General features: G+C 36.9%; 5 protein-coding genes across 10 annotated transcripts in view; 2 read left to right on the top strand and 3 right to left on the bottom strand.

Moving 5' to 3' along the window:
• Positions 1-26,294: 26,294 nt before the first annotated feature.
• On the top strand, positions 26,295-75,994 carry lef1 (lymphoid enhancer-binding factor 1). Of its 3 annotated transcripts, none has more exons than XM_067403860.1 (11): positions 26,295-26,766; positions 28,301-28,367; positions 29,090-29,217; positions 54,532-54,664; positions 57,040-57,130; positions 58,368-58,487; positions 60,267-60,429; positions 61,150-61,257; positions 62,649-62,697; positions 63,720-63,760; positions 74,872-75,994. In XM_067403860.1, the coding sequence occupies exons 1-10, from the start codon at positions 26,560-26,562 to the stop codon at positions 63,752-63,754; spliced, it is 1,101 nt and encodes a 366-aa protein (XP_067259961.1). In that variant the 5' UTR covers positions 26,295-26,559; the 3' UTR covers positions 63,755-63,760; positions 74,872-75,994. The 3 variants fall into 3 exon arrangements, with proteins under 3 accessions (XP_067259961.1, XP_067259960.1, XP_067259962.1); XM_067403859.1 differs by having other exon boundaries at positions 57,037-57,130; XM_067403861.1 differs by lacking the exon at positions 63,720-63,760.
• A 3,379-nt stretch (positions 75,995-79,373) lies between these two features.
• On the bottom strand, positions 79,374-86,736 carry hadh (hydroxyacyl-CoA dehydrogenase). Its single transcript, XM_067403523.1, has 8 exons — positions 86,605-86,736; positions 83,960-84,088; positions 83,459-83,616; positions 81,570-81,696; positions 81,368-81,457; positions 80,061-80,133; positions 79,864-79,980; positions 79,374-79,785 (listed from the first exon to the last, which is right to left on the bottom strand). The coding sequence occupies exons 1-8, from the start codon at positions 86,719-86,721 to the stop codon at positions 79,667-79,669; spliced, it is 930 nt and encodes a 309-aa protein (XP_067259624.1). The 5' UTR covers positions 86,722-86,736; the 3' UTR covers positions 79,374-79,666.
• Positions 86,737-87,637: 901 nt separating this feature from the next.
• Positions 87,638-97,748, bottom strand: cyp2u1 (cytochrome P450, family 2, subfamily U, polypeptide 1). Its single transcript, XM_067403521.1, has 5 exons — positions 97,055-97,748; positions 92,987-93,640; positions 92,745-92,906; positions 90,444-90,611; positions 87,638-88,566 (listed from the first exon to the last, which is right to left on the bottom strand). The coding sequence occupies exons 1-5, from the start codon at positions 97,491-97,493 to the stop codon at positions 88,388-88,390; spliced, it is 1,602 nt and encodes a 533-aa protein (XP_067259622.1). The 5' UTR covers positions 97,494-97,748; the 3' UTR covers positions 87,638-88,387.
• Positions 97,749-98,578: 830 nt separating this feature from the next.
• On the bottom strand, positions 98,579-107,290 carry sgms2a (sphingomyelin synthase 2a). The gene is made up of 5 exons (XM_067404869.1): positions 106,854-107,290; positions 105,029-105,146; positions 104,592-104,745; positions 104,231-104,397; positions 98,579-98,764 (listed from the first exon to the last, which is right to left on the bottom strand). The coding sequence occupies exons 1-5, from the start codon at positions 107,288-107,290 to the stop codon at positions 98,579-98,581; spliced, it is 1,062 nt and encodes a 353-aa protein (XP_067260970.1).
• Positions 107,291-112,160: 4,870 nt separating this feature from the next.
• gstcd (glutathione S-transferase, C-terminal domain containing) overlaps positions 112,161-144,179 on the top strand; it is a 60,239-nt gene continuing 28,220 nt past the window's right edge. For 2 of the 4 annotated variants that reach the window (XR_010896650.1, XM_067403524.1), the window contains exons 1-5: positions 112,161-112,207; positions 112,534-112,994; positions 115,437-115,877; positions 120,086-120,343; positions 125,734-125,827. Coding sequence is in view for 3 of the 4 variants with exons in the window: in XM_067403524.1 (XP_067259625.1) it covers positions 112,578-112,994; positions 115,437-115,877; positions 120,086-120,343; positions 125,734-125,827 (1,210 nt within the window). In the remaining variant the exon portion in view is untranslated. The other 2 variants (XM_067403525.1, XM_067403526.1) reach the window with 2 other exon arrangements.

Raw genomic sequence — 144,179 nt, 5'->3', positions numbered from 1 at the left:
TTCCCTGATGTTTGCCTGTATTCTGGACTGTGTTTCCCTGCCGCCTGCCTCGACCATTGCCTGTCCCAGTTTATGTCTTTGCCTTTGCCCCTGTCTGCATTGTTCATTATTTTGAATAAAAGCTGCAAATGGATCTCCATTCTTTCGACCCATCTGTAACAAGGTTAGTAGATATGGGAAGAAGGAGGCGGGAACCGGCGAACGTTCAACAAAACTTTAATGTAAAATAAACAAAGAACAAAACGAAAGTAATGCCGGCAGACCCTCGCGGACGTCTGCCGGCCACACAAACATAATAAAACATAAAATAAAGTCCAGGCCTGGTCCTCTCTCGTCCTCCACGGTAGTCGCTCCTCCTTTTATGCTCCCGGAGCTCCTCCGTGAGGGACTCAAGGCCGGTGCGCCTCCCAGGTGAAGCTCATTAACACTCGCGCCACCGGCCTCGCGCCGTTCCCTCACGGCTCTCGCCCGCCCTGGTCGCCACATACCCCCATCGCCCCTCGCAGGCCGGGGGGTACTCCCGAGACTGCGCTCTACTCCCCCCCCCGGGGCCTGTCTCGGCGGCCGCAGCACCTGGGGGTAAGGACAGACGAGACGAGAGAAAGGAGACGGAAGCAAGGGGAGCGACAGGACGAGAGAGGGGAGAGAGGAAAAAGAAAAAAAAATTCTTGGTCTGGTTCCCCGATACACTGCCGCTTGGTCCTCAGCCTGCCGAGAGGCTCTTCTTCGCGGTGCCATGCGGTGGCACTAGACCCTCGCGGACGTCTGCCGGCCACACAAACATAATAAAACATAAAATAAAGTCCAGGCCTGGTCCTCTCTCGTCCTCCACGGTAGTCGCTCCTCCTTTTATGCTCCCGGAGCTCCTCCGTGAGGGACTCAAGGCCGGTGCGCCTCCCAGGTGAAGCTCATTAACACTCACGCCACCGGCCTCGCGCCGTTCCCTCATGGCTCTCGCCCGCCCTGGTCGCCACACCATCATTACACAATCAAAGCTTCTGGTAACATCCGTCTGCACGTTCACAAGACATTCGAGTTCTGGCGTATGATGTAGGAGTAGCGTCAGCTTGACACCTCTCACGGGTCAAACAAATAGGGTTGGGCAACAAACTCAAGCTCCTCTGACATTTCTCTGTAAAAATTCTCATTTTAGACTTCTAATTCGTGACTGGAGTTCTGTTTTGTTCTAACCTCTGCGCTTCTGTGTTTGTCAATACGTCATACGTCAGGTCAGAGGTTACTCTTCTGCTGGAATCGACTCGCGTACGGAAGCCAGTGATTTATAAAGTTTTAATATGGATATTTTACTTTAAAAAAAAAAAAAAAAACATTGCTTCACTTCAGACGGCCTTTATTAACCCCCTGGAGTCGTGTGGATTACTTTTATGATGGACGGATGTGCTTTTTTGGGCTTAAATATCAGTCACTATTCACTCCCATTATAAAGCTGGGAAGAGATAGGATATTATATAACTATGATTGTGTTTGTCTGAAAGAAGAAAGTCATGAGGATGGCTAGAGGGTGAGTAAATTATAAGATAATTTTCATTTTTGGGTGAACTAACCATTTTAAATGGGATTTTTGCAAGGGTAAACGTGCCAATTTTCAGTTCTGTTTACAACATGCTTGTGCTTTTATATAAAGATTATAGAGCTATAAAATCCAAGTTTAATTACATTTTAAAATTATTTATTGCCAATGTGTGAACAGCTTGTAACATAACTTAAAAAAACGAGACCTTCCCCGACTTTGTCTATGAAAGCCTGTAGGTTTCCCACTTGGTTTCCCCGGGAAAATCTAAAGGATGTGATTTTAAGCCCACTCCCCAAGTCGCTCTTCCGTTACAATGACATATGAAACAAATGCTTATACAATGTTCAGGGTAATGCCGAAAGAGCCGTTCTGTACTGTAATGTCAATGAGTCATGCAAGAAAAAGGGATTCATTCAAAATGTACACTGCAAAAAATGCTGTTCTTACTTAGACTTTTTGTCTTGTTTCAAGTCCAAATATCAAAAAATTCTTAGATCAAGAAGAATTTTATTGACAAGTGAAAATTATTTTCTTTTCTTTTTTAGGAAAAGTAAGTCAAAATTAAGTGAGTTTTTCCTTAAAACAAGCAAAATAATCTGCCAATGGGGTAAGCAAAATAATACTAATCCAAACTGAAAACAAGTTTATATATATGTTATTTTTGGTTTGAAATAAGACTATTTTGCTTACCCCATTGGCAGATTATTTTGCTTGTTTTAAGGAAAAACTCACTTAATTTTTACTTATTTTTCCTGAAAACAAGAAAATAATTTTTACTTGTCAAGAAAATGCTTCTAGATTTAAGAACTTTAAGATATTTTGACTAGAAACAAGACAAAAACTCTAAGTAAGAACAGCATTTTTTGTAGTGTAGTCTCACATAGCCAGATCTATATAGTCTCAAATATACTTTATAATCAAACTATCATGATATTGTCTTTTTAATTACCTCATCTGTCAACATGATGCCAATTAACTGCAGAGCTGGTTCAAAATTAAAGTGGATAGCGGTTCAGATTATTTGATCTTTGTGAAATATTTGATGGTCAATTAGTTTGTATTTTAAAGTTTGATTGCAATCTTGTGCATGCTTGCAAATCTGAGGCATATTTTCTTTACTGAGAAAGTTAAGCAAAAGTTTCTCTCCATTTAATGTCATTGCTGTCTGGGAGACTGAGAAAGAAATCTCATTTGTGAATTATCTTTCCTGAAGGATGCAGGCCCTGCTAAGCAAGAGGTGGTTATACAAGGCAGATAAGTCATCTTTAATAATCTTTAAGACATCCCACATTGAGTTTATATAACAGTTTGGACACTTGAAATATGTAGACAGCTTTCAGCACACTAGTACAACCCAATCTGACCACTTCTCATTCAGATAAACCATGACACCTTTTGCACTGCATCGTTGGGTTTATCATGAGCAAGCAAATAATGAGAGAGATGGAAGTCCTGTATCTCTCTCTGTCTGTCTCCCTCTCTCTGTCTCACACCTCTCTCAGTCTCCAGGGATGCAAATCCGAGTTGGCACATCTCCCACCCTCACCGTAGCAGTTCACCTCCTCCCTTCTCCGCTGCTCCATGCCTTTGATCTGAGTCCAGTGCTCACACAACCCATGGGGGTCAACCGCACTCAACCCTTTCACAGGCTGGCACACTCCTCCCTGTTGGCACCGCCATGGCCTGGCTGCCAGAGCGCGTGGTGAGTTTCACAAGAGATGAAGATGATAAACGCAGCCATTGCATTGTGGGGTAATTAACCTAAAGCTGTGGGTTTCCTTCTTAATGGGGGAAATGTATGTTTGGCCCATGCTGTTTGATCAAAAACAATGTTGATATAAATTCTTCAAGCGAAGGGATGATGTGGTACAATCACACAGAGGGACGTGGCTTTAAATGTGGATATTTGCAAGGCTAAACATGCCATTTTCAGTTCTGTTTATGACATACGTATTCATTGCGCTGTAGCAGATGGGATTCCTTTTCCAATGGCGTTCTGTTTTTTGCCCAGTAGTTTAATTTGAGTAGTTCACACAACATTTTTTGTCTTTATTTTTTTCACCTTCATATTCTAAACCCATATGTCACTGTTTTCTTCCCTTATGGAACACAAAATGAGAATATGTGTTTCTATAAGGAGAGTTCATAGTGACCATGTCTGTCTAGCTCTAAAAAGTAACAGTGATTTCTCATCAATGAAGTTAAACCATGCACAACATGTGCAAAGGTTTAATTTTTGAATCATAATGCAGTTGGGAATGGAATTTTTTAAGAGTTTTAAGAGAACATTACAAGTAAATTGTTGTCTGTTCCTTGCACAAAATACTTCAGAAGACTCTATAGAGTGCATTCGTTCCCGCCCAACCGCTGGTTTTATTTTATTTTTTTCCATTCATTTTCCCATAGGGATTTTAAAATAGACTTTGTTAAAGAGTTATAAGCCATGAACCAAGACAATGAGCTATAAGGTGAATCATAAACATTACAAACTTTGATTTGAAGCAAAAATGTTTTTGAAATCTGACAAAACACTGTGTATTCGATGGATTTATTGAGGGAAAGAATCGAATTAAAAATGTAAAACTACTCATTAACAAAATATTGATTATATACTATTTAAGTTTATTGCAAAATATGCATATATATATATATACAAAACATTTCAGTATTTTGAGAGCATAGTGAGACTGTCTCGGAGTGGGCGGGGCTAAATTGCTATTTTGAAGCGTGTTGCTTTTTGACTCTCTGATTGGTCTAATTTTCTGTATAGCATCATGGGTAATGTAGTTTTTCACCAGGAATTCCACCGTGAAACACGATTATTTTAAAAATAAGCTGAAATAATGCAGGCTGACCATCAATTAACAACCTTGTCGTAGCTCACAGTAGGTCTGTTTATATGTTATCATTTAAAATTTTTACTTCCGGAACCTGTCTACTCTATTGAATATTGAAGAATATATTCAGAAAAAAAATAGCGCTCATGTTTGTTTGTATGTTTTTTTTTTTTTTTAAAGCTTTACAGATTATTATGATCTCATTCATTAAAATGAATTCAAACTTAATCAAATTACTAGGTTTCATTTGTTGTTTTTAATGAGCAAAGTCAAGAGAAACCTTGAATGATAGCTTGACCTTTCATTTTTTTGGACCAGTGTGGAAAAAACACTTAATTTCCCAGAATGCATTACCGGTGTTGAATTACTTTGAATAAGTGTGCCCTTCAAGTGCAGTCAGAAATATCATTATTACAAGTTCCGAGCACATGAATGACCGAGCACATCATACTTACGAGTGGGAAACTAGGAATTCTAGATGATACACGAGTTGTGACGCTGTAAGAGATGTGTCGATTTGAAACATTGTGGAAATCTATAGTATCAATGATATCATGTAATGTGTATAACAGATCGGTGAGAGAAAAGTAAAGGGCCATTTACACAACACGGTTTTAAACTAAAAACGGAAAACTGTTTTACATGAACAGCATTTTGGGGGCCTGAAAACGCAAACATTTGAAAACGGGTTTTAAAGTGCAAGTGTTTGAAAACAATATCATTATCGTCCCTATGTAAACTACAAAAACATGAATTTGTGAAAATGATGACATCATGCGCGTGCGTATTACATGTTCAATCTGTAGGCGCGTAATGTTTCTTTACAAAGTGACATCGCCAACTACTGGCCTGGCATGAATAATACAGCGTTTTTAATTGGGTTTTTTTTTTCGCAGATCTGTTTGAATGGGGATCGTTTTGACAACGTTGTCGTATACGCGAAAAACGTGGACGAAAAATGTTTCCCTTATACATGGTAATACATTGTTGTCGTGTAAATGTACACTAAATCTGTAGTGAATTATAATAAATTATTTGGTAAGTTATTTTAATGTTACATGCTGTATTTCAATAATTCATTTAATTTCAATAGCAAAAAGTGTCCCAATCAACCTGAATTCACTATACATAAATTTTATATGTATATATATATATGTTAATAAAGTCAAATAATTGTATGTGAGAGAGTCAGCTGTGATATCATTGCTTTCTTTTGGTCAGTGTTAGAGGAGCTCAGCTTAGCCTGACAGTTAGCCTGCCCCGGTCCAGGCTAGTTTCCCAGCATAAGTTGCCAGAGTAACTGAGTTTGAACTAATTTCAGTTTGTTTGTTTTAAGTCTGACTAACTAAAATAAGCCTGGCTTGTTTTCTAATCTTGTTTTATGAAACAGACCTCGGATGTAGTTATTTTGGCTGTTTACAATATTATTATTTTGTTTTCTTTAGACTCCTACCGTGTTGTTTCCGACTTGAATGTATGCCGTAATAATGAATATCCGACTTGAAGGTACGAGTTTCCCAGGTGTTCTTGAAGGCAGCATTAAATTTAATAAATTACTTTTTAAGTCATTCAATTTAAATTCAATGTGGGGTCAATTGAATTCGAATTTCAACTCATGAATGAAAAGGGAACAATTCCTCAGCTCTGAATTTTCCCCAACCCTCTTCAGAATTTCTCCTTTTGTGTTCCACAGAAGCAGAATGCAGGAAATGACGTGAGAGTGAGTAAATAAAGACAGAATTTTCCTTTAATGAACGCCGGCTGGAATGATGTATGAGCTCTGTTGTCTCACACACCTCCTCTTCAGCGCTATACATGTTCTTGTCTTCTCCGCTAGAGTCTTTTCTCTCTGATATTGCTCATCGGCAATTACTCCGAGCTTCTGCCGGCGTCTGTTCTTCAGTGACGGCGTATTCAAGCGAGCTCCATTCACATGCAGATGTTTCCAAATCCCTGTCTTGTTTTTGTTTCCCGTGACCCATCAATCAGCACTCCTCCCATCTGTTTGTCACTCGCTGCTTACTGGCACCCTTTTAGCTTACAAACAAATGAAAACATCATAATATCCCTCTCTTTACCTCTCATTCTCTCACTGTCACACCCTCAGGCTTTTTGTATCTATAAGACTTTTAGGGGTGAAAAAGGATGCTGATCCTGTACTATAAATCCAACACTACATTTTTTGGGGGGTTTTTTTCTGGACATACTGTAATTGATCACATCATACCACTTTTTCCCCATGGTTAATGTAGGCCTGTTAAAAAAAAAAAAAAAATGGGAAAAAGTTGTGGTAACTTAGACGTGATCTCTAATTATGTCATGCCCCTCAGTTCTGCGGTACAGACAGAGTTGGTGGGAGATGAAAAAAGGGAACGCTGGATGATTGACAGCACCCCTTCCCTCAGGAACTCATTAGGCTACGGACTAAAAGCTAGTGGGCACACACAAGCTGGTCTCGCTTCCTCTAGTCCTCTTTTAGTCTTACACTCAATCAGATGGAAAAAAGAAATGCCTTATTTCAGTAAGCTGCAAGAAAAGGGAAAGGAAAGGGTGGGGGGAAACAGTCAAGCGCTTGTGCGCTTATTTCATCTGATCAGACGCTGCTTTAAAACCCAGAGTTTTTGGCCTTTTCTTTCAATTATAGTTTCTTAGAGATTCTTTTGCTCTTCCAGATCTTGCTTTTTTCTTTCCTCTCTCTTTCTCCTTCTCTTTTCTGTGTGCACTCTCTAAGGCTGGTTTGGGTCTGTTACAAGGCTTCTGAGGAGAGTTTTGAAGTGCTCGGCCCTTGGAGAGAGACTTGCAAAGATGTTGTACAGTTCACATAGAATTCGAGAAGTTTTCCTCCCTTGGAAAAAAAAGTTTGGTTGCAACATTTTATATAAGTTGTACTGCTAGGACTGTTTAAAAGGGAACATCAGCTGGAATATCACAGATTTCTCCATGACCATGCTGGCCTTTGATTTGTCAAAGTCTAATCAGTACCATATTTTAAGACACCATCCATAACCAATGGTCCAGACCGACTTGTGACAGTTGTACTTCAAAGAATAATGATGTAAATAAACTTTGAGCTCATTTTGAAATTTTTATGATCTCTTTTAATTTGCTCTCACTGTTGTTTATTAAACTTTTTTTTTTTTCGGTTTATAGTTTGGGAAGTAATCAAAACTAAGCTGATGAATCAAAAAAATAAACAGATTTTAAAAATGTACGTCTTATAATTTAATTGTAATATAATTTTAACCTTTTGGAAATATGTTATATCACCATAACTAGTTTGACTTTTTTGTTTTTGGCATTTTGTTTTTGGTAGTCTATATATATATATATATCTCTCTCTCTCTCTATATATATATATATATATATATATATATATATTACATATTCTATTTATTTAGTTATTTATTTTTATTTAAATAAACAATATATTAAATTAAATGTAAAAAAATAAATATATTTTATTTTATAACTATTTATTATATTAGATTATTTAGATAAATATATATTTCAGTTTAAAATACATATTTTTCTCATTTTATATTACATTTGTTATTTATATTACATGTTTATTTTACTTTTAATTTGATCTTTTTAGTATAGTTGCTCTCTAAATTAAGATTGCTTAAGCACCAAAATATTAATGTATTGTAGTTTATTTCAACAATAATTAATATTTAAATTGAAATGTTGTGCCATAAAGCATGAAGTTTCATGGGTCGCAATAAAAAACTGTTAAATTAAGCAGGACGGACAGGTTGCGTAACATGGCCTCATCTCCAAAACCATGAAAAAAAAAAAAAAAAAAACACCAAAATGTATAGGACAATATGACCCAGTCTACATTAAATACAGGTTTTTGCATGGTTTAAGGTGACCAATATGTTTTATGCTGTAAAACATAGGTAATAATTATTATTATTCTGGCGGGACCAATGCAGTCCATATTAAAAAACTTTACATGTTCATATTATGGACATTTTTGTAAGAGTATAAAAGTAAAATTCAGCTCCTGAAACAGATCAGTTGAGAATCGCTGCCATAAAGCCAATTATGATGCGTGCTGGTGACATCACAGTGGCCCCATCGGGTCTTTGACATCATCACGAGTCAATGTGCATTCAAACCAATTCAGCGAGAAGCTACGCCGGGTGCTTAGGAGCTCAGCCAGCGAGATCATGTGTGATGCTCAGATGGATATATTGTAATTCTTTCTATGTTTTAAGTCCATTTCAGCTTGGGAAGATAAAAGGCTCAGTTTTCAAGGAGTCCAGCTATTAGCCGTCTCCAATTAGAGAGGGAGGGTGTAGTGTTCTTCCACAAGCCTAATCCCCTCTTAAATTAAGAGAGCCTGAGCCAGAGCCACTCAGGGCAAAGGATATGGTCCACTCACTAACTGCTTTTCATTATACATGTGCAAAACACACACATACGCACACAGAGAAGAATGAGTCTCATTTCAAAGCTACTGTTGCCCCTTCAGTGGGATTTGTACACTCAAGCAAGACATCTCTCAACCCTTATTTTCTTTCTCTCTGGCCAATTTATTCAACAGGCAATAGATTCATACCCCAAAACAGCTATTCATGACTCGGACGGTCTGTTGCGGCACACACAATATGCAGATTCTTTCTGATTTGGCGAGATTATGTTAAAACTCATGCATGTGTTGACGTTTTGTACACATTTTCGATGAAAAAGTGAGTATTAGCGTTCATTTTGAGCTTCTTTGTTTGTGTGTTTGATTCTAAATATATAATCATTCCCATCTGCCATTTGAGCAAACGATTAGCTCGCTCGTGTAGCTAAATGTTTTGGAAAATTATGTTTGAATTGAGGGGATTCCGCGCGCTTTCAATAGCATTCGGCACAGGAACTGGATTTACCGAGCTGGAATTAATGACTGTTTTGAAGGCTTTCGAAAAGTTTTTTGGTGCTAATCCAACAGTTTCGTCAAAAATTAAGAAGAAAGCTAGAAGATCAATGGAGTTTGTTTCACATCAAATCCCTTTGCTTAATGTCTCATTTGAAGTTTGGAGTGAGGAGGCTCATTCACTGGAAATCAAAGAGCTGCCATCTACATTTTTGGTTTCAGGGGATCATAATATGTTTTAGGAGTTTTAGGGGTTTCAGTTGCAGTCTAAATATGAACATCAAGATAGATTGCTTGCCATGCACAAACAATGGTGATCCCAAATATTCCTCAGATCTAATGGCGCCCGAAACCACCAACAGAATGCGCAATTGCCGTTGCGTCACTGCCGAAGAGTCATCTTTGACATTTTCGAGCCGTAACTGCACAGCCTGCTGGGAAGGAACCACATCACATGGCACAGCCAAACACAATTGGAGGGAATCCATGTCAACCGAACTAAAAGAGAACAACTCTTATATAACTCTTGTAAAACACACTTGTATATCATTCTGAGGCCTGCAGCATAAATAAATAAAGTGTGTTGGATGGTCTGAGTTACCGCAGGTTTACTAAAGGCCGCTTCTCCGAGCTGAGCCCACAAAGAGACACGCTCCAATCAAAGGGCTCTCTGGCACGCTTCGGGCCGGCCGCACTGACTATGCCACTGCCGTAACCCGACCAAAGACTTCGAGGGCCGCACCACTCGACAACCAAACCTAAGATAAGCTAAATGTGGTCTGGCCTGAAGGCTTTTGTGTGGCTTTGAATACTTTCTGTCCCTCGCTCGCTCTGTGATTCCATCTGGCTGGTCTGAAGCGATGGGGCACACTCGTAGAGCCCCTCAGAGGGTACAAAGGGAGGATTATTCCAGCTGCCAGTCACACTAAGACCCTCAGCCGCCCGCTCCCTTACCACGGGCAACGTCTTCAGCCCTCATCCCCGTCTCTCACAAAGGGACATCATTAACACGGGACAATGGAGCCTTCCAACAAATCACCACCATCAGCCAGACACTCATCCTCCCAGAATACACACTGTACCCTCGTTAAAAATGGGGGAAAGAAAGTCCTGGAATATTCAGATTAGAGGAAGATTCCCCGTAATGTGATTTCTGATTCTATCACTTACCGTGAAAAATGCTTTTCAGACTTAGCTTAGCTGTGTGCTGTTTTTGACAGGGTCGTAAGGTGCAATGCATTTGGGTAGAGGTGAGCTCAGCACACTGAGTATGTTTACATGCACCGATTATGCCATTTAATAACCATTTAGGGTCATGTAAACGCCTTAAACTGTGTTTACTTATCCGGTGAAGATCATAAACTGTTTAAGCAAAACCAGATTGGCCTAAGTTTTTTTTTTCCATTACTCCAGTTTTGCTTTGCATATAAGCACCTTTACCTACTTTCTGGTGGCTTAAGCTGTGATCTACAGCAATGTGACGTCACATTTTGCGGCATCTTTTTTAAAAACATAACTCAATACATGGCTTGACATTAAAGGGATAGTTGACCCAAAAATGAAAATTTGATGTTTATCTGCTTACCCTCAGGGCATCCAAGATGTAGGTGACTTTGTTTCTTCAGTAGAACACAAATGATGATTTTTAACTCCAACCGTTGCCGTCTGTCAGTCGTAAAATGCATGTCAATGGGAACTTTGTCTATAATAGTAAAAAAAAAACATGCACAGACAAATCCAAATTAAACCCTGCGGCTCGTGACGACACATTGATGTCCTAAGACACGAAACGATCGGTTTGTGTGAGAAACTGAACAGTATTTATATAATTTTTTACCTCTAATACACCACTATGTCTGACTGCCTTGAGCATTTTTGAGTGAACTATCCCTTTAACACCCACCAAATGTGGGTGGATTTCAGCAGTGGTATGTAACACATTCACTCCTACTAGCCACTTTGGTGGGTTGAATTTTATATATATATATATATATATATATATATATATATATATATATATATATATATATATATATATATATATATATATATATATATATATACATATATATATTTTCAATTGTAATCTTTTAAAAATGGCATCTGAAAAAAAATTAACTAAGTTTAATGTAGTGTTGTAAAAAATATAGATTTTTCGATACACATCGATACTGAAATATCTGAAAAGCTTCCAATACTCATTTTCCGCAGAACAGATATACAATACCAGCTGCTCTTTCTCGCTCTCTCATCTCTCCGACAGCGAGTTAACACACAAACCCGCCTCCCCTCACTCACTTGTTTCATTTGCTCCAGATGAATATTGTTGGTGTTACAGGGCTTGAATTTCAGCGTGGGATTGCGCATATTGCACATAATTTTACTCATTCCTTCAGATTTTGTTCTCACTCCCAAAGTGCACACACATAAAGCCACCTCTCAGTACTAAATTATTTTTTTCTGATTATTGTGCTTAAACAGTCAAATACACACAAAATAATGTCAAAATGCCGGTCTTGGCGAGTATTCACGTAAACGCAATCATTTATGTTTTAAGCGACCGTAAACAGTTGAGAAAGAAAACGCATGTGTAACAGTATACTGGATCCGTGCGTCAGGTCTTAAAGTGACAGCAGCCTATATATCTGCAGCCAAATTAGGAGATTATATCAAAAATATCTATATGTCAGTTTTCCCCTTGGTATCTACATCAAAACTGTTGCCAGTGAAAATGCTGAGTTGCTAGTAACTTTAGCAAACCACTAGCCACAGTGGCTGGTGAGCAAATAAGTTAATGTCATGTTATGTTCAACATATAATATATTTAACCCTTAAATGCATGACTGTTTCGCCAATCATTCTTACATATTTGGATCTTTATCGACCCGGATCTATATCTAACAAGGAAGGATCTATACCTGTCTCGATAATATAAAACTCATCTGATATTAGAGTAACTGTAGTAATTGCAGAAGAATAAAATAAATCATATTTTGTTACCTTTTGGAGCTTGAAAGGGCTCCGTTTGAGCAGATGTTTTTTGCCATCATCACTGTCCTCGTCAGAGCTCATTTCCCAGTAAATTCAGCAAATAATGGGCTAGTTTTATGTTTGAGTTCACGAATATAAGCCCATTCGCGATCTCAAACGTATTCTCAAAACTATATAATTTTAACAGCTTCATCAGATTCATCCAGTAACGGTTACAGTCATATCTGATTGCGTTCAGTACTTGCTCTGCAGTAAATCGCTGAGCCATTTCATGTTTTTCTTATTATTTCGTTTTCTGTCTAAACGAGTCGTCACTTCAGCATTGTGTATCAGACATTGCCACCTTGTGGAATAAAGGTGAATTGCACTTATTCCGTAATCTAAGATTCAATTATTGTTGTGCAGAAAAAAATATACGAACACACATACACACCTAGGGTCGTTTGCGACCCTATACAAATTTTACAAAAAAAGAATACAAAAATAAGAGTTCTTTTATAATTTTATGATTTTTTTCCTTGTTATATTCTTTATAATGGATTGATTGAGGAATACCAAGAAGGTTAATGTCTAACTTTAAAAAATGAACAAAGAGGAGGGTAGTTGAATGACGTCCCGGGTCACTAAAGACCCGAGGTATGCATTTAAGGGTTAAAATGTAAAAATTTGCAATCTAGTCATTCTTTTAAAGGGTTAGAAAACCCAAAAAATGAAAATGCACTTTGGAGATTAATATTTTGTAAATAAAGTGCTAAATTATGTTTTTTTGTTTGTTTGTTTTTTGCGCAAACAAAATATTCATGTCACTTCATAGAATTGACGTTTAATCACTGAATTACTTTAATTATGTCTTTAAAACTTTTCTGGGGCTTGAAAGTGGTAGTTGCATAGACTGTCAATAGAGGGACAGAAATCTCTCAGATTTCATGAAAAATATTTTCATTTGTGTCCCGAAGATGAACGAAGGTCTTGTGGGTTTGGAACAACATGAGGGTGAGTAATTAATGACAGAATTTTCATTTTGGGGTGAACTAACACTTTCATTCATGTAAGATGTCACTCCGTGATGAAAATTCTATTGGTCACACGTCTTTATGTGATACAAATTCACAGGAAAGAGTTAATCGACTTGAACTTTGGAACCAGATGAAAATGACATGATCTTGCGTTCCCTGTCTCCCATGTTCGCATTCATATGAATGGAATTCAGTGGAATGAAAAGTGAAGTGTGACAGCTAGAGAAGGATGGGTTGACACTGACCACAAGGCTATGGCTATTCATTTACTAATCCACAAAGAATTTGCTTGCATTTCAGCCCTTCCAGTGCCCACCTTGTCCAGGCTTTTGCTTCTTTTTAATTAATTACAATCATCTTTTTATTACAGTCGTTTTTCTTTTGTTTGACGCAGCTTTTTGAACTAATACCAAAGTCATTGTATGGGATATAAAATTCATAGAAAAAAAATTGTCTTTCATGGATGACCCTCTGCTTCATAAAGGAAAGAAAGCGAGTTTTGGTCCATTTCAAAACAGCACAGTGGAGCTGAATAGACAGCAAAATTGCACTGCGTGTGGATGGGGTTGGATTAGGGGTTCATTGTGGTCACCCCTGGGATCCAATCCACTAGCTCTCCACGATCCCCTCAGGGGCCCTCTGTATCAGAGGCGATGATCCTGTGTCAGATGGCGATGGAGTCTGATGTGCACAGGGGTATAGAGTCTCCTCCGATGGGTCTATTGGTTTCTCCAGTGGTCTGTTAGCAATGGGGCCCTTAAGAACCTCTTTTGTTAAGACTTTGAATCAGAATCCAGGTGAATTGACAACACCCAAATATAGCTCAATATTAGCTTTGATATTGACCTAAATTTCAACAGCCTACCATTATTCATCTGAAACTTAAGATTAAAAATGTAAGCTATATTTAGAGCTATGATAATTATCATATTTTGAAGACAATCATGCAGACAGATTTTAGACCACACTCTTTTCTTTATTTATATTTTTATAAATGTATTCTGTTCATTTATTCATTATACATTTATAATTATTATTATTATAATTTAACACAGAAAATAAATATCTGTGTATTTCAGGTGTTTCTTTCGGGCAAAACATATGATACTTCCATGTCGGATGAACATCGTCAACAAACACCGATGCTAAATCGGTATCTTGGGATAAACCGAATGTTTGCGTGTTTGTAAGGGTGCAAATATTTTCCAACCCAGCGCTGTCTGAGGTTGAATCAGTTCTCTCCAGACACGCTTTATCAAAGTCATGCCGTTTACTAAATGCTCAAAAGATGAAGAAATTGTAGGAGACCACTGGGGAGGAATGTTTATGGCAGTGAGGCGAGAAATCAAAGGAAGGACACGGCACATGGGAGATCCGAGAGGTGGTGAGATGGGATGGGAGGAAGGACGATGGGTCGATGAGGAGTAGATAGAGAAAGAGGAAGGCCGAACGATGAGATAGAACAGAGGCCCATGGGAAACAGGAAGGACATCGGAGTGCATGAACGGCAGCAGAAACACTGTAAACAAACTCATTGGGGCCACGGGGTCCTCCAGAAATGCTCACTGTTTACCCACGAATCCTCTTGTTGAAGGAACGATTCATCGTCAAATGAAAGGCAGCAAATATTTACAGAACCCCGCTCAGCCGATGCTGTGGTGTTGTGTGAAATCATGAAAGGACCCTTTGATTTCTGTATTCCCTTGGCCATTGATGATAGGGATTAAACAGACAGATGGTTAGGTAAGTAATGACTAGACAGGGAGTGTAAAGGGGAGGGGCCTAATAGAAGAGGTGGGGCTGGGCGTTTGGAGGGTGGGGTCAAACACTAGCAAGCAGGCTGTACATTTGCACAGAATTTCACCATGACAAACAAGATTATAATTTCACAGTTATGAAAAATGGTAATTTGGCACAGCATATAGGACGTGCAGCTTTAAGAAACATTTGCACTTTCTGGTACATGCTGAGGTCTAGGGGTTTTGATCATTAGTCCAGTAATTGGCTTCTTTGCTTTTCAGAAATGTGGCACTGGGTTTTTAAAAATAACTAAAGTAAATATAAACTCCAATTATTCCAACTAGTTGTACTACCATTCAAAGGATTGTGAGATTTTTTTTATGTTTTTTTTTTTTTAAAAAGAAGTCTCTTATGCTCCCCAAGGCTGTATGTATTTGAAATAAAAATACAGTAATATGTTACCCTGGACCACAAAACCAGTCATAAGTCACACAGGTATATTTGTAGCAATAGCCAACAATATATTGTATGGGTCAAAATTATCGATTTTACTTTTATGGCAAAAATCATTAGGATATTAAATAATAATCATGTTCCATGAAGTTATTTTGTAAATTTCCTACCCTAAATATATAAAAAATGTATTTGTGTAAGTAATATGCATTACTAAGGACTTCATTTGGACAACTTTTTTTGCCTCCTCAGATTCCGTATTTTTAAATAGTTGTATCTCTGACAAATTTTGTCCTGTCCTAACAAACCATACATCAATGGAAAGCTTATTTCAGATGATGTATAAATATCAATTTCAAACTCAAATTGAGTCTTATGACTAGTTTTGTGGTCCAGGATCACATATTGTGAACTCTCATTACATAAATATAAAATAACTTTTCTATTTGAATTTATATTAAAATATCATGTATTCCTGTGATCAAAGCTGAGTTTACTCCAGTGTTCATAGTCACTTGATCCTTCAGAAATCATTCTAATATGATGATTTGATGCTTATGAAACAGTTGTGCTGCTTAATATTTTTTTGTGGAAACCATGATGCATTTCTTCCAGGATTCTTTGATGAATAGAAAGCATTTATTTGAAATATGAAACTTTTGTTACATTTACTGTGACTTTTGATCTATTTAATGCATCCTTGCTGAATGAATTGATTTCTTAAATAAAATAATTTTACTTACCCCAAATTTTTGAATGGTAGTGTAAATCAGGCCAATATGACCCATTCACTGGTACTATTGTCAGACAGTTTCCCTACCAAATCGGTTTAAATAATGATTATTTAATCAGCATTGAACTTTCAACAGCATTTGTCTGTAGAGAACAAGATAGAAAAAGGTGAGTAACCTCTTTCCCTACTTCAAACAATGAACAGTACATTTACATTATTATATCTCTCTGCTATGACTTCAGCGCTTTGGATTGAGGTGTTTTACGAGTGTCTTCTACACCAGACACTTGCTGGCAGAGATTATCATGTTTTTAATTCCTGCAGTTGTTTGAACAGGCACTTTTAACCCAAAAAACACTCAGAACTGAACTGACTGAGTTTGTCTGGGAAATCCCTCTGAGACAAAGGTAGGGTTAGTCTCATGTAGGCAGACTTTTGACTATCGGCATAAGGCTTACACCACTTAGAATATTCATATGAAACTGAAACTCTTTTTTTCCTTCACTAATCCAGTAAACAACTAAATCTAGCCATTAGCCCCTCAGAAGCTCTTATTGTAGCAACATGGTTCCTTATAAACACAAATTTGTTTCCAGGTTGATCTTTGCACTTTTTCAGTTTCATGTTGCATGTGGAGGATGGTGTATGGAATTTTTTGTTTTGCTTTACGCTATTGCTAGAACATTTTAGCACTCTGGGTTTTATTTTAAATAACTTAAAGGTACAATTTGTGATATTTTTTTCCGCTAGAGGTCGCTAGAAGCCTATTCAAAACAAAGGCGTAGTTTGATGACGCCAAGTTTTAGAGCGGAAACTTGGGACACGTGGTCTCCATCTCAATGGACGGTGCAAAAGAATAGGGATTGGAGTCTGGAAGAACTCATGTTCGTGGATGCGATTATTAACGTTACTGTAGTATAAAGCAGAGCAGGACCGAGTGTTGCGGGAGCTGAACGAGGAGCTGGAGCGATTGATCAACACACGCCTCACGAGCAGCGGGACTTTTATTATGACACAGCCGCTGGCGCCGCTTCCGCTTTTCCGGTCATGAGTTTACGGGAGCTGTCCTTGTCAACAGAACCAGCGGCAGATGGTAAACAGTAATTATGTTCCATAAATAAGTAACACAATCCACCATAAAACGTGCAAGAAGTAAATAAGGAACTGCTTGAAGCAAGCTAGTGGTTTGCTGGATGCTAGACACTACTTCCGCATTTGTCCACGACACTGTTGTCATGTGGTTTCTACGTCAGTAAAGGCGGTATCATTCGACGTCATTGACAGGCGACTGCACTGCCCCGTGTCACTGTTTAGAATGGGAATTTTCTCATGATTTACAAGTAGTTGAAAACATTAGAGATATTGTTAGTAATCAGCTGGACAAAATATATAACACTAGCCTAGTGGTTTTTGGATATTTTACTGCAAAAATTTTACATATTGTACCTTTAAGAAAAAGGTATTTTGAAGAATGTTCCATTTTTTTTTTTTTTTTTTTTTTTGTCCATACAATGAAAGTCAATGGGCTTCAGTACAACAATAGACCCCAATGGCTTTCAATTATGTTCTGTAGATGAAGGAAAGTCATGCAGGTTAGACCAAAATGAGGTTAGGTATAAAATAACAGAATTTTTATTTTTGGGTGAACACATTAATATTGATATTTGCTTATGTGAGCATGTTATAGTATTGCATGCCATGTCTCTTTATGGTTTCCTGCTCCTTGTAAAAGTGAGGAGAAATTGAGTGATGGTTCTTGTTTAAATGGCAGTAGAGATGACCTGTCTGAGAGATGTGTGTGTGTGTGTGTGTGTGTGTGTGTGTGTGTGTGTGTGTGTGTGTGTGTGTGTGTGTGTGTGTGTGTGTGTGTGTGTGTGTGTGTGTGTGTGTGTGTGTGTGTGTGTGTGTGTGTGTGTGTGTGTGTGTGTGTTTGATTACAGACAGGACTTGGGCTCTGTGACTCCTCAGTAGGGCAGCCATGACCTTTGACACCTACCCAGCAGGACTTGACGCAAACTCAATGTGTTCTTCAATAACGCGGCAGGATGAAAAGACAGATACAGCATTCTGGGCTGCTGGTGGACTTCCTGTCTGAAGCCAAACACAGGCTGTGGAAATTGCACAGGGGTTGCCTCTACGTGTCAGCTGCACAATAAGTCTTTTATGCACACCATTTAAAATAACTGCTGTCTGTTTTATTGTGTTTTAAACTGTAATGTATTCCTGTGATCAAAGCTGAATTTTCAGCTTCATTACTCCAGTGTCACATGATCCTTCAGAAATCATTCTAGTATTATGATTTGCTGCTCAAGAAGCATTTCTGATTATTATCAATGTTGAAAACAGTTGTGCTGCTTAATATTTTTGTGGAAACCGAGATACATTATTTTCAGGAATCTTTGATAAATAGAAAGAACAGCATTTATTTGAATTTATTTTGTAACATTATAAATGTATTTACTGTCACTTTTGATCAATTTAATGCATCATTGCTGAATAAAAGTATTAACATCTTTCAAAAAAATTATATATATATATATATATATATATTGCCTGACATTTATGAAAAATACCCCTATATAGGCTACAAACATGCACACACCAATGGAGATATTCTGCATGTATCCCTGACAAGTCATACATATTGTTTGTAAGTCTTTTATTATGTTTTTTGACAGGCTTTAGTGTATTACGCTTGCCAAGAGTGAATCTGTGTAGGTGCAGAAGGCACCAGACTCAATAACCCAGCATAACAAATTTCCCCTGTTGGGTCTTTTCCCCTCCCCAGCTCCATCCAGAATATGATTTTATTTTAATAACAGTATGTCTGCTTCTTGCCGTGTTATAAATCAGCAGATCACAGGACAGAAGTGGGGCTGAACGCTCAGCTCATCCCCTCCAGACACTTTCCCTTCCTCTGAACATCACCTGTGTTCCCACCAATAAAAGAGTAGCAAAAATCATCTCTCGCCTTAAACCTCACCCACCTCTAACTCATCTTCTTTTGACTGATAAATGGCTTTCTTTCCCCCTCTCAACTTTAATTGTATGCTCTTTTCATCTTAATGTGATGTTTGTTTCCTGTCGTTTATTAGGCGGTGACTGGGAGCTTCACAGCTATAATTTTCGATTCAGGAGGGTTGTCAGAACTGAAGCAGGTGGAAGAACCACTGGATCGTCTGCCAGCTTTATCATGGAGAGCGCAGGGTGAGGTTTCACTCTGCTGTACTGTACTATTCTGTAATTGTCTCTGTCATTCTTGAAATTGTGGTTCTGTATCAAGGTAAATGCACTTGAAATTTCTCAACATGAAATCAAAATTTATCCTATTTACTTTTTGTACTGCATGTTCCTGATGTTATTGTGAATGATTCATCAGTGTGCGTCATTCCAAAGATAAAAATACTTGTCTGATCTTTCATTGGAATAACAACATCCACCTCTGACGCAAAAATGTCAATAATACCTGCGCTCTTGAAGTGACCACTTGCATTCTGCTATCTTTCTTATGGGCGCTCAGATTCACTTTTATTTTTCAGCCACCTGAACCATAAATGACGTCATGACAAGGCAGATTGACTGATGCCACACCAAAAACACACTATTGACTGTTCTGAACTCTATATCAGTGTACACTGTTTCTGAACTCCCTGAAACACCTCCATTGTAGTCTTGAGTTTTCTTCCGGGAATGAACACGTCACAATATTCCTAATTTAAATAATTCCCACCCAAGGCATATGCAAAAACAGGGGTGAGGCCCAGTTTAACCGCGATAGAAACTCATGGTAAAGGGGCGTGACATTTTCAAAACACGCTCAAAGCATTGACCAATCACAACACACTGGTCCAGCCGACCAATCAAAGCACATTGTGCTTTTCAGAAAGAGGGGCTTCATATAGACAGGAACCAAACAGAGCGTTACTGCTGAAACAATGCCAAATATGTGAAAAATAAGGTGTTTTTGAACATTCAAGCATGAAAACCCATTCCAGTAGACCCTAAAAACAAAACCAAGATAATATGGCCTCTTTAAGATTTTAAAGGGGACCTATTATGCCCCTTTACACAAGATGTAATATAAGTCTCTGGTGTCCCCAGAATGCGTCTGTGAAGTTTCAGCTCAAAATACCCGACAGATCATTTATTATAGCTTGTCAAATTTGCCCCTATTTGGGTGTCAAGAAAAACACGTCATTTTTGCGTCCCTTTAAATGCAAATGAGCTGCTGCTCCCTGCCCCCTTTCCAAAAGAGGGCGGAGCTTTAACAGCTCGTGCTTCGGTTGCTCAACAACAACAAAACTGGAGAATCTCACGCAGCTAAAATGAGGATTGTCAGTAACAGTGTTCAGACTTACATTGTTCAAACCGGAGTCAGACACTGATGGAGAGACTCAGGAAGAAGTTACAACTTTTAGAACGCATCTGGATATTTCTGAATGGTTAGTGGATAAATTTGTGTAAATGCGGTGGAGTTGATTCAACTCATCGACTAGCGTGTGCCATCATGTTAATCTTTTGTGCAAATCTAGCATTGAATTGACCCTTATTTGTGAAGCAGTCCGGCGTAAAACGATGACATGGCAACAATACTCTACGAAAACAACTCTTCCTCTTCTCTAAAGCAGCCCAACATGGCCTCACCCCCTTTGTTGCGCATTCTCAGAGGTGGGGTTTATGTCAATTTTGGGGTTTGTGATGTCACCAATCCGGGAAGAAGCTCGTTGTAGTCCATATACAAGCCATTTGTTGTAGTCCTTAAAAAGCAATTTCTGTAAAAGAAAATAGCTCCCTTTGCATTGGACATGTTGTAACTTTGCAGATGTTGTTTATGCTCTAAAAGCAACATTAAACACTAACTGATGTTATAAAAGTGAAACAACAATCAAGGACCCTTTTAAGATTACAGACTAAATAACATGATTAAATGCATAAAGTAGCCTACTTTTTTGAATGATCTACATTCAATATCGTATTGAAACAATTTTAATAATTTAAAAGCCAAATCAGCGAATTTTCCTCCCACTATATAGGTCATTCCCACCTTCAGATTACAGTTAAACCAAATTATTAATCCACATATCCTGATCAATAGCAATACATGCATGAGCATCACAGCAAGAGGGCAATATTTTCTGAGTTCCTCTTCTGAACCTAACAGTCTAATTCCCATCTAGATTAGCTGCGCTCTGATAAATTATGCTGTGTTATGGATACATTCCTGGTCCTTCAAGGTTATATAACATTCAATATGCAGTAGAAGAGTGAGAGACAACTAAATTCAGGTCAGGACACAGCAGGACGCTTTCCTTTTCATGTTTGATCCAGAGGGTCACTTCTGCAAACTCATTAAGACAGAAATGCAAATGATCTTCTCTTTCACGATATTTCTCTTTTTTGAAGAAAAAAGGCAATTATTGTGCCTACAGTTTACTGTAAAAGAAATGCAAGAGCTGTGCATTCATGTAGCTAAGCAGGCTACATTTAGATGTGTATGTTAATATGTTTGCTGACAGTCGAAGGTCCAGTGATGACACAATGTTCGGCTTTTAAATGATGTATAAGCAGTGTACGTTTTCCTTTGAAGTCTCACTAAAATGTGGATAGTTGTCTGTTGTTGTCCTCACTATGAGGTCAGATATCCTCATGTTGGGAAATAGGGTAAATTATTGAGCTGTATTATTCTAGACACACAGAGCTGGCTTCCCATACAGAGAATGATCTTTGACTAAATTGCATTAAAACTTTGTGCTTCATGAAACTGGAAAATGCACTTCATTTCATTAATTAACATTTATTCATTTGCCAGATACTGTACTTTTATTAAAAGTACTAATGTATTTATTGTATACATTTCATCAGCATGTGTACGTCCTGGAAATAGGCTATCAGTTTTTAAGAGAATTTTTCTGGCCATCAATCTGTGATTTGTCAATTTTGATGACAGAATTACAGCATGTTGTTTCTATATGCACAAATGTAATTAGACCTACATTTTACTAAAAATACATCAATAATTTCTATATTTGAAGTTAAAAATCCTATTAATGTCTAGGCTTTTTGGTGACTGTCCAAGAGTTTTACTCCACCTTGATCCTACGCATCATGACGCGAATTATGGGTGTAACTTCCGTTAAACTGTAAACAATCAGTGAAAGGCTCACTCTATGAACGCAATAATGCGTTTTTTTAAAACTGGGTACAATGAGATGAGATTATTCTACTCACCCTTCAACCACCGAACATTAAAAGGACATTTAAAACTGTAAAACTATCAACAAGGCTACTTTCAACAGAACACGAATAATCCCAAAAGCACGATTCTTTCCACAGCAATAACGGACGGGTTTAATATCACTCTAGTAATCAAAATATTAACTTAAGCATTGCATGATACTATTTCCAAGTGATTTCTGTCATTTTTACAGATAAAAAAATTGTATTTACCTGTGAAAACAAACCTGGAAAGAGATTTCAGGATTTGAGGTGAAAAACGAGAATGCATTCCAGTAAATTATTAATGGGATATATTGTAAATTAAATCGGGAAGAACAGACCACAAATGTGCAGTAGGCCTATATGTTGTTCTTTTTCATACCATTATAGCAGAATGCAAAGAGAAAAAAGAAAATAGGCTAATCATGAGGAATAGAATCAAAGACTTTATAAAGAAATACTGTGCACATTTATTTTTATGAATGGGAGAAAATGGCGGAATATGTCCCGCCTTCTAAATAACAGCCAATCGCCGATTGTTAAAGTCATCGCGACGCGCGCTTTTTTTAAAGACGCGACATAGGAGGACTGTGCATGCGCATTAATTGATCCCTTAAAAATGCCCTTTTTTTGTCATGATGCAAGCGTTTAGAAACAAAACTTATGAGACAGTTGTTGTCAGAGTCCATTGGTGATTTCAAATATGAAATTTAATCTAAAGCTTGGATTATTTGATGTTTCCCCATTCAAAGAGATAGAATCCGCACTTGCATGCCAGAGAGTCGTTTCAAAGATGGCCGCCGAGTAAAATAACTTGTTTTAAAGGGACTTTGAATGCAGTGACTGAAACGAGCTCTTGCCATAGATATTCTTATTATAATATGTCACGTTAAAATACCAGGGTTATTCTCATGATGTCTGAAAATAAAACATGAAGGAAAACTGACAGTACATTCAGTAAATCTGACAGATACGCTTTATTTGTAGCCTATATGGAAACCTTATGATTTGAAATTATTCATTTCAGTCTTTTAAAGGAAGTTCCCCAAACCGGAAATGCCACCCATAATTCAAAACGCAGTATGCTCGTCAGGAATAAGGTGGTTAAGTGCCTGTTTTGATATTTCTGGCAGTTTTAATGCATTTCATATGCAGCCTTACATTAAAACAAATGTATTAAAATAAATCAACTTTACAATAAGGTTAGATTGTCTTATAGAAACCAGCCTGTCAGGTTAATGTGCGTTTCGTGTATGTAATTGTCCTTTTGTTTTCAAGCAGCTATTCATTCACATTTATTCATTTGGCATCATTTTTTTAAAGCAACTTACTGTGCATTCATGTTAGGTCTATATGTGCCTGAATATATAATCAATCTATAGATTAATACTGAGGACAGAATTCTAACATGCATTATATAAAAATTATTTAGCTCTATTGTTTTTTTATACTAAAAACAAGTTTGTTTGACTTAATTAAAAATCTTGTCAGTGTAGACACATTTAATAATTGTCAAGAATCTGTGATTTTAAAATAATAAATGTTTTGCTGGCTCCGGGCTATGGAATTACAGCCTTACATTTAAATAACCGTGCATTAAAATAAATCCACACAGTTTACAATAACAACACATCTGTCCTGCTATGCATACATTACATTTAAAAACTGAAAGGTTCGATTGTTATCCCAGGAGCCAGTCTCAGTAAGTGAATGCGCGAGTGTGTGTGTGTTTAAGGCTCAGTTTTCCGCTACACTCTGGAATGCGGCCAGTCCCGTCTCTCCCTCCCTTCTCTCTCTCTCTCTCTCTCTTGATTCCACATTCGGGTTCCAAATCCAAAGCCTTTGATCTTTCTCGCTGTGTCTCCTTTACCCGGAAGAGAACCGTCGCTTTCCCTCTCAGCTGGGATGAAGGCGCGCGTGGAAATGTTGGCCCGTCTCCATCCTCACACCATATATGGTCATACAAAGGCTGGGGATGAAAGAGGCCGCCGCCGCCAGATCAAAGGCAGCCACGGCTCCGCCCACTGACCCCACCTCCGCCTGCTTTATAAAGATCTGCCTCCTACTCCAAACTTATTCTCACGCAAGCCGCAGAAACACTTCCCAATGTTTTTCTTCCCCTTTCTTGTTTTCTGCTACACTGAGGGAGGGCTCCTTGAATTTATCTGTTTTATATATTTAAATCTCGCTAGCAGTAATTTTGTAGCTGTTCACATTTATGCTTTATTCATCATAACTAATTCATAAAATCTGCTTAATATGATCATTTGACTAAAATTGTTAAATTAATCTAACTTGTGTTTTCAAATAAAATCTGCTGATAATAAGATTTGGGAAGACTTTTTTTTTTTTTAAACAGTTTGCGGGAGGTATTGTATAATTTAGGCTATTATAAGGCTATGTCATTGATTAATTAAATGTATTTCAATCAAATGTTCCTCATGAAATTTTAGAGCATGATACACAATATGCATTTTTGGCAAAGGTTACTCGTATGGAATAGAAATAATTCGTTATGTATGCTCGAAAGTGACACCTAAGATCAAGTGAAATTACAAAAACGTGGCATATCAAACATAGGATGATTATACAGTGTATGTTTTATAAATGAAAAATGTAAATTTAGATTACCTTGAGAACAAAAGAAGTCAGGTCAACTTCAAGTATTCATTAAATTAAGCAATATGCATGAGAAAATTGATTTCACAATATGACTAAGAGATAAAAACAACTTCCTAGATTTTTTTTAAACACAATCTCATCCTCGATTATACTGTTGCTTTAAAAAAAAATTAATGTATTTACATTTTTGCATCTTTGATTTCACCCTTTGCAAGCCAGTGCAGATAATTGATTATAAGCTCATAGCCTATTCCATGAGGTGTTTTTCTCTATTTTTATGTTGTTTTTTAGCATTTATGTTTTTTATTCAAATGATAATTTATTATGATCATTTTAAAAATGCAAAAACATGTTTTAAATATTGATATAATCTAATATTTCTCTGCTATTATTTTCTACTGATTAGTTCATAAATCTAAAAGAAGCACAAATGTGCTGTTGAAACACTAAACAAATTAAATGTACTTATTATGTACTTATCATTAAATATGCACTTAATTAATAATTATATATTAGCCTATGTTATCAGCCATTCCACACATTTAATTTTAATCATTTCAATTCAAACATGGTACATAAAACGTGGAAACAAAAATATAAATACATATTTAATACCATAAGATGCCTATACAATGTTGTGCATCCTTGTGGGTTCAATATAAGTATGGAAAATGTTTCAAACATGAAAAGCTCGTCTCGATATTATCGAATTAAACAAAAGGACCTGCTGATTCGCATGAAACCATTCTGTCATTTAACATTCATTAACATGTTCACAAATCACTTCAGATGTTTCCTGTAAATCCTAAATATTTTATATCGCTTATGATCCAGCAGCTCCTTTCTAATTGGTTAAACTGACGTTGTTACGACACTGTTTTCGTTTCCAACCGCTCCAAAATGAATCTGAAACATGAACCTACACATTTTTTCTCTCTCTCTGTCCATTTTTGTTGGATGAAACGTATAAAATCCCCCTTTACTTTCCTCAGGAGTGTCAAGTCAATGTATGTGCGTGTGTGTGCGCGCGCGCGCGTGTGTGAGGTGTCAATCAAAGCGGCGGCTTGCCTTTCATCTCTATAGTCAGTCAGAGATCAGGGGGAGGAGTACAGCACTACACTCTCTCCAGCCCAACATTACTCTCAGTCTCTGCTGAGCTCATTTCTGAAGAGGGACACCTTTTTACCCAAGAAACCAAACGGGAATGACACACAGCATCTGAACTCCAGCACTTTTTTTTTTTTGAGTCGGTTTTTTTTTTAAACAGTCAGAATTGTCCTGCGTTCATCTGAACTTTAACTTCTGACTCTTGCTTTTAAAATCACCCAAGGAACTGTACTTTAACTTTTTAAAACATTCAGCGCCGCTACATTCATTTCCCCTCTGGATTCTCGAGTGTTTCGCCGGTCGCGCGCTCTTGCTGCAGTTGACCAAACACTCTCGCGCGTGTTTGGAGTGCGCGAGCTGAAAGTATACGGGGGTTTCTGTCTCACGCGTTCGCTTTCCGGGCGTTTGTAGGGTGAGGAGGACTTTCAATCACCCGAGAAATGCCGCAGTTGTCAGGTGGAGGAGGCGGCGGGGACCCGGAGCTCTGCGCCACCGATGAAATGATCCCGTTCAAAGACGAGGGAGACCCTCAGAAGGAGCAGATCTTCGCGGAGATCAGCCACTCCGAGGAGGAGGGAGACTTAGCGGAGATCAAGTCATCTCTGGTCAACGAGACAGAAATCAGTCCCAACAGTAACAATCACGACGTGAGTACACCTCAAACGCACGTGAAGGTCCTGAACAATCTCAGTGAAACTTCATGGGTCCAGCTGTTGGGAAGTTGGGATTTGTTTTCAACATTAAGTGTCATGTTGATATTTTAACCTCTGTTCTGTTAGAGTGTGTGTGGATGGTTTAAATGGTAGTGCTACACGTGTTAAAGTCAACAAACTTATTTTGACCTACAGAGTCCTTATTTAAGCGAGACAAAAACACTAAAAGGGCCTCTATTATCATAATTTTCTTTATTGATCACAAAGAAAATTAATGCTTTTTTATTTGTTTCGATTTTTATGACAGTATTCATTTTTTTTAACCCACTGTCATTTTTTTTTTCAAAGAAGGCATTTTTGATCAATATTTCCTTTTACTGATCACAAAAAATAGTAGCTATTCAACAGATTTATTTGAAATTTTAATAAGAGATATTTATTCAGTTTATTCAACAATTGTTAAACCTATTGTAAATATAATATTGCAATACTACTAGGCTACATCTACTATAACAATGGTAAATATTGTTGTTGTTATTGCAATTTTTGTGATTATTAATAATTATTCAGGAAATTATGCCAGATAGGCTGCAATATGCAGATATTTTAATATTTCTGAAACAGCTCTGATTGTTTTTTTTTTGTGATACTCTTTTACAAATAGCCACAAAACTGCAATATGCTTATTTTTTTTAATATGGTATTTGTTTTTAATGTTTATTTTATTAATATTTATTTTTAATATGTATTAAAAATCAGTGTACCCCATTTATAATGGCGACAAATGAATTTGCCTGTCCTTGTTCAATTACATATTGCATTTTCACACAAAGGAAATAGTAAATAATTATCCAAATGAAACAAAATGGCTCTGTATATCCATCTGAATTTTGTGAAGCAGTTGTCAGATTAGTATGCTGGTGTAATCTCGTTTCAGTTTATTTTTGTTTCTCTCTTTTTGCTTTTTTTTAAATTTCCCATTACTTGGTCATGTGCATCAAGTAAAATGAACTGAAGAATAATAAGATGCTTGGCTTTATTAATGAAATGTATTTCCTCCTGGCATCAACAGCATGAAGGGTTACAGCATGACATGAGAAAGAACAAACTGACGGGCTGAATGTTAATTGGGAAAGCAGTGCAGATCCTCACTCCGCTGGAAGGCACCCAGAGGGAGCTGAACTCCAAATGGAGTTTATTTCCCGGCACTTCTGATTCATAATGCGGAGTGAACGAGAATAGTAGCGAAGCCTTTCTTTTTCCTTCCTCAAGATACCGACCGCATTTGTGGTCAGACTCCACAGCAGAGAGAAAATGACTGAGTTAATCAATGTACAAAAAAACTCAAGTTATCTTTTCCTTATGTATGCCTTCTGCTAAAAATATGATCAAAGCATGCTTTATTTTGTCAGCTTTTGTTTTAGGGTTGAGCAGTTTTACTTCAGATAAAGCCTTGAATTCCACATCAAAAATACGTTGCACATCAGAAATTAAGCTGTTAATATCTCTCTCCTGCATTTTTGAACAGGCAGCTAGACAGTCCCAAATAACACCAGACTCTTACCACGACAAGCACAGGGAACATCCGGACGATGGTAAGTCTGGCTTGGGAAAAATTGTGTATTATTATTAATTCTTTGATTCAGTGATGCACTTTTTTTTTTTTCTTAAAGCATGCTTTTACAAAATCATGGCATTTTCATTCTGTTATGTAAAAACATTTGCAAAGAAATTCTAATGAATACAAGATGCTATTTTTAATAAATATGCTGGTATTCATTCTTTTCATTGATCATGCTGGCTTTGTGAAGGGAATTTCACAGCCCACAGTGTGTTTGTTGTCGACACGTAATGACACGTGCCAGGGAAGTGCCCCATCTTCCTGTGACACGCTGGCCTCCAAACACACCGTCTGAGACTCTATTGTCAAGAGCAGCATGTTGCTGTGATTGCCCGGAGTTCATTTGATCTCTGTTTGCACCCGGGTCTTTTTTACGCCGAGCAGGGCGCTGGGGTCACAGTGAAGTGACTTGATTGTCTTTTGCCCTTTGTTCTCTGCTTGCTGTGAATTAGGATGCAAATTTTCAGCTAAACACTTCAGTGGCCTCAAAACGGCTGCCCCATTTTAAGATACCTTCTTGGTTTCCTGTTTAGCTAGAATTTCATGCATTTTTACAAATTTGGTTATTCATTGTAAATTGGCACTGAAAGTTTTTTTTTTTTTTTTAATAGTGACTGGACCACATAAAATATTACTTAAAATAAATTTTAAATCTTGCCTCTTATTAATTCAAGTTGAATTGTATTCTCTTAACAGGCAAGCACCAAGACATGTACAGTAAAGGCCACCCGTACCCCAGTTACCCAGGATACATCATGATGACCAATATGAACAATGAACCCTACATGAACAACGGCTCTCTCTCGCCTCCCATTCCCAGAACGGTGAGTGTTTTCCTGTGCCGATCCCTCGCCGTCCAACCAGTGACATTTTTCACAACTTCATTTTATCTTCCCTCACGCAGTTCGGGGTTATGATGTTAGTTGCCGATTGGCGGCGTGTCTGTGACTAATGCTGTGACCCATATCCATATCTGCTCGTACTGTCTATACTTTTCAACGTTGCAGATAAAAAAAAAAAAAAAAAACAGCAATATTTGCATTATTGTTTTGGGACTTGCACTCTTATGGATAAATGTATAGAACTTTACCCTCTCGATTATTCTATAAAACAACCGCTGATGGAAGGAGGGGGTTTATAAAAAAAAAGAAAAAGATGGTGGATACGCTAGCAGCTGTCCACCCTAATCCTGTTTGGTAGTTTTTGTGTGGTTAAGACTCCCTGTTTGGCAGTTGACTGGTGCCTGGAAGAGACGGCCGCTGCAGGCAGTCTGTGAGCCCGATGAGAGAGAGGGCTTTCTCCGCTGAGCTCATCTCATCCATTGTTTGCACAGCTCTGAATTCAGCTCCTTTATCAGTCTGCGGCTGTGCGATTATGGTTCGGTTTTGCTCGCCGCTGTGGTGACGGTCGCCAAACAGAAGATTGATCTGTAATTGATCAAAGCATTTGGGATAAATAGTTATGACTTGGTTAACATTTTTATCGTTTAGTTCTCCTTAAGCATTTTTTATTACTTAAGCATATACATTGTTACACAACAAGATGTGGTTAAGCAGTTTATTGGCAAACACAAAAACGTCTTTGGGTCAGCAAGGTAGTCACACATCCTTTGTGGTTTAAAGCCTTTTGCTTGGGACGTACAATAAAATCCACAAATAATAGCAGATTTTTTCCACTCGTACTTGACAATGATTTTGCAGAGTTGTTGCAGAAATCTGCAGCCATTTGCAACTTACCTGAATTTCCTTTTTTTACTCTGTGTGCAATAAAAACGCAATCATGCCAGATCCATTTCCTCAAGCTCCTCCGTCTGTTGTCTCTTTCTCTCCTTTGTGGTGGCTCAAATATTCGGACACAGTATCTCCAAGGTCTGGGATCGGTTTTCAGCAAGATCAAAGGCATCTTCGTCCCCCCCCCCCCCCCCCTCCTTCCTCCCCCCTTCATTCCCCTGAAGTTTGGATTGATTTCCATTGGCTATGACATTCCAGTGCCTGAACTCCCACCCAGTCATGAAGCAGACAATTCTGGTGGTCAGCATTTTTCTTGTGTGTGTGTGTGTTGTTGCTAGCTGGTGAAACGTCAACCGTACGAGTACAATGTTCTCCAGCCCCCCAACAGTAGTGGATATTGGCATCATGGTGCTTAGTGATCCATGAAAGCTCTACATGTTGCTCTAATCTGATAGACGACATCTGGAAATGGCATCCAGGGTTCCTTTGAGATGACTAACTTGGGGTCAGCAGATAATGTTTCCAGGTAAACACTGGGGCTGTATTGTCTCTGGTGCCTGTAGCTTTGAAGTTATAATATTTTAACATTAGTATGAAATAGTGAATTGGGAATTAGGACAACCTAGGCATTTCCTCCTTTTGAAATGATTTCCCTCGCGCCGGGACGTTTCATGTAGTTCCGCTTATCTCGGGCCCTTTTAATCAGTTGGAGAGAAGAATGGGGTGATGGGGTCCTGGATTTCATTGAATTGTTTAATCTGTTCTCCATCCCTTCTCTTTCGTTACTTCATCTTAAATTGGATTATTTAAAGTTTGAGCAAAAAGTTTCATCTCACTAAAAGTGTTTGAGATGTTACATGTTTGACCTTTGATCCATAAGTTAGTTAATGCCTTTGTCTAAATGAGTGAAAAGAAAACCAAATTTCCCCATGTATAATAGGTGGAGCTGAATATCAACCAAATGTACTCCAGTATAGTGGTTTGTTTACCACATTTTTTTTCTTTTAGCTGCGATTTTGGATTCAAAACTTATGTATGTTTGGTTGTGAAGTTGAACAAAAACCATATTTCTCCATGTATAGGTGGAGATGATTATCAACCAAATTTACTCCAGTATAGTGGTTTGCAAACTGCATTTTTTTTTTTTTTTTTTTCTGCGATTTCGGATTCAAAGCTTTTTTATATTTGGTTATGAAGTTAAACAAAAACCATATTTTCCCATGTATAATAGGTGTCGCTGAATATCAGCCAAATTTACTCCAGTATAGTGGTTTGCATACTGCGTTTTTTTTTGTTTTAGCTGTGATTTCAGATTCAAAGCTTATGTATATTTGGGTGTGAAGTTTTGACTTGATCGTCAAAGAATACAAACTTTGTCACTGGGCACCGTTGCAAGTAGCATATAAGTTATGTTTGCGGCAAATATTCACATTTGGTGTGAAAAAAGTCTCAGAGAAGAGCATTTGTGAATTTAGAAAAAAATACAAATTAACATTTTGAAAATCTTAAAAAAAATTAAGTGCATGGAAAGTAGGTTAATTTATTATTTGTTGGTTGCAGTCAGACTTCTATCTCGTAAAGGCTGGTTTGATGGGTAGCTTGCTCGCCATATGTATGTACGGCTACTGTAGTACATGTGCTGGAGCTGCTGGTGGAGCAACTTCTGTCCTTGTGCTGTTTTCCTCCCCCATCCTGACTGGCCTCTGGCAGTGGAGCTCGGGGAGAACCGACCCAAGATATACACTCACACTCGGCCTGCTTTGATGTGGGATGTGACGGATCTCTCGGTGTGGACATGCCGTGGAATCACAAACCCCCCCAAACCCTGGCTTTGCCTAAAGAGATTTCACACAGCTGGATCATCTACTCTCACTCTGTTCACCATTCGAAGAAACTACAGTTCCCAGCAGCCCTTGTGTTTGTTTTTTTTTAACATTATTTATGTCTTGCACTTCATAGTTTTCAGGATTTGCATTATTATTTACGTCATAATCAACACTTTTGAACTTCTAAACTCACCCATATGCCTTCCTAACACTCTTAGCACATACTTTAAACACATAACATGTCATCCTTTGATGAAGGCAAGTAAAGCGAACCGCCCCCACACATGGGTGATAAGGGGCAAACAAGTAGCCATATCATCTGCTGAGCAGGTCTGAACACCAGCATGGCCTAGACCTCGCAGATTTCAGCAGCCCACGGCCCTTTGAAGTGCACTGGTACAGACCCAGGGTTTTCAAACAGAGGGCCATTGATACTCTGTTTACATCGGCCGGTTACCACAGCCATATTGAATCCATGTGTCGGATTTACAAAGCAAAAAAGGCTGGCAGTGTTATTAGGTGATTTTATTTTATTTATTTATTTATTTATTTTTTTCTCTCAATGGTTTGCCCTCATGGGGCATTTCACCACCCCCGAATTATTAATGTCAAGAGACCCACTGAAATTCGCTAATTGTAATTGTCTTCATAGTAGGAGACTCTACAAACTCTGAAATTCTTGTCCAGAACACCCAAATTAAATTGCTTTTGTGTGTATTCAAGCAATGCTGTCATATTGGCATTGGTTTTGTTCCTCTTTGTAAGTCGCTTTGGATTAAACTATCTGCTAAATGTAAAATTCATCAATTTTTATAATATAGAATGCCAAGTTTATATCCTAAAATTATCATTTTCGAGCGGGCTTTGAACAGGCTTGAACACATGAGTGTTTTTTTTTCTTGACTTTTTAATGCACAGCTATTCTGCGATCCAGCAGTAGCACCTGTTGAGAGGATCCTGAGGGCATGTGCAAGTGAAGTGCAACGTTGTGTTTTGTCTTCGCATCACAGTTGTCATCACTTTTCCTGCATGTTATGTCTCCAGGCCTGGCTGTGACCTCCAGCGGCCTCTTTAAACCCTGCTTTATTTTGACAATAGTAGCTGACGCTGTTGTCCCAGTTTGGGTTGTTTTTCTTTTGCACTTCTTATTTAAGTATTTTTTTTTTTACTCCTTTTCATTTAATGTTTGTCGCTTCATTTAGTAGTATTCTCATTCCCAGTGTCATTTAAATCTCATTTAGTCTCGACTCTCGAATGACTTGAAATCCCCATGTTTTTCTCATTTTACAATTGTTTGTTTGAGAAGTGACATTCAATGCGTGTCAGTAACCCTCTTCTATCAAATCACGCTAGTTGTATAACCGTTGAAAATTGTGTAGTATTGCTAATTTTGCTGCGTAGAAACGCCAAAACAGTCAAGTTAAGCGTCTTGTCAAACCTTCGTCATCTCAAGAGAAATTCATCAGTGACAGTGATTGAAACCGCATTGTGTTTGTGTACACGCATCCCTGAACTTCATTTGCACTGCTTTTTACTGATCAATAGAGGCTCTGTGCCACTAGGTTCCACTTTTTTCATATTTTTCTGAAGCTCATTATTTTTTTTTGTCAGGCTGTTTGTGTATGTGGGGGCAAAAGAGCTTCACATGCTCCATGAATCAGACGCCACTGAAATATTCATGCTCCCTCGTGTAGGAGTTTGGTAAAGGGCTTCTCTGAATTACAGTACAAAGATGGCTCGCCACCAGGCTTTATTAGCAAGGCTGTTTAATGGATGTATAGATACAGCCTCCCCCCCCCCAGTTTCTTGCATGCACTCACTCCCTCTCTTTGTGTTGCTCACCGAACCCTCCCTTTGCCTCCGATTTCTCTGACTCTTTCGGCATCTCATAGTCAGTCAGTCAACTCATGTTTGCAGTGGATGGGAGGGGAGGGCTTTGCTATCAGCTCTTTTTGTGTGGTCTTGGCCATAAAAAACACCCTGTTCTTTGAATGTGAAAAGAGCCTGCCTTTAATTTTTGGGAAACTCATAAAAGTTTGTCGCTCCTTTCATATCTGCCGCAGAATTGAAAACAAATGCTTCTTTTTTTCATCCGCCTTTGAACTGGCCAATTATGGAGTTGTGAAAATAAAAATCACCCTGTCAATCTCTCTTGCTCCCTCTCCTCCTTTTTTACTCCTTTCTTTTCCAGCTTTTTCGTTTTAACTTTGCTCTCTTTGATTTCTCTCCTTCGCTCCCTTGTTTTTGTCTTTTTCTGTCTTCCTTTTTCTCTCGTTTGTGTTGAAGGTGTGTGTGTGTGTGTGTGTGTGTTGGGGGGGATCAGTGATGTCAAAGTCAAAACCGAGAGCATTAAGAAAACTGGCGAAATGCAATCCAGCTGCAATCCGACATGACGCTGGAAAAAGGGGGCTGTGGAGCAGAGAGCTGCGGCGTATTCCCAGGGCGCACAACTGCTCGCGGCCTTGGCTTTGATCTCTTCAAAGCCTTCTGCCTCCTACTAGATGAAGAGTCTTGGCTTCGTTTCGTGAGCGCTGGAGAGAGAGAGAGAGAGAGGGAGGGGAGGGTGAGTGAGGGGAATTAGAGGGGGTTGTTGTGCATAGAAATGGATGAGGATTGGGGGGGAGAAAGGCGAATTAAAAAAAAAAAATGTGACAAAGATACACTGAAGGAGGGCGGCAGGAAGTTAAAGGTGTCCTTTTGCCCTATTCGGGCCAAAATCAATCAGATTGTGGGAGTAATTACTTGTAATTCAGCACAAGTCTCAGGGGGTTTTGTTACCTGAGGGACTTTGACCTCAGAAACGGAGCCCAGGCCGGGGAAGGGAGGGCCAGTGGAGGGAGGGAGGGGAGAGGTGTTGAAAAGCAGGCTGCCCTGTTGCCGTCCAGCAGAGCAGAAAATGGGAGCACAATGCAGTGATTACCCTTGCAGATGTCCCCATATTTATGTCGGCGATGTTTTGGTGTGGCGTAGGCGGTGGGATTGCTACGGAGCTAACGAGGCTCGGCTATTGTAGTGGAGCGTGTGCCCGGTTCTGCCCCCTCCGAAACCCCAACACACCCGCCCCCAACCTCAAGGCTTTCCCACATTAGACTGAAACAGGGAAACTGTCTTGCCCCTAGAGGTGTCCAATTTGTGCAAAATACACTTACTTAAGATGATGATGGCGACATAAACACATTTTTTGTGGCCCATAGAGGAGGGTGGCCTGTAGCCCAACTGTGATGGCAATATATAGGCTACACTGAAAAGAAAATGGTGTATAAACAACTTTCTCTCAGAAATTGCTTGTAAATTTTCAAACTATTGCAAAGAAACGGCAAGTAACACATTGAATTACATGTGACATTTTGTAGTAGAAAAACTGACATTTTTTTAAAAGTGTACATTACATGATTCATTTAATAATGGCAAATGAGATATGTACACAATTTCTGAAATTTATTTGTAAATATGTACTGTATGTTTATAATTAATTTATATTAAAAACAATAAAATATATAAAAATGCTTTATGTAAACAAATTTTGTATAAAAATTGAATAATTTACAAAAATTATTTTAAGTTATTTTTATATATTTTATATAGATTTTTTTTAAAAGAAATTATTTTCATTCAGCAAGGATGCATTTAAATTGATCAAAAGTGACAGTAAAGACATTTATAATGTTATAAAATATTTCTATTTCAAACAAATGCTGTTCTTTTTGAACTTTCTATTCATCAAAGAATCTTGAAAAAATGTATCATGATTTCTACAAAATATGAAGCAACACAACTGTTTCAACATTGATAATAATAAGAAATGTTTCTTGGGCATCAAATCAGCATATTAGAATGATTTCTGAAGGATCATGTGACACTGAAGACTGGAGTAATGATGCTGAAAATTCAGCTTTGCATCACAGGAATAAATTACATTTTAAAATATATGAAAATTAAAAAATATATTTTAAATTATAATATTTTCAAATTGTAATATTTATGTTTTTGCTGTATTTTTGATCAAATAAATGCAGCCTTGGCAAAAAGACTTCTTCCAAATACATAAACTATAACTATAATATATATTTATATACTACTCCATTCTTGTTTTCTCCCATGTTCATGCCTCGATCATGGTTTACACAAACTACATAAACCGTAACCATTACCAGTGCCCCCTCATCTCAGCCTATTGTTAATAAGGTTCATCAGACAAATTGACTGCTCTGCTCCTTTGATCTGATCTTTCATCTCTGAATCTGGCCTTCTGCATTACTGTTACTGATCTGAACAGACCTGCATTGTGATGTTTTTTTTCCTATCGCTAATTGATTTGAGCCCATGTGGAGTGTTCATTTATTGCTGAAGGGCCCTTCAAAAATATATAGAGCCCCTTATATGAGACTGCATGTTCAAATACACACTTTTTTTAGGACATCTGCTATTATTCACCCCCTATTTTGTTGTATGATATGCTCTCTGTTTCTCTGGTTGTGGAAATGAGACCTGAGATGAGTAGCACTTTGTTTACTTTCCTCAGTTGTTTGATGCTGGATGATGAAACCTATAAAAATACTCCGCAAGACTGCGTTTGTTCATCGTTGCCTTTGTGCGCCTTGCACCAACTTCTTGCAACCACTGCAGTGGTTATTAACAGCATCTGTGCCTCCCAAAGGATATGCATAGGTAATAATAAAATTAGATTTACATCTTTGTTTGAGACTACACTATACTGATGTTAGGCCTGCGAACACTACCGTCGAAATTCTGGACAAACTTGACTTTGTTTCTCAAGATATTAAAAACCTTTTGATCTGAAGCCTTATGCTTAAATGTTTGAAATAAGTTTTGTAGACACATGTCTAGTTGATGTTAAATACTTTTGGGAAGTTAAGAACCTGTGATGTGTGTGACATGCTGTACTTTATCTAAACAATATTTTAAATTTAGAATCTTTTGTGGATTTTATGACTATTAATTGAGAGACTACATGAAACTCACACCATTTAAAATAATGCAGGGAAGGCAAAAGGATTTTAAAAATAGTGAAACGGTGACCTAATATAGACTTTTATTTCAAAGGGTTAGTTCACCCAAAAATGAATTCTGTCATTTATAACTCTCATTTCGTTCCACACCCGTAAGACCTTCGTTCATCTTCAGAACACAAATGAAGATATTTTTGAATCTGAGAGCTCTCTGACACCTCCATAGAAAGCAATGCAATTACCACTTTCAAGGCCCAGAAAGATACTGATCGTCGTTTTGACGTTGAACCCGGAAGCGCTGCACTGCGTTCACTACGTCAACAGCATAGGAGACTGACTGGGAAGAGAAGAGATTGTTGAATAAAGTTATTTTTGTTTTGTTTTTGCACACAAAACATATTCTCATCGCATCATAAAATTAAGGTTGAACCACTGTGTTCACATGGATTATTTTAATGATGTCTTTACTACCTCTCTGGACCTTGAAAGTGGTAATTGCATTGCTTTCTATGGTGGATCAGAAAGCTTTTGGATTTCACCAAAATTTTCATTTTTGGGTGAACTAACCCATTAAATGGAAATCTTGATAGTTACTTTTATTAAACATTAAAATAAAAGAAATTAATTTTAAAACATTGTCAGTCCAGAAGTGTTATTTCATACTTTTTATTACACTATTATTGTAAAATGTACACTTAGCAGGTGTATTCTAAATTTTGTAGTGTACGTCGTGGACTGGCTGTGTGTAAAATCATAAAGATTGCTGGAAGCGATCAGTAAGTTACCGAGATTTGGCGATGGCCTGAAATATTGAAGTTTTGAAGCTCTATTTCAAATGATCGAGCAGGTAAGCATTTTATATAAACACAAATGCATTAAAATATTAAAATATCTCATTGATGTCGTTTCAGTCCTGTTAAGAATAGACCTTAGGGCTACACGCCATATTGTTGATGCAAACAACATTTGTAAGACATTTAATAAATAAAAAATTGAAAAGGGTTTTCCACAAATTTCTAGTGGACAAAAAAGCACATTTTCATTGCATAATAGTTGCTACTCGTGTTGCTAGTCTGTTGCATTACAGAAAGGTGGTATTTCTCATTTTTTAAAGCATTTCATTTGAGAAAAATTTGTCTACGTCCCTGAGTGTAAGATGAGTCATCAGTATTTTTCATGTTTTAACAGAAGAGGAACACTGTAAATGCACATTTACTTGGCATTTATTTTTCTTTTAAAAGTAAACTAGCTAACACACATGGAATAAAAGCCACAAATGTCAAATTCATTGAAATACGAATGGCTGTGATTTGTGTAGTACATTGTGAAGTTTTCAGTGTTTATTATGTTTTGGAACGGTCCATCCATAATGGTATAATTCATATTCCAGCAGAATACTCTAGGTAGGTTTGCCTGGCATACAATGATATTTATACCTGGTCTTTGATAAATATTTATGTATCTCAGATGGCATACATCCATGGAAAGTGGTGCACATGCTGCTTATGCATTATAGATTTAGGTTGTAATTATTGGAGCTATTTTGAAGATAATCTGCATTAGAATAACTGACTGATGGTTTCTCAGCTCGTTCTGTATCTACACGCCCATGACGTGATGTTATTATGAACTCATTTTGCGATTGAACATTAATTGAAAACTTCATGGAAATTTGACTGTTGTAGCACACAACGCCTTTATTTACACTTCTGTTTTTCAATCTGTCATTTAATGAACGATGCACAAGAATAAAACCCCAACCATTTGCAGACAGAGGGTTGGCCTGATTTTCTGAATCCAGTTTTCTGCGAGCCAGTTTTCTTTTAGTTAGACCAAATCTTGGACCTGTTCCCTCTCCCATCCCATTATCTCCTATTTAATGTCAAGAACACAAAGATCTCACGCACGTTTGCATACTCCACCACCGCGTCTCGCCTTGTTTGCACACAGCCGATGTTTTGTTTGCTTTAGTCTGGACAATAGTCACAAAAGTACTCCTTCAAAAGTATCGAACCGGGGGAGGTGCCCGTCCTGCGTGTGAGCCGACTTTCAAGAGCTTGTTGAAGTGCTCCCTAGTCATGCGTGGGTTGAGAGAAGTCATTTGTTCTCCGGGGATTATAGTGCGAGTGTGTGTGTGTGTGTGTGTGTGTGTGTGTGTGTGCGCGCCCTCTCAGACTGAGGGTTTTCACTGGCTGATGCTAAATTGAAAAGCAGTTGTGTTGAGGTTAACTAGCTAATTCCCTAACAATGTGGGGAGGCCACATTTATATGAGAGGTTTGTGCGTAATGCGGTATTGTCCTACCTACAAGCAAAACAGTGCGACAAAAGCTTTACGTGATAAAAGAGTGAAGATGTAGGGTTGTTACAATTGATCCCTGGGTCTTATTGAGATGTATTCAGTCTTAAATCTGACAGAACAGGTTTTGATTTCTTGCGGTCTATGAGAAATATCACATTTTCTCTCTGCGACTGCACAAGTAACGAAAGCAAAATAAAAGAAAACTGAATTGAGGAAAAGACTAATTGTTTTTTCTTGTTTGTAAGAATACATCCAATCACGTAGCTTGTTGAGGACAGGTGTGCTATTATTTTTCTTAGTGATAAGGCTTCATTTTTGTCTGGGGGATGATAAAACATCTTACAATAAAGGAAGGACCTCAGTTACATTGACCAGAGTGATGATTTCATATGCCCTATGATTTCTGTGATGCCAAATATGCGGATGGAATTGCAGAATCATAAAAATAGAATTTACTGTATGTGACAATTTTATTGTCACTTACGGTACTTTATGCGGAGTGATGTAGGAATTGGTGAAAATTGGATAAATCCAAAGAACGTCTGTACACTCCACATTAACTTCATCTCCAGAGCTGCTCTGAGAGTTCACAAACATTTTGATAAAACTATTGTCTGATACACACAGAAACTCAAAGGTCTTCACTACAACCCGCCAAAATAAAAGTTGTTTAACTTGAAATTACGACCGTAATATAATACTGTTTTACAGTATAATGTACACTCTTAAAAAAAAATGCTGGGTTAAAAACAACCCAAGTTGGATTGAAAATGGACAAACCCAGCGGTTGGGTTAAATGTTTGCCCAACCTGCTGGGCAGTTTTATTTAACTCAACTATTGTTTGAAAATGACTGTTTGAAATGAACCCAAAGTATGTTGGAAGTTAACCTTTATTAACATGTTTAATAAATGAACATTTATAAATCAGTTTAATGATTAATAATGACACAATAAACGTTTATTAAATTGCTTATCAATAAATGTTCACCTTTTTGATTTTTTTTTTTTTTTTTTTTTTTTTTTTGCCTGTATGGGCAATATGTCTGATTTTTTAATTTCCAACCTATTTTCGATTCATTTCAAGCCAGCCACAAAGTCATTTTTAAACAATAGTTGGGTTAAATAAAACTACCCAACTGCTGGGTCAAAACAACCCAATCCATTTTCAACCCAACTTGGGTTGCTTTTAACCGAGCATTTTTTAGAGTGTACTTAAAATAACAATAATGATAATGGTTTATTAAAACAAGTATTTAAGAAAAATCACACAATTCCCAATTAGAGGTTGAGTATGTATTTTCTGCAGAGCTAATAGCAGCAAAGGTAACTGGAAAAATAATTGTTTCCAAACATACATATAGATTTTATCATTTCATGCATTCCCTGACAATCAAACCCATGACATTGATGTTGCTAGCTGTGGAAATGCTTAAAGTTTACTTGCCACTTTAAGAAAATGGAAAACCCTTTACCTTTAAATATATAACGGTATGCTTGGGATATAGTAGCTTTGTTTAGGGAAGGTTTTCAATAGGTTGTTTTTGGGGATATCCTAAATGGGCAGTTACACTGTGCATTTCCTTCCATTGACTTCCATTCATACTCATGCGAACTCTGGAAACCGGAAACGCAAGATCATGCAATTTATGTCACGTGAAGACGTGTGTCCAATAGAAGATATGTGATTGCCTGACCTTTTAACTGAATTAACAGAATAACGCAATTTTTGAAGCTGCAGGTTTGCAGTGTTGCAGAAAAGGGGAGTAGATTGTATATTTTTACATTTTGGATTTATTATTATTGTTATATGTTGAATTTATGTTTTTAAAAAAGACGTCACAGAGCGTGATGTCATATCATGACTGTTGCAGTGCCCAAAGAAAATTTGTGTGCTCTTTACAACTATTGAACGTTTATGATGTGTGCAGAGCAGAAATCCACATCTTCTGCAATGTTAATTTGCTTTCAACCGGTGTAGACTTCTGTCTCTTTCCCACCCTCCCCCTGCTCTGCTTCCTCTTTTCTTCTCATCTCAATCCCTAACTCTGGGCCGTAAAGCTCAGGCTTTGTTGCTGAGAGTGTGAAACTAGGTCACTACCCGGCATCTGAAGTAGCTCCATTCACTACAGCCCAGTACCTCTGATGTTGCAGGTACGGTTTGCGAGCTCGCACGTGTACGCACTCACACGGCAACAAACACACGTGCGGCAGAGTCTCACCGCTCCACTCAAACATTAACCTGAGCCTCCAGCCCTGCAGCGAGGGAGAGCGAGGGAGCGGATTGTTCCAGCCCTCCATCACAAGCTCCCCCACAGGTCTCATTCTCCCCTCGCTGCAAGTTCCTCCCAAATCCAGAGTGGCAGCCATTTATGTGCCGTATACCTGTGTGAATGTGCTGGCAAACACCGTCTGCACATGCCAGGCAAATCCCACTCCTTCAAACGCCTGCTCAGAAATGATTCTAGAACTTGACATATCTTCCACCGCTTCCTTCTTTATTTTTGTAGTAGAAAAAATGATGTTTTACGTTCTGAGGGAAACAAAGATATTTGAGTGGCTCACGCTTGTTGCAAAACTCGCAGGTTGTTTTTGGTGATTGAGCTATTATCATGTGGTTAAAATATCACAGCAATTGAGTTGAAATGGTTTAATTAAAAAAAAAAAAAAAATTATTTGGTAATGATTCTGCTCTTTACATTGTGGTGGTACCCAGGGTTGCCAGGTTTTCACAACAAAGCCCGCCCAATTGCTACTCAAAACTAGCCCAATCGTGTTTCGGGGGGTAAAATCCGCATTTTTGGTGGGGTTCACCTTATAAAATTTGCATTCCAGGGCTAAATATCATGTTATTTGGGGTCGCTTCAATCCGTGGATATGGAAAAACAACCCGCGGCAACAGTGTAAAAGTAGCCCAATTCCGCGGGAAAGCCGTGAGTTTGGCAACACTGTTGGTACTAATTTTTTCTGTAGAAAAGACTTTATTTATTCATTTATTTAAAAATACATTTATTTTAATGTCTATTTTATATTATTTTTATTATGTCTATGTATTTATTGTATGTATGTATGTATTTAGTATTGATTTAAAATAAATGAATATAAATAAATAATAAATAAATATTTAATTTTAAAAATATAAAAAAAGGAAATTTTAGTTATTTATATATATTAATAAAATGAAAAATAAAATGTAAATGTATTTTTTTTATTTAAATTGTAGTGTATTTAAATTATATTTAAATAAAATAATTTATTTACTTTATTTTTGTTTCATTAGTTTAGTTGATTTCTGACATTTTATCGTTATGGACCCTTTTTACAGACTGTGATGACGCGTTTCCACAGTCAAGTTTTTAATATTTTCTTTTTTAAAAAACTGACTAAACATTTATATCCCTATACTTTGTTATATTATCATGGCAGTAAATAGCAAAAAAACTACTTAACGCTTCTGCGAGGTTGTTTCTAATACAACGGCTGAGGAAGTGACGGCAAATTAGACGTCTTTCTCTCTTCTGACTGCTGTATGTTTTCTTCTTTTTTTAAAGTCGTGGAAATGTTGTCGCAGATTTTCTTTTGCTTTTACAGCACATGTAAATACAAAAATAATATTTGCTCCCGTCCCCCATTCAACAGTATAAAAGTTTATCCAACTATGATGACTTCTGCTTCTGAGAACACCATGAAAAGGGTCCATTAACAAAAAAATTGTCATTGCTTGAAAAAATAATAGTGTGCCTTTACTCAAGCCATGTGATTTGATGGATCATTCATGTCTGTAGCACAAATGGTACATGAAACGTTGTGTGCTAATACTTTGGGTTGTAATGTCAATAGCCTTAATAGAAGGTGAGCCTACTGTACATTTAGCAGTCCTTTAATTTGTGCTTTGCTACTGAGCTGTTTCCTTTTCATTGTCTGTAAAGGTAACACTAGCATGTTGCATAGCAGCGATTGGCCAGTGTGATTATGTTGGAGTATCGGCCTTCCATAAATAACCGAGTGAGAGCTGGCTCGGTATGAAAGGAAGGAATAAACAAGTGTTCATTCACATGCTTTCCACAACATTGTGAAGGATCACGAATGCCTGCATTTGGTATGTAGAAGTCAGGCAGGTTTTTAAAGTTTAATGTTTGTGGCTGTTGTGTCAGAATGCATGCTAATGGCACATGGTGTGTGTGTGTTTGGTCAGTGGATGCTGTGTTGCCTGCTGACCAGTCCACTCCAGTGGAATGTTTGACCTTTCGGTGGTGCTTTGAAGTGACCAGGTCCTGCTGTGAAAATGAGCCCTGCGTAAGCCGCAAGGTGAACGTGTAGCAGGATGTTGAGGACTCTGCCAATCCCTTATATAACCTCCACGCAATTCAAAACTGTGACGAAGTCACCTCACAACCAATCAGCAATATCTATATAATACTATTGTAAATGCGTTATAAGCAGTCGTCGATTGTCAGCTCAACCCTTTTCACTTTCCACTTAAGCCTTTGTTGTTGGTTAGGCAGCATTATTGTCGCCTTATTGTCTTGATAAATAAATGTTGTATTTTATTCTCAGTGAGCTTTAAATCCCTCGTCCTTGCGTCGCCTCAGGTTGGCGCCGTTCCAGCGTTTATGTATCAAATTTGTGTTTGTTTTATGGTTCACATCTGTCAGAATGCAGGGCTGCATATGCTGGTGATGTGGTTTTCTGGGCCATTAATGGGTGAGATGTTTGATGTTCTGTTCCTCTGCTTGACTATTGCAGATGACAGCTGGTGCACTGCTGTCACAATTCTGAATGCCATGCTTTGAACTTAAACTAGCTAAATAAATGTTATTTATTATTATTATTATTATTAATAATATATTAATTATTTTATGGTACTAATTATTTTTGTAGAGTAGCATTTTATTTTATGTTATGTTATGTTATGTTATGTTATGTTATGTTATATGTTATATGTTATGTTATATGTTATGTTATATGTTATGTTACTTTACTTTACTTTACTTTACTTTACTTTACTTTACTTTATGTTATGTTATGTTATGTTATGTTATGTTATGTTATGTTATGTTATTTTATTTTAATATCCCCAAAGGATATTAAATGTTTTCTTAATATTTTGTTTATTTATTTATTTACTTATTTTTTCTGTACAAACCACCTGATAAAATGTAAAACATTTATTTAAATATACTATTTTAATTTATTTTTTTTTTTTTTGGGTGTGAGTGTAACATCCAGGTTCCAACACCAGTGTTCAAAATAGACTTGTCCCTGACAATGATTAAAATAAAGTCTGTCTTTTGCTTATTCTTTTGCTCACTCTCTTTCTTTTAAAGCCTTTAGGGCAGGCTTTCCTCCATTCGTTCCCCTCTCCTCTACCTCTCTTGCTTTCCATCCACCCTTCGCTTCCTCCTCTTGTTTGTATCGCTACCTTGGGCATGTGGCATGTGCCATGAGAGCGCTTCATTAATTGGGTTTGGTTACATTAAGCCCCAGAGCCAACAGGCCATCCTGCCAATATCACATTCCATTTATAACCCACCGCTCTAGACTAGGGGCCTCTCTTTATTTTGGGTGTCTCAGTACTGGGGTTGCTCACTTACTGGGGCTTTAAAGGGGCCAATATATTGAATTGAGTGGGCACTGTGTGTGTGTGTGTTTATCTTTGTTATTTAAAGGTCATGCATTCCTACTAATGGGATGTGAGTATGAACACCTGGGGTGGGTGTGTGTGTGTGTGTGTGTGTGTTTGTGGGCAGGAACTGTTTTGGCTGGTAGTACAGGGTGTGTTTCTATTCAGGACTTGACTGTGTTTTGTCAAATGTTTCGGTAGTCACAAACCTAAAGTGTCACTTTTTTTCACAACAATTTTTTGTTTTTTGTTTGTTTATTTAGACTTTCTTATACAGTGTGTTAAATTAATTTACAGGGTTAAATCTAAATGACCTTTGTGTCAGTGTCAATTTACCACAGAAGATAGTTTCATCTCATTCGTCTGACAAACACTACTAAAATATGCTTCAAAAGTATAGCCACAAGACTTATACATGCTGACTTAGACAAGACTAGTGTGATAGATTCACTTAGTGTTATTTGCGATTTTATTTTAACTATTGCTTTAAAAAAAATTATGGATTAATTGAAATATATTTATGTGGTGATTGTCATTTTGCTGCAAATGCTTAGTGTGTAGTATATGAACAACCTAATATATGGCTTGTTTGAACCTACCGATGCATGCATTCACTCTTCACTCTTTAATTTCCTTTTATTCATGTGTAGGCATTTCTCTCGTAAGTAAACACAGTATAGAGGTATTTCACCAAGATGTGTAGCTGTATGGCAATCTGTCGTTACCACTTATGTTGTCAACTCCCGAATGTTTGCAAAACACCTTGCGCTCTTTCACACAGCAGCTTTATTGTAGCCGCGGGCATGAGGAGTCCTCATTGCATATAAATTACAGTAGAGGGAAGCGATTATTATAAACCCTCCCCCTCCTCCCAACACCACGGAAATGAGATAATTGAGTGGAGGACAAAGGGCTGGTGGTGCGAAGAAAACGCTTGTTGGTAACACTGACAATGTTTTGGGCAACATAGGATGATTGGAAAAATGTGCCTCTAGTCTATCTATGTTTCTGAAAAACTACAAAAACATACCTGCACATACTAAATATATATCTGCAGTTTTCAGCTGAAATGAATGAACACTAGTAGCAGTAAAACACCAACAATTTTTATATTACTTTGAACAATAATTATGTTAGAGACATATTACCAATTAATAAAGACTTATTTTTGCGTAGTTTCTTGCACAATACTTTAAGACATCAGAACACTTTTACCATAGTGCATAATTTGTAAACTAATCTATTTAGACTAGGGCTGTCAAGCAATAACATTTTTTAATCTAATTAATTACACAATGTGTTGACTAATTAATCTAATGAATCACAATTTAATCGCACGTCAAATTTGTCTGAGAGATTACCCCTAAAAGATCATTTAAAGTCATTATTGTGTTAAATGAGAAAAGCATCAAAAATAAATGACAAAAAACAGCTTTTGAAAGAAATATTTAATTGATTCTACATGAGGCTGAGTAAATGGTGACACAATTTTCATTTTTTGAGTAAACTATCCTTTTAATGTTTTTTTTTTTATTTTTTTTATTATTATTATTAATATGGAAATATATGAAAATGATACTCTAAAAATGAATCTAACACTGCCAGTAGGTGGTGGTAAATGTCTTAATGAGTGAGCCATTAAGTCATTCATTCATTTGATTCATTCAAATGGCTGATTAATTCAGGAATTAAGTAAATGGCGCTCTTTATCAATGGGCCATGAATCACTGATTCACCCGATTGATTCATTCAGAAACGAAACAAAACCACTGTGTGTTGCTCGGAGATGCACAACCGTTCTGCTCTGGCTTTATCGGTAATTGCTAGCCTGACTTCGTCATACTCATATTCTAGGCAAAATGTGAGTCTGATGCTGCTCCATTGCATTTGAATTATGGGGCGTGTCTTAACCGAACCAGTAAAAAAAAAAAAAACTCTGCACTCAATTGGATAGACCTAAAACCAATCAGAGCAACGCAGTAAGTGACGTATGTTGAACTTGTACTTAAAGGTACAATATGTAAAATTTTTGCAGTAAAATATCCAAAAACCACTAGGCTAGTGTTATATATTTTGTTCAGCTGATTACTAACAATATCTCTAATGTTTTCAACTACTTGTAAATCATGAGAAAATTCCCATTCTAAACAGTGACACGGGGCAGTGCAGTCGCCTGTCAATGACATCAGTTACCTTTGTTACCGCCTTTACTGACGTAGAAACCACATGACAACAGTGCCGTGGACAAATGCGGAAGTAGTGTCTAGCGTCCAGCAAACCACTAGCTTGCTTCAAGCAGTTCCTTATTTACTTCTTGCACGTTTTATGGTGTATTGTGTTACTTATTTATGGAACATAATTACTGTTTACCATCTGCTGCTGGTTCTGTCGACAAGGACAGCTCCTGTAAACTCATGACCGGAAAAGCGGAAGCGGCGCCGGCGGCTGTGTCATAATAAAAGTCCCGCTGCTCGTGAGGCGTGTGTTGATCAATCGCTCCAGCGAACTCGTTCTGCTCCCACAACACTCGGTCCTGCTCTGCTTCATACTACAGTAACGTTAATAATCGCATCCATGAACATGAGTTCTTCCAGACTCCAATCCCTATTCTTTTGCACCGTTCATTGAGATGGAGACCACATGTCCCAAGTTTCCGCTCTAAAACTTGGCGTCATCAAACTACGCCTTTGTTTTGAATAGGCTTCTAGCGACCTCTAGCGGAAAAAAATATCACAAATTGTACCTTTAAACTTTTGCCGAATCCTGTTGGGAGGATGGCAAACACATCTTTCCCATCGACAAATGCCTCGATTGCGGTTTTTTGTTTGTCTTTTAAAATTAATGCGCTGTCGATTTCTTTTATTACAGACGTGATAGTGGAATCTAAACATCTTACTTCTCCAGCTGCAGTCATCGTTGGTGAAAACCAATTCAACCCAAGCGCTCTTTGATGACGTGGGTGGTTACGTAACCGCAGTCCCACCTGTCCATCATCGATTAAAGCCCGCCCTGGCAATTTGATTGGCTCGGCCTTATGGGAGCTGAGCATAATTACTCCACAATGGATCGAGTCCAGACCGAACTTCCCGTCCAAAAAATGTTGTGGGTGGGGTTCGGGCTGGCACCCAGGCTAGGTAATTGCCAATTTTTATTGGCAAAACTGAGCAAAAGCAGACAATATCATGTATATAATATAATATAATATAATATAATATAATATAATATAATATAATATAATATAATACAATATAATATAATATAATATAATATAATATAATATAATATAATATAATATAATTAATATAATATAATATAATATAATATAATATAATATAATATAATATAATATAATATAATATAATATAATATAATATAATATAATAACTTCTGATTTATTGAACTGTTATATAAAATCATTGTTGAATTTTAGGATCATTCTATAGGCTCCGTCATGCAGAAAGTTGCTGCCCTGCTTCATATTCATCATCTATCAACTGTACGAAAAGTCAGATGACCTACGTAGGTCAGGGGCGGGGCGGGGCGATGCGTTAATAATTTTAATACGTTATTTTTCACTGTAATTAATTTATCTAGTTAACGTGTTAAATCGACAGCTCTGATTTAGACATTTGCATCACATAACCAGCTCCTTATGTATGGCTTTTCTGATGTAGTGAACTTGCTCTGTAACTCACCTGGTACAGTATTGAACTTGCAATGCAAAGCAATAGGATATGAATCCCATGAAACGGGGGTTACGATAAACGAGTCAAAGTCTTGTAGAAGCAGCTAAAATAGCATAATTGCTTCAGCAAATGTTTTATCTCACGTTTGCTTTTTGTTCAGTTTAGGGTCAGGATTAGTGTAGGTGGTGCGTTATTTTAAAACGTGATAGAGCAATTCACCTTTTAGGGCAAATCGCCAGACATTTCCTTTCTGAACTGCCGCGATACGTACAACAACCAACATAATAATAATAAAGTGTTGCCAGATTCAATTTAATCTGTTTTGGATAAAAGTTGACTTGCTTTTAGCGCTACTCAATGGACATTTCACTTTGAAAGTGTTGGGAAACATGCAAGAAGCCCAGAAATGTCACCACAGGCACGTTTTTTCAATGAGCGTGGGTAGGTTTTGGGAAGGAGAGCAGAGGGTGTTTGGCTTAGAGAGCTGGTTTTGGGTTAGGAAAGCCATATCTGGATGGTAAACCTCAACCTGCTGTGAAAGACAGAAAAGGGGTTATCATCTAGACATTTTCATTAGCTTTCAGCATTTAGTGCTGATTGGTTGAAGTAGCGGTGCTTTTTTGGAGAGGTTGTTGAACTGAACAGTGTCCATTTTGTCTCCCAACTCATTGCGCCCAATTTTGCCATTTCCCGCACTCTTGCTTTTCCCTCTTTCCTCTGGATTTTCTGCAGGCCCTCAGCCAGCTTGAGTTCTGCACAATGAAATTTCTTTTAAACCACATCTGAGGGGCTCTAGAGGCAGGCTTGGCCAGACCTGCTTATAAAATCCTAAATGGACATGCTTCTTTTCAATCGGCACCGCCTCTCTGCAAATATGAATAGAAAAACCTAAGCCTATTATTTTTCTTCATAATAAAAGAGAGAACGGGGGGAGGTGCGTCCGTGCTATATCCTGCCACCCTGGCCTGTGAAAAATCTGGCCCCTGAGAGATCCTTGGGGATAAATCGCCATGGCACCATCTGACCCGGGTTCCTGTGGGCAGTCGGGGTGTCCGGCCACTTCCTGGTCGGGTTGGGCGAAAGTGTTTTTAGTTTAATACGCCATTGAGCCGGGTTGGGAACTGGGTGGCGCAGCCTGTGATCTCAAACCACCTGGAAGGATTTGAATGGCCTTGAGTGGCGGTGAATCACCCTGCGTGACTTTTATTTAAGACCACAGAAATCTGAAAGAACCAAACCCTGCCTTCGTTTATTAAAGGCAACCACATTTTTGGTTTCATTTCTTTTTTTTTTCCAGAGTGAACATTTTTCAAGGTTGTGCCTCCAGGCCCCTACGAATTGGCACTGCAGTCTTGAGGTTCCCTGCTGGAATTTTAGCTTCATGCAAGGCTCTGAAATGGCAGTTTATTAAGAAGTTGAGAGAAATGGGCTCTGACAGCTGAGACTGAGAGGACATAAAAAGAGGCCCTGATCAAATAAGGTGGAACGCAAAGTGCCAACTCCCACTTTTCATGGCTGTCGTAAGTCGAGGACCCCGTATTGACGTATTGGAGAGTTGTGGTGCCTTTTGTATGATGCTTGTGTGGACTCCTTTCTTCAACTCGAACTGTTTTAAGTTCTTCCTCCACTCCCTGGTATCACTTTTTCTCCTTTTACTTGGAGACAGAGACTTGAGGCTTAAATGAAAAATATGCCTGCCTCTTATCTCTCTCCCAGAGGAAAAGCCAATAAGAGCTGAGAGGCGTAAAATGAAGAGGGGGTAAGGATGCTATCGTGCAGTCTTCCAGTGAGGGCCTTTCACAGTAGCTACTGCCCCCCAGTCACATTTTAGTAATGAGGGTGAGTCAGGGATAAGGTTTCCTTAAAGGTGCTCTAAGTGATGTCACGCGTTTTTAGGCCAAAACATTTTTTGTCACATACAGCAAACATCTCACTATCCGCTAGCTGCCTGTCCCCTGAATACACTGTAAAAAAACACGGTCTCTGTAGTCGCCACAAGCTCCGAAAATGGCAATAAAAACAAACTGGTCCAGCCTGGACCACGAATCATAATAAACATGCTCCAGCCAATAACTGACAAGAATGATTTTAAATGCGAGTTCATGACTGTTTCAGGAAGCGCGGAGGGGAGGGGCGGGGGAGGAGGAGGAGGAGGGAGGGTCTAGCTAGCCTCTGTTTTGTTTGACAACACTTCGAACGTCAACAGGAAGTTACTCCACCCAGGATCACTAAGAGCACCTTTAAGGTAGCAAAAGAGCCTTTTTAAAACTACTCTGCCAGATTAGCCATGACCTCTGACCATCGGTTGAACCTGTATTTAAATCACATCATGGACTGAATTATTAAATCTAATTTAGTTAAACTTTTATTTTTTATTTAACATTAGTTTTAATGTATTAACTAACATGAACTAACAATGAGCAATACATTTGTTACAGTATTTATTCATCTATTCAGGGATAGTTCACCCAAAAATTCTTTCAGACGGACACAATCGGAGTTATATTAAAAAATATCCTGCCTCTTCCAAGCTTTATAATGGTAGTGAATGGCGCTCCTAATTTTGAAGTCCAAAAAAGTGCATCCATCCATCATAAAACTAATCCATATGGCTCCAGGGGGTTAATAAAGGCCTTTTGAAGTGAAGCGATGGGTTTTGTAAGAAAAATATCCATATATAAAACCTTATAAAGTAAATTAACTAGCTTCTGGCAGACAACCTATGCAAAAACGTGTGCCAAAAGAGTAACTTCTGAGTAGTGTAAGCTTAGACACCTCTCATGGTTCAAACAAATAGGGCTGGTCAACAAACTCAAGCTCCTCTTCTCTGATATAAAAATCCTACAATATTTTTCTTTAAAAATTCTCATTTTAGACTTCAAATTAATGACCAGTGTTTTGTTTTGCTCTCTCCTCTGTGCTTCCGCATCCGTCATTGCGTCATGCGTCAGGTCAGTGGTTAGTCTTTTAGCGTAAATCGATTTGTGTAGGCCGTCTGCCGGAAGCTAGTTATTTTAGTTTAATAAAGATTTAAATATGGATATTTTTCTTACAAAAACCCATCGCTTCACTTCAGAAGGCCTTTATTAACCCCCAGAAGCCATGTAGATATCTTTTATGATGGATGAATGCACTACTTTATGCTTCAAAATCAGGAGCGCCATTCACTACCATTATAAATCTTGGAAGAGCTGGGGTATTTTTTTTATTTAATATAACTCCGATTCTGTCCTTCTGAAGAAGATATACACCTAGGATGGCTTGAGGGTGAGTAAATCATGGGATATTTTTCATTTTTAGGTAAACTATCCCTTTAGTGTTAGTTTAATCCATTTATTCATTGTTTGTTCATTGTTTTGTGCATTAAATAATGTTAACAAATACAACTTTTGATTTTAATAATGTATTAGTAATTGCTGAAATTAACATCAACTAAGATTAATAAATGCTGTAGAAGTATTGTTCATGTTAACTAATGTAGTTAAATAATGTCAACTGATGAAACCTAATTGTACAGTTACCTTTTATTTTATTATTGTGTAAAAAGACCATGTAGATATTAATAAATTAAAATCAATAAAATAATGTTATATTCTTATTACTTTATATGTACAGCACCAATGTATAACATTTGTTTATGTTAACTCACTTATATAGATTATAATATCAGCCAACATATTGATAAACAAGTCTCAACAAAAATAATCATCTGACAGAATCTGACCCAACATAAACCTTGTCAGCCTGGCTTATGAATATTAATTGGGAACATAACATTCGCCCAGTACCAGTTGCGAGTTTGTTTGATTGACTGCAGATGTGAATGGTTGGCAGAATCTTATTCTTGGTCTCAGAACGATTTCAGCTGGCTACAATTTGTTTCCTTTGCACTGAAGTAAAGCAAAGTTTATATACGTTTAAGTTATTATTACCCCAAAAGTGGGGTGGAATAACCTTCTAAAAGTGGTTAATTATAATATTTGCTATACCCCTACTTGATTTTGCCAAGTAGGACATGCTCCTGGATCAACATCCTTGTTGGTCTTGGAACAACATTCCCAGCATATTTTAGGGATACGCTTAGGGCTTAGGGCTTCAATAACATGATCAACCTAACATTTTGCTTTGGATTTACAAGGGTTTGGGTTAGGGATAGTTCTAGGACTATATTTGTTTTTCCAGGACCAACAAAGGATCCAGAAGCATGACCTACATCTGGAATTTTCAAAAGCATTGAGTAATAAAGAAAGTACTGTTGTGTATCATTAGCGTATTCTATTCTCAAGACTCACAAAAAATGCCTTGGAAAATGTAGGCGTTTCTAACGTGTTTGGAACTCCTAGTGTTGGCTATCAAAGCTGAGATCTTTCCAGAAAATGCCATTCATATCATCATACTCCCTCTCAGACGCTCCCGTATCTGAGAGACTCCAAAATAACGCCCCCACCCAAATGCACACGGACACAATCTTCCCTTCCCCATGGTTTTACAGCGGTACGTCTGCCGAGGAAATGGCACCCTACACCTGCCTCTCTGGCCAATTAGCTGGTCGGAAACAGCAACCTTTGCTCCCAAATTAGGACAAACCACTCATTCATGCCTGTGGGAGTTTTGCCTGTGGCACGGGTGGGTCGTTTCTTACCCGTGTGAGACGGGTAAAGTTCTGCATATGGTGATTCAATACAGCTGAACCTTTGAGTTTTAAGGAACAGAATGCAATAGATAACTGATTTTATGCACTTTTCTTTCTAAGGGATTTCATGTTTGTTTTTGTATTAAGATTGATTTCATAGGACATTTTAATGTGTTTGTTGAAATTTGATTTAATTATAAGCTGCCTTCAAGTCTTCCTGGGAATTTCCCACTCACAATGAACAAATGTTATGTGCGTTCAAGTGACTTTGGTCAGAATAAATCAGATTTATTAGGTCATTTCTTACTTTGTTCCTTTCCTTGCTAACAAATACAGGACATGTTTATAGTGCTAGTGCAACAAAATGAAGGGTGAAGGATGTGCATGTGTAATAATGCTTTATGTATTTCATCATTCTCATGCAACCACACTGATCAATGGGAAATAGATTTGTGTCTTAATAAAAATATTTTTCACTAAGCTTCATTGCTATTTTTCATCAAAGCTATACTAGTGTTGTCTTTGTATCACTGAGACACTGTTATAGTCTTTACTAATATTTTGATCTAGTTTTTATGTTTATATTATATCCAAATAATGAAAATGGTTTTATTTTAGTTAATCACAATATCCACGAGGTAAAAAAATGTGCATTAAACTAAATTATATAGTCAGAATTCACAATCGCAACCAGTACCAATTAACTTCCACAATGATTCTTTAATTGTCAAGCCCCCAACTTTGACTTTAGGCTCAAAGAAAATCCAGAGTTTGGCAGTTATGAAATTGTGCAAATATCTCATAAATAAACTATTTTGGACAGAAATAGATCATCTGTAGACCAGGTAAAGGAGAAGCTCACCAATTATCCGAAAAATTGCTACATGTTCTTGCACACAGTGTACTTGATGTCCTTTTGTGGTGTGCTGAGCATTGCTTTGTGAGTCAGCTCAGAGCTGTGTGTGTGTGTGTGTGTGTGTGTGTGTGTGTGTGTTGAGTCCGCTGCTGACGTGATTAACCCTGCTTAGTTCCACCGCAGACGGCCGGGGCTCTGTAATGAACTCCCTTATTCACTGGCTAATGATTCCCTTTGATCTTCAGCCCCGAGACCTCTGGTCTGCCTCTGCCCTGTGGCGTTCCCTCCCTCCCTCCCTGTTTCTCATTCTCTCCTCCTCTAACCCACACTTTGTCTCTCCCAACCCCCTTCTTTATTCATTCGTTTCTGCCCCAAAATACTGCGGTAGACAATCCACACATCATCATAGTTGGTGGGGTGCTCAACTTTGTTGGATTGTTGCCCATTTGTCAGTCTGAAAGCCTCGGTCACATTTGATGTTGTTACAATATCAGTTTTTTCCTCTGTGTTTTGCAGTCAAATAAGGTGCCGGTGGTTCAGCCGTCCCATGCCGTTCACCCCCTCACCCCTCTGATCACATACAGCGACGAGCACTTCGCCCCCGGCCCACACTCGGGACACCACCCACAGGACATCAACCCCAAGCAAGGTAAACGCATGTAAACCACACACTGTTGTTCATCGCAAACTATTAAAGTAATTTAAAATCACAATTTAGTCGCTATAACTATGACTTAAAGACCTTATTCTCATCTGCCAATGGTCTGCACATTAAGTATTAAAAGGTTTTCGTTTTATGAGCTACATGAATGCATATAAAACTAAATTATATAGTCAAAATTCACAATTGCAACCAGTACCAATTAGCTTCCACTATGATTCTTTAATTGACAAGCACCCAACTTTTGACTTTAGGCTCAAAGAAAATCAAAGTTTGGCAGTTACCAGAATGTGCACATATCGCATAAATAAACTATTTTGGACAGAAATATATAATCTGTAGGCCAGGTAAAGGAGAAGCTCACCAATTAAGTTGGGACTACAAATCACTTAACATGAAAAAGGCATCACCTTTAACTTTAAAGCCTTTAACACATTTTGACTAGTGTTGTCAAAAGTGTCGACTTTGGTACCAAGTCGGTACTGAAATTTTAAAAATGTGACAATACCAGCATTTCCCCCTAGCATTTTGAACGCTGTTGAGCGGATTCTTAAACACCTCTGATTGGCCATTGTGTTCATATGCTCAACAGATATGTCTGTGATTGGCTACATTGATCAACACTTCAAAAACGTAGGCATTTTTGACTCTCTTCACCGAACGCTTACACAGATACACATGGGAGCATTTGAAAGCAACCATTTGAAATCAAGCATCTATCAGCGAATCCCTTCGGTGAAGAGCATCAAAGATGTCTATTCACTTTTGACAACATTAATTTTGATGTTTCAGAGTAAAATGGAATATTCAGCTGAAAATTATTTAGGGCAGAGCTTGATTTAATCCATTTTATTGAATTGAAATGTAGGGTTTGATATTATTGGTTAAGGAGAAACTGGAAACATTGTGGGTAAATTTTGTTTTTAAATAATATTCACCCAAAAATGAAAAATCTGTCATGTTGTCCAAACCTGTTGACTTTATTTTGTGAAACATAAACATTTTTTTTTTCTCAGTATAATGCAAATCGTTAGTCATCAAAGATATTCTACAAAATATCTTATTTTGTCTTCCACAGATAAAATAAATGCTGGTTTAGAATGACTTGAGGCTGAATAAATGATGACGGAATTTTCATTTTTGGGTGGACTGTCCCTTTAATTCTGTCGCTATGTGTTGGAATGTTATTTCCTGGTGTTTTTAAGCACTATTTCTCTAATATCACTGATCCGAAGAGACCTTAACTATACACTTACACTTTAATAAGCTAACAGTTCATTCTTAGTAGAATCCTATTTCCCCCCAAGTCTGTCAAAGGAGGTGGGGTTAAAGTTTAAAAGGGGCGTTGAGATTTTTTGGCAGGCGTTGTTACACGCGAACCCAACTCCATATGTGCTCCTTCCGGCTAACACTCACCTCTGTGGTGAACCAGCGAGGGAGAGGGCAGACAGGATGTGATGAAGTGGAGGAGGTCTGGAGAGCTATAAATAGCCTGAACGAGGCTGCACGCCACAAGCAGATTGGCCAGTGATCCAAAACTTGCTCTGTTTTCATACACAAACATGGAGTCACTTATTCATCAGACATAATACGCTGAGGGCGGAATGGATAATGCACTTACGCAAACAAAATGGGAAAAATTAGCCTTTTCAAGATCTTTTTCAGTAAGAATTCAGGTAAATGTGCAGTGTTTAATGTTTCAGTCCTTAGCATAGAAAGCACTGTGCATATTATTCCAAAGAAAAAATGTCATGTCTTTTCCTCTGTCACCTAGGCTGTGCATGAGGAAGACAGTGATGTTATCTAGTGCTTAACGTGGCAATTTAATGCCCATTTTAGCCTTTTGCAGTAACAGAGCTCCATGTGAAACAATGGAGAGAAAAATGATCAGTTGGAGATGCAGGGGTTGTTTTTAAATGGAATGTTCTTGCTGTGTGTGTATATATATCCCTAGGGCTTTGTTGTCATCCACAGACACCCCTTTGACAGTTTAATTTAGCCCTAGGGCCTTACTTCACTTTTCCCTCCTTGATTTAAGTCTTTAAACACAAACACAGTCTTGACCTTGGTGCAAATGTGTGTTTGTGTGAGCGCGCACGCGTGTGTTTGGGGTGAAGTTGAGAAGCTTAGTACCGCAGGCCAACTGACATCCATAAGCAGCGTGAATCATATCAGCGGGGCTTATTAGAACAGCGCAAAAGCATTCCTAATTATCTCATGATCCGCTTATGCACCACACCGGACCGTAGGGCCCGACTGTGCAGCACACATTGATGTCACACTGCTGTTTTCCAGATGTGTCTCTCACACTAATATACGCCACTGTCGTTTTCTCATCTGCTTCTTCTTGAATCCTGAAGCAGGTATGCCCAGGCATCATCCTGGACCAGACATTCCCAATTTCTACTCCCTCTCGCCTGGGGGAGTTGGACAGATGACCCCTCCGCTGGGATGGTGAGTGCACACATGGCCAAATGGTTACATTTAAGATAAACAAATGATTTTCACGAAAGCAGATCAGGTTGTATAGGTTGTTTGCACATGATTGCTGCACGCAAAATGCGGCTGGAGGGCAAGCAGTGATTTTTTTTTTTTATTATTATTATTTTTTTTTTTTCTATCAGAAACTCAAAATTCCTATGTTTTGCATCATTTATGGTTGCTCAAATCTATCAAACCGAGAAACCACAAGGAGCTTTTGTTTACATAACTTATATCGTATTTTAACTTTAACTTTTAATAGCGTTTTGCATCTGCTGATACTGAAATGAATATGGATACCTGCTTACCTTTTTTGTTTTTGACTTGGTAAAATATTCACATTCTTCATGCTATTATTTGCAGGGAAGAGAAGATATTTTATCCCATTGAATGATATTTGGTGTTTTCACTTCAGTTTTCCGTTCACAATGTTGATCTGGTTACCATGAGAACAGTGTCACGCGCTGCTGCTTCAGCCATCATCTGGTAGAAAAATAAATAAATAAAAATAAATATGTTCAACAGAAGTCGATCCATTTCTTTGTTGGATGGGTGTAAATGTAACTTGTCTTTGTAATATGGCCACAGAGGAGAATCGGAGGGTCACATTCAGCAGACAGACACCGTTTTTTTTCACCGTTTTCAACAAATGACAACCAAAATCAAACCCATAGAAGCTTGTGAACTGTTTTGAAGTGGCTGTGTGCAAGTTATAATCATTCACAAGCCAGATGAGAGTCATACTCGCAAATGTAATTTTAATTAATAAACCAAAACAAAATACAAAACTTTCAAAAACATTCAGCTATGTGATTATTTTATTGAGTGATAGGCAGTGGGTTAAATCAGTGACATTATTAGATTTCTCCCCGTCACCTCCTCAACCTGCTTCCCTTAGTGTGTTTTTACATGTAGAAAAGGCGAAAATTGTACTACACCTTCCCGTTTTTGTCCATGTCCAACATCACGTTTTCTGTTTATACCTTTCTAAACCAGCACAGTATGGACTTTTCTCCATCTCTTCCATTCTAATTTTCATTGCTTGCCCTCCACCCGAATTTTGCACGTCACCAGAACCACTTGATTGCAAAATTACATATGTTGGCTACATAGTTATTTTATTTTGAGAGCTTGAATCTTCAGAAGGTTAAGCTATGAGTATGGATGGTGAATGACACATTAACCCACACACATTATTTTTCACTTTCAGGTTCTCTCATCACATGGTACCAGGCCCTCCTGGACCCCATGCCACGGGAATCCCCCATCCCGCCATTGTCAACCCGCAGGTGAAACACGAACCACAGCATGACACAGACCTGATGCACATGTGAGTGTCTCTTTCTACAGCATGCTAAAAATACAATCAATGTCTTTATGTTCCCTGATAGCACATTTATTTACATTGCATTGATTATTGACCAATATTAGATTTTTTGTTTATTTTATTGGTATTGGTTAATATGGGATATATTGACTGATATAGTATATTTATTTGTGCATGCTTATTTCCGTCATCTCACACTCATAGTTAATCTTTAAAAACACTATTAATTTAATAACATTGTTAAATGTAATATTTAGTAAATATTAAAATGAATATCCATTTTTCAATTCCCTTTTAGCATTAAATTCCACACTTTTGATTTTCTACATGCATATTATAGATCTTAATTGTGAACAATTAATCTATCCAAACAAATTTTGACCTCATAACATTTATTCAAATTGTTATGACTAGTCGTTCCAGTGAAAATGGTAGACTTCTCTCTGGTGACGTATGCAGGACTTCTCCAATCATTTAGACTGTGTCTAAATATGTAGGCAGCTGACTAGTTACCTCAGCCAGTGACTTTGTAGGTATCACTAAACTGATTTCGGACTGACTTCTGAGGCAGTTTTACCGTTTAATAATGATCTAATAAACACTGCCCAACCAATTCCCATCCTACATTTTTTTTAAATAATCCGTTACACTGGGATGTACATCACAATACAAAAAGATCTGTTGCTACTTTCGTTTCTTTGCAACTAAAATCAATAGTTTTAATCTTCTGACAAAATATTACAGAACTTTACTATCGGCCATTTATCAGTCAGCTAAAATTTGATTTTTGGTACATCGGATTTCAACGATTGGCAGTTGGCTTGAGGTATCAGGTCTGGGGCCCTGTTTCCATCAGGGATCGATTTACAAGGGGACGACACTAAATACAGGTGTAAACAGGGTCTAAAACGTTTTGAGCTTCTCCATTTTTGACCACTTCCAGAGGTAGTTGAAAACATGTAAACGCTCATGTGGTCGTATGTGTTCGAACAGCCACTAAAGGCCGCATACTCTCTGCCTACTGACCTAATGCACAAACAGTATGGGAAATGCGCTAACCAGACGGGATTTAAACTTTGTTGGCTAAAGGCCAAGTTTGGTTTCGAAGATGAAAAATGTACCAAACACAATGTTCTCTCACCATTCCTGATTTCTTACACACACTCACAGCGTTCATCCGGTCTTGCTGCTGCCAGAGCAGGAACGAAAGCTGCTGCTCTCCGTATGTTTTTACATCGTCTTCGTACGCTTTCATATGTAAATTGCATGAGCTTATTTTGTCGATTAGATTGAAATATCTGATAAAACCCATACACTTACCCACCCAGACCCTCCTCGAAGAAGAAATCAGGACAGAAGTGGTTGAAAGTGAACAAAAGAGACAAGTCCACTTGTGATCTGATCGACCAAAACGCATCTTAATACCAGGTGTAAACATGGCCTAGGTGGGAGTGAAATACTGGGTCTCTGGTAGAGTAGAGAGAGGGAATATGAAGGTTTGGTTGCCATTACTGGTGAAGTAATCTCTTTGCATGAAAGCACCCAACTGGACATAATTAAAAGCCGCTGCTAGCTTTTCAGCACTGGTTCCCAGATTTGTTCTCTCATGCAGCTTTCTGATTGGTGGTTGGAATCAGACATTCGGCGCTCTCACACGCCATGGCGTCGCTGTGGCAGCCGCTTTCACACCACCCTCTGAGTGTTTTTCCCCTTTGTATTTGCCTGTATCACTTAATAATTCTTCCCCCCTTTTTTAACTCTTTTCTCCTCCTGTTTCTCCAGGAAACCTCAGCATGAGCAGAGAAAGGAGCAGGAGCCCAAAAGACCTCACATCAAGAAACCTCTAAACGCTTTCATGCTGTATATGAAAGAGATGCGTGCCAATGTGGTGGCCGAATGCACGCTGAAGGAGAGCGCCGCAATCAATCAGATCCTCGGCCGGAGGGTACGTATCTGATTCACTGTCACGCCTTGGGAGATCTCTTGCACCACTAGACTTCCTTCACGAAGGGGTCTATCGTAGTTAGCACTTCTGCCTAACTCAATTTAACAAGTACACCAACACACAAGCTGACGGTTCAGAAATCAGGCCTTTGGGCAGGTAGCTGGTTTAACAGTGTATTCCTCCTTTTCGGAATTGGAAAAAGAGGAACCGTTAAACATATTTAATGCTTTACGGCGGTTTGAGGCGGCTAGCCACAGCAAAGGACCGTTTTGCGGTGGTGTGGGGTAATTGCACCCTGACATGGTTTGAAGTAAAGCGCCGCTAAATTGGAACCAGTGTTTTGATATGAAATCAAAGTTTCGTGTTTTTTTTTTCTTTTTTTTCCTTCCCTTCTCTCATCGCTGCATATGTTAATCTCTTCATCATGTTCCATTCCACCCCCAGGCACGCGCACACACACGCACACATTTACACGTGCACACACACACACACACACACACACACACACACACACACACACACACACACACACACACACACACACACACACACACACACACACACACACATACACACACACACACTCACGCAATGTTTGAGTTAACAAGGATTTTTAGCCAAACGCCAGCACGCGTCTCTTTGGAAGGAACTTAAAAGTGCATGTCAGTAATTGACTACTTTTTTCCCCCTCTCTCTCTAATCTCCCTCTGCACCAAACAGTGGCATGCTTTATCTCGGGAAGAGCAAGCTAAGTATTACGAATTAGCCCGCAAGGAACGGCAGCTCCATATGCAGCTTTACCCAGGATGGTCTGCCAGAGACAATTATGTAAGTGTCCACACTAACACAATGCCTGAGAGTGAGAGTTGTGTCGTGTGTTGATCGCATGAGAGTAAATATAATTCTCGCAGTGAATGTCTTCAAAAGTGAAAAACGTATGCATACTTACTACTGCAGAGGAACGATTCACAAATCTATATTCTTTGATTTCTATTAATCTTATGAAAAACCTTTTGTAAATAAGTAGGTTTTTCTGATAGAAAATTCTAAAATCCTGTTCAAATATATAAATAATGAAAGTAATTCACAAGATAGATAGTGATTTGTTGTATTTAATGAAAAAAAAAAAATCAACTTGGCCTTAACAAAATGGCTGATCATTGTTTTAAAATGACTGCTACTGATGATTATTCAGATTGTTTGTTTGAAAGAGTTGCATTAGGCATCAAATGCGAGTAGAACAAATTTGTGTAAATTGTACATGAATGAGGCCAATTACATCATCTTATTATAAGCATTTGTTTGTGTCAAAAATTTTGACGTGATGTGAATAGCCATTCTATTGAGTAACTGCCTTCAGAGTGTCGCTCTGTCACATACTGAACCTCAGTAAGAAAAGCTGTCGGTTTTCCGTAAAGGACAAATTGCTAACATTTACTCAATATTATTAACTTTCTACAATTATTCCTTTAGTTTATACAAGTGTGACAGATATCAAGGCAGTTAGCTAGTAGAATTCACATCCAAAATGTATGGTGTGAAGTTTTAACCGGCATAAATCTCACTCAATATGAAGTGCCAGAATGTGATGCTAAAACTAAAACCTGGCTTTCACACTAATCACCAAATGGAAAAGCAACAGGACTAAAAAGAAACACTTCAAAGACAGATGAACTTTCATCTCCACTTATATATTAGTGGTGGGAGCACACTTGTATTTAATAGTGCTAAGGATTCTGAGCGTATCCCTGCACTGTCATTGACGCTTCTACTGCTCTGGGCTTCTTGGTTCTGTCAGCCAGGGCTAGAATACACAGATTAGTGACTGAATAAGTGGATTATCAGACTTTACAGCAGGCAACCAAAGCATGGCTCATATTGGACTGCAAAATGACAGTGCGGCACTATCTATACCTATAGTCATCCTGCCAGGGGATTTTGGGTAAGCTACAAATCCTAAAGCAGTCCAGACTTCTCACTCTAGAGGAGTATTTGTCGTGTCAATTGGAGCAGGGGCAGATGTTTTATTCTTGTTTAACTTTCTGATTGGTGATTAGGCCATGCAATCCAGAAGAATTAGGAAGTGGTATTGGACCATTGTATTTTTTATTTTATTATTACAGTTCAGCTTAATGAGGAGTATTTGGACAATTAACAAATTTGCAGACATTTTATGCTTTTGTGGCGGCCCTTTAAATATTCCCCTGGCTGTTTTATAGGGAAAGAAAAAGAAGCGGAAGAGGGAAAAGATCCAGGAACCTGCCTCAGGTAAGACTCGGAAACCTTCTATCCCTGCTGTAATTTGTTCTATTTTGTTAATGTACGCACTAACTTAGCTAATGTCACTTAGTTTGTGAAAATGGTGGCAAGTGGTTAATGATGGGAGACCGCATGCTCAATATACGCTTTCACACAGCGAATTCCAACCATAAAAGGACATTTCTAAAGTCAACATGAACATTTATGAATTTAAGACTTTGTTGGATGCCTGAAAATCCACAAGTCTGCAGTTTTACTGTTCTATACATTTCTTTAATTTGTAACTTTCACAACATTGTGAACAGCACACACCCAACCACCCCATCTTTCCATCTTCTCCTCACGATTAAGTCTTTAGGATTAGTCTGTTTTAAAGTCCATGTGCTTCCTGCTTTGTTTTTATCTTTTCTGGCTATTTGCCCTTTTATAAATGCATTAGCAATGTATGCTTGTACATCTAACAGTTCAATGTATATCTGGCGCTAAGTCTAGATGATATAATTTAGAGTTGTGTGTAATGGAGTTAAATTGATAGTTCACCCAAAAATTAAAATGGCATCATTTACACTCCCTCATGTATTCCATATGGATGTGACTTTTTCTTTTATGGAACACAAAAGGTGAATTTTTGAAGAATGAGTACTATCAAGCAAAAAAAAAAAAAAGCTCTCTTTAAAATATCCATATGACAAATTTGTGAATGGAACGTTCTTTTGAGTCAGATCTTTTCAATAAATCATTTAATCCAATTCACAACAATCATACTGAATGACTCGTTCAGCACACTATTCATATTTTCTCCCTTTGTGTTCATTGGAAGAGAGTAAGTCATAAAGGTTTGAAATGACATGAATAAATGATGACAGGATATTTTCATTATTGGGTGAACTGTTCGTTTAATGAACAATGTTGATGTGTTAACTATGCCAGCAAATTGTTTGTTGGCCCTACAATTACAATTAAGACCAGAGATGGACTTATGTGTTACTTGGAGGCACATCCTGGTAATTAAAAGCTACAATTTCCTGCAGGTACAGGCCAGAGAATGAAAACGGCGTACATCTGAACAATGGTAAGAGCCTCTTCCATACCTCTGGTCTGATTGAGTCATTATGTCGTAAACTCCCTATTTTCTAATGTGGTTCTTGGCAATCAGAAAAAAACATGAGACTAATCCTAAAGGCAAACCTTGAGTTCACCAATCAACCATTCACTGTTGTATTACGAAAGCTGTTGTTTGCATTGTGTGTGTGCACTATTGTTAAAGGGTTTAGTCTTCCGAACATACTGAGGAATTGTTGTGACAAGTCATTTTTCTTTCCTAACTCTGTTTAAGAAATTCATTACATCCCTTCTTCCTGTACACTGATGTGTGGCTTGTGGCATTGGGTGGTGCGTTAGTATTTTCAGAAGACCAATGCTTTTATCAAGAACAGTTTGCAAGCATACCACTTGTTTGAAAGATCACAGAACAGAATAATCTTGACAAAGTCGGCTCAGAACATCAAGTCCACACTATCAGGTTTCTTTCCTCATTCATTCCTTCCATCTTTAATATTTGGCATGCACCATCAACATACAATCCTGTGGCTCACGGCCATGTTGGACTGGCGTTTTTTTTTTTTTTTTTTTTTTTTTTTGAGAACATTTGGAAACTGGGATGGTTTTGAAAGAGTCGACCCAGATGTAAGCTAACTCTTTTAGCATTCACCCATATGGCCCCCATGTGTTATCTAGCCAACCATGTGAATGAATGAAACCCTTGCCAGCAAATTTGGCTTGCACTGTGCTATTTTTTTTAAAAAATTTTTTAGTGATTAAACTCGCAAATGGCCTAAAAGAATTTAGTTCTCTGAACAAAGAGAATCCTTACCGTCAGGTGAAAGTCTTTCAGCATCATGTGAGCAAGAAAACATCTAATTTCCCCTCTTATTATTAAGTCACCCCACATCCTGTTATTCCGCTTCTTTTTGTCATGAAAGCTGCGCAGATGTGACAAATATGGTCCTTCCCAAAAACCTTCGAGACAAAGGTTTTACGGTTGATCAGTTCACTACCCTGTGGCACCCGAACACAAATTGGACCGTTTCACACTCTTTCTTCTTTTTTCTCTTTCTGTGGGCTGCTATAGCTTTGAAAACGCAGCTAAAAGGCCCTCTATCTTCGATTCAGTAATTAGCAAGCTGGATATGGACGCCCCAGCTGATTCATCATGGCAGCCTTAAACTAATATACATAAAGCAGAGAATATTGCCACTGCTTGTCAATTTATGCAGATCTGACAGACTGAGAAACATCAAATTTGTCTTTATTTATATTTACCTTACAAATGACAATGTACACTTTAAAACATTTAAATAAAAAGAGTTATAACATTTTTGACAATTGATGGGATCATAATAGCATATGCATAGTGCAAAAAATCTTATTTTCCAGTTAAAATATCCAGTTAAATGACCTGAACAAAATAAATTTACCTTAAGCAACACTACATAAGTTATTTTTATTGTTTAATTTAAAAAAAAACAAACAAAATGCACATGTATTGAACATACAGGACAGTTCCAAATTTTGGGGTCGGTAAGATTTTTTTTTTAATGTTTTTGAAAGATGTGTTATGTTCACCAAGGCTACATGTATGTGATCAAAAATACAGTAAAAATGGCAATATATTGTCAAATATTTTTACACTTTAAAATAACCGTTATCTGTTTTGAATATATTTTCAAATGTAATTTATTCCTGTGATGTCAAAGCTACATTTTCCAGTCTTCAGTGTCACATGATCCTTCAGAAATCATTCTAATATGCTGATTTGCTGCTCAATAAACATTTCTTATTGTTATCAATGTTGAAAACATTGGTGCTGCTTCATATTTTTGAGGAAACCATGATACATTTTTTTTCTTTTAGCACGTATTTGAAACAGAAATCTTTTGGAACACTATAAATGTTTTTATTGATCAATTTAATAAGACCTTGCAGAATAAAATTATTTATTTATTTATTTTTTAAATCGTACTGACACCAAAGTTTTGAACGGTATTGCACATACTTTAAAAACAAATAAAATCTTATTTGAATAATTTTTAGATAATTTCCTGGAAAACACAAGTAAAAAATGACTAATTAAAAACTCTTTAAGAAGTCTTTTATTTTGCAGTGTATCTATTACTATATTTCACAGGAATTCAGCCTGTATGTGTAAGGAATTCAGGATTGAGAATAGGGGATTTCTCAGGGAGAAAACAAGTAATTTGAGGTATTTTCATGGGTTTCTTTACCATTTTATTTTTGGGATGAAGGACAGGTTGTCTTTTTTTAGATGCCTCATGACACATAATCCTTAACTCTGACTTGAAATAAAAATGTACATTAGAGTAATTTTAGGTTATAGAATTTTCTTCCTCGCACATCCCACTTTTCCTGCTCGTACAACATTTCCACATCCTCTTCTTGTTCTCAACTGTGTCTGTTTCTCAGATTTAGCTGTGAGAGCTTTTGTCTGACTAACCCTTGTGATTTGCAGGCTTTGAGATTGTTATCTGAGCTGGGGCATACATGCCCTCAGGGCTGTTACTTTTTGCCACTGTGCTTTTTTTTTTCTTCGTTGGGAATGGGGAAAGCCGTGTAACAATGGTGGTCTTTTAATGGAATCTGGCTCTGAAGATGTAGTCTTAGTCATTCAAAGAAGCCAAGGTTGTGAGTCACCACAGTCTGGCACATTTCAACTTGCTGCTTTGTTGCCACCTGGACATTGACTCTGTGTTACGCTGACTGTTCTGCGGCGTTTCACTTTTGATTTTTATAGCGACTCCATTCTTATTCAAGTTTGACGTTGTTGGCAAGCCCTGTATGAGGCTTACCGTACTATTGGGAGTGGTCGGCTGAAGGTTTGAAAGCTTTCAGTGTTCCAGAGGTTGACAATAGTGGAGCAGTGTGGGAAGCCATTAGAGGTACTGGCCACTTTGGAGTTCATAGCCTGCTCTGTGAAGCAAGTGCTGTTGGACAGCTGTGCCCGAATTGGGTCGTCTTTTGCCCAGCTCTATGTCTGTGATGAGTGAGGCCAGAAGTCAGATGTCAGCCTTTGATGAAAAGACATGAGAGGGAGAAACTAAAAGTCCCTTGTGTGCTGATGAGAGCGCCTTGTCTCTCTTCTTAATGTCCACTCTGCCTCAAGCCAGTGAAAGGCAGAATAACTGATACCCTTTGTGCCTAAAAATCCTTTCAATTTATAGTAAGCTGGAACTGAGTACCTTGAGTTGCCTGCCAGAAGTTTTTGGATTGGAAAGGTTTGGACATCAACTGGACCTGGGTAAAAACATGTACCGTGAGTTGGGCAGAATTCAAAGAATTGTTTCCCTTTCAGTCAATAAGTGTAAATTTGAATTTAATTGGCCACACCATGCACAGGAAGTTGAACTGAAATTTAAATTCAACAGACAAGAACAGGGTTTTTTCAGAATTTGCTCTGGGAAATGGGAAAGTGTTCTTCCACCCTATTCCACAAATCATAATTCATCAAGTATGATGAAATATATAAACAATACAATACAGTACAGGTCATTTCCAACTCCTGTTTGTATGGCTTATAAACATTCAAATTTCAAGAGTTCTTAAAGGCCCACTGAAGTGCCTTGACACATATGATCTGCTCTGTGCTGTCGTCTCTCTGGACCGGAGCAGACTGTGTGTGTCCTGCGGTTTGCGTGACACTTATGCGAAACCAGACTTCATTCGCCCCAATAGAAAGCATATTTACAGTCTGAATCATTCCTGATCCCCTATATAGTGCACTATGTGCCATTTATCATGTAAAAAATAATAAATGTGTGAACAAGTGACTGATTTTAGCCGCAGCTTTAGCGTCTATTTATAATGTAGGGGGTGGGACGCTTTAGATTCTAGACAGCATATGATTGGACAGAAAATCTGATGAGAAGCTTAAGTGCAGCATGATGTCATCAAAATCGTTGATTCGTATTGGACGGAAGTGAGAGACTGTGTGTTTTGAACGCTTTTATCTTCTAAATGTGAAATTTGACGTTGTTTTGGAACACACTAGGGATGGGAAGATTAACCGATATGTATCGATACGCGGTCATGCGCGTGCACGATGCGAGTGCATCGGTAGAGCAGCAGAGGATGAATGAAATTTTGGAAGTATATCGAGATGCATCAGATTTTCTGAGATACAGCTTATCCTTTTAATACAGAATGTATTTCTTTATTTATTAACAAGTGTTGTCAACCTGTTTTTTGCGCATAATTTAATCGACCTACATTAAGTAGGCCTAAGCAACGGACTTGCGGATGTGTGTACACTACAACTCAATGTATCAGCTGCGCGGATGAAGCCCGTGATGCGCCCAAAGGTAGTTGTCAGGAAGCACGAGGAGTAAGCAAAACAAACATAATTTATCCTCCACTGAATTTTAAATCTAAAGTTTGGTAACACTATGGATTTTACAAGAAAGACGGATGACTTGACAAGACAGATGCAATTTGTAAAATATGCCGCGCATCTGTAAAATACACGGGCAGTACGACTAATCTGATATCTCACTTGAAAAGCCAGTTTATAAAAAAGTATTGGTTTTACTTGGTTAATCAAACTAATTCAATGGCACCACATCCTCTTTCACATCACCACATAAACTTGATCTAATTAGCTAGTGCTGAATTATCGCATCGTATCGTGATTGGATGTGAATCGTATCGCATTGCATCGCAAAATGCCACACATGTATCGTTAATATATCGGATCGGATACTCTGTATCGGATCGGCATTATACCTTAGATGCCCAACCTTAGAACACACTAGCTTATAGATAACAGTAAGACTAACATATTCATACTAAAAGCCAAAAAACTTCCATTTTGATATCATGGGGACTTTAAACTCTCGAACAAAAAATAAATGAATTTATTTCAATTTCAATTTATTTATCTATCCATCCATCGGTCTATCTTTTTTCAAAACTTTCAGACAAGACTTTGTGTTGACATACATTGTTTCTAGTAGTAGTAGAAGAAGAAGAAGAAGAAGAAGAAGAAGAAGAAGAAGAAGAAGAAGAAGAAGAAGAAGAAGAAGAAGAAGAAGAAGAAGAAGAAGAAGAAGAAGAAGAAGAAGAAGAAGTGAAATCAAAATAAATCCATACAATTCTTCATTTGTGTTCTTCCTCATTCAGACTGGAACTGCAATACTGCATTCTGTTTCCTACCTCGATTCAAATTCAGGATCTGAATTGAAATTTAAAATGAATTCTCAATTCAATTCTGCATGACGCTCAACCCTCGAGTATGACCGTATGAGTCACTTACAATAAACTGATTAATATTACTTAGGGCAGCGGAAACCCAGAGGTTTCCTTCCATGTATTGCTGCCAAGAAACTCTGCAGCGCTATAAAAAGAGTTTGGGAGTTTTGCCAGTATGTAGGTGCAAGGAACAAACATGTTGTATTCAATATGCGAAATGCAGATCACCCCCATCAGATCTTTGGTTTAGATCTTTGGATGGTTTCACATGTGTCCAGATGTAGACCTACTGTAGCACGGCAAGCAGCAGAGGATTCAGTAAACTATGTGGCGTCTACTACGTTTCCTCTCCCCTCGATCTCGCTCTTTCACGCCCCAGCCGTCGTCTGCTCTTTTCTGGAGTTCCTCTCCTAGGGAGTAAATCTGGCTCCTATTGTGAAAGCAGGCGGAACCCCCGCTCCTCTTCCCCCATCCCTCCCTCCCTCCCTCCCTCCCGCTGCTGACTGCGAGCGGTGGCGAGGCCTTTGAAGAGGCCGGGCGGTGGAGGGGAGCAGTCATTGTGCTGCTCTTTGATAGTGCCGCCCTGGCTTGCAGCTCAGGCTTTGCAGGAGCACGTAGTTCCTGGGCTCCCATCCCACCGCTCCTCAGATGTGGGCAGACCCCACTCAAGCCTTCACCCTTCTCGTGTCCCCTACCCTCACCTGATGTTTTTTCTTGTTTTAAGGGTTTTATTGAGGTGAACATTCTTTGGTCTGCCTTTTTAAAGAGATCGCAGGAGAAAGGCCCCAGCCACGGTTGGTTTGCAGTTATACAGACGTAATTGTGTAGGAGTTTTTCCCCTCTTTAATGTTACTGTCTCAGGGCCAAAGGAAGTGCTGACTGAACGAAGTGGTTTGTTTAAATCAGATTTTTCATCCAGGTGCTGTTTTTATTACTCAAGCCGGGGATTTTTGAACCCGTCCTCCTCCTAACAGATCATTGGTTATAGTGCCTGTTGAATTTTTATGGACTTCTTGAAGGACGCTGCCAAACCAGAAACCAATCCAAGTGCTACAACACAAGGTCACTGGTCCAAAGTCAGTTTGGTGTGAAAGTGGACCTTTTCAGCTGACTAGGCTTAACACAACCCAGATTTGAGCTCTTCGTCCATACTCTTTCCCTGCCAGTATTTCATTGTAAAGTTTTGAACCTTCTCCAATTCCCCCGCTATATGCAAATTTAACAGAGTTCGCATCAATGAAAGCAACAGATATAAGCTGCATTTTATTTATCAGCTAATTTCAAGATCAAAGACCGTAATAGGACAGAGAGCGGCATCAGCGCTAGTAAGATCATTTAGTCTCACTACTTAAAGGCACAATATGTACGATTTTTGGATTACAATATCAGACAGGTGAGCAACTGTTTGAATACATTCATACACAGAAAACTAATCATTGTTATAAGTGTCGCTCAACACAGCATGTCTTATTATTTAAATCTCATTTTCTTGATTTACAGCAAGTACCATGTTTTACCATGCCTAATATCGATCTAGCTTACTGTAGTGTTCATTAAGTGTCTCGTAGTAGCCGTTGAGCGAACGCATTATAGTAGCACTATAACAACTTCAACACACAAATGATTATCTAATATGATAAACAGCGCTGTGTACCCCACATAAGCATGACTTGAAGTGGAAGCGGCTGTGCTCTCAAGCCATGTGTTGTTCTTGTCTTGTCGGATTCTCTTCCACCAGCTGTAGAAGTGAAGACAACCCCTACCATCATTCCGCAAAATCAAGGCATCATCAAGATACACCTTAGTTTTGAATAAGCAACATCTAGTGGTGAAAATTACATATTGTGCCTTTAATGAAGGTGATTTTATGTTGAGTATCTGCTATAGCATGTTATTCAACCTATGACACGCTCTAACACATTTATTTTTTTCTATATTGGGAGGAGTAAAATTTACATATGTGGTTTCAACAACCTGATGCATTTACACTTGTCCAGTTCCATCTGGAATTCGTCTCTAACCACCTCTGGAAGTGGTTTGAGTGATCGGATTTAAATCCGTCTCTAAAGAATTTTCGAGAGCATTTACAACTAGTCTTTCCTTTTTGCTGTTACTATGGACCTCTTTGCACATCCTTTGGCCCTGTCCCAAATTTCACACTTTATATGCACTTTCAGGCTTGGGGACGTGTAGCATTACGTCAGGAAAGTGCAGACTCGTAGGAAGACCACAAGTGTTTAGGGTGCCATTTGGGACAGGGCCTTTGTTGTCATTTTCGCCCTTGACTTCCACTGTTTTTATAGGCACATTGAAGAAAAAAAAAAAGACTTCTTAATGTCCTTGAAATAGGATATATTTACATGAGATGCAATATGTTTTTTTTTTTTTTTCAGTGAATGTATTTTTAATTCTTAATGTATTTTCTAGAAGCAAATTTTTTTTAAAGATCCTGTTTTTCATAAATTTTACTTTATATAGATTTAGATTTTTTTACAGCACAGTAAGATAAAACATTCATATAATGCATTCTCTGTAGAACTCAAAGTCATAAAATATTTATTTTATTTCAAGGATTTTTAGATATTTTTACTGGAAATTAGCCAAGAATACTCAATAAGAATTTTTTTATTTTCCTTTTATCATTGACTATTTTCGAAAGCAACTTTCCTACTGTTAGTGCTGCGTCCTAGTGAACTCACCAAACTTAAAACTGCAGAACAACTATCTCCAGTTTTGTTCCTGGTCTCCGACCACTTCAAGCTACCTTCTCTGGTTTTTGGGGAAAGGGAAGGGTTAGACCGGGGAAAGGAGGTGTGTTGGTCCCAGCTGCAGGCTTTTTTGATTTGCCCCAGGAGGTGAACGGGCCAATTGAGTGACACAGGGCCATGCCTGTTATCTTAACCTCCCACACTTCAAAGAAAAGCCTCACTACCGCAGAGTGAGCCGAAGAGAAGGACGGATAGAGGCTGGCCCTCGAATACAGAGGAGCGTTTCATTTCCTGCGAGCAGGGCCTCGACATTCCACAGCGCAAATGGGAAGTAGCTCTTGAATCCCTGCGTTTGTATCGGAGAGCACTGTAAAGCGTGGCCCGACGGCACCGTCCTAACCTCTCCAAACACCCCGACTCGCCCCCTCCCCTTCCAACAGGAGGCTGGCGGGGAAAGGCAGGAAAGCATGCCAGCCTTTTTCATCTGCGGCTGGGAAGGAAAACGCTCTCCAGGAAGGGGGCGCAGGGCACAGGGAAGCTTTGAGATCATGGGATGAAAAGGGTGGGCATGGGAGGTAAATAAAAGCGTCCCCCCTCACTTTATTTTGTGACTCTCTTTCTCTCTCCTCGTTCGGCACCAGGGTCAGATCTCCCTGGAAAAGTAGTTGCCTTTCATCCACATGTGGTAAAGCCGTCCACATGGGTGTACGAGTGTATTTATGTGTGAAAGTGGTCCAGGGTGGGGTTGTGGAGCAAAACTGACATCTCACAGAAAAAGGTTGCGTTCGACCTCCGCTCCAGGGAGGAGCCCGCTACTAGTCTTGCATTTTATCCGTCTCTCTCTGTCTCTCTCGCTTTATCCATCAGAGGTTTGCTCCTGTATTCCTGCTTCTCACTTTGATCAGGAATTCCATTTGATGCACTTCTGAAATAGCCCCATACAGCTTGTCGACCAAAATAGTCGGTTACATTTAATATTTCACATCTCAAAAGGGATTCTGATTGGACAAACAGTTTGTGATGGAAAAACTTTGGGTTTAGAATGCGATTCTTGGTTAATGTTGGATGTGGGGATTTTTTTCTTTCTTTCAAAATGGCATGCTACTAGGGGACGTTTTTGAATGTGCCAAGTTGTTTGCTCTGTCCTAATGTGCAATACACAAATCTTAATGCACGGGGGAAAAATTCAGAAATTGGTCTAAAATAGATCTCAATGTATTTTGCAAAAATCTTGTATGTTGTCAAAGAGAATATTCATGCACAAAATGTACTTGAGACTGTACAGCTACTATGACCTGTGACCAGTGTTGGGGAGTAACTAGTTGCATGTAATGGAGTTACGTAATTTAATTACAAAATAAATGTAACTGTAATCAGTTACAGTTACTGAGAAAAAAATGTGTAATTAATTAATTACTTATGAAAAAGCTAGGATATTTTGAATAATATTAATTAGTTTAATTGATTTCTTTCCTAAATTGCATTGACTGCTCTAAAATATGAGACACCAATGTTTCAGGAGTTTAGGACACAGAATAGGACGCATGCTTATTCAGTAACTATGTATTTCCTATTTGGGTTTATGTATATGCTTTATTTGAATTAAATGTTTGTTTTCCCAAAGAATTGTTAAATGCCAGTGATTTGATCTCAAAAACAGTAAAATGAGGTGTTAAAGTCTGATTTTGTGTTGGCTTTGCTTTACAATTGAATCATTATAATCTTAATTCAAGTGATGAATGATTTTGAAAGTCTGACAGTAATCAGTGTTGAGTACTATTGTTAACCCTGCCTGGCTGTAATGTAATCAGTTACAAAATGATGTTTTGTAATGTAATCAGTTACATTACTTTATGAAGTAATCTTCTAACCTTCACAACTTTGACTGTGATATTTTGATTATGATTTATAATAATAAAATGGTAATGTGCCTAATATGTTGCACATCTTAAATGTGTATACACAGATTTTTTAATGTTTTAAAAGAAGTATCTTCTGCTCACCAAGCCTGCATTTATTTGATTAAAAATACAAACAAAAACAGTAATATTGTGAAATATTATTATAATTTAAAACAGCTGTTTTCTATGTCAATATACAGTAAAGTGTAATTTATTTCTGTGATCAAAGCTGAATTTTCAGCATCATTACTCCAGTCTTCAATGTCACGTGATCCTTCAAAAATCATTTTAATATGATGATTTGATGCTTAAGAAACATTTATGATTACTATCAATGTTGAAAACAGTTATTTACATTTTTATTTCATGATGCTATGATGAATAGAAAGTTCTAAAGAACAGCATTTATCTGAAATCTAAATCTTTTGTAACATTAAACACTACCGTTCAAAAGTAGTTTGGGGTCAGTAAGAATTAAAATTTTATTTTTGGGGGATAGAAATAAAATGAATCAATACTTTTATTAATCAAGGATGAGTTAAACTGATCAAAAGTTACAGTAAAGACAATTATAATGTTAGAAAATATTATATTTTAAATAAATGCTGTTCTTTTGAACTTTCTGTTCATCGAAGAATTTTGAAAAAAAATTGTACACAACTGTTTTCAACATTGATAATAATAATGAATGTTTCTTGAGCATCAAATCATCATATTAGATTGATTTTTGAAGGATCATGTGACACTGAAGACTGGAGTAATGATGCTGAAAATTCAGCTTTGATAAATTACACTTTACTGTATATTGATATAGAAAACAGCTGTTTTAAATTGGAATAATATTTCACAATATTACTGTTTTTGTTTGTATTTTTAATCAAATAAATGCAGGCTTGGTGAGCAGAAGATACTATTTTTAAAACATTAAAAAAATCGTACTGACCCCAAACTTTTGAACGGTAGTGTATATGGTTACACTTTAGATTAGGGTCCAATTCTCATTATTATTATTATTATTATTATTATTATTATAACCATCAACTATGATATTTGCCTCAATAAACTCCTAATTAATGCTTATTAATAGTTAGTAAGGTAGTTGTTAAGTTTAGGTATTGAGTGGGATTAAGGGATGTAGAAAATGGTCATGGAGAATAAGGCATTAATATGTGCATTATAAGTACTAATAAACTAGTAATATACAATAGTATTAATATACTAATTAATAGTGAGAATCGAACCCTAAAGTGTTTACCATATATATAATTTTTTTAACATCTAACCATGTTTTCCTCTCCATTTGTGTTCCACAGGAGGAAAACGGACTTCTTTTTCCTCTTGCAAAGCAAAGACAGCAGCTACAGGCCCCCTTTTAGAGATGGAAGCCTGCTAGACTCCTCAACCTTTCACCCCTCCGTCACCTCTTGACCCCTGCGGAATATCCAGAGGGTCCCGGTCCTTGAATCTGCTCCTCGGCTGCAGGCGCTGCTGTAGAGACGATGAACTGAGAACAGACAATCACCAACACAGGCCCTCACGCAGACCCGTGAATACTCGTTTGAACGTTCCTTTTTTGTTTTTCTGTCCTGAATTCACTCCCGAAGCCGGAGGCGTTGCACTGATTATGTTCCTCGACCGTTTGTAAAGCGCACATACGGCCACATGTAAACAAACACACACCTTCCTACACCTGTTCCTAAGTTATTCTAAGTTATTTGGCACCTTTTGTGCGTTCACTAAGTCACTCCCTCACTTCCTTTCGCGAACCGTAAAATGTAGCATCGCGGGGGCCCAACACGCCTCACAACGTTCTATCGCAACAGTTTAGGGATCACACGTTCCCTTGGAAACGGTCTCCGTAGGTTGCGTTTTGCATTTTGACACATTGGTGCAAAAAAGGGTCGATGTTTTGATTTCTCCTCAACATCTTGGGTTCAAGTTTATTTTGAATGCTTTGTTTTGTTATTCTTTATTTTCATTTCTCGGTGTATATTTTAAGTGATTTTTTTTAATCATTATTTTATATATATATATAATGGTATATGAAAATAAGCTTGGAGACAGGAAAGCCATTTTTCTTGTTGAAGCGTCTTGCAGAAATAACATTTGAAAGTCTTCTTTTTGATAACTATTTGTAACGGATATTGACTTCTCAGTCTCTACTTGCGCAGATGTAAAATAATGCTCAATGTGTACTTTTTAAAAAGAGATGTCTGGATGTCACTTTTCTTGGTATTTTTGCAGGCAACATTAGGACAAAGGTGAAAGAGTAGGTACCCAGAGGCCTATATTTTATTGATCTAAATTGTCAAATGAAGCAGATATATATCTATATATATTTACCCCAGCACTTGGCAGTCTTTCTTTAATTGCAATGTACCTCTGTCTCTCTGGTAGGTAATAGAGTGGTCTTTTACCATGTTTATTCCATGCAAACATTTCCACATTTTATTCTTTTTAATTATTCTCTTTTAGCATTTTCAGATGATGTTTTTTTACATTCATTGTCATATTTTGAATCGTTAACTTGGTGTAGCATTTTGCTTCCAAGTGCTCACATTCGAACTGTTTCAACATGTCTTTTTTTATGAAAATAAATAGGCATCTTTGACTGAAAATGATTGCAGTCTGTTTATTTTATTATACACGCTGACATTTTTCTCTGTATATGTAGAGAGTACATTTCTACATCCTACAAGAAGCATTATAGGATATATATCCTGTGGATCTCTGGGGAAACTTCAAAAGGCTACTTAAAATCAACGAGAAATGAAATGCAGCTAGTGTTCATTTGAATATTCATTCGGCCTTAAGTACATGATAATAAGGGATGATTTGCAATATAGCTAAAAAAAAAAATTAGATGGCCATTCATTATGCTCCTAACAAATGCTCAAATTGGGCGTGTGACATTATATAAAGCATGATTTTAATCGCAGAGTCTTTCAGTAGGCATGCTAAATGCAATGGGAGATTCACTATGACAGCATACTGTGTATGTAAGATGTTCTGCATAAATGTTTTTAGCATCAGTAAAGCTCTCCAAGTTGCCGTCAACGTACTACAGTGCCACCTTATGCGTGAAATGCCGCCATCTGAGTTATGAACATTTGGTGTTTGTACCAGTAAGTTCCCAACCCAAACTTAAATATGAATACCAGCTACATTACAATGTAATTGTTACCATGTTTAAGTAGTTCTTGATAAAATGCTTGTCATTTCAGCCTATATGATTCACAGTTATAATTAGTAACAGTCTTTTGTTCTGTCTTGATGCTTTTCTATGGGTGTTGTGTTCATGTTTGGCAAAAGTGTTTTTTGGTCTCATTAAGGATAAATTTGTTACAACAACTGAACTGGCTATAAAGAGCAATGTATATGGTTTGGCGCCATCTACCGGACGAAGATGAAATAAACACATGACTGCCTCATTACCCTACTACTCATATTAATCTGATAAATCACCTAGAGTAAACTCTCTGAATGTAAATGTCTACAAAATATTGAATTTGTCACATGAGCTCGTCATTTACATGCATTTATTCAAGGCAAAAAGCATTTTACAACGACTAAACGCTGAATGTTGCAGTTTCGGTTTAAATATTAAGTGTTAAAGGGTTAGTTCACCCAAAAATGAAAATTCTGTCATTTATTACTTACCCTCATGCCGTTACACACCCTTAAGAGCTTCGTTAATCTTCGTGAGGCCTCCATAGGGAGCAATGACACTTCCTCTCTCAAGATCCATAAAGGTACTAAAAACATATTTTCATTTGAGTACAGTGATTCATTATGCTCCGAAGCTTCTTGAATATTAATATTGAATCAATGTATCGAATCTGCTGTTCGGAGCGCCAAAGTCACGTGATTTCAGCCGTTGGCAGTTTGACACGCGATCTGAATCATGATTCGATACACTGATTCATTTGTGCTCCGAATCTTCCTGAAGCAGCCATCACGAAGTAGTTATTTAGTTATTTTGTTTGGCGCACCAAAAATATTCTTGTCGCTTTATAATATTAATATTGAGCCACTGTACTCACATGAAACGATTTACATATGTTTTTAGTACCTTTATGGATCTCACGAAGCAATAGGATTTCAACAAAAATATTTTTTTTTTTTATTCATATACAATAAATAACATTTGTGTGAATAGTAGGCTATTTGTAATCTTGGTTCTAATTATTGTTTAATCTCAAACAAATATTAATAGCCTGTTAAATATATTAATTTAACATAAAAATAGTGCTGTCAATCGATTTAAATCGCACTTTTCCTTTTTTTTTTTTTTTTTTTTGCAGTTAATCGCACCTGACATTAAAATGTGTATAATTGCACAATGAATCGCCTAATTAATGTAGAAACAAGATAGAGATGGTATATTTTAAATATTTGAACCTAAAAAAGGCCTATTATTCGCAGAAATTAACGCGTTGTTGTTTTGACAGCCCTATAAAAAATAGGCTACAATATGTAGGCTAATTAACTTTAACCAAAGTTTAAGAAGCTAAAAAGTTCTGCTCAAAGGTGCTGTGAGCTTTGATATCTTTTAGTTTCGAACATAATATATAAGTGCTCATTGCTCTGTCGAGATGTCAGTGTGGTCATTTACTCACTGACTGAAGCTGCTCTTCCGTCGGCTGCATCAGTGTAATGGCGGTCTGCCAGAACCTCAGACACACAGTGACCAGCAGCGGCCTCAGAACAATCTCACCACAACATGGAAGCCAGAGAAATGAAACAAAAACGGCTGTTTGAAATGGAAAACCCTGTAGTAGGAAACTCTCCACTGTTCCCATAAGTACTCAGACGGCGGAACTCCCAGGAAGGCCTCAACGTCCGGGAAAAAAAGAGTTGAAAAGCTAGGAAATCATTTATTTGCAGCTGCACTAATATTTAATCTAATGCAATTAGAAAAAAATATATTTTAAAGTGTTTATAGTCATTGTATGAAGATGTTTATCATAACATTGTAGTTATTCTGGACTCTAAAATTAGAGAGGTAGTTTTACATAATAATTGTTCCAATTGAAATTTCTGAATAATATTGATGATAATGCTCACAACTTCCACAAAAACCCTATTGCAGGCCTTCCTTCAGTTATTTTTTTTTTTTTAGTCCAAGGAAATTCGCAACAACTGGAACTATATATCTGATTTAAATGCACATGTTTATATGCATTGCAGAGTTAAGAACTGAAAATATATTCATGAATTCTTCAGAAGGCAAAGATCTTACATGTCTTTGACAGCAGAATATGATGCGAGTCCACAGAAAGAGCATCCGAGTTCACTGTAGTGCCTTATGTAACATAAGAAACTCAGAAGTCAGATTGTTTAGTAAAAAAATGTAATCAGCAAACCAACTTTCAGAAGTACCAAAAGTTAATATAAAGCACAAATCATGTGAATATAATATTTTAATTATTTATAGCTCCAACTAAAAAGCTTTATTTTTTTTAATGAGATTTCTCTATTAGGTTACTGCAAATCATGTGCATACAGTGGCTACTACAAACTGTATTTGGACGATAAAATCTTCTCATTTTTGCTTGAATAGTGTGCTTGTGCTTTTTATTCATATTTTTTTATTTTATTTTGTGAGTTCATTTATATTTGCTTTTTGGAAAGCTACATTTATGTGCAGGGAGCGCGTTTACTTGAGTGAACTCAGTCTGAATTAATGATGAAACGACGACCTCTAGTGGCTGAATGTTATATTATGAATTTCCAATACTCAATAATATTGTCTTTTTGCTAATATGATATGTATATATTACAATGAATACAATAATTTCAAAACGCATGGAAAGACATTTTCAAACCTTTTAATGTTTGACACATTCAAAGTTCATAAACGTAAGTATTTTAGCAAGGCACAAGATGTAGTGGTCTTATAGACCTTTTATGTCCCGATGGATTTGCAAGTGGTCCAGAATTTCATACAGGACTTCCCTGGGAAAACTGCTGCATCTTTATTCCGGACTATATACATTAACATTGGTGCAATTCATAAACAGTCTTTTGAGGACTAGTGACTCAGTCCAGTGCATTTAGTTGACGAGACAATTGTTTCTAAGGCGAAAGGCTGGTAATCTTGTCTTGTTACTTGTGTTTGTAGAATCCCTCTCCAGTTTTCTTGCCCAGTTTGCCCTCTGACACCAGTTTGTTGAGCAGGGGACTGGGGGCAAACAGGGGATTATCGGGGTCCATCGCATGCCAACCTACACAAACCCAGAATTATAAAAATCAACACAATACTATTACATTAAAACTTGGTATACTCAATTCCAAATGCTCACCGTCAATTATAAACTTTGAAGTGTCCAATCCAACATAGTCCAGAAGCTCAAACGGATCCATGGGATAACCAGCCCCGAGCTTCATCGCCACATCAATGTCTTCCTTGGAACCGTGACCTGGGAAAATATCCAGCATTATGAAACAACAAAAACGTGTCGGTATCCGTTCGTCACCCTTGACTGCTTTACACCCGTACCTCTCTCATGTAGTCGAATGGCCTCCATCATGTAAGGAACCAGCAGACGATTCACTATGAAACCTGGAGTGTCCTGAGAGGAGACAAGCGAATGTTCAGGGACTTTTTCACATCTTAAAATCTCTAACCACAACAGGAACCTGAAGCTACAATTCACACGGGCTCAGCAAAAATAGACAATAGAAGATTGGAAAAATGTTGCCTGGTCTGATGCTGCTGCGACATTTAGATGGATACATGTGGCGTAAATAACATGAAAACACTGATCCATCCTGCCTTGTATCAAGGGTTCAGGCTGCTGGTGGTGTGGTGGATATTTTCCTGACACACTTTCTACCAACTGAAACGCCACAGTGCTTTAGGACTGGGTTCCCACTCTTTTTCAGAGATCACTTTTCTGGAATCTTTCAGGACATTTCAAATTTCATTATGACTGGATTAAAAGACTAAGATCACAGATTCATGGCCTGAAGTAATATATTCCAGAACTTTATGTTTTAATTTGCTATTATTGACAATATTCAGTCATTGTATTTCAGTCTTTGCTTTTTTGGAAAGCACATTTTCTATATTCATCTTAAATTATGTTATAGTTTATTCATATTATATTTATTAACTATATAATAAAATGATAAGAAGTAATAATGTAATGAATTATTATAACATAAACAAACAAGATATCACAATTGCATAAACGATGCTATAATAATTTATTTTAAAATAATTACAATTTTGAATTGTAAGGAAGGACAGACTTTTGGACGAAATTACTGCCAGTAGGTGGCAGCAAATAACGGCCTTAATGAGTGAGTCATTGAAGTCATTATTTCAAATGATTCATTCAAAGCGCTTATTAATTTACAGACAAAGCAAATGACGGTCTGTATGAACGGGTCATTGAATCACTTCATCAAACGATTCGTACAAAAACACCTAACAAAACCCTTTTGTGTGTTGCTAAGAAATATTCTGTTCCGGCTTTGTTTTTGTTTTCTAAAATGCAAGTAACTTCACTATACTCAAATGTCCTCCACTGTCACAAGATCCCAACCCAATAGAGCAGCTTTGGGATGTGGTGGAATGGGAGATTCGCATCATGGACATGCAGCTGACTAAACTGCAGCAACTGTGTGATGCCATCATATCAATATGTGTGTGTGTGTGTGTGTGTATGTGTGTGTGTATATATATATATATATATATATATATATATATATATATATATATATATATATATATATATATATATATATATATAAATAAGATAGATAGATAGATAGATAGATAGAAGATTACAGAATACTTGCTTTGCATGAGACAGGATGCTTCCCCAAAGCTTTGCTGAACTCAAGGAGAGCGTCAAAAGTCTGTTGGCTTGTTGCTGGAGCTTTAATCACCTGTCATACAGTTAACAAGATACAATGCAAGCTTCAATATCTTGAACAGAAATTGACATTTTTATTAATGTGAATGGTTGTGAAGTGAGGGAATTGTAAATTTAATCCAAACCTCCACCAGCTTCATCATTGGGACGGGGTTGAAAAAATGCAGACCGCCAAAGCGGTCTAATCTGGCCGTGGAGCTGGCGATGTCTGCGATCGGCAGGGACGACGTGTTGCTTGCGAAGATGGTGCGTCTGAGGAGAGCGCAAACATCTGACTGATACAACAACACTATAAACCATACAACAAGGAAGACCCTTACTTTTAGAGTATTGTAAAAGTATGCAAATTAGGATGCCACAATTTACACCAAAATTAAATCAGCGATCATAAACTCTTATTTTCTCAGCTCTTCAGAATACTAGATTCTGATTGGCAGATCTCTGCATTCTGCATATTATTTTTTTTTGTATAACGATGATGACTGAAGTGACTGTTGTCAACATATTTCCTAAATAGCTGTGCTTCTTCTGGCATAATATAAGATAATAAAATCAGTTAATAATTGTCCAAAACACATCACTTCAGCAGCACGTTTGTACCATATTCTGTTTATTCTGATAAATAAAATAATTTAATTTTACTTTTATTCAATACATACATTGTCATTACAATTTGTTCATTTTAAAGCTACAAAAAAAAAAAAAAAATTGAATACAGCTTTACGGTAGCAAAAAATTTGATATTTTATTATATGCTATGATTATCATATTTTTACGGAAGAGGATTAGGGCCAAGCAATAATAAAAAAAAAATAAAACCATCTCGAGACTAAAGTCGTAAATTTTGAGAAAAAAGTCTAGATAAAATGTTGAAAATAAACTCATTAAATTACGAGAAAAGTCATTAAATTACGAGAACAAATTTCTTAAATTACGAATTTGTTCTCATAATTTAACGACTTTATTCTCATAATTTAATGACTTTATTCTCAACATTTTATCGACTTTTTTCTTGAAATTTAACGATTTTTTTCTCGAAATTTAAGTTTATTCTCAACATTTTACTTGAAATTTAACGATTTTTTTCTCGTAATTTAACAAGTTTATTCTCAACATTTTATTTCGACTTTTTTCTCGAAATTTAACAACTTTTTTCTCGAAATTTAAAGACTTTTTTCTCGTAATTTAAAGACTTTTTTCTCATAATGACTTTATTCTCAACATTTTATCGAATTTTTCCTCGAAATTTAAAGAATTTTTTCTCGTAATTTAACAAGTTTTTTCTCGTAATTTAACGAGTTTATTCTCAACATTTTATTTTGACTTTTTTCTTGCAATTTAACAACTTTTTTCTCGAAATTTAACAATTTTTTTTCTCGAAATTTAACGAGTTTATTCTCAACATTTTATCTAGACTTTTTTCTTGCAATTCAACAAGTTTTTTCTCGTAATTTAACAAGTTTATTCTCAACATTTTATTTCAACTTTTTTCTCAAAATTTAACAACTTTAATCTCGAGAATCTCTTTATTTTTTTATTATTGCTTGGCCCTAATCCTCTTCCGTATATTTTTAAATTTGATTGTTTCATTATAAATATGGTTAATTTAAATTGACCATGTGAATCTAACCATGTAATGTCAACAAATGGAAGTCAACCAATTGTTTATTGTCAGGTTAATCAAGTTTTTACCTCAAATAGCATACTTTCCATATTCTTCAGGTATCGCAACCGTTTATTTAATTACGTTGAACAGAAATCATTAGCAAGACTTTTGTCTCAAAATATCTGTCTCAAGACTCTTCTCATTTGCTACATAAATCCATAACATTTTAAAAAAACATTACAAATTTGATCAATGTGCATAGTTAAAATGCTGCAGTGAGTTTGTGCCATCTAGTGGTTTAGAGGAAAATAAAACCAAATGTGAGGACCTTTAACCCAGTTGTACCCTATTTTGATTCCTATTAATACTTTAACTGAGAAATTGAAGGGAAAAAAAGACAATTCTTACTCTGGAGCCACTTTGTCCAGAGCTCCAAACAGATCTTGTTTGACTTTGAGGTTTTCCACAATAGCCTCCACCACAAGATCGGTGTCCTGAACTACAGACGCAGCATCTGCACTTGTAGAGACATTCTTCAGGACTTTCTGAACGAATGCTTCTCCATCCTAGAGAATGTGAGCCACAGCTATCTTTTCATGATTTAATGAACAGCACCATCAATCATGAAATCAACAGCTTTGGGACTTTAGTTTATGTCGGTGCTGTCATACTAGTCAAAGTCAAGTTTATTTCTAGAGCACATTTAAAACAACAGAAGTTGACCAAAGTGCTGTACATCCCACATAATAAATCAACAACAAAAAAAATAAAATGACATCAAAACGACAAAAAACACACAGCTCTCAAACTGAACTAAAAGCCAAGGAAAATAAATGTGTTTTAAGACTAGATTTAAAAACGGACAGAGTTGGAGCCAGCCTCACAGACAATGGTAAATGGTAAACTAACCTCAGGTTTTTCTGCAAACTTCTTCTTTGCCACTCTCTTCAGACTAGCCTCAATACCCTTTGTAGATTTCTTCAGTATGTCCTCAGATGTGTCCACCAACACCACTGAATGTCCTGTGGTTGCAGCAACCTGAAACATTAAGGAATGAAGAGAATGATGCAATTGTTGACATCACCACACAGAGTTCAGTTGTTGTGATGTAGACGGTGAAAATCTGAAATGCATTCAGGGTACAGTTTAATAGGAAACACTGAAAATTAATGGAATAGTTCACCTAAAAATAAACAATCGACTAATAACAGATTTTCTCACCCTCACGTCTATGGAAGCTTGTTTCCAGGTAATTGTGACTTTTTATCTCACAATTCAGACTTTTTATTCACAGAATTGGGAGTTTATATTACGCAATTCCACCTTTATAACTTGCAATATGGAAATCTGAGAAAAAAGTCTGAATTACGAGATATAAAGTCACAATTGCAAGAAAAAATCAGAAATGTTAGCTAAAAAGTCACAGCTAGCTTTTATATTTTTTATTCCGTGGCAAAAAGTAGCATTGTTAACCACCACGCAAAATTGTCTGTACATTTGCTGGCAGCTATATGGCTGGAAATTGAATTACAATTCTGGAAACACATACGTAAGGTCAGGAATGGGATACTTGTTATTAAATTAAAATTTCTATCTTATCTTCTATCTTCTAACTTATTGATTCTTGTGTGTGCAATATTAATGTGATATTCAACTATTCAAGCACAAGAAGATACACTCGCCTCTTGTATAATGCACGAATACTGAATTCAATTGAGTCTTCTTGCACTTGAACAGCCAAATGCTCTTGACTGAAACTTTAATAAGGACTATATATATATATATATATATATATATATATATATATATATATAGATATATATATAATATTTATTTTTTTTTTTTATTTTTTTTTTTTTTTTTTAAGAAAACTACATGCAGTGTTATCCTACATTTGATTATATTTGATTTCTTGCACTTTGTTCAGTTGTATCAATTTGTTCTATAACTATATCAAAACATTGGTTAATCATTGCAATTTTCTCACGATTTACAAATAGTTGGAAACATTTGGGATATTGTAAGTACTCAAGTGAACAAAATATATAACACTGGCCTAGTGGTTTTTGAATATTTTACTGCATATCTTACATATTGCACCTTTAAAGGATTAGTTCACTTTCAAATTAAAATTTCCTGATAATTTACTCAGCCCCATGTCATCCAAGATGTTCATGTCTTTCTTTCTTCAGTCGAAAAGAAATTAAGGTTTTTGATGAAAACATTCCAGGATTTTTCTCCATATAGTGGACTTCAATGGAGCCCAAACGGTTGAAGGTCAAAATTATACTTTACAGCGATCCCAGACTTATCTAGAGAAACCATCACTCATTTTCTAAAAAAATTAAAATAAACATTTTATGTTTTAACCATAAATGCTCATCTTGAACTAGCTCTCTTCTTCTCTATTTGAATTTCAGCAGTGTAGAAACTGCTAAGTGTATTACTGCCCTCAACAGGTCAAAGTTTAAACTAAATTGTCATATACAATATGCTAGTGCAAGTATATAACATTTAGTTCAAACTTTGACCTGTTGAGGGCATATACACTTACACACTTAGCAGTGTCTACACTGCTGGAATTCAAATAGAGAAGAAGAGAGCTAGTTCAAGATGAGCATTTATGGTTAAAATAAGTATATGTTGTTGTTTTCACTAGATAAGACCCTTATTCCTTGTCTGGGATTGTGTAGAACGTTTTGAAGCTGCAATGAAACTGTAATTTTGACCTTCAGCCATTTGGGCTCCATTGAAGTCCACTAAATGGAGAAAAATCCTGCAATGTTTTCATCAAAAACCTTAATTTCTTTTTGACTGAAGAAAGAAAGACAAGAACATCTTGGATGACATGGGGCTGAGTAAATTATCAGGAAATTTTAATTTGAAAGTGAACTAATCCTTTAATTCTGTTCAAAATTACTGTTGTGTTGTGAGGGGGCCTCATTTACTTAGAGACGCCAAAATGGTAATACCGCCCCTGGTGGCGGAAACAAACTTCCATGCACGTCTTTCCAAAACTGTATTATGACTTCGTTACTTTTGTGGAAGATACAGTAAAAGAAGACATAATGATGCCCGTACTCAATCAGAGTCATTGTTTACCAAAATGGTTTGGTTATCAAATTCTTCAAAATGTCTTATTTCGTGTGTTCCGACTTGAGGGTGAGTAAATAATGACAGAATTTTAATTTTGAGGTGAATAAACTATCCCTAAGTATTTTTTTTTCCAAGGAATGTCAATATGCAACATAAATATTATCATGTGCTATATAAACAAAATCCATGGGAATGTAATAAACATTAACCTTAAATATATGCTGGATAAGTGGGTGAAAGGTCACTCTGAAAGACAGTCGCAACATGGTGGGAGAAGTTTGCAACAAATTGGCCACGATTCATTGACCCATTACCGCAATGCAACAGCATGCAGCATGAAACTATTCAAGAATAATATAGTTGTATTAAGTGTGTGATTGATAGCACTTAGCTTGTAGCCTAAATGGCAATACACCAGATCTATGCAAATGAATGCCGCCATATTAATTTCTCGTTACCTGTGCAATGCCAGCACCCATCAGTCCGCCTCCGATAATAGTGACATGTTTAATTGCAGCATTTAATGCTGCAGAAGTTGAGAGGGTCCTGATGTACTGGCGCGTGAAGAAAGCCATGGCGGCTGAATCGCGAATGACAGACTGCGCGTGCACAAAAGCTCCTCAGCGCCAGGGTTGCCAGATCCCACATTTCCAGCATTGCACACTTAAAAGATTCAAAGCAGTGTTTTGAAATCGGCCATCACTAAATAAGTCGGTATTTTGTTTTGTTTTTGGCGCACCAAAATATTCTCGTCGCTTTATAATATTACTATCGAACCAATGTACTCACATTAACTGATTTAGATGTGTTTTAAGTACATTAATGGATGTGTTTTAGTACATTAATGAAGGTCTTACGGGTGTGGAACAGCATGAGGGTGAGTAATTAATGACATTATTTTCATTTTTGGGTGAACTAACCCTTTAATAGCCTACTTGCTCTTTACATACTGTTGTTTAGTCTACTTACAAGCAAAAATGTGCAATTAATCTACAACCCAAACTCAACTGACTCAACTCAACCCAATCTACAGATAAACATTTGGCGGCTGCGGAACATAAATAGCCCAAAAAATTGTAACTGTAATTTTTCCCGCAACTGCATTTTCCAAATAACCTAATTGTGTGGGAAAACTTTAAACCTGGTAACCTTGCTTAGCGCGTGCTCGAGAGTGGAAAACTGAAGCAAGGTGAACTGATGATCACGTGGTTTCCTCCCCATGCCATGACTTTTCACATATATTATGACCTGTTGATATTCTGTTATAATATACAACTCATTGACAATGCGTTTATTTATTTAATTATTTTTTAAAAATAATTATTAGTTAATAAACACCCCCCAAAAATGTGTCCTAATAAAGTTTTATCAAAAAATAGTGTAGTTTACCAAGCAGGGCAAGTGTCAGTCAGTGTAAAGCTTGTGATGGAATACACAAAACAATGACAAATCAAGGAAAATATTGCTTTTCAGCCAAATATTTTATTGTGCATCATTTCAATCAATCAGCAGTTTTTGTCAAATATATAAAAAATGTGAAAATACTGTTTATATAGGAGGCATGACATTACAGCTATGAAATTATCCTTAGCAAGACAAAGCCTGACATTTCATTCCAAAAATATTTCAACTATAATTTCCTGCACAAAATGACATCAAAGACGATACATAATGCTTAAGATGGAAATTACTCTATCCTGGAAATGTTCATGAGTTTTAGAAAGAACAAAAGACAGAACTCTTCTGTAGTGCATGTATGTCCATTGTTAGTGGACAAATTAAAGAAATTAGCAAGAGTTGTTTTAAGAGTGTGTTTCTCTAAGGACCTGTTTTCAGGCTTACAGTTGAACACCCATTCATGTTTTTTCTTAAACATTAAACCATGAAATAGAATGTTTGAAAGCATTTTCGGCAATAATTCTCTAAAAAATTTAAATAAAGGAAAAAACAGTCTCTTAGTACAGTACATTACCCCAGTAATAATTTTTTTGGGGAAAAAAAATAATAATTCCAGTTGAATTTAATTTAATTATTAAATAAATATTTTTAAACAAATGTAATAATAAAACTGAAATATGCTGATATAATACTTAGGAATATTTTGCAAAAATAATTTTCTTTTGTTTCATCGTGCAACTAAAAAGCCCTTACCTTAGCCTGGTCAACATGGTCAGCCTGTGCAATTTGCTTCCCAATAATGCTGCATTGCTTCAGCAATGACTTGTCTTTTTTAAAGCTGGTTCAGCGTGTTTTCACACAGACAGTAAATGGGCATGGAGCCAGAGTCAGGCCAAAGCGTCCATGCATAGACGGAGCAGATTTTCCCTCAGGAACCCTGAAGGTGAAGGCCTGCATCAGGCTGGTGAACATCAGAAACAGCTCCATCTTAGCCAGCTGCTCTCCCATGCACACCCGGCGACCTATGGCATACAGAAAAGACTTATTTGAACATATTCATCATAGTAGAACATAGTAAGAGTAGGTAAAAAGCTTGAAATTGGTAATTTGGGGTACGTTTACACGACAACGATTTGTTAAAAAACAAAAAAAAAGTTTTTCCTTTGCTTTTTTCGCATACAGACAACGTTGTCAGAATTATCGCTGTTTACACTGATCCCTGAAAACGATTAAAAGCCTGGTATTATGATACCAGGCCAGTAGTTGGCGATGTCACTTTGCAAAGAAACACTACACACCTGTAGACTGAACAAGTAATACGCATACACATGAAATCACTGTTTTCACAAATTCATGTTTTTGTAGTTTACACAGAGACAATAACAGTAACAAAAACATATTGTTTTCATAAAAAGTTTTTTTTTTTTTTTTTTTTGTCATGTAAACTGCCCCTTAAAGTGCCCCTATTATGCTACTTTAAAGATCCCTAATTTTGTTTCGGAGTCTCCTACAATAGGTTAAAAGGATAGTTCACCCAAAAATGAAAATTTGATGTTTATCTGCTTACCCCCAGTCCATCCAAGATGTAGGTGACTTTTTTTCTTCAGTCGAAACCAAATTATGATTTTTAACTGCAACCGCTGCCGTCTGTCAGTCAAATAATAGCAGTGATTGGGAACTTCAACTATAAGAGTGAATAAACCTTGCTTAGACAAATCAAAATTAAACCCTGCGGCTCGTGACGACACATTAATGTCCTAAGACACGAAACGATCGGTTTGTGCGAGAAACCGAACATTATTTATATTATTTTTACCTCTAATACACCACTATGTCCAACTTCGTTCAGCTTCCTGTTAGTGAGGTCAAAAAACGCGTTCTGAAGACGGAAGTGATGTCTCGCCCATATACTTCAATGAGCGCGAGACATCACTTCCGTTGTCAGAGCGCGATCAGACCTCACTAGCCGGAAGCTGAACGAAGTTGGAAATAGTGGTGTATTAGAGGTAAAAAATGATATAAATACTGTTCGGTTTCTCGCACAAACCGATCGTTTCGTGTCTTAGGACATCAATGTGTCGTCACGAGCCGCAGGGTTTAATTTGGATTTGTCTATGGAAGTTTTTTCGACTTTTATTGTTCAAGTTCCCAATCACTGCTATTATTTGACTGACAGACGGCAGCGGTTGCAGTTAAAAATCATAATTTGCGTTCGACTGAAGAAAAAAAAGTCACCTACATCTTGGATGCACTGGGGGTAAGCAGATAAACATCAAATTTTCATTTTTGGGTGAACTATCCCTTTAACATGCATCCAAAGTCAACACTTTAATTTTCTCATAATATACATTGCAACATCATCTCTTTTCTCACTTTCTGAGATCTTCTGGTCAGGTGTGAAATCACATACTTCCCTAATAAATATTAGGTGAAAAACAGTATGTAACAAAAGAAGTATGTCCAAATTCACAGTCCTAAAGGCAAAAAGTACCCGGATGACCTACTACTTGTGGCGTGCTCTAAAGTGTGCATACAATTGACACTTTATTATACCATGAGGCAAGGGGAGAGGATTTATGAACGGAGGTGAAGCGATGCAACCATGCAACTGACACTGGTAGATCACATGATAATGACAACATGCCGAATGTAGTAAGTCCAGATTACATTCTGCGTAGGTTCATGCAGGAAGACTGGAATTACTGATGACTTGTTTCAGGCAGTCTCCTCTTTTGGGAGAATAACTCCATTTATCGTGCGCTTTGATCTGATATGAAACTTTGCAGACCTTTTACATTCACAAACATCTATATTACACACGGCATGAAAGGTGATATCTGAAAAACCATAATAGGGTCATTTTAAACGTTAATTATTGCTGGTTTGTCATTAAACATACCTATTCCAAATGGAATAAAACAATCTTTCCTGAGAAGCTTGCCCTGTTCATCCAGAAATCGGGCTGGATTGAAGTCATCAGGATTTTCCCACACAGTGGGATCCCTATGTACTGACCAGAGGTTTGGGATGATAACGGTTCCTTTAGGAATAGTGTACCCTCGGAACTCTGGGAAGAGACAAATATAGCTGACAATTAAAAAACTATTTTTTTATGTGTCCTCTGAAAGTATTTGTAGAGTGATAATATTTGTACAACCCCAAGATTCGATATAAAAAATACAGATTTTAAAGGTTAAAGTCTGACTGTTAACAACCTTGTGGATTACTGCAGAGTTCAAGTTGACCTGGTTCAGTTTTATTCATTAATAATTTACTTTAGACAAACATAAAGAAACAACACCACAAAAAAAAAAAAAAAAAAGTCCAAATACTTTCAGTTGGGCACTATATATAAAATATTGAAAATTCTTGGGTGAATCATTAACATAGCCAGGTCACATTTCACCATACATATATATACTCTACCATTCAAAAGTTTAAATGTTTTTGAAAGAAGTCTCTTATGCTCATCAAGCCTGCATTTATTTGATCAAAAATACAGAAAAAAAACAGTAATATTGTGAAATATTATTACAATTTAAAATAATGGTTTTCTATTTTAATATACTTTAAAATTACTATTATTTTTTATGTGATGCAAAGCTGAATTTTCAGCATCATTACTCCAGTCTTTTGTGTCACATGATCCTTCAGAAATCATTCTAATATGCTGATTTGATACTCAGTCATAATAATAATAATAATAATAATTCCTTACATTTATATAGCGCTTCTCTGGGTACTCAAAGCGCTTTACATATTAAGGGGGAATCTCCTCAACCACCACCAATGTGCAGCATCCACCTGGATGATGTGACGGCAGCCATATTGCGCCAGAACGCCCACCACACACCAGCTGGTTGGTTGAGAGGAGACAGAATGATGAAGCCAATCAGTGTATGGGGATGATTAGGAGGCCATGATGGACAGAGGCCAATGGGCAAATTTGGCCAGGATGTCGGGGTTACACCCCTACTCTTTTCGAAGGACATCCTGGGATTTTTAATGACCACAGAAAGTCAGGACCTCGGTTTAACGTCTCATCCGAAGGATGGAGGATGGAGTTATTATTAATGTTGGAAACAGTTGTGTTGCTTAATATTTTTTAGAAACTGTGATGCTTTTTTCAGGATTCATTGATGAATAAATAGTCAAAAAGAACAGCATTTACTCAAAATAGAAAATATTTTCTAACAATATAAATCTTTACTATCATTTTTTTACCAATTTAACATATCCTTGCTGAAAAAAAGTATTAATTTCTTCCAAAAAGAAAGAAAAAAAGAGAAAAATACTGACCGCAAACTTTTGAACAGTAGTGTATATTGTTACAAAAGATTTAATTTAAATAAAAGCTGCTCTTTTTGCACTTTTTATTCATCAAAGAAAAAAAAAGTATCAAGTTATAAAAAAATATTAAGCAATATTAATAAATCAGCATATTAGAATGATTTGTGAAGACACTGTGACACTGAAGACTGGATTTAATGATGCTGAAAATTCAGCTTTAACATCACAGACATAAGTTATATTTTAAAAGTATATTATAATAGAAAACCATTATTTTAAATTGTAATTGTTATATTATATTTGACAATATTACTGTTTTTTTCTGTATCTTTGATCAAATAAATGCAGGCTTGATGAGTAGAAGAGACTTATTTCAAAAACATTAAAAATAGTAATGTTTCCAAACTTTTGAATGGTAGAGTGTGTGTGTGTGTATATATATATATAAAATAAAATGTATTTAGTTCATATTTTTTTGCACACACACATAACTATATTACTTTATTACTATAAAATATTCATAAAATATATATTCATAAATTCATAAAATATATAAATAATAGCAAATACTATTTAAGTATATCACTCAATATTGTTTTTGCAATACAGTAATGATGATGATTATTATTTATTAAAATTTTTTTCATTATGGCAATAGGCAAACATTGGTGTTGTGTATAATTTTTCTGGTCCTAAAAATAAGCTTATTTTTCTTAACTTTTTTTTTTTCTTTCTTTTCTTTCTTTCTTTCTTTCTTTCTTTCTTTCTTTCTTTCTTTCTTTCTTTCTTTCTTTCTTTCTTTCTTTCTTTCTTTCTTTCTTTCTTTCTTTTCGTTTTGGGATGAAATATAATCAAGGCAGTCAAATTTGCCTCAATTTTGTATTTTTTTCTGCCAGAGGCCAAAGCTCACCTGTGGTTTCGGAGGCCATGTGGGGTATTGACAGAGGAACCACTACAGTCATCCTCTGCACCTCCATAATGGTGGCTTCTGTGTACGGCAGACTGCCCTTATCTGTCAGAGAAGGGACTCTCTCAGATCCCACCACGGCATCAATCTCCTGCTGAACTTTCTCTGAGGGGATGTCGTATATAATCAGTACTGCTATGTTCAACCAAACCTTTAGATGTTTGTAAAAGACATCATGCACACACCTTGCACATCAGGATACAAGGACATATAGAGAATACTCCACAGGACGCTGTTTGTGGTAGTATCAGTGCCCGCAATGAAGAGGTCCCCAATGATGTAGAAGAGATCGTCTTCTGAGAACAAGTTCTCTTCTGAACTATTTTCCTTTTGCTTTGCGAGCATCTCCACCAGATACATATCTATGAAATCCCTGGGATTCTCCGGATCTAGCGTGGCCCTGTGCCTCGCTATGATTTTCTTCAGGAAGGCTGTGATATCAATCTCCGCACGCCGCAGCTCCTTGAAAACGCCGCAGGGCAGGTAGTACAGCCAGGGAAAGACGTTGACCAGCAATATGGAGGTGTTGACGCTGATCTCCAGCCCGTGAGACATTAGATCCAGCATGGTCCGGAACTCCTGATCCTGGTGGTGGAAACGCTGACCCAGACTCAGGGAGGAGATGACGTTGGAGACTGCATTGCTGATGAGAGGTGTCAGATCGATACCAGAGGGCTCTGCTGTCTCAATGAGGCTCTGCAGCTCTGTTTTAATCATGGTCAGGCCTTCAAGGATGCACGGCTCCAGACTCAGCTTGCCAAAGCCGAAGCTGCGCAGAGAGCTGTGACAGAACTTGCGGTTCGTCCGCCACAGCGGACCGTAGGGCGCAAACACAATCCCTGTGAACAACATTCACTTCAAACCTACAACGCTTTGCTTTTTATTGACATGCTATTTTTAATATTAAAATACTATTGATTTTCGTTAGGAACTTTAAAACTTCTATTCGGTTTTGCAGGATTATAACATTATGTTCTATTCTGCTCCAGTCTACTCTACTGATTTATTCTATTCTACCATGTTTTATTCTATTATATTTAGTGTTCTGTTCTATTCTTTCTACTGTTCTATTCTGTTCAATTCTAAATTATTCTATTCTGCTCCAGACTATTATACTCTGTTCTATTTGATTCCATTCTGCCCTGTTTTATTCTGTTCTATTCTATTATTTGTCAGTGTCTTCTACTGTTCTATTCTGTTCAATTCTAAATTATTCTATTCTGCTCTAGTCTATTATACTATGTTGTATTCAATTCCATTCTGCCCTGTTTTATTCTGTTCTATTCTATTATTTGCCAGTCTCTTCTACTGTTATATTCTGTTCAATTCTAAATTATTCTATTCTGCTGTAGTCTATCACACTCTGTTCTATTAGATTCTATTGTGCCCTGTTTTATTCTGTTCTATTCTATTGTTTGTCAGTCTATTCTACTGCTCTATTCTGTTCAATTCTAAATGATTCTATTCTGCTTTAATTTATTACACTCTGTTCTATTTGATTCCATTCTGTTGTTTTATTCTGTTCTATTCTATTCTGTTCTATTCTAAATTATTCTATTTCGCTGTAGTCTATCAAACTCTGTTCTATTCGATTCTATTCCATTCTGTCCTGTTTTATTCTGTTCCATTCTTTTATTTGTCAGTCTCTTCTACTGCTCTATTCTGTACAATTCTAAATTATTCTATTCTGTTCCAGACTATTATACTCTGTTCTATTTGATTCCATTCTGTCGTTTTATTCTGTTTTACTCTATTATTTGTCAGTCTCTTCTACTGTTTTTATTCGGTTCAATTCTAAATTGAACAGTCTGTTCAGAGTCTATCACACTCTGTTCTATTAGATTCTATTCTGCCCTGTTTTATTCTGTTCTATTCTATTATTTGTCAGTCTCTTCTACTGCTCTATTCTGTTCAATTCTAAATTATTCTATTCTGCTCTAGTCTATTATACTCTGTTGTATTCAATTCCATTCTGCCCTGTTTTATTCTGTTCTATTCTATTATTTGTCAGTCTCTTCTACTGCTCTATTCTGTTCAATTCTAAATGATTCTATTCTGCTTTAATCTATTACACACTGTTCTATTTGATTCCATTATGTTGTTTTATTCTGTTCTATTCTATCTAAGCCTCTTCTACTGCTCTATTCTGTTCAATTCTAAATTATTCTATTCTGTTCTATTCTATTCTATTGCATTCTGTCCTGTTTTATTCTGTTCCATTCTATTATTTGTCAGTCTCTTCTACTGCTCTATTCTGTACAATTCTAAATTATTCTATTCTGCTGTAGTCTTTTATACTCTGTTCTATTCGATTCCATGCTGTCATGTTTTATGCTGTTCTATTCTATTATTTGTCAGTCTCTTCTACTGCTCTATTCTGTTCAGTTCAATTTTAAATGATTCTATTCTGCTTTAATCTATTACACTATGTTCTATTTGATTCTATTCTGTTGTTTTATTCTGTTCTATTCTATTCTGTCTCAGCCTCTTCTACTGCTCTATTCTGTTCAATTCTAAATGATTCTATTCTGCTTTATCTGTTACACTCTATTCTATTTGATTCCATTGAGTTGTTTTATTCTGTTCTATTCTATTCTGTTCAATTCAAAATTATTCTATTTTGCTGTAGTCTATCAAACTCTGTTCTATTCTATTCTGTTCCTTTCTATTATTTGTCAGTCTCTTCTACTGCTCTATTCTGTACCATTCTAAATTATTCTATTCTGCTGTAGTCTTTTACACTCTGTTCTATTCGATTCCATGCTGTCATGTTTTATTCTGTTCTATTCTATTATTTGTCAGTCTCTTCTACTGCTCTATTCTGTACAATTCTAAATTATTCTATTCTGCTGTAGTCTTTTATACTCTGTTCTATTCGATTCCATGCTGTCATGTTTTATTCTGTTCTATTCTATTATTTGTCAGTCTCTTCTACTGCTCTATTCTGTTCAATTCAATTCTAAATGATTCTATTCTGCTTTAATCTATTACACTGTTCTATTTGATTCCATTCTGTTGTTTTATTCTGTTCTATTCTATTCTGTCTCAGCCTCTTCTACTGCTCTATTCTGTTCAATTCTAAATGATTCTATTCTGCTTAATCTGTTACACTCTATTCTATTTGATTCCATTCTGTTGTTTTATTCTGTTCTATTCTATTCTGTTCAATTCAAAATTATTCTATTTTGCTGTAGTCTATCAAACTCTGTTCTATTCTATTCTGTTCAATTCAAAATTATTCTATTTTGCTGTAGTCTATCAAACTCTGTTCTATTCTATTCTATTCTATTCTATTCTATTCTGTTCCTTTCTATTATTTGTCAGTCTCTTCTACTGCTCTATTCTGTTCAATTCTAAATTATTCTATTCTGCTGTAGTCTTTTATACTCTGTTCTATTCGATTCCATGCTGTCATGTTTTATTCTGTTCTATTCTATTATTTGTCAGTCTCTTCTACTGCTCTATTTTGTTCAATTCTAAATGATTCTATTCTGCTTTAATCTATTACACTCTGTTCTATTTGATTCCATTCTGCTGTTTTATTCAGTTCTATTCTGTCTCAGTCACTTCTACTGTTTTATTGTTCAATTCTAAATTGTTCTGTTCTGCTGTAGTCTTTTACACTCTGTTCTATTCGATTCGATTCTGCCCTGTTTTATTCTGTTCTATTCTATGTCAGTCTCTTCTGCTGTTCTGTTCATTCTAAATGATTCTATTCTATTCTGCTTCAGTCTATTGTACTCTGTTCTATTCAATTCCATTCTGTCCCGTTTTATTCTGTTCCATTCTATTATTTCAGTCTCTTCTACTGCTCTATTCTGTTCAATTCTAAATTCTAAATTGTAAATCATTCTATTCTGCTGCAGTCTATCACACTGTTCTATTCAATTCCATTCTGCTGTTTTATTCTGTTCCATTCTAAATTATTCTATTCTGCTGTAGTCTATTACACTTCGTTCTATTCTATTCCATTCTGTCCTGTTTTATTGTGTTCCATTCTATTATTTGTCGGTCTCTTCTACTGCTCTGTTCTGTTCTAAATTATTCTATTCTGCTGTAGTATTTTACACTCTGTTCAATTCGATTCCATCCTGCCCTGTTTTATTCTGTTGTATTCTATGTCAGTCTCTTCTACTGTTCGATTCTGTATTATTCTATTCTATTGTTTTCTGTGCAACTGTGTTCTGCTCTAATCTACTGATCTATTATGACGGCATGAAGCAATCATGAACTACTATGACTGGTTATCTTACCTTTCCTCTTGGTGATAATAGTTACGAGCGGTATATGTGGTCTGTCGGAGAACACCTCCGGATGGTTTAACATCGCGTCCCGGACAGCGTCATATCCCGTCAGCACGACCATGAGCTGAGGCCCAACAAAAATGCTGAATATGTTTCCGTAGAGTTTGGACATCTCGACGAGTCCAGCCTGAGGTGACAGCGGATTTGAGACCATCTTTGCAAACTCTTTGCGATTATGTGCAAATCGTTTTAAAATAAATGAAGGCACCAGGAAGCCCCCGAAGTTGCCCACGATGGGCCATGGCTTTGGACCTGGAGGGATGTTCGCGTATCTTTGACGATTCCTGTACTCTTGCTGCACATAGAAAACAAGCACAAATGCAATCAAACCCACAATGCTCGCGGGCGAGAACACATACTGCCACAGCAGACACAGGGAAGCGTCCATGACTTGCTCGCTCACAATCCACTGATCCCTAAAACAGACGCATAGTTCCTCCAGGATCAATACTTGTTACCTGCTGATCAAACACATTTTTTCTTCCTGTGTTGTGTTGTTGAGGCTATAGCATGGGTTGCGTGTTTTTGTTTTTTTATTGGCTGAGAGGAACGAGCTGAGAGCTGATTGGTGGATAACGAAAACGAATGGGTGGCGTCAACTGAGGACATGATCCAATAAAGGAAGCAAGACTGAGAAGTTCCACCAGAAAGAGTCTTATTATGGGGTTTCACTTCTCTTGTCAATATATAACTAAAGGAAATGAAAGAGTTAGTTTAAATGTAAATGATGTATTTTACAGAATTATATAATAATAATATAAAATCTCAAGTATCAAGAAAATGAAAAGACATGTAATTATATTTAAAAGGAATTAGCATGGCTCAATGCAAATTTGATAAAGAAATATTTGACAGTTTTGTGCAACAAGAAGTACACCAGGTGTTAATGTAAACCATTTATTTTCATAAAACATCTTAAGACAGAAAATAAGCATAAAATGAACTAAAATAACAGTTGACATGAATCATTAGAAAAAGAATGCATGCATTTATAATATAAAATAGTGTATAAAATTAATGAAAGCTGGTTAAACAACAAATTGACAAATGTGTTTGTCAACATTATGACAAGCAAATGTTTTAAATGACAATTAAATAAACAGACAAGAGGAAAATATGACAGCTAAGAAGCGTGCACATTTTGATTTTCCAAAAATCCATCATTTTACAGCCATAACACTTCCAGTAGGCCATTCAAATCCTTACAAAAGTGCTTATTTAAATGGCCTCATTGAATGAATATAAATTAATGTAAAAAAAAAAAAAAAGAAAAGTCAGCAATGACTTTCCAAATAGTATTGAGTTTTACAATATTTTGGTCATCATGAACTGCTTGGCTCTTTGTTATATGAGATGTATTAGCAACAATAGCCAAACAGTCTTTAGTCTTTGGTATGGTGTAAATATTGAGATAGCCACAAGCCAAACACAAAACATTTCCACGTGTTGGTGTAAGCATGGTGATGAATCACGTCACTCCTCCCGGCCGCTCTGCACCATGGAATATTTCTTACAGGGGTTCTTCAGGCAGGCAGGGGGCCATGTGATCGGCCAGCAGAAAGAACAGGGCACTTGGGTCTGGACGTTCCTCTCGAAGAAGTTAAACACGGGGTTCCACCAGGTGTGAGTGAGGTAGTTGTTCGGAGAACACTTTAAAGTCTGGTGAAAACAAGAAAATATTCATTAATATCATACTACAGATATATACAAATAATACAAACAATAGAAAGAACATTTTTATGCATGTTCATAGTTTTCTAAAAACAGAAGTGGCAATGTTCAGGATAAAACAAGTAATTTACATTTAAAGGATTTAATTTTCATGAAGAAAGCAGTTTGGGTAAATTTGGTTGGTTCCATTTTTATGGAAACTTGTTTCCACCAGAAAATAAAAAAATACAAAAAGGTAATTTTTCAGAATTGAGAATTTATATCTCGCAATTCAGACTATATGACTCGCAATTGCAAGTTTATATATCACAATTCAGAGAAAAAAGTCAGAATGGCGAGACATAAACTTGCAAGTTTATATAAACTCACAAATTCACAAGAGTTTTTATTTCTTGAAATTCTGACTTTTTTCTTTGCAATTGTGAGTTTAGATATAAAGTCAGAATTGCGAGATATAAAGTCAGAATTGTGGTATGTAAACTCAGAACTGCAAGATATAAAGTCAGAACTGCAAGATATAAAGTCAGAATTGCGAGATATAAAGTCAGAATTGCAAGATATAAAGTCAGAATTGCAAAAAAAGTCAGAATTGCGAGATATAAAGTCAGAATTGTGAGATATAAAGTCAGAATTGCGAGATATAAAGTCAGAATTGTGAGATATAAAGTCAGAATTGCGGGATATAAAGTCAGAATTGCAAAATAAAAGTCAGAATTGCGAGATATAAAGTCAGAATTGCGAGATATAAACTGAGAATTGCGAGATATAAAGTCAGAATTGTGAGATATAAAGTCAGAATTGCAAAAAAAAGTCAGAATTGCGAGATATAAAGTCAGAATTGCAAAAAAAAGTCAGAATTGCGAGATATAAAGTCAGAATTGCGAGATATAAAGTCAGAATTGCGGGATATAAAGTCAGAATTGCGAGATATAAAGTCAGAATTGCGAGATATAAAGTCAGAATTGCGGGATATAAAGTCAGAATTGCAAAATAAAAGTCAGAATTGCGAGATATAAAGTCAGAATTGCGAGATATAAACTGAGAATTGCGAGATATAAAGTCAGAATTGTGAGATATAAAGTCAGAATTGCGAGTTATAAAGTCAGAATTGCAAAAAAAAGTCAGAATTGCGAGATATAAAGTCAGAATTGTGAGATATAAAGTCAGAATTGTGAGATATAAAGTCAGAATTGCAAGAAAAAAGTCAGAATTGCGAGAGAAAAATCAATTGCGAGCTATAAACAGAATTGCGAGAAAAAGTCCAAATTGTGAGTTATAAACTCAGAATTGAAATAAGTCAGAATTGTGAGATATAAACTGAGATTTGCAAGAAAAAAGCCAGAATTGCGAGATATAAAGTCAGAATTGTGAGATATAAAGTCAGAATTGTGAGATATAAAGTCAGAATTGCGAGATATAAAGTCAGAATTGTGAGATATAAAGTCAGAATTGCGAGATATAAAGTCAGAATTGTGAGATATAAAGTCAGAATTGCTAGATATAAACTCAGAAATAAACTCAGAATTGCAAGAAAAAAGTCAGAATTGCGAGAGAAAAATCAATTGCGAGCTATAAACAGAATCGCGAGAAAAAGTCCAAATTGTGAGTTATAAACTCAGAATTGAAATAAGTCAGAATTGTGAGATATAAACTCATAATTGCATAAAAAAAGGACGGAATTGTGAGAAAAAACCTTCTTTATTTTTTTATTTTGTTGCAGAAAACAAGCTTCCACATATTTTAGATCCAAAGCAAATTAGAATTCCATGAAAATCAGCGTTATCATTGAGGACAGAAGCCCTGAAGCAACGTCAGAACGCAGACATCACTGTGGTTGAGATCTCTCCTGTCAGGGATCCAACATGTGACATTTGCATTAGCAGCCCAAAGCCTAAACCTTTAGTTGATGATTCTTCTGGCTAGACAAATATCCTTTCTGAGATATGACAGTTTTGATATCGTAGGCTACTTTGCCTATAACAGAATGAACAAGTGTGATGTGTTTTGATAGTTTGAAAGGATTTTTTCCTGTGTAAAAGATGTAGATTGGCTTAAATCGAATGTGCTGCACTTTACTATCATCAGGGAGTCATTTCTCAAATGCTCGGCCTAATGGATTTTGATATTCTCAGTATACTCTGAGTCATGTAAACACTTTCAGTAAAAGGCTTAGTGCCATTTTGGTGCCATATGTTTAATGACACCCAGAATCTAAATCACTAATTGAGCTGAGAGCATCACTTTGGTTTCAGATGTGTGTATTTGTAGTAGACGAGGCTGGAGGTCAAACCTAAGATCAAAGAAATCAACAATATGCAAAACAAAACATATCAAGCTATATATGTGAACGACAAAATATTTTAATTAAAAAAAAAAAAAAAAAAATGACACATTTAGACCCCATGAAATCAAAATGGCCATTTTCGTGACTTTTAGCTTATGTGTCTCAGCTGAGGTTGACCAACCCTTATGAAAAAGAAGTATACTTCAAGTAAATTTTATCAAGTATACTTTTTTTTATTATACTTTTTTTTAAGTATACTTTATGTAGTAAGTATACTAGTATCAATGTACTAGTAGTAAACTTGTAAGTGTACTATTTTAATACCGCTTGGGACTAAATTGGCCCAATTTAAGTATATTTTAAGTGTAACAATAGTAAACTTTAAGTACAAAACTAGTTAACAGCTACGTTTCTCATTTGTACTGCATCTGTACTACTAGTATTGTTTACTATTTTAATACTAATAGTACATTTTTAGTATATGAATACACTTTGAAATATACTCTCAGTAAACTAACGTTAGGCAGTTTTGATTTATACACCGTTTAATGTTTGATGATCGCTTTATTTTACATTTGCGTGAGTAATATTCTATCGCTTGTTTCAGCTTCTTTTGATAGTTCTCCTGCATTTTGATAATTTTCTGTACTCTTTAAGAAAATGAATAACAGCGCCCCCTACTGTATATAGCCTGAAAAATCAGTCAGTGGCAAGGAAAGAGTGAAGTACAGGTGCTGGTCATATAATTAGAATATCGTGCAAAAAGTTCATTTTTTTATTGTAAATTATTTAATAAAATGAAACTTTCATATATTCTAGATTCCCTACATGTAAAGTAAAACATTTCAAAAGTTTTTTTTTTTTTTTTTTTTTTTTTTTTTTTTAATTTGTTGATTAGAGCATACAGCTAATTAAAGTCAAAAATCCTGTCTCTCAAAATATTAGAATATTTACATTTGAGTTTCATTAAATGACCATCCCTACAGTATAAATTCCGGGTATCTCTTGTTCTTTGAAACCACACTAATAGGGAAGACTGCTGACTTGGCAATGGTCCAGGAGACAATCATTGACACCCTCCACAAAGAGAGTAAGTCACAGAAGGTCATTACTGAATGGGGTGGCTGTTTACAGAGTGATGTATTAAAGCATATTAAATGCAAAGTTGACTGGAAGGAAGAAATTTGGTAGGCAAAGGTGCACAAGCAACAGGGATGACCGCAAGCTTGAGAATACTGTCAAGTAAAGCTGATTCAGACACTTGGAAGAGCTTCACAATGAGTTGAATGAAGCCGGAGTCAGCGCATCAAGAGTCACCACACTCGGACATCTTCAGGAAAAGGACTACCAAGCCACTTCTGAAACAGAAACAATGTCAGAAGCATCTTACCTGGGCTAAGGAGAAAAAGAACTGGACAGTGAACAGTGGTCGAAAGTCCTCTTTTCAGATAAAAGTAAATTTTGCATTTCATGTTGAAATCATGGTCCCAGAGTCTGAAGGAAGACTGGAGAGGCACAGAATCCAAGCTGCTTGAAGTCTAGTGGGAAGTTTCTGAAGTTAGTAATGATTTGGGGGGCCGTGACATCTGCTGGTGTTGGTCCATTGTGTTTTATCAAGTGTAAAGTCAATGCAGCCATCTTCCAGGAGATTTTGGAGCACTTTATGCTTCCATATGCTGACAAGCTTTATTGAGATCCTGTTTTCCTTTTCCAGCAGGACTTTAGCACCTGCCCACAGTGCAAAAAACACTTCCAAGTGGTCTGCTGACCATGATATTACTGTGTTTTATTGGCCAGCCAACATGCCTGACCCCTGAATCTATTGGATATTTTCAAGAGAAAGATGAGAAACAGTCGATCCAACAATATACAGAAGATCTGAAGGCTCAATAGTGCCTCAGCAGTGCCACAGGCTGATCACTTCCATGCCACACTTCACTGATGCTGTAATTTGTGCTAGCAGCAAGTCATTTGCTGTGATATGTGCTGCCGACCAAGTATTGAGTGCACAAATGAACATACTTTAAAGAACTTGAACTTTTCTGTTTTGAAAATCTATTTTTTGATTGATCTTGGGAAATATTCTAATATTTTGAGATACTGGATTTTGGACTTTCATGAGCTGTACGCTCTAATCATCAAAATTTGAAAAAAAACTTTTGAAATGTTTTACTTTACATGTAGGGAATCTAGAATACATGAACTTTTTCATGATATTCTAATTATATGACCAGCACCTGTATATTTGAAGTAAATTCCTATATACACTAAAAGTGGACTAGCCTACACAAAAATTCAGATATTCAGAATTAGGATTGAATTAGAATTGTTTTCTTTATAAACCAATATTTTCTAACAATGTACTTTTACTTTTATAAATATACTTTTAAGTATACATCATTCTTCCAAGTCCAAGTATAGGCCAAATATATTTAGACTTTTGTGTCAGTGTAATTTAAATATACTTAAGTGCAATTTTAAGTATATTTCTCAGAAGTACATAAAGTATATTTCTGAGAAATATATAAAAAGTAGACTCAAAGTATACTTTATTATTTTTAGTTTAAAAGAAGTACACTTTTTTTCATAAGGGAAGCTATACACTACCATTCAAAAATGTGGTGTGGCATCAATAAGATGTGTCAATAATATCAAAAGTGACGGTAAAAACATCTATAATGCTTCAAATAAATGTTATTTTTAACTTTCTATTAATCAAGAATCTTGAAAAAAATCCACAAAAATATTAAGCAGCAAAACATGTTTCAACATTGATAATAATAAGAAATGTTTCTTGAGCAGAATGATTTCTGAAGGATCATGTGACACTGAAGACTGGAGTAATGAAGCTGAAAATTCAGCTTTGATCACAGGAATAAATTACATTTTAAAATATATGAAAATTGAAATTAGTCATTCTAAATTGTGATATTTCACAATATTACTGTTTTTGCTGTATTCTTGATCAAATAAATGCAGCCTTGGTGAGCAGAACAGCAATGTATACTCTAGTGCAAAATATTAACAAAAAATATTCCCTTTGATATCATATGACCCACCTGAATTTCCTCTTGTAATAGTAAACACATAACAGGAAGACAACCGAAATCCTTATACAATAAAAGCCTCATTTAAGCATTTCTATTATTTCATATTACTGATATATCTACCTGCAGATTAGCCATAGTGTGATACCAGTAGAACAGTCGTGTGGTGATAAAATACGCCACCACCACGTCCACACTGTAGTGTTCATGGGCCACAAGGATACACACAATGCCCACAGCAGCCGTTAACCAGCACAGAAGATGGTACCACCAGAAAGAACGAGGAGAATCTAGAAAGAAAGAAAGGATCAGTAATGAATCATAATGGGTTGCTGTGTGAACACTGAACATGCAAAATGAAAGTGCCTCAAAATCTTCTGACTGGCTAAAAACAGAATCTAAAAATTGGCCTTTAGATCTGTAATTAGCGAACAGTCATTGTATTTTTGTGTAAAAATAAGTGCCGTCTGAGAAAGTGACATACACTCTTTGAGGAAGAGGTACGTGAGCGTGAGAATGACAGTGTGGCCGCTGTACAGGAAGTCTCCACACAGCAGATGGGAACCGGTGATTGATAATCCTCCACCAGAGAGCAACTGCAGAACACGCTGCAGCTTCGCTTGCGAATCTCCGTAGAGCTGAATGAAAGGGTCGGGGGAATGCAGTAAAGCAAAATTATGAGTGAAGATATTGAATGTTGAAAGATGAGTGGTGTGTTGACATGAATCTTGAAATGAAAAGTCATTCCAAAAACTGATACCATCTGAACCCTTTGTAACGGCCGCAATATTTGTCTCAAGGAAGGCAGAGGATATTACAGATTTAAGAAGCCAAATGCCTTTTCTTCTCTTAATATCCAGGTATAAGATCCTGAGGGGATCATGAGAAAGAGCTGAGATACTGTTTTAAATTGGTGTTTACCTTTGGGGCACAGACCATGTGCATGCCAGGCACGGGTAGGGTGGTGACGTACATGGTTATGCATCTATACATGTACAATGTGCCCAGAATGAAGAAATATCGTCTTCCTACAATAGCCCTATATGGAACAGAAAAAACATTCATAATTAATTAGATGATTTTATTTTAGTTTGTACATTTTTTAAATGTGATATTTAGCTGTGTAATTTTTCTGTGCTACTGCATGACTTTCCCACATTAAGAAATGTAATAATCCATAAAATTGTCACCCAAGTATTTATATCAGTTGGACTCTTTACGGCAGGATGGGGGTAAAAAAGTAAATAATTCCATTTTTCTTTTTTAAAAATTCCAATTAAAAAAAAAAATAGTGTTGACAATTCATCAAGATCAAAAACAAATATTATTTTTATGGGAATGCCACTTCATAGGAAATGTGGATGTTAATATAAGGAATAAAAATATTAACATAATCACCAAAACAAACAAACAAACAAACAAAACAGTGCTAGGTAATAACTAAGTACATGTAATCTGGATTACGTAATCAGATTCTAAAAATGATAAGTATTTAAGTATTAGATTATATTACATTTTAAACTACTCGTGATCAGATTACAGTTACTTTTCTATTGATTACATAATCACATGTTATTCTGACAATGTCAGTAAATTATTAATTATAACTCGTTAAATTTCGAGAAAAAAGTCGAGATAAAATGTTGAGAATAAACTTATTAAATTATGAGAAAAAAGTCGTTAAATTACGAGAACAAATTTGTTAAATTACGACTTTTCTCATAATTTAATGAGTTTATTCTCATAATTTAATGAGTTTATTCTCAACATTTTATCTCGACTTTTTTCTCATAATTTTATGACTTTTTTCTCATAATTTAATTAATTTATTCTCAACATTTTATCTCGACATTTTTCTCTAAATTTAACGACATTTTTCTCATAATTTAACGAATTTGTTCTCGTGATTTAACGACTTTTTTCTCGTAATTTAATTACTTTATTCTCAACATTTTATCTCGACTTTTTTGTCGACATTTAACGAGTTTTTTCTCGTAATTTAACGAGTTTATTCTCAACATTTTATCTTGACTTTTTTCACGAAATTTAACGACTTTTTTCTCGTAATTTAATGAGTTTATTCTCAGCATTTTATCTCGACTTTTTTCTAGAAATTTAACGACATTTTTCTCATAATTTAACTAATTTATTCTTGTAATTTGACGACTTTTTTCTCGTAATTGAATTACTTTATTCTCAAAATTTTATCTCAACTTTTTTCTCAAAATTTAACGACTTTTTTCTCGTAATTTAACGAGTTTATTCTCAACATTTTATCTCGACTTTTTACTCGAAATTTAACAACTTTAATCTCGAGTTGGTTTTATTTTTTTATTTATGCTTGGCCCTAATCCTCTTCCATAGAAAACATTACCTAAAATGAGTAATCTAGATTACATTACTACCTACAATTTTTGTCATGTAATTTGAGATCAGTAACTGACTACAATTTGTAAGTAATCTACCCAGCACTATATACAGTGTGTGTATATACAAGTCCTATTTTATAACCTTTTTGTTTTTTTTTGTGGAAAGTGCTTGATGATATCTATGAAATTGATTTTCTCAATGCAATATTAATTTTCATAACTGCCCCCAAGACATTGCGTTCGCTTTTAATTCTCCCTGCTCTATATCGTCTTCAACATAACCCTAACAAAGCATTAAATGTCAGTCAGTAATCTAATAGAGCAGATCAATAAGGTACAATGTCATCATCAGTATAATGTTGAGTGATGCCTCTTACCTGTATCTGTGAAAGAGCAACTGAATGGACCATATAGACACCAGAACCATTCCATTGACCTCAGTCACTGTAAACGCCCACTGCACACGGTCTATATAGTCAAAGAACTTATCCGGCAGGGGTGGGCTGCTCTCTTTGGGTGGTACTCTCTCATGAACCACAGTGATCATAACCGTGGTCAAAACCAGGTTCAAAACGGCATAAAACAAAGCGATGAACGTCTTCCACCATTCCGATGGTAATCGGTTGCCCTTTCCTTCTGGCACAGAGATTTTGACATAGTCTCGATGTCTGACCAGTCCCTTCCTCAAGCCGTTCCGCTTCGCTTCTTCAGCAGTGTGGCTGTGGACGGGGCACGATGTGCCAGGGGATGGAGCTCCATCTGTTCGGGAGGTGTCTGCGGGGTCCTTGTTTCCTTGGTGGTTTGCCGATGCCATGAGTGCCCACAACTACCCACTAATGACTGACTTCCTGCCAAGACACTCTCCTGTAAGGCACTGTAGGTTCCTCTCCTCTGTGGTGATAATGAAAGGCCTCTGTTTTTAGCTCTCAAATGATGTGGCTGGAACAGTCTTTTGAAAGAAGAAACATAAGTACATTAAATGTACAAGAAGAACATTAGATATATATGACCGTTAAAAGTGTTGCTTCATCTTAACATGGACATTAATAATCAACAGAGGCTATTTTTGACCATGAATATCACAAGCCAAAAACGCACCTTAAAATTCATCAAAAAATGTATCCACATAAATATTAAGCAGCACAACTGTTTTTAACAATAAGTTAATAATAGCAAGAAGAAAGGTTTCTTGAGCAGCAAATTAGCATATTAGAATGATTTCTGCACTGCAAAAAAATATTTTCATGATTTCTTATCACAACAATTTTTCAATAATAAATGTAGTTCAGATAACATAATATTTTGAGTTTCTGTTGTTCAAACCAATCACCTTCATTGGATTAACTCAAATTTTTAATATCAATGAACTCAAAGTTTTAAGGCAACCATGTAACTTACTTTTTTAAGTTAAACCAACAATTCTTTTTTACAGTTTGAAGGATCATGTGACACTGAAGACTGGAGTAACGATGCTGAAAATTCAGCTTTGATCACAGGAATAAATTACATTTTAAAATCTATTCAAATCCTATTTTAAATTGTAATAATATTTCATTATATTACTCTTTACACTGATTTTTGATCAAATAAATGCAGCTATTTCAAAAACATTAAGAAATCTTACCAACTCCAAACTTTTGAATGCGAAAAACTGAATGCGTGCACACACACACACACACACACACACACACACACACACACACACACACACACACACACACACACACACACACACACACACACACACACACACACACACACACACACACACACACACACACACACACACACACACACACACACACAATTAATAATAAAGTCTGAAGTTTTGGCTAGAAATTTTTCATCTATATACTGTATGAAACATCCTCTGACCCTCTGTTATGCGTTCATTGTAATAAAATAAAGCAAAGCATATCATTTAAAAGCCAAAGCATCCGACACAACTGCAAACTGCCGTCTAAAGAAAAAACACACAGAAAAAAAAAAGTATCTTTGTTCATCCTTGTTTGAGTCCAGCAGTGACTTCTCAACCCAGAAACAAGAGCATTTCAAGAATGGCCTCTTCTATTTATCCCAAAGCTTTCAGATCTGAGAACATCTCTTCTCCATCATACCCAAACTGCATCTCAATAACCATCATTACCACAACATACAATATTTACAAACAAAGAGAGTTTCAGGAAAGACGCAGAAAGAATGATGGATTGTACAATCCACTTGACACAAAGGCATCCATTTCCTCCAAATCAATTTAGGCTGAAATATAATTGCATTGGAAATGAGTTCTTATTACAAATCTGCTCCAAATGGACTTTGGATTCTACACGACATTTGTTCACTGTACTGCAACAAGAGGAAAACACCCATCATCATATCTAATAACTTTTGTATTATACCAAAAAAAAAAAACTAAATCACAGATCAAAACAGACTAAGAGTTTTTCCTGGCTATTTTTCTCATTCAAAATCACTTGCCTGTTGTTTCCCGCAGCTCTACATGCAGAACTGAGCGCTATCGGTCCTACACTCCTCCTCTGACAATCTCTCTCAAACTTGCCTTCATCCCTCCACGTTCAGAGGGGCATGTTTTCCGAGTCTCCACCCTGCGCTCTAATGGTGATGCTTGTGGTGGAGACCTGGCAGGGGAAAATCTCTTCCACATGCTCTCAGAGACAGTAAATGGATGGCTTGGCTCTGCGTGTCCCCTGCCCTGCCTCTGTGCTATTTCCAGCCCTGACTCCTGCCTCCAGACCAAGGCTGTATTTTACTCCCAGGGAGCAGCGGTGCCCGGTCGCAAACAAATTGGTAATGATATGGTTCCGAGGCCTGTTGAGCGTCCCCCCTCCCAGCTCGTGCGGAGGTTAAATTCAGCATCAAAGGGAGGGACGGAAAAAACTGAAGAGACCCCGCCTCACACTTAAAGAGATGAGAGAGAAAGGCTTTTCTGCTCGTGTGCTGAGTTGATTATATTATCCCTTTCAGGCACACTCATGCACTTGTGTTTTTGAACTTGCATACTTTACTGAATTTGAATGGCTTGTGTTGTAGGATTCCACACTTGTGTGTGTGGTTTGCATAAAAGCATCTGCTAAATGAATAATGTAAATGCACATTTGAATACTACAGCACCCTACATCCTAAATTCCTGGAATATGTTGTGGATGTGGATTCAAAACCAACATTTAGATATTACCGTTTTAATTTCTAGCCCATGCGTACATTGTAAAAAAGTTTTATGAGTTATTTACAATGTAAAAAAAAAAAAAAATGTTTTTTTTTTGAATTTGTGAATAAAACAAAGGTTATTGGAGTAGTTTTTTTATACTACTTCAGAATTTCATGTTTAATTCAGTGTGTTACTTGCTGTTTCTTTGAAATTATGTGTGAAATTTCTGAGTGAAAATAGTTTCTACATCAAATGTTTTTCACTGTGCGTGTTCTGACCCTTAGCAATGTCTTTAGTTGATGTATTCTAATGTATTCAGTTGATTCAGTTATATTTTGACTTGAATAAAAACATGATGTTGACTTAGCCTAATTAATGTAGAAACAAACTAATTGTCAGTTTTGAAAACTGAGGGAGGTGTGTGTGTGTATACAGGTTTGGCTATATGGCCTAAATATAGTGGAAAAAAAAGCCACAAAAAGAACATTTGAAGTGGTTTTCACTAGTGCTAGGAAGTCGATTCATCGCGATTAAATGAATCTAATATATATATATATATATATATATATATATATATATATATATATATATATATATATATATATATATATATATATATATATATATATACATAAATGTGTGTGTGTATATATATATTTACACTAACATATATATTTACAAACTTCTATGTTAGATGTGATTAATTGTGATTAATCAATTTGACAGCAGTACTTTTCACTATTTGAAAGGTGTTTAAATTAGCCAAAAAAACTTTAAGTATGCTGATATCAGCAGGTTTATGTAGGTCTAGGGTTGGTTTAGCAGACATCATGACTTCTATGGGATGTCCTCACTGATATAGTGAAACCAACATGTGTGTGTGTGTAACCATACAATTATGTTCAGATGTAAATTATGAACTATATACACACTCTTTGAAGGTTTATGGGATGCCTCCTTGGCTGGGCCTAAACCACTGCGCCTCTCCCAAGTGAACTGATAGCTGGATAGGAGAGTGAGAGAGAGAGAGAGAGAGAGGGGGGGGGGGGGGGGGGATGGTTGCAATGTAATGATATGAGTATTACCAAAGTCTCTTTAAAATGTTATTCTATAGTCTTTGGTATTACATCCTACGATCTTTGTCACGTCCAGCAGATTTGCAAATTTAGATTGTGTTCATTGAATTGGACTATTGACTGAGGATTATGCAGAAAAAACAGACAAAGTTCCAAAAAATCAGAGAATATAATCAAAAAGATTAAATTCCCTTGAGAAATCTCATTAAAGGGATAGTTTCTGATTCTGTCATCATTTACTCACACTCATGTCACACTCACAAACCTGTATGAATTTCTTTCTTCTGCTGAACACAAAGGGAGATATTCCCAGACTATAGAAATCACTGGGGCCGTCAACTGTTTGGTTACCCATATTCTTCAAAATATCTTCTTTTATGTTCAGCAGAAGAAAGAAACTCGTACAGGTTTGGAACAACTTGAGGGTGAATAAATTACTGAATTTTTATTTTTGGGTGAACTATTCGCCTTTAGAGGCGAAATTATACCAGAATTCCAGCTGTCCTTTTATACACTCTTTTAAATCTAAAACCCAATCTCAAAGCAATGTCAGCTTCAATGTCAGATGTCATAAACTGTCAGGTATAACGTATTAGAGAAGAAACATTACCTTTTTCAGGTTTAGTGGGCATCTCTTGACCTCTACCGTGTTGGTTTATCATCTCGCGTTTTCTCTCTTCACGATCTTTTTCATTTTTTAAAGCGAAACTGATTTTAGGAGATCAAAGAAATATGTGTGAAATGCTGAATTTGATAAAAAAAAAAAGACAAAAAAAAAAAAGAATTAATTTTGGTCCATAAAGATTCGTTCAATGAATATTAGGTAACCATAGCAACGGTACGTTGCTATGGTTGCACAAAAAAATAATTATTTATTTTTATATCATACAAAAATGGGGAATAAATAGCGAACTAAAGCGAATTAAATAGCGAAATGACATTTCGCTTCTGAAACCATACAGCAAGGTAACAAAAATCACACGTAAATACAACAAACAAGTGTTCTGTAGTATTTCCTGCTTCTAGAAATTGCGCATTGCTTTATAAATAATTTTTAAAATAAAGTAAAAAGTCATTCATAGCGTATTCACACACTTCTCGACACACTGTACCGATAATAATAAAAAAAAATTGTGCAGCATGCTTTTAACTTTACTTTGTAAAGTGACTACAAAACGAACATAAGTCTCCTGACACATCACATAATTGATGACTTGCATCTTTTCCCCTATTTAAAGTGGCATTCACTCACAGTTACGTGATAAAACCTCATTATATATAACGATTTCAAAGTTGTTTTAAGTGTTACTCGTTAATTTTGTATGATTATAAACATAACTCAAGTAATGGAATGGAATTTAATTCCCCATTAACTTCCCAAAGCGGTGGAACTCAAACGCGAATGTCGGTTTATAGTCGGAGTATTTTTAATGTGACACAAACAGTTGCACATGTGTTAGTGGTTGTTTTGCTCAATTCAAATACAGTGAGTAGGTTCATTTCATTCTTTCTTCATTTATGTTTGATTTCTTTTTGTACGTTGTGATGTCGTGACGCCACGGAAAGCGCAAATAGCAATGACACATAGTGAGTTAAACATTTATTTATGTGCTAACTGAAACGTGTGTGCAGTTATTTATTGCACAAAATATACAATTCATGCTGCATAGGAGGTTTTTAGTTGAGCACATTATTTTGTTCATAACAGTGCATCTGTCTGTAAAGGTGTTCCAGACAAGTTTATCACTGTCATTATGCTGCTAAAACGTTCATTTGAAATATTTTTAATGAATCCCTTAATTTCTGTTACAGATTTCAAGCTCTTCATGTGGTCTTCCCTCCACTAGACTGTCAAAATGAAGCAAACCGAGCCACAGACAGACAGAGAGAGCCTCTATCTGGAAGTGTCCAGTGTGAATGGAGCCATGTCTCTCCCCCTGCACTCCTCTATCGTCCTCTTCCTCCTCTCCTACACAGAGTGCTCATCTTTCCACGTCCACCTGGTCACAGATCAAACAGACATCCTGCCATCCCTGTCAGGGCTGGTGCCCGGGGGTCTCGCTGTTTCTGAGGTGAGGAGGGACGAGCTGCCAGGGCTGGTTAGGATGTGTCGTCTCCCGGCTGCGCTGGAGCCTGACGTTTGCTTTTGCAGAGCTGGCCTAGCTGTCGTACTTCGACACATCATTCAGAGCACATGCCAGCTGATGCCAGGCCGCAGGGATGTGGCGTCACTCTTGGGCTTCAAGAACACCTGTCTCAAGGCTTGTGCTGAGGTGAGATTGTGATTAAAAAACAACTAGAGGACAAGCGCTTTAAATCCCATTGCATAGTCATACGTGTGAACTAACAGTGTAGCTGTGGGGTGACAAGCACGTTGACATGTTTTGACAGGCATGATCACTTAAATTTTGGAGGTCAACATCACAGAATCACACTTTCAAATATTGATATTTGAGCTCAGTGCTTTCAGATAGTAGCTATAAGGCATAACAGTGCCAAAACAAGCTTGGGTTGCTCCCCTGATTCTGTTTTTGCTGTATTTAGAGCCTTGGGCTGTCACCGGGACAGGTGTGATGTCTCAAGACACACGTTTCAGTCTTGTCTGTCAGATAGTAGCAACGTTTATGTTTTTAAAATGCCTTAAAGCTACTCTCATTTTGAGGAAGCTTTTGTTGTCAGTCAACCTACTATAATACCTCATGGGTCAGATCGGATGTTTGGGATGACAAAAAACTATTAAAATTTACTGCAGTGTTGTTATTCTTAACTAAAACTGTTAAATATTTGGTAGTTGTAATAAAGCTGAAATACAATAAAATATTACATGGAAAAATGTAAACAATTTTGAAAATTGCTTTGCCTTCTCACTAAAACAATTACAAAAATTACACTAAAATTGCAAAAAATAAATAAAATGAAGAAAAACCCCCCCTGAAAATAATATATATAAAAAAAGCACTAAGATTACTAAAAGCTGCACTTTTGGTCAAAAGTTTGGAGTCCTTAAGATGTTTTTTAAAGAAGTCTCTTATGCTCCCTAAGGCTGCATTTATTTAATCAAAAATACAGTAAAAACAGTGAAATATTTGTACACTTCAAATCACTGTTTTCTCTTTGAATTTATTTTAAAATTTAATTTATTCTTATGATGCAAAGATGAATTTCAGCATTTACTCCAGTCCAGTGTGACATGATCCCCCAGACATCATTCAAATATCAAGAAACATTTGAAAACCATTTTGTTGCTTAATATTTTTTGTGGAAACGGTGATGAATTTTTTCAGGACTCTTTGATGAATAGAAAATCTTACTTTCATTACCATTCAAACAGCAAAAACTGTTTTAAACATTAATAATAATAATAAATGTTTCTTAAAGCTGCAGTCCGTAACTTTTTTTGGTTAAAAATGATCCAAGATCAATTTTTGAGCAAGTACACAACCAGCCAGTGTTATCTTGTGTATTATCTTGTCTCGATTCACAACGGTAAGCTTGTAATAATGTTTTATAATAAAAGCGACATGGTGGATTTCCACAGGAAATTTGAGAATGCAGCAGTTCCTCTGTGCGTCATTACGTCACATCCATAAACAGAAAGGAAGGAGTCCAGGCTAGTCAGTTTTATCAAGTGAGGACGCTGCTGGTAGCGGCACATTTATAGCCTGTTCTCACAGCAGCTGAAATAATTAAACTTATCATTTTGATGCCGGATTGTAATCCAGAAAGTTCCAAATGACAATCAACAGTGACAACTGGAGATTCACCCATAGTCAAAAAGCAAAAGACTTTGGACTGTGGAATGGCTACAGACATCGAAATCTACAGGTAATGCTAATATACACATAGTCATAGTAATGCCGATGTTGTTAACATTAACAATTTGAGAACAATATAACAGTAATAATATTTTGCATGGTTTGACGTGATCTGAGCTAAGTGATAGTTAGATTTAATCATCATTGGCAGCACGATTTATTGTAGGCCTAATGCTTTTTTCCTCAGTTGGTCAGAGCAAAAGTGGCAGAAATGTTATTTTCTTGTTCAGATGATATTTTCCAGTGAAAATTCTTATATTGGTCATACTTTCAAGACGTAGAATCTGTGATTCTGAAGTACAGTATCCACACTGGTACGGTGACTAACAGCAAGCATTAGATTCATCCGCGCCGACGAGCCGTGCCGAGGCACGTACAGATAACTGTTCGGCATATGACTGCAATTGCACGTTTCAAACAGAGATGGCGACAAAGAGGAAAAATCACGGACTGCAGCTTTAATGAATCCAAACTTCTGTCCAGTTGTGTAAATGTACAAATAAAAGCTAATTCAAAATATAAATGTATACTATAATAGTATATTAATAATACTACAACAACACTGCTTTACTGAACGTATACCTTATCTGACGATAAAAGCACATTTTTCTTATTTTATTGTATTGACCATTATTGAATATTTAACAATTTTTGCTTGTTTTAATATCTATATCAATTATCCAGCACTAATTTTATCAGTTATTGACCATAACATGAAAATAATAATCAGCTTTTCACTATTGGCCACAATTTCAGTATCAGTGCATTCCTGCTTTACTTAACTATACAAAACTCTGGACATTTACAAAGGCATGTCACATCAACCATCCAAATAATTCATGGATCATACATCCCATTAATCTGTTTTTAAATGATTTCTAACCGTCGTTTGCTCCTCAGGTGAGTCAGTGGACTAGACTGTGTGAGCTGGACATTCCCTCTGCAGTGGAGGAACACTTACGAAACCCTGAAGACCAGATGTGTCGACTTCCTGCTGCGATCCTGAACTTAGAGAAGCGATTAGGGGAACCCGTCAAAGTTCACAATGACGACAAGATACGCCGACAGAAGCTGCAACAGCAGAAGAAGAGTGATTCTCAACTAAAAGGCCCCAGCACAGAGAGAGCGGACCACATGAATGAATCCCATCCGGGAGTTGAGCTCAGTGCTGCTCTGGCGAAGCTCTCTGCGGATGCAGTTCCTTCTCCCTCCACCAGAGAGAGCTCTGACATCAGGAAAGTCAAGAGCACAGACCTGCCAGAGCTGGAGCATGTGTTTGCAGAAGGGCTGTATTTCACTCTCACTGATGTCGTCCTGCTGCCCTGCATCCATCAATACCTGGTAAAACAAACAATCGAAAGCAGTTTTTATCTCATTATGTGTAAATCACTATTCCTCACAAATAGAGCTGTTTATTCATTTGGTTTGGCAATAGAGTAGACCATTGAGGCTCAAAGGTGGTTTCATATCAAACACAAAAGTCTCTGGTGCCTCTTTGACTTCTCCTACTTCAAGGTGATTCTCTCAGTCCTGCATTAAATAAGGCCAGTAGTTTCTATTTCAATTGAAATGGATCAGTGTTGCGTGGGACTGTGAATTAGATTCATTGCAGTGTGATGTCCCTGAACCCTTTTACTCTCTGAGTCTGACGCCAGTATTTGTTAGGCTATTACTCATTGGTGGCATTTGGCTTATAAATCCCCGTTCACAACATGAATGATATACACTCTTAAAAATAAAGGTTCTTTATTGGCATCGATGATTACACTTAGAACCTTTAACATCCATGGAGCCTTAATAGTGGTTTTTACGACTATTAAAATGTTCTATACACTAAGAAAAATGTTATTTTAAGAACTTTTCACTGAAAGGTTCTTTGGGGAACCAAAATTTTTTCTTCTATATCAGGGGTGTCCAATCCTGCTCCTGGAGAGCCACTGTCCTGCAAAGTTTAGCTCCAATCTTAATTGAACACACATGAATCCACTAATCAAGGTCTTACCTGACATACTACAAATCTCCAGACAGGTGTGTTGAAGCAAGTTGGAGCTATAGTCTGCTGGACACTGGCCCTCCAGGGCCGAGTTTGGACAGCTCTGTTCTATGGCATTGCTGTATTAAATAAACTGAACGTTAGCATCTGTTGGTGTGGACGCTAATAAAATAAAGCGTTAGATGACATTACTGCAGTTATGTTGTATGCCGCATTAAAGGGTTAGTTCACCCAAAAATGAAAATTCCGTCATTATTTAATCACCCTCGTGGATATGGCATTAAATCATAAATAAATAATCACCCTCATGTCGTTCCACACCCATAAAACCTTCGTTCATCTTCGCAACACAAATGAAGATATTGAGTGCAACAGTTCTGGAAGTAGAAATCCTATACGTTTTCTCTTGATTTGATTTTTAAATCTTTAAAGACAGACCTACTCTGAGCTATAAGATTGTTGATCGATGGTATATGCTTTTGTTGAAGTCGTCAGTCCACATTAGTTCAACTTATTTTTTAAATCATGTTTGACAATGGAATTTCTGGTGAAAAATTACATTACCCATGATTCTGCAAATAAATCTCCACCAATCAGAGAATCAAAATGAGCAAATCATGGATGAAGCACTGCAAATGACCGTCTCAAACTATTTTAATATTTATAATAATGATATAAAATTTTTATATTAATTAATATATGATACATTTTATTCATGGCATTGTAGTTTTTCCCTCTTTAAATCTGTTAAGTACACAATACGTTTTTGCTTTAAATCAGAGTTTGTAATGTTGTTACTAATCATGTATCTGACTTGGTTCATGGTTTTTAACGATGGCTTTTTTTAAAAAAAATATCTGTGGGAGAAATTAATGGGAAAACTACTTCCAGAACCAAAGCTGCTGAAAAAGTGTGTGATCACTGTTGTACACTATATTCTGGGTTCAGTAAAATTAAGCTGAATCAACATGTGGCATAATGCTGATTACCCTCATTTTCTTTAAAAAAGCAAAAATCTGGGTTACAGTGAGGCGCTTACAATGGGAGTGAATGAGGCCAATCCTTAAACATTAAAATACTTGCTGTTTCAATAGTGTAGCCACAGGACATAAACAATGTGTTATTGTGAATTTAGTGTGAAAAAAATCACTTACTTTTTTTTGTGTAAAATTATATCCAATTTGACAATGTAATGCCATAAACCCTAAAATGAGTTTTAACAGAAGAATTCATGTGCCTTTATAAAATTATAAGCTTTGCATTTCTTCTTTTTAAATCCTCCAAAAATTGGCCCCATTCACTTCCATTGTAAGTGTTCTGTAAGCTCCAATTTTGCTTTTTAAAGAGAAAAGGAGGGATTAACTAAAAATCTTCTCTTTTTGTCTGGTAATCAACTACATGCCACAAATGGTGTTGATTCAGCTTAACTTGGAACATGTTGGAATATTCCTTTAATGAATAAAATCATGCTTATTAAAAATTATTTACTATTTTTCATTATTTAAATTTTAATTAGTAATGCTTGCATTATGGAAAAGAATGATACCTCAATGTATTCTAAACATAGACCTCCACACAAAAGACATACTTTGCAGTGATTTCTAGGGAGCGGAATATCTTAGAGACTTTGTCCGTTCAGTTTGTGTACGTCTGTGATTCCTTTCTCTTTCTCTCTTGCTCTTTTCTTTCTCCTCTGATCATTGTTCATTCTTCTCAACTCTGCTCCTGTCATTCTCTCGCTCTCGGCTCTCTGTGGTCAGCAGCGCATCGGTGCCTCCTAGTTTCACACTCCGTCTAGCATGTCTCCCTCCTTCTGTCCTCCTCATCCCTTTCTCCCCGTCTGCGAAACGATAATAGGAGCGGCGCAACTCTGGAGCTGATCTCGGTTCAGCGGACGCAACACTTTGATGGGTTACTTAACGCACAGCATCTCGCTGTCAGTGTGCATTTTTTAATATGCATTCATGCTGTTTTAGAAGATTCCACAGGAGCACAACATACACATCTTGCCTATTTGCCATAACGATTCTACATTTGTTTTCTGAAATGTGACCTCAGTTTTTACTATATATATATATATATATATATATATATATATATATATATATATATATATATATATATATATATATATATATATATATATATATATATATAAAATACACTGCTCAAATTAAAGGAACACTTTTTAATCAGAGAATAGCATTAAGTTAGCTAAACTCCTGGGATATTGATCTGGTCAGTTAAGGGGGTTGTTAATCAGTTTCAGCTGCTTTGGTGTTAATGAAATTAACAACAAGTGTACTGGATGGGCAACAATGAGGCGACCCCCAAAACAGGAATGGCTTTACAGGTGGAGGCCACTGACATTTTTCCCTGCTCATCTTTTCTGACTGTTTTTCACTAGTTTTGCATTTGGCCAGGTTCAGTGTCTCTACTGGTAGCATGAGGCGATACCTGGACCCTACAGAGGTTGCACAGGCAGTCCAGCTCCTCTAGGATGGCACATCAATACGTGCCATTGCCAGAAGGTTTGCTGTGTCTCCCAGCACAGTCTCAAGAGCATGGAGGAGATTCCAGGAGACAGGCAGTTACTCTAGGAGAGCTGGACTGGACCACAGAAGGTCCTTAACCCATCTGCAGGACCGGTGTCTGCTCCTTTGTGCAAGGAGGAACAGGAGGAACACTGCCAGAGCCTTAAAAAATGACCTCCAGCAGGCCACTGGTGTAAATGTCTCTGACCAAACAATCAGAAACAGACTTCATGAGGGTGGCCCAAGGGCCAGACGTCCTCTAGTGGTCCCTGTTCTCACTGCCCGGCACCGTGGAGCTCGACTGGCATTTGCCATTGAACACCAGAATTGGCAGGTCCGCCACTGGCGTCTTGTGCTTTTCACAGATGAGAGCAGGTTCACCCTGAGCATGTGACAGATGTGAAAGGGTCTGGAGAAGCCGTATAGAATGTTATGCTGCCTGTAACATCCTTCAGCATGACCGGTTTGGTGGTGGGTCAGTGATGATCTGAGGAGGCATATCCATGGAGGGACACACAGATCTCTACAGGCTAGACAATGGCACCCTGAGTGCCATTAGGTATCGGGATGAAATCCTTGGACTCAGAACCTAAGCTGGTGCAGTGGGTCCTGGGTTCCTCCTGGTGCACGACAATGCCCGGCCTCATGTGGAGAGAGTGTGCATCTTATTCTCAACCTACTGTACTAAAAATGTAATAAATATTTATCTTACCCAGACAGAAAGATCCAGAAGAAGAAAGAACCAGCTTACATTTAAAGTCAAACAAATACTACCATGATGTATAAATATTTAGTAATTTAAATAATATCCTTTTTCTTTTGCTCTGCAATAAAGGAAAAATGTAGGGAAAATGTGCTTAAATGTTGCAATACAAAACATGTTTAGAAAGCTGTATCATTCCTAAATATGGCCATCATTTTATTAATGCAAAAAGTAATTTCATGTATCAATTTTATTCACAGGCATATGAGATATGAGGCTCTGAATGTTAAGTTTTGTGTCTTTGAATAAACCATTCCAGGTCTCCCTCCAAAAGCACACCCCCTCCACCCTATCCCATCTGCCCTTGCTGCTGAGATGGTACCAGCGTGTGCAGGAGCTCCCCAGCGTACTGAGGGCCGCAAAGGATTGTGGGATGGCCCTTTTTAGTCTCAGCTTGGTTGACCCTTGCCCTCCCAAATCGGAGGCCCCACGATCCAGTGGAGCAGAACAGGAAGGCCCCGAACGCAAGCAAGAGCCCTTCATCGGGGGCCCGAGGCCAACTCTCACCAAACTGCAAGTAATTGAATTTCAGTCGCTTTCTTTTTCTCCTGCTCTCTTGCTCTTTTATTTTATTCTCCTCAACTCTTCCCTCTCACGGAAGGAGATTACACATGCCGCGCACAGAAGCGCTTCTCTTTGCCACTTCACTAAACCTGTCAGTGGCGAACTCACATAATCCCTAAACAGCGATCTGCTCTCAATACGTTCAGTGCTGTGTTCTCGTCCCTTTACGGCAGCCCTGTGTGCCACTGCGGGCCTGAACCGTGATGATAAAGGATTTATGCACTCCAGCGAGGCAGAACAGCAGCCGTACTGACTCGCTCTTAACTGATGGGACTCCCTGCCACTTGATACTTTAAGGAGGCTGGTATTACGGGGCTGTCTGACTTCGACAAGCACTGCGTGTTCTTTCAGCTGTGAGTCTGACATTCATTAGTTGTGGTAAAGAATATGTAGAGGGATATAATGGATAAACTTTAATATACAATGAAATGCTTGCATTTATCATGAAATGTCCTAATCCATAAATAAAAGAAACATTCATGAGCTTTATTTAAAAATAAATCAATTGTGATTATGCTAACCTAATTTCATGCTTTAAAGGGGACCTATTTTGCCTCTTTTTACAAGATGTATAATAAGTCTCTGATGTCCCTAGAGTGTGTTTGTGAAGTTTTAGCTCAAAATACCCCATAGATAATTTTTCTTATAGCATGTTAAAATTGCCACTTTTTGGGGGGTGAGCAAAAACACGCCATTTTTGTTTGTGTCCCTTTAATTGCAAATTCAGTGGGCGGAGCATAAAGAGCTCATGCAACAAAACAGGACAGTCTCACGCACTGAAAATGTCAGAAACTGTCAGTAGCAGTGTTCAGTTTGAACTGTAGTCAGACAATGATGCCTACAGAGCCAGAGAATATATGCTGCATGGAGACAAACAGTTTAGTTTAATTAAGGTTATAACTTATGTTGTCATCTTGCATTTATCCACTATTAGTACAAGCTTGTTGTAGCAGACCCCGTCCGAATGATGGCCAAAACTTTACTGAGGAGTTTTATGTAGATCAAAAGATCAGGAGAAACATGAATTCAGTGCTCATTTTTGCTTATTTTCCTTTATAAAAATAAGGTATTAAATGAAATATGAAATTTTGCAGTTCTTCTCACTTTTGCAGGCCATAAACTGAAACTGCAAAACCATTGCTATGTTCACAATTTAAGCTACAAACACCAAAAATTTTGTAAAATTATATAGTAATTTTTTCCCACTAAATTTTCCATGGTAACCTGTTTAATATCTGTACAATGAATATACTACTGTTCAAAGTTTTTGGGGTCAGGACAATTTTTGTTTTTTAATTAATACTTTTATTCAGTAAGGATGCATTAAATTTACCAAAGTGACAGTAAAGACTTTTACATTGTTCTGCAGCTGTTTAACTGTTTTACTGATAAAAACAGTTAAACAGCTGCAGTTTTAACACTGATTAAAAATGTTCTTGAGCACCAAATCAGCATATTAGAATTCTGATTTCTGAAGGATCATGTGACACTGAAGACTGGGGTAATGATGCTGAAAATACAGCTTTACCATCTCAGAAATAAATTACGTTTTAAAATGTGTTAAAATAGTTAAATTTTAATCACATTTTTCTATATATCTTATCAAATAAATGTTGTCTTGGTGAGCATAAGAAATTCTTTCAAAAATATTAAAAATCTTACTGACCCCAAACTTTTCAATGGTGGTGTAACCAGGTAAGTATTAGGCTTTGTTTTTATTCAAAAGTTTAGAAAGAAGACCTATATCACTGAAAATGTATCAGGTGAAGTATATCATGATGTGTCTGAAACATTTAACTATATTAACCAAGGTTAGGGGCCTTTTTTTCTTTTTCAACCAGAAAAACTAGTAAAAAGTCTGTTTTTGGACATATACGATGGCAGTGTTTTTTTTTTTTTTTTTTTTGTAAAAAATAAATCCCCAGAAATATGTGGAGATTTAAAAATTTAAAAAGGACACTGTCATGTATGTGTATTTACATTTATTAAATATTAAAACAAGTGATATTTCTTTAAGATAAAGAGATTCAATTCAGTAAAAAAATTTTATTCAGTTTATTTAATGTTCTAATTGTTTTGGGGCCACTGTATATAAAATATTGTTTGGTATTACCAATGTTTCTACACCACCAGCATACATTTAAGGGCTGTTACTTATGTACCTCTGTACTGTTTTGTGCTTTCCCCACCTTGTATTACAGCACTTGTAATATTACTGTTTCTTTATGATGAATCACTTGCAGATCCACTTGTTTCCTCACCTTTCCAGATAATAATGCACCATTAAGGCTGTATTACATGGAAAGCTCAGCTTGTGGCATCATCACTGTCCTGATAAGTGCTCAGTTCCCCCCACACCCCCGCCCCCACCCCCAGAGGAACTGCTGATTCAGTCCATTACCTCCTGTGCAGTTTTCTGCCTCCTTATTCAATTTCCCACCACTTCCATAGCAATCCTGCTGATTTACCCAGCATCTAAACGGCCCACAAACTCCAACAACACTTCATCCCCAGTGCAGAAATCTGCCGATAATGAGTAAAGAGCCTGCAGTGGTCTCATACACTTCTGGTGTACGACTCCCACAGTAGAGGCAAACAGAGTAACAATGCTGGGTCTCTATCCTGTCTGCCCTGGACCACAATGCTAAAGTCGGGTCCCCAGCAGGTGATAAAAACGCACAGCTGCCGTCTAGTTTTCAGGCCTTCTGCCGAACTTCCAGCTTTTGTGTGTGTGTGTGTTTGGTGTTTGCCACCTCTGGCATTCAGCTACTATAAATCAGATATTTCCCGTCACGCTAGTGGATATCAATTTGGTGTGTGTGAATGAGTTGGAGCTCAGCAGGCTCTCTTAATGCATAGCAGTCCACTGGGATTTTCCAGGCTGCGTGCTTTCTGCTTTAGGTCTGCTCTGCAGCTGTTGCTGGTGGCTCATTGCTTTGGAGCAAATGACATTTTCATTCACGGAGCCAAACCTTATGGCCAGCCTGGATTTGTAATGACAGAGCAGCAAACAGAGATGCACCATCACTATAGCTACTGTTTACCAACCAGAACCAGACCTGTTCAAAATCAATGATCAAAGCATCTCAGGAGCTTGATTTGGTGGTTTGAGAGATTTAATACTGTTTTACTCAATTAAGTCACTGCTAAAGAGTGTAGTTAGGCAGATTAGCAGATTAACTATATTCACATTCTGTTTTGATTGTGGATTTCAGCATGTCTAGAAGGCTGTGTTGACCAGTCAGAAGCCAGAACTGGAACTATCCATTTCGTTATCTTGATTTGGGACTGCCTGGAGTGATTTTTAATCATTTGTGGGGATTCTAAAGTGTTTGTTGCAAATTTCAATTGAAAAAAAAATAAATACATAAATTGCAAGAAATGTACATACAAACTGTCATGAAACTCTAGATGGCACAGGCTGATTAACTCAACCTGCTTGCAATCATATCATTCTCTATAGGGCACAGCTGATTGGTTCCTGCTGTATCAGTAGCCAATGACCTCCTGTGCTCAGCCTTCAAATACTTGGTTAGCATTGGCCTTAGCAGTGCAGCGCACTTTCAGAAACCCTCCACCTTCCCCAGCTCCACCTGTATAGATCTGCTATGGGTAATTCATGTACGTTATATTGTACAGCAGCAGCATGCCTTATTTGCTCACAGCAGGGTGTTATGTTTGTACTTTCTACTGCCAATACACACATATCAACATTGTCATATGCATTACAATGCCAAACACTCCAAGAGTTGTCATGACAGAAGTGATTTTTAAATAAATTATTTAAAAGATAATGCGGTGAAACTTTACTTGAAGGGGTGTGCATAAGACTGACATGACACCTTCATAATCTTGACATGACACGTGTCATTAATATGAAGGAGGTTTTATGAATGTTTATGACAACTGTCATTAAATGTCATTCGCTCAATTATGTCATTTTTAATGCAAAGATGACATTGTTTGAGATGTCTTTGTTACGACAACTTGACATAAACCAACACATCATAACCTGTCAGTGTCTTTGTCATGACAACTTGACATTAGCAAAACATCATAACCTGTCATAAACATGACGTAGCAGATTAATTATCAAACTTAAGAAACTACTTGGCTTTATGGGTTAACATTACATTACATTATTTTGGTAACACTTCAGTATAGGGAGCACGTATATAAACGATTAACTAACTTTTCCCTCAATAAACTCTTAATTTACTGCTTATTATAGTTAATTGTTAGGTTTAGGTATTCCAAGATTCCATTCAATTCCGTTCAGTTCACATTTATTTGTATAGCGCTTTTCACAATAAATATAATATACGAGACCAAGACAAGACCAAGACTTTTAAAAAATGGTCTGAAGACCAGTCTCGAGACCAAGACTGATCTCGAATACTACAACACTAGTTAATATGCAGAGTTCAACTACCAATATCTGCTTTACAGGTATACAGTAGAAAGTCACATGATTAATCAGAGTTCATTACAAGTGCACAGGGTCAAATACACCATCAGGTAAAAATAAGAAGAAACAAAACTACTTATAGAATCATGTGTGATGCGTCACACAGGGACTTCTGGAAATGTCCTTTTACTGTTATTCACTGTAAGTTATATGGTAATGTTTTTTGTGTTAATGCGATGTTAAACCATTTACAGTTTTTCACTGTAAGTAACTTAAAGTCAACCATCTTTTTAATATACAGTGTTTCCTTTCAGATATTGTGCATGAGTCATGTGGACTTTATGCTTCTGTGGTTCTTTGCATCCTCTTTGAATCTTGAATACCTGAACTGATTCTTTTATTTCTTAATGTTTGTACATTTTAAGCAAAAAGTCTTTCCTAAAGGTTTTAACACCAATCCCACTCTGTCTTTTACCCCGTTCCACATGAGTTTGCTTGATCATGCAGGTTCATTTCATTCTTATATTTATCTCACCAAACTGGTGAAGACTTGCTTGTACTAAAACCCCCAACACAACACCATATATTTTCATGTGTTCTGTAGCATTGCATGTATTAGTACTTGGTTTGCACCTTATATTCTCAATGAGGAATAACTGTCGTAGCACACTTTTTAACCTTGTTCTTGTAGGTCTCTTTGATGATTAAGTACCAACTAGAAAAATGTAAAATCAATTACAGGAATTCAACCTTTAAAGTAGTTTCTAAAGTGGGATGAACTGCTCGGTAACGGGTACCTGAGTTAATTAGCACCTTGTCTCAGGTGTTCTGAGGAGGTGTGAGAAGTGGTCAGCTGCAGTAAAATGCTGTTGCCTGGAAACTTCTGTCAGGAGTCTATGATTTGACCTGTGTTTATGTGTTCTTGTGTCCTGCAGGAAAATGGGATAGACGCTGTTTACACCGCTCACCCCTGCCCGTCATGGACTGTTGATTGGGAGAGCCTACCGACAGCCGTCAACCCCACTGAAGGTAACCTCTGGTGTGTTTTCCAAAAGTAGAACACAACCCTATACTCTCACCATATCAATAGTGATACGCATCTTTTTGATTCATATAATATTGAAATATTTGCGTAGAACCATTTTGGTAGTCATACAGCCGATGCATTTTGTAATCCCATTGCCTTTTTCTTTCCTTGTCTCTCTGTATTCTACATGTCAGTAAAACCTTGTTATCTGTATAATTTCCATCAACCAATCCTGTAAGGATGCTGAGAATTGTTTTCCTGCTCTCTAGTGTAGCATTCAAAATTGTAATCCACTATGCATGACAAGTAATATACTTGTCAAAGAAACAACACTATTGCAGTGCTTCCTTGGTTTTCTTTAATTTTCAACTGTTGCTGCTTCAAACAGAGGCTATAAAGGAACTGGCTTTGATATGATTTTAGCAATTGATGTACTGACAGCTTTAATGTCTATGATTGATGGGCATCAACTTTAGCATATAATTTAAAGTAATTTAAAATCAGTTGCGGACCATTTTATCTCCTACATCCAGGCATTGCTTTGCCTTTTTGGACAAAAAAAATGATGCCATACCTGTAGAAATGCGTTTCTGAGCAGAGTGTGCTCATGCCTATCCTGTGCTCATGCCTGTCCTGTGTCATGAACACTCCGCTGCCGTATTCTGGAGTCTTAACTAGCTCAAACAGCAGGCAGCTGTTTTTCACCAGGAATGAGTGAGATGCCAATCACCTCGCACAGACCGAGGAGTGAGCTCCGTGGAGAGACAGAAATCCAGTTCATTTAAAGAATCTGGAAATAATCCTCATCGACCTACACCCCTGAGAGCATAATTTACTTGAGTCAAAACCTACATATAATTCCTGTTAGTAAGAAAGAAACAAAAAATAAATACAATTGATTTCAGAGTTTGTGCTCTAGAAATTTGGTACCTAATTTTATGCTTCAGTAGAATTGGAGTGTAGTGCATGACATGTATGGATTGCATTGCTTAGAAGAGAGCAGCATGAACATTCTTCAAATAGTCTTCTTTTTCTTCCATGGATGAATGGAAATACAGGTTTGGCGTTACATAAGTGTTAAAAAAGTAGATCGTTTTGGGAAAGGGATAGTTTTGGTTGAACTTTTAGTCTATCCCTTTTAACCATCCCATATAGCAGATTCATTGTACTGTTATACAAAGTAACTGCTTTTTTGCTGCACAGGCCAAGGTCAAAAGAGAGTGATTTCATGATTTTTCATCTCTCTCAAAATAATAACTGATTCATCTTCCATTTGCATTCTAAGATTGCTTATTATTTGAGGCTTTTAGGAGATTTTTCTTTTCTTTTTTCAGTTCAGTGCAGTCTGTACTAAACTTCCATTGCTCTGTTCACATTTGCATCAAACTGTGTTTCAAAGATGAACTCCCAAATGAGTTCAAATGATTGTCTGCAACGTGCCGTGAAGACACAAATTCCCTGGACATTTTAGATGGTCCATAAGTCATGTTGCCTCTTTGCTGCTGATTTTCTAGTGTTTCAGTGCAGGGCCCTTCAGAGAAAATAGTTCTGAGAACAAGTCACACACTGAACATAGGCACATAGGTGAACCCCCACATGCAAAAGTATGTTGCTTTTATTTGGTACCATCTTTTTCTTTTACTATAGAGGCTCTGTCTGTCAGCATGCGCCCACACATGCCTCACTGTAATGTCTTTTCAAGTGCTGAATCCATGAGCAGTAACAGAGAGAAGGTGTAAAAACAGAGAGGCCTGTGTATGTCCTGCTGTTTATGAATCCTCTATCGCTTCAGCGCTCCACTAATCGCTCCTGTTGTCTTTCAACATTCAGGTAACCCGTGGAGAGAAGACAAGCTCCATTGTTATGGGCAACTGTTGTAGAAAGTGGATCAGCATTCTGCCTGCACCACCCAAAGCTATGACTCTAGAATTGTATCCTAACTTTTAAACCAGATTACTCAAGCAGACATTTAGATGTGTAGTCAGCAGATCCTGCCTTCCCACACACAGGAAAACATTTTTCCTGAGTGTTGAGTGCTAGCCAGTAGATCTTCTGACTAGAAGATGGTGTAGGAGTACCTCAAGGCACTGTGTTGGGCCTCTCCACATTGTTGGACTAAACGTTGTCTTTAAATGTTCTCACTATGTGTGTAGTGGTTTTCATTAAGCATTCAGATTCCCTTCTGGGACATTTTCTTTTTTTCTTGTAATATTTTTACCCGCATTTAGTTGTTTCAGGGTGTGTTAGTGTCAGTGTCTGCGTCATTGGATAAGATGTTGGTACGTGGGCACATCTATAGAGGAGCTGTCGTATGGACAAGATTACAGGGTCCTGTTTCATTTGGGAGATTGGCTTTGCCACTAGAGTCTTTAGAAATTTTACATGCTTTATTCCCAAAAAGGCAGTGATATGAATTTTACATTCATTGGCCGTTTTCTTTGGGAGCCATTTTAGCTAAATATTTAGACGTTGGTAAGACTACCGCAACTACCACCCACATTTTGCAAGCCACCTCCAGAGTGCTGATAAATATTGTTTTAAATTGAGGGCAGTCTGTGGGAGGATTGCATCGCCAGGGTGTCTATTATGCAGTTTGTCGAGAGCGGGAGAGAGAACTAGTTGCTGTCACCACTACAGAGCAGAGAGAAGCCCCAGGGGCCACCTGGGAAACGTGGTTGGCAGTGGTGGCTTGAATGTGAATTCATTTTCACTGTCAACACTGGCCCTGTTGAGCATTAAGAGACTCCAATTTGTTTATGTGGGAAGGGGACGTCTACATGGGAGGCGCATTCTGGACACATCTGCCTGTTTTGGCAGCTACTTGTCTGAAATGCTTCATCTCTAGACAGTTTATAGCCATAGAGGAGAGCAGTTCAAATGAAAGCCTCCAGAACCTTCAAAGACGCATTATTGCTCAGTCACATGATTGAATGACTTAGAAATGACTTCTAAACCTTCAAAGACACACGCTGCTTCGTCTCAAGGAGCCAGATTTTGACAGTTGGCAAATATTCGGTCCATACTACATTTTAGACCCGAAGAGACCATCTTTGCTGACTTATAAAAGTGATCAGCTGCCTTTTTATGTGATGTTAGGGTGGATATATCTGAAATCAATGATACCTCAGTAAGAGGCCAGCATGCAACCCTGTAGCAACCTTGCAAACATGGCTTTGTTTCTTGATGACTCAAAATAACCTTTGCACCCTGGTTTTTGAAAACTGTAGAGCTGTAGAACTGTTAGAATTCAACCTGTTCTTGGCATTGTAATGTGCGATTTGCTGAGGCAGAGATTACATGCAGTTTCACCCATTAGTGCTCACTTCAGTGGCTTGGCTATATTAACACATTTAGAAGCATTGTGAATTTTTTTTTGTTTTTTTTTTTGCTTGATTTATACCTGAGTTAGTCAGTGTTGTTGCTCCCACTTCTCAAAGTACTATTCATCATTCAGAGTTGAATTGAAAATGCCTTGTATATTCCAGTTCAGCTCCTGAATTTGAATTTAGGCAGCAAACATGATGCAGAATTGCAATTTGAATTGAATACAAGGATGTAGAATTAAAAGAAATTGAAAAAAATAATATTTTATATATATAAATATATATATATATATATATATATATATATATATATATATATATATATATATATATATATATATATATATATATATATATATATATATATATATATATATATATATATATATATATATATATATATATATATATATATATATAATTTATTATTATAATTATTATTATTTTATTTATTTATTTATTTATTTTTTAACTGAATGTTTGCTTGACAAATCCTTTATTGAAAGGTTTGAAAAAAGTTTTGAAATTTTAGGCCTTACGGACAAAACAGTGGATTGACAAAATTTGTTTATATATTTCATTATTCTTTTTATTTTATTTATTTTTTTTTTTTTTTACAATTACAATTCAGAAAGTTGATCATTCCTGTCCTTCACATTCAACCTCCTGTGAATTGAAAGGGAGACAATTACTTGATTCTGACAATTTTCTGGATTCACCAGATAATTTAAGACGAAAGCCACATATGCCAGCTACAAATGGCACTTACCCTTCCAGGAGCCAATATTTTATTCAGTTTGATTAATTGAGCCTCCATTTCTTCAGTTAGATTGGTTCAGTTAATCAATACCAATTAAATGTTGCTGTCAAAGCTGGCTTGCAGTTTTGTTGGTCCCAGCTGGAGATTCATCAGCACTTTCTCAACTTGGTAGCAGTTACAATATAACACACTCCAGAGAGCTGTAAATGAGTTTTACTAATTGTTGAAATGTTTGAGTCATGAATTTGAGTGTAATACAGCAGTTCTTTTTATTTGCAAAATGCAAAACTTAATGAATATTCATGCAATGTCACTTTCTTAACCTGGTAAAGTTATTTTTTTCTAATTATGTGAAGAATTTTTGTCCATATTTACACAAACATCTATTCTTATGCAGTGCTTGGGTGCCGGTGGTTAATTTAATTTATGCTGGTGTTATAATTTGCAGTCTGGTTACAGTGTGAAACAAGCATCTCTTCCGCTCTCTTCTCAGCCTTTAGATTGTTCTAGTTCATTTTCATGCTGTGTTATTCTATTGTCATTCTGAATAATACATTGGATCAGGTCACAAAGACCCTTAAATTACAAGTGTTATTTGCATTTTTTTCTTTGTTTGCCCTTCTCATCTCTCTTTCTCTTCTATATTTTCACTGTATCTTTTCTTCCCTTTCAGGTTCTCATTTCATACCCAACATCTATAGTTAACCATCATCCTTCAGATTCTGACCTCCACATGTAACTCGTGTCTAGCTGTCAAATTAGTTTTTTTTTCTTGAATATCTACTTGGGTATACTGGATTCCTGCTCTTAAATGAATGACTGTCAGGTTTGTTTTTTATACACCATTTGTGATGAAGAAAAGACTCAATTAAAGTCTTTACTTTTGAGTTCAGTTGAGTCTGTTTAGAAGAAGACACATGTAAATTTCCTCTTGCTTTCTCATCTCTTTTTCTGCTAAAGATGCTAGTGCTAAACTGCAAAAAAGCACCTAATTATCACTTACCCATTCTAAGGGGCTGTGAAGAGTTTTATTTAGACCTATTTGAGTTAGTGCTCTATGGTGTGGATGGAGTTATTTAGTCTTAGCAATTTGGGAGCGATGTTGTATAGCTCCCCCCCCCCCTCCTTTTTAAAAAAAAAAACTGAATAAAAAAAGCTGAGGAAATTGAAGCATCTTTTGCTTGCATCCTGGGCTTTTTGGCCCCATTTGTGTCCTTCAACTGCTGACATTTCTTGAGTGGTGCGAGATAGGCCTCATTATGTTTAAATGAACAGCGAAAAGCCAATGCCAGCCTCCTTGTTTACCAAACTGAGTTGTTGAATTGACAGGATGTCAGATTCTTCCACTTTTCCTTTCTTCCTGACAAAAACCTTTTTTGCAACCCAAGTGATGACTGCCATAATCTTTTTGAGGGCCTTTTTTAGTTATATCTATCACTGCTTGAATTTATCGTAGATATTTCCAGACGTATCACAGTTGCACACCATTTCTTTTTTGTCTGTCACAATGCAGGTGCAAAAAGATGGATATAGGTCATTCCTGGAATGTGCTGAGTGTAGTTGTTGTCTTCAGGTGTGACAGCTATTTCCTGGAGTTCAAACATCAGTCAACGTCAGTTCAGAGAGCTAGTGCTTCACTTTATGTTCTCCGTTGAATGATAACATGATGTTAAAGGCAAGATAGAGCCTCAGTTCCAGTTCTTCTTTTTTCCAAAGTTAGACTTTTAACAAAACTTTGCGCAAAAGTAAACAAGACTTTCTTTTGGTAGGGTTTATGGAACAAAGATGAAATGAAAGCAAAACCCATCTAGTTTATTTACTTGGTGTGCATTTCATATCATTGAAGGTGTCTCATCACCTCTGACAGGCATGTCTTCATAGGGTGGTCAACCCCCAACGTGTCTGTTTTTCCAACACCCGGCCTCCCTTGCAACTCAAGTGTGAATTCGAAACCCTTTGGTATGGTGAAGCTGTGTTAGACAAACAGAACAACTATTGTACACATCGCCGTGGAACAATGTAATCTCTGACGTGTTGTTTGAAGGTGGTGTAAGGGTGGTGTTTGGTTTCACAGGCTGTATTTACATTTCTCCAGACTAGGCATGTGTATGTTTTGGCGGCGTCTTTGTCTGACATGAACCCACACACTGAAGGTACGCATGAGGACATCAGTGTTATCATAGCTGTGTTGGATTGGGTGTTAAAAACTGATTATTTCCTGGGGAAGTAGTGTAGGGTGCGTTGAAGTATAGGGGTGTATGGGTGTTCCCGACTAAATGGCTTTGCCATAACACTTATCAGAATCCTGCAGTAGCTTTTAAAGCAGCGTTACTTAAATTGACCACTTATTTAATTTTAAATGGCAAACCTCCTCTAATTGCACCACTTAATATTGGATCAACGTAGTTAATGTGATCTTTTATAGGTGTTTTATAATGAAAAATCAAATTTTGCTTAGTCTAAGGGATTTTTTTCTAGGATGTTTCAAGTGTTTGACCTACTGTGTATATTCAGTGGGTACGGAAAGTATTCAGACCCCCTTAAATTTTTCACTATTAGTTATATTGCAGCCATTTGCTAAAATCATTTAAGTTATTTTTTTTTTTCCTCATTAATGTACACACAGCACCCCATATTGACAGAAAAACACAGAATTGTTGACATTTTTGCAGATTTATTAAAAAGAAAAAATGAAATATCACATGGTCCTAAGTATTCAGACCCTTTGCTCAGTATGTAGTAGAAGCACCATTTTGATCTAATACAGCCATGAGTCTTTTTGGGAAAGATGCAACAAGTTTGCCACACCTGGATTTGGGGATCCTCTGCCATTCCTCCTTGCAGATCCTCTCCAGTTCTGTCAGGTTGGATGGTAAACGTTGATGTACAGCCATTTTTAGGTCTCTCCAGAAATGCTCAATTGGGTTTAAGTCAGGGCTCTGGCTGGGCCATTCAAGAACAGTCACGGAGTTGTTGTGAAGCCACTCCTTCGTTATTTTAGCTGTGTGCTTATGGTCATTGTCTTGTTGGAAGGTAAACCTTCGGCCCAGTCTGAGGTCCTGAGCACTCTGGAGAAGGTTTTCGTCCAGGATATCCCTGTACTTGGCCGCATTCATCTTTCCCTCGATTGCAACCAGTCGTCCTGTCCCAGCAGCTGAAAAACACCCCCACAGCATGATGCTACCACCACCATGCTGCACTGTTGGGACTGTATTGGACAGGTGATGAGCAGTGCCTGGTTTTCTCCACACCGCTTAGAATTAAGGCCAAAAAGTTCTATCTTGGTCTCATCAGACCAGAGAATCTTATTTCTCACCATCTTGGAGTCCTTCAGGTGTTTTTTTAGCAAACTCCATGCGGCCTTTCATGTGTCTTGCACTGAGGAGAGGCTTCCGTCGGGCCACTCTGCCATAAAGCCCCGACTGGTGGAGGGCTGCAGTGACGGTTGACTTTCTACAACTTTCTCCCATCTCCTGACTGCATCTCTGGAGCTCAACCACAGTGATCTTTGGGTTCTTCTTTACCTCTCTCACCAAGGCTCTTCTCCCCCGATAGCTCAGTTTGGCCAGACGGCCAGCTCTAGGAAGGGTTCTGGTCGTCCCAAACATCTTTCCATTTAAGGATTATGGAGGCCACTGTGCTCTTAGGAACCTTAAGTGCAGCAGAAAATTTTTTGTAACCTTGGCCAGATCTGTGATGATTCTCATTTGCTCTGACATGCACTGTGAGCTGTAAGGTCTTATATAGACAGGTGTGTGGCTTTCCTAATCAAGTCTGAATCAGTATAATCAAACACAGCTGGACTCAAATGAAGGTGTAGAACCATCTCAAGGATGATCAGAAGAAATGGACAGCACCTGAGTTAAATATATGTGTCACAGCAAAGGGTCTTAATACTTACGACCATGAGATATTTCAGTTTTTCTTTTTTTAATAAATCTGCAAAATGTCAAGTCTGTGTTTTTCTGTCAACATGGGGTGCTGTGTGTACATTAATGAGGGAAAAAAATGAACTGATGAAAAAAATGATTTTAGCAAATGGCTGCAATATAACAAAGACTGAGAAATTTAAGGGGGTCTGAATACTTTCTGTACCCACTGTACTAGAGTCTACATTTTATAATTTCCATCCTACTCTAAAAAGACCAATTTTTGACGTTAATCTGTGCTTTTGTAAAATATAAATTTTTCATTTCTTTTGACAATAGAATCTGATGTAGTTATGCTCTTATTAATCTTTCATCTGAAATTCAGCATCTGAGAGATTCAGTCTGTTTGAATAGTTTTGAGGTTAAATTATCTAATTTCTTTGTCATTGGTTAATAGTGATCTGTGAATTTTTTGAATGTTGAATTTTAAACGTTTTATGTCTATTTGTTAATAGCAGATATGTGAATGCAGTAATTATTCTGCTATAATTTCTTAAATTTTTGTCATTACAACTGAAAAGCCTCAGTCAAAAACTTGGTATAGAACAAATTTGGGGGGAATGTGAGATTTGAGCCACACCGCTTTCAGTAAAGAGTCCCATGTGGCTTGGAAGCTGTAGGATGAGTGCCTAGGCTCCAGCGTCTATAAAGATTCTGTGTTTTCTTTCTCAGACAGAGATCATTTCACAGGCCTCTCTTAAATCCTGACTTAAAGCCGGGTTTCTCTGTACCCGTCGTTTCTTGCTCATCTTTCTGTGAGAGTAAAACATTTCTCGATTGGATAGTTCCTGTCAGAACTGGAATCATTCTGGCTGAAAGGGCATAAATCCTTGCAGGCTTTTGATGATTCATGCTTCTGCATCTAGCAACCCAAGTGGGTCGCTCTTTTGGACGTTTTTGTCGAATTAGGATCCAGTCCTTGTCTTGACAGTTAAGTTGTTTGCAGTGAAATAAAGGTGCAAAGTCTTCTGGAGAGAATGTCAGGTTGCACAAATCAGTTCGTATTTTCGTTTTGCACTCCCTAATGCCTGGTTTGCCTTGCTTTTTTGCTTCACTAATAAACCGAAGAACTAGAATCTCCTTACTGTGTCTGTTCCCTGACAGCACGTCTGTCTGGAGATGGGTCTCCTTCTAGCTCGTCTTCACCTCACTCTTCTTTCTTTATTTTTGAAAGAATGAGATGCACACGTCCATCAAACCCAATGAGGTCCATAATAGCTGGTGAAAGCTGCCACAGGACCCTTAGAAGTATGCAGTGTGACCTTTGCCAAGCAACTATCCTGAGCGGAGATGTCAAAAGCTGTAGGCAAGGAAAAACATGGAAAAAGGCCATTCCATACTTTTCAAAGCCTTCCAAAAACAAATTGGGCACTTTTAAACATCATTTCTAAAATGATATGTGTGATTTTTAAATATTGCTTGTTCAAATATTATTTCATAAGAATATATACACTAAGTTGACCATCAGTGGAGAAAGATGTGTCCATAACGGTCTACTTGCGACATCAAACAGCAAAAACTGGATTGTGCTTACCAGACCTCGATCTCTTCCAAGAGATTGTTTCCCTCTTTCACACCATTTTTGTTGTAAGATTGATGTATAAATTGTGTTGGTGGAAAAAATTTCTACATCTTTAAGCCCAAGAGCAATTTGAGGTTGAGGTTTTGCAGTAATCTTGGCTCTCTTCAGAAACACTGCAGTGATTTTGGTTGCCCTCAGAGCGGCGGTCAGGGAACATCATGTCAGGATGTGAAACACATTATTTTCAGAACCGCTGCTATGAAGGATCAGAATGAAGAGGGACTATTGATTAGCGTCAACATTTTCTGGTCTTTGACTAGCATAAACTTTCCCTCTGAAAATTCCTTACTGTAGGCCAAATTGTCATATAAATGTAAGGTTTCTTTTCAGTTTACTAAGTGTTTTATATCTTCTCTTTGTTCAGGCTCAATTTTAACGGTGCCTCTTCCTGTAAATTTACAATAAACGATGTTTGCAATTTTAGATGGTCAGCATAATCATGTGCGTTTATGAGTCCTCGTCTCCTGTATCCTCATTTGGAATTGACCATAGGAACTTAGTCTTTGTAAATGTCTCAGCACGTCATATGTGGCTAACAAACCCGAACATGTACGTTTCTGAGAGAATTTAAAGCCAGCACTGGTGTCCATACCTCCACCATGTCAAATACCTATTACGATCAGGGTTTAAAAATTAAAACCATCAACCCAGCAAATGAGGGTGAAAATCCACTGTGGCGGGTAATCCATATCAACACACTAGCCAGTTTGGCAGGTTATTGTTCATAAATTATGTTCTAACACTTTTGCATCACATCATTATCAGAGCCTTAGGATTGCCTTAGGAGACAATTAAGAGGCTACTTTTTCCAACCCGTTCTCATAAATGCCGCATGTCCAAGACTTTTGGGAAAAAAGCTCCCTAGAGTCTTTATTGCTATGTGCAGGGAAACTCATGGCAATTATACGAGAAGTCACTGAGAATTTTGTTTTTATCTCCTTTTTTATTTTATTTGAATGGTATCCGTAAAAAGTATTGACTGTTGTAAAGCTGATAGCAATTCAGTGATTCACAATCAGATTTTATAATAAATATATTTAAATATAATGTGACTTTGATAATCTGGTTTATTTCTGATCATTTTGTTTTGGCTAGTAGAAGTTCTGAATGGCTGGTAACTTAATCTAGCAGCCAAATTGGCTGGTGAGTGGAAAAAGTTCATTTCAAAAACTGATTGCAATTCATTCTTGACTGAGGGGAAAATGGTTTATATAAGATGTTGACTTCTTAGCTTAGTAACACTACTAAGTAGATTTAATAAATATCAGTTTTATTAATTTATTACATGACTCCATGGCAGTAGTTTTCAACCTTTTTGACTCAAAGGCACCCTGTATTTCTTACATGTACTTTTTGAAAATGACAGAACTTTCAAAATCTGAAATTTCTAGTTCAACATTTATAGGTTAAATATACAATTAATTCATTCAATCACTCTCATTCAATTATTCACTCATTCCCTCAATCATTCATTCAATTCTTCACTCACTCGCTCACTCACTCATTCACTCACTCACTCGCTCATTCAATTCTTCACTCGCTCGCTCACTCACTCATTCACTCACTCACTCACTCGCTCATTCATTCAGTTATTCATTCATTCACTCTGTCACTCACTCATTCAATTATTCATTCACACACTCATGCAATTATTAATTCATTCACTCACTCATTCAATCATTCATTCACTCTCTCACTCATTCAGTTATTCAGTTATTCATTAATTCACTCACTCATTCATTCAAGTATTCACTCACTCATTCAATCATTCATTCACTCTCTCACTCATTCAGTTATTCAGTTATTCATTAATTCACTCACTCATTCATTCAAGTATTCACTCACTCATTCAATTATTCATTCACTCAATCATTCAATTAATTAATTCATTCACTCACACACTCAATTATTCATTCATTCATTCACTCTCATTCATTCAATTATTCATTCATTCACTCTCTCACTCATTCAATTATTCATTCACTCACTCACTCATTTAATTTTTCACTCACTCACTTATTCAATTATTCATTCATTCACTCTCTCTCTCACTCACTCATTCAATTATTCATTCACTCACTCACACACTCATTCAATTATTCATTCATTCATACTCACTCACTCACTCATTCATTCAATTGTTCACTCACTCACTCATTCAATTCATTCACTCATACACACTCAATTATTCATTCATTCATTCATTCACTCACACACTCAATTATTCATTCATTCACTCACTCACTCACTCACTCATTCAATTATTCACTCACTCATTCAATCCATTCATTCACTCACACACACTCAATTATTCATTCATTCACTCACTCATTCAATTATTCATTCATTCAGTCACACTCACTCACTCACTCAATTGTTCACTCACTCATTCAATTCATTCATTCACTCACTCACACACAATTCATTCATTCACTCACTCACTCACTCACTCATTCAATTCATTCATTCACTCATTCACTCACTCATTCAATTATTCATTCATTCACTCACTCGCTCATTCCCTCACTCATTCATTCATTCATTCACTCTCTCTCACTCATTCAATTATTCATTCACTCACTCACTCATTCAATTCATTCATTCACTCACTCACTCAATTATTCATTCATTCACTCACTCACTCACTCAATTATTCACTCACTCACTCACTCACTCAATTATTCATTCACTCACTCACTCATTCAATTATTCATTCACTCACTCACTCGCTCATTCCCTCACTCATTCATTCATTCACTCTCTCTCACACTCATTCAATTATTCATTCATTCATTCACTCATTCATTCAATTGTTCACTCACTCATTCAATTCATTAATTCACTCACTCATTCAGTTATTCACTCACTCACACTCACTCACTCACTCAATTATTCACTCACTCACTCACTCACTCAATTATTCACTCACTCACTCAATTATTCATTCATTCACTCACTCACTCAATTATTCATTCATTCATTCAATTATTCATTCACTCACTCACACACTCATTCAATTATTCATTCATTCATACTCACTCACTCACTCATTCATTCAATTGTTCACTCACTCACTCATTCAATTCATTCATTCACTCATACACACTCAATTATTCATTCATTCATTCATTCATTCATTCATTCATTCATTCACTCACACACTCAATTATTCATTCATTCACTCACTCACTCACTCACTCATTCAATTATTCACTCACTCATTCAATCCATTCATTCACTCACACACACTCAATTATTCATTCATTCACTCACTCATTCAATTATTCATTCATTCAGTCACACTCACTCACTCACTCAATTGTTCACTCACTCATTCAATTCATTCATTCACTCACTCACACACAATTCATTCATTCACTCACTCACTCACTCACTCATTCAATTAATTCATTCACTCATTCACTCACTCATTCAATTATTAATTCACTCTCTCTCACACTCATTCAATTATTCATTCACTCACTCATTCAATTCATTCATTCACTCACTCACTCAATTATTCATTCATTCACTCACTCACTCACTCACTCAATTATTCACTCACTCACTCACTCACTCAATTATTCATTCACTCACTCACTCATTCAATTATTCATTCATTCACTCACTCGCTCATTCCCTCACTCATTCATTCATTCACTCTCTCTCACACTCATTCAATTATTCATTCATTCATTCACTCATTCATTCAATTGTTCACTCACTCATTCAATTCATTAATTCACTCACTCATTCAGTTATTCACTCACTCACACTCACTCACTCACTCACTCACTCACTCAATTATTCACTCACTCACTCAATTATTCACTCACTCACTCACTCAATTATTCACTCACTCACTCACTCAATTATTCACTCACTCACTCACTCAATTATTCACTCACTCACTCACTCAATTATTCACTCACTCACTCACTCACTCAATTATTCACTCACTCACTCACTCACTCAATTATTCACTCACTCACTCACTCACTCAATTATTCACTCACTCACTCACTCACTCACTCACTTAAATAGCAATTTCCACCTGTTAAAATATTTTAGAACTTGTCATTACTGGGAAAAATTTTTTTTTATTAATTTTACTGATTTTCCAGGACTGTGAGAGCCCTGATTCTTAAAGGGATAGTTCACCCAAAAATGAAAATTTGATGTTTATCTGCTTACCCCCAGTGCATCCAAGATGTAGGTGACTTTTTTTCTTCAGTCGAACGCAAATTATGATTTTTAACTGCAACCGCTGCTGTCTGTCAGTCAAATAATAGCAGTGATTGGGAACTTGAACAAGAAGAGTCGAAAAAATTTCCATAGACAAATCCAAATTAAACCCTGCGGCTCGTGACGACACATTGATGTCCTAAGACACGAAACGATTGGTTTGTGCGAGAAACCAAACAGTATTTATATAATTTTTTACCTCTAATACACCACTATGTCCAACTTCGTTCAGCTTCCGGCTAGTGAGGTCTGATCGCGCTCTGACAACGGAAGTGATGTCTCACGCTCATTGAAGTATATGGGCGAGACATCACTTCCGTCATCACAACGCGTTTTTTGACCTCCCTAACCGGAAGCTGAACGAAGTTGGATATAGTGGTGTATTAGAGGTAAAAAAAATTATATAAATAATGTTCGGTTTCTCGCACAAACCAATCGTTTCGTGTCTTAGGACATCAATGTGTTGTCACGAGCCGCAGGTTTTAATTTTGATTTGTCTAAGCAAGTTTTATTTACTGTTATAGTTGAAGGTCCCATCCACTGCTATTATTTGACTGACAGAGGGCAGCGGTTGCAGTTAAAAATCATAATTTGCGTTCAACTGAAGAAACAAATTCATCTACATCTTGGATGCACTGGGGGTAAGCATTTAAACATCAAATTTTCATTTTTGGGTGAACTATCCCTTTAACTAAAAGATTTTTTTAGGTAACAAATTAAAATAAGAAATATGTTAGTTTCCATCTTAATCTCATTCTTAATCTCTAATTTAGTAACTAATTTAAAGAGATCACTATAAAACATTTGTTGTTTTAGGGACAATTGGGTCCATCTTACTTTGTCTGAGAGCTTCAAGAATGTTCTGGAATTCAAGTTTCAACAAAGGCTCTTCACAGGCATCAACCCTGTTTACATTGTGATCTCTGAGATATTGTCGTCCGAGGCCCAGAGCATTGCTTGATGGATGACTGATAAGCGATCTTCAGCATATAGAGCGAGAAGAGAGTTTTGAATAGATTTGCTCAGCAGGACAATACTTGGATCACTTATCCTTTGGGCTTTTCATGCAGGTTACCCTCTGTCTGTTTTATTGCTCTGGTTTTTGTGTAAATTCTGTGCCCCTGTGAGGACAGACTGACCCGTGGCGGTTCCAGTGGGGGACGATCTGAAGTGTTTTGGATGGAAAACAAAAGCAGACACCTTGCCCAGTGCTGTACGTGTGCAGAATACATATTAATTGTAATTGCTAGTTGTCACTGTGAGAATGAACAGCAAGGCTCTGTATTCATTTATTGCCCCTTTTTATTTCATTGCCCTTCCACAAAAACTCACAAGTCAATAACGGGTTGCACTAATCAAGCTGCCATCTTTACTAATGAGTTTCCCTATATTGGTTAACCTCAGAGTCACTTCATGGAAGCTTCCGTTGGCTGCTGTAAACTTCCTCCACAGCCTTCCCACACAATCCGCATGGGCTCCCTGGGAACGTGAGCTCAGCCAGATGGGCCGCACTAGCGCCACCGCTCATCCTTTATTATGGACGCAATACAGCTGTTGTTTTTCTCTCTCAGCAAATGTGCTTGTCTCCAAACGAGAGCTCAGGGCTGGCTGTGCCGCATCTCTTCCAGTTTCCTCTGAACAATGTAATCGTGGAGGCGCAGACTTTTAGTTTGTCAGAAAACAGCCTTCCTGTCATACTTTATGTGTATGTTCTCTTTGAAATCACAAAGAGGTCGTTAAAATGCCGTTAGATGGTTCAGTTGAAAATGTCTTTGCATTTGTGGAAAATGACTCTCAGGCTGCATAAGCGTTCAATAACTAATGCTCATTTTTGTATCATATTTTCCCTTTTTTCTGGGTTGACTTGTTGAATTGTTTGAGTGCTGATAATATACTTTGTTTTGCTCTCTTTTTATTTGAATATTGTGGCCAAACCTTTTGCTTTAAATGTTTACTGTGGGAGTACCATGGTATTTCTTTGAAGTTGCCTGGAGTATCATATAAAACCCATGATAGATTTAATAATCATTTAGCTATATTAACACCAAAGTATCACACAGACATTTTGTAAAAAAAAACAAACAAAAAAACATAAACATTACAAGGATAAATAATACATATGTTTTTTGGACTTCTGCTACAAAAAGTCTTTTATGCTTAAGGCTGCATTTATTTGATCAAAAAACACAGTAATATTAAGAAATAGTATTACAATTTAAAATAACTGATTTCTATTTTGACACATTTTAAAATTTAAAATGTAATTTATTCCTGTGATCAAAGCTGAAATTTCAGCATCATTACTCCCGTCTTCAGTGTCACATGATCCTTCAGAAATCATTCTGATATGCTGATTTGATGCTCAAGAAACATTATTTTTTTTTATAATCAATGTTATGTTGAAAATGTTTGTGCTGTTAAATATTTTTGGTTACTCTATTTGGTAACACTTTATTTTACAGTGTCCTTGTTGCGTATGTTGCATGTACTTACCATAGTAATAACAGTAAATTATGCATAATTACATGCAACTAACCCTCAACAAAACCCTTATCCTATCCTAACCCTATAGTAAGTACATGTTATTAATTAAAATTACTCTGTACGTAAATGTATAATTACACTGTAACAATGATACCTTAAAACAGTGTTTCTCAACTCCAGTCCTCGGGACCCACTGCTCTGCACATTTTGTATGTATCCCTTATTTAACACACCTGATTTAGATCATCAGCTCATTAGGAGAGTCTGCATGAACTGAATTGAGTGTGTCAGATAAGAGAGACATACAAAATGTGCAGAGCAGTGGGTCCCGAGGACTGGAGTTGAGAACCACTGCCTTCAAATAATGTGTAACCCTTTATTTTAAGGTGTCTGTGTTACAGTATAATTATACATTTAAGTACTACTACGTGTACTCACTATGGGGTTAGGATTAGGTTTGGTATAGGGTTAGTTGCTTGTAATCATGAATAATTTATAGTTACTACTGTACTAACTGCATTTAACATGTAACAAGGAAGGACACTGTAAAATAAAGTGTTACCATATTTTTTTTTCAGGATCCTTTGAATATAAAGTTCAAAATAACATTTATTTGAAACCGAAATCTTTTGTGACATTATAAATGCCTTTACTGTCACTTTTAATCAATTTAATGCATTCTTACTGAATAAAAATATTAATTTCTTAAAAGAAAAAAATCGTACTGACCTCAAACTGTGGAAATCACTATACAGTGTCTCTTTTTTCCAGTACTCTTTAATTAATTTTTAATAATTTTAAAGCGTCCTTGCCAAATGAAAGTATTGTTTCCTTTCAAAAAAGAAAAAAAGTCAGTAATCTCGAACATTTGGACAGTGAAACACAGTAACACCACAGTACTTTTTGTACAGGTTTGTGTGGTTTATATAACATTGAGCCTCGTCATGATGTCTGCCTGAAATGTCTCGCATACACGCTGGATAATGCAAATACGGTTTCAAACTCTTGCTTGCTTACTTTGAGAATTAACCTTGTACAAGTTTGACCTGAATGTGTCAGTATTCGGGAAGTAAAAGTGGATTTTTTTTAGCTATGAAGTTTAGCTGTCAAAAAACCAATTAATACAAATTTGACCTGTTTCTAACCTCTGCCTGGCTCTGTAATTTTTCCGTCTTGCAGCATTCCATCTTGAGCTCATATTTCACTGTGTTTTGTACCACTACACAGTATCCAAAACAAGAACCAAACATGTATTTCTTAAATGAGGAAAATGAGCATAAGTTTTTGAGGTTTGGCTCAGAGAAAGTACAAATCTATGAAATCTATTGAAGCAAAGAAAGTGACACATTTGCTTTTATTGGATTTGTATAGACAGAGAAGCCAGAATGTAAGCTAAATGTTGCTTATTTTAACACAATTCTTTAATGCTTTTAGGTTGTTGTTGTTCCCTGAATATACTCCCTCATTTGTGTTTTTTTGTCATTTGTATGTTACAGTATTAACCAACACCATATTAAAAAGTGAAAAAAATACTTTTACAAAAAAGTGCTACAGCAGCACAAATGATTTGAAGTTGTAAAATCATGGTACTTTGCGATATACGTGTGGCCTACCAATAAGGCGCTTGCTTTTCAGTTTATGAAAGATAACTGTGGAAAATAATGGTGGGCAGCATGTTTACAATACATGATCACAAATGTTTTTTTATCCTTTCCAAGTAATTTGAAGTCACAGATTTTGGCCTTTTATCTGTACACTCTCTAAGTATTTTGTTCTTCTCCCGACTGCTCAATGAAGCAGTGACTGTGAATAGTTAGCAGAAAAACAACCTTGAGGATGTCCTCCTGAATAATTCTTGCTTAAATACCTTCATTCAGGCCTCCTCATCTCGCAAACACAGATGTAGCCACTTGAACATGCTACTCAAGAGGCCTGTTTTCTTCTGCTTTTGTGTCTACCATAAAAGTTCTCCCTCCCCTGCTTACACTTTGCAGCAGAAAGGAAGGAAATTGAGGTCTGGATTGCTGGAAA

Source organism: Chanodichthys erythropterus, chromosome 12, assembly GCF_024489055.1.
Source record: "Chanodichthys erythropterus isolate Z2021 chromosome 12, ASM2448905v1, whole genome shotgun sequence".
Taxonomy (NCBI): Eukaryota; Metazoa; Chordata; class Actinopteri; order Cypriniformes; family Xenocyprididae; genus Chanodichthys; species Chanodichthys erythropterus.
The sequence above is the reverse complement of the archived record's forward strand: the minus strand, read 5'-3'. Positions and strand labels throughout refer to the sequence as shown.

What these genes read in the sequence shown, in the direction of transcription:
- lef1 (XM_067403861.1), top strand. Translation starts at nt 26,560, where the DNA reads ATGCCGCAGTTGTCAGGTGGAGGAGGCGGCGGGGACCCGGAGCTCTGC. An exon ending in CCAACAGTAACAATCACGAC is followed by an intron (nt 26,767 to 28,300) that starts GTGAGTACACCT and finishes ATTTTTGAACAG; the next exon opens with GCAGCTAGACAGTCCCAAAT. An exon ending in CAGGGAACATCCGGACGATG is followed by an intron (nt 28,368 to 29,089) that starts GTAAGTCTGGCT and finishes TTCTCTTAACAG; the next exon opens with GCAAGCACCAAGACATGTAC.
- hadh (XM_067403523.1), bottom strand. Translation starts at nt 86,721, where the DNA reads ATGGCTTTCTTCACGCGCCAGTACATCAGGACCCTCTCAACTTCTGCA. An exon ending in AGCATCCTGTCTCATGCAAA is followed by an intron (nt 80,134 to 81,367) that starts GCAAGTATTCTG and finishes GTCTCCTCTCAG; the next exon opens with GACACTCCAGGTTTCATAGT. An exon ending in CATTCGACTACATGAGAGAG is followed by an intron (nt 79,981 to 80,060) that starts GTACGGGTGTAA and finishes ATATTTTCCCAG; the next exon opens with GTCACGGTTCCAAGGAAGAC.
- cyp2u1 (XM_067403521.1), bottom strand. Translation starts at nt 97,493, where the DNA reads ATGGACGCTTCCCTGTGTCTGCTGTGGCAGTATGTGTTCTCGCCCGCG. An exon ending in CATGGCCTCCGAAACCACAG is followed by an intron (nt 90,612 to 92,744) that starts GTGAGCTTTGGC and finishes GTCTCTTCCCAG; the next exon opens with AGTTCCGAGGGTACACTATT. An exon ending in TTTTATTCCATTTGGAATAG is followed by an intron (nt 88,567 to 90,443) that starts GTATGTTTAATG and finishes TGTATGCCATAG; the next exon opens with GTCGCCGGGTGTGCATGGGA.
- sgms2a (XM_067404869.1), bottom strand. Translation starts at nt 107,290, where the DNA reads ATGGCATCGGCAAACCACCAAGGAAACAAGGACCCCGCAGACACCTCC. An exon ending in GTACCTCTTCCTCAAAGAGT is followed by an intron (nt 104,398 to 104,591) that starts GTATGTCACTTT and finishes CTTTCTTTCTAG; the next exon opens with ATTCTCCTCGTTCTTTCTGG. An exon ending in ACACTATGGCTAATCTGCAG is followed by an intron (nt 98,765 to 104,230) that starts GTAGATATATCA and finishes TGTTTTCACCAG; the next exon opens with ACTTTAAAGTGTTCTCCGAA.